The sequence below is a fragment of the Sus scrofa genome, chromosome 6, assembly GCF_054392235.1.
Source record: "Sus scrofa isolate SSC_HxYL_T2T_F1_AM1 chromosome 6, Sscrofa_HxYL_maternal_Yorkshire_Landrace_v2.0, whole genome shotgun sequence".
In the NCBI taxonomy this organism is placed as follows: domain Eukaryota; kingdom Metazoa; phylum Chordata; class Mammalia; order Artiodactyla; family Suidae; genus Sus; species Sus scrofa.
The window spans coordinates 20,296,557-20,418,452 of NC_139388.1; the positions used below are offsets into that span (position 1 = coordinate 20,296,557).

Genomic DNA, 121,896 nt, shown 5'->3' on the forward strand with positions numbered 1-121,896 from the left:
GAGGCTCCAAGGTGGGCATCACAGGGGCAGCTGGATCCCGGAGGCCTTCAGCTCTGTCCCCGCATTCAGGGCCACCACCTGTGCTAACAGAGGTGGTGGGAGGAGGGAGTAACCCCAGGCCAGCCTGGCGGCGGTGGCAGCAGGGACTAAAAGAGATCCTGCGTCCTCCTCACTGTCCTTCTGTCCACAAACACATATGAGGTCCTACCATGTGCCAGGCGCTGCTGCAGGGACTCACCTTCTAGCGATGGTGGCCTCCTCCCCACCAGCCTTGAGCACCGAGTCCTCGCGAGAGCAGAGGAAGGTCTCACAAAGCAGCTTCCCCCCCAAACCTGGAGGGAAGGAGGGTGCAACCGGATGGTCAGATGGACCCCCGGGGGCCAGGCTGGGCAAGCAGTACCTCCTCTAGTTCTCCCTCCAACCCTAGGAGAGGGGTTCAGCTCACCCATTTTATGGTTGAAGAAACTGAGGCTCTGAGAGTTTAAGTGACTTACCCACATCGCACAGCTGGCGAGTGGCCTGCTGGCATCCAGAAGTTCTCTTCTTTCTTTAGAGACCGCTGAACACGGCGTAGACACGGCGGCCTCCTCTGTGTCATGACTGAATATGAAGGAGCAGGTCAGTCCCCTGAAACTCAAGGGTGACATTAGCTCCCCCACCCTTGCCCTCACCCCCACCCAGGTCAACAATCTAGTGTGGGTCCTTCCAAATACTCCTCCACGGACCCATGTGTGTATAATCGAGGTCTGGGGCTGTCGTCATTCTCTGCTGTATAAACACCGGCTCATGATATGCTTTTCTCCCTCAGTGGTGCTGGGGTCAACTGAATAATGCCACCTCAGCATCCCCACACACACATGGACACAGATAAATATCCCCGTCCTAATCCCTGGAACCCCTGAATGTTCCATGGGGCAAAAAAAAAAAAAAAAAAAAAAAATGGATTTTGCAGGTTAAAGATTTTGAAGTGAGATGATGCTGGATTAGCTGGATGGGTCTTAATGCAGTCACGTATGTCTTTATAAGAATCAGAGGGAGGAGTTCCCATTGTGGTGCAGTGGTTAACGAATCTGACTAGGAACCATGAGGTTGCGGGTTCGATCCCTGGCCTTGCTCAGTGGGTTAAGGATCCAGCATTACCGTGAGCTGTGGTCGCAGACTCGGCTCGGATCCTGTGTTGCTATGGCTCTGGTGTAGGCCAGTGGCTACAGCTCCAATTGGATCCCTAGCCTGGGAAGCTCCATATGACGCGAGAGTGGCCCAAGAAACGGCAAAAAAGACCAAAAATAAATAAATAAATAAATAAATAAATAAATAAATAAATATTACTCATTTGGGAGTTCCCGTTGTGGCGCAGTGGTTAACGAATCCGACTAAGAACCATGAGGTTGCGGGTTCGATCCCTGGCCTTGCTCAGTGGGTTAAGGATCTGGCATTGCCGTGAGCTGTGGTGTAGGTTGCAGACGCGGCTCGGATCCAGTGTTGCTGTGGCTCTGGCATAGGCTGGTGGCTACAGCTCCGATTCAACCCCTAGCCTGGGAACCTCCATATGCCGGGGGAGCAGCCCAAGAAATGGCAAAAAGACAAAAAAAAAAAAAGAATCAGAGGGAGATCTGACACACAGAGGGACCGGCGAGCTCAGAGGCAGATGTTGGAAAGAAGTGGCCACGAGCCAAGGAATTTTGGCAGCTCACAGAAGACGCTGGAAGGGCGAGGAACAGAGTCACCCCAGAGCCTCCACAGGGAGAGCAGCCTGACACCTACTCTGATTTCAGCCCAGTGTTGCTGATCTCAGACTCCTGGCCTTCCAGAAACAGTGAAAGAGTACATTTCTCTTGGTTTAAGACATCAAGTTGGCGGTAGTTTGTTACAGTAGCCGCAGGAAACTAATAAGAGGCACCACATGACTGGCAGGGACTTATTAGCCAATCATTATAATAAAATAATTTTTAGAAGGCAGGATACAGACCACCACTGTAATCCAAATCCATTCTTGTAAAAGACATGACGGGTGTGTGGGGGTGGGGGTGCCCCCAAGCATACACGAAAGATATTGGGGCACAAAAATCCCTTACGTGTTTATTACCCAGCAAGTCTTCTTTCTGGCACTATATCCTAAGGAAATAATTAAGGCTGTGTGAGAAGGCTCATGTACAGAGATATTCAACCCAGGACAAGGGCAAACTGCTGGAAGCTATCTAGATGTTCAATTTTGAGGTTTGGTTCAATAAATTACAATGCGGCTGCTGAGTAGAACCCTTTACACAGTTTTAAACAAAGATTTTGTATAAATGTACTCGTTTCTGTAGAGGGAGTGTCACAATATGGTAAGTAAAAAGACAGTTATAAAAGAATTTGTATGATCTCATTGAAAAATAATAATCACCACCTAGGGGCCAGGAAAAATATTTGAAGGGACACAACCAAGATGTAGACAGCAGTTGTCACTGGAGAGGTAGGGGGATCATTGGTATTATCAATTTTGGAGGACCTTTTTATTCTAGGGCCACACCCGAGGCTTGTGGAGGTTCCCAGGCCAGGGGTCGAATTGGAACTGGAGCTGCTGCCAGCCACAGCAACTTGGGATCCGAGCCACATCTGTGATCTGCACCACAGCTCACGGCAATGCTGGATCCTTAACCCACTGATGGAGGCCAGGGATCGAACCTGCATCCTCATGGATGCTGGTCAGATTCATTTCATTTCTGCTGAGCAATGACGGGAATTCCATCAATATTTACATTTGTTCCTAATGCCAGGCAATGGTGGTTGATTGGTTTTATTTGTTTTATTTTGTTTCTTTTTAGGGCCGCACCCACGGCATAGGTAAGTTCCCAGGCTAGGGGTCATATCAAAGCTGCAGCTGCCGGCCTCCGCCACGGCCACAGCAACGCAAGATTTGAGCTGCTTCTGCGAACTACGCCACAGCTCATGGCAATGCCGGATCCTTAACCCACTGAGCGAGGCTGGGGATCGAACCCACATCCTCACAGACACTAGTTGGGTTTATCACTTCTGAGCCACAAAGGGAATTCTTTTTCTGACTTTTGACTATGCAGATAACCATTTTTTTAATGTTTTAAAAATTAACATGATGAATATTTTAAAAATTGGCACGAGAGCTCATCCACGCTGAAGGATGCTGTGTGTCCAGGGACTGGTAGAGACGAGAAGTCAGCAAGGGAGGGGAGGGCAAGGATGAGGTGCTCCAGGAAGGCGTCTTCTGAGGGAGGCCACAGAGACTGAGATCTTGGCACTAAGAGCCATGGTCATTGTCAGCCTGGCTCTCCTGTTACTGTCTTAGGACAGGAGGATGAATTTGATGGAGCAGAATGCGATTCTCTCAGTGGGTCCCCAGTCCCCCTCCCACCCTGGACCCAGGCATCCCAGCCTTTCTGAACTGCAACTGTGAGGTGCCAAGTGAGTGCCAGCACCTCCTCCCACACGTTCACCTGTTCTTAGAGCTCCTTGGTTGGGGGGTGGGGACACCTCTTGCGGGGGGTGGGGGGGAATGCAAGGTGACACTGTGTGGTATGCAGATGCAGCATTAAATACCCTGGTTATTTCTTTCTTTCTTTTTTTTTTTTTTTTTTTCGTTTTTAGGGTCACAGGTGCAGCATATGGAGGTTCCTAGGCTAGGATCGAATCAGAGTAGCAGCTGCCAGCCTACACCACAGCCACAGCCACAGCCACAGCCACGCCAGATCTGAGCTGCATCTTCAACCTACACTACAGCTCACGGCAACACAGGATCCTTAAACCACTGAGCGAGGCCAGGGATCAAACCTTCATCCTCATGGATTCTAGTTGAGTTCATTACTGCTGAGCCATGATGGGAACCCCATACCCTGGTTACTTCACATGACAGCAAGGGAAGGGGTCAAGGCAAAATATCTTGAACAGTGACAAAGTCTCCCTTTTTAAACTGAGTTGGTTTTTTAATTATTATTATTTTTGTTTTGGCTGCACCTGTAGCATGTGGAAGTTCCAGGGCCAGGGACCAAATCCAAAGCAGAGCAGCAACCCAAGCCACTCCTTAACCTGCTGCACCAGAGGAGAACTCCAAACTGAGTATTACTTACATGCAACAGCTCTCCTCAAACTTAACATCATTGTCAAGCAAGCATGTCAGGTAAGAATTACATGTCTTTATTTTATTGTCATTATCTGCTGGCCTTTTTCTATTTAGGGCAAGTGAGAGATGAAATTTATGCTTAGATCCATCCACTTATTTAAGTAAGAAGAAAAAGAGTAAAACCTTTAGAAAGTATTAAAGAAGCAATTATCAGATCCATAGAAGATGGCAAAGGTGCAGACGGTGGAGGGGAGACGTGCAGCAGATGGAAATCCTGGCTGGATGTTCGCCTCTGAACCCGGAAGGGGCTGGAGGGGCTGCGGCAATTAAGCAAAACCCCCTGCCCCAGATGTGCCTTGTGCTCCGTGGGGGCGTTATGGACATGAGCTCCAGGTGAGCCCGCAGGGCCTCCCACTGCTGCCTGAGAACCTCGAGAATCAGAGAACCGCGAGAATCAGAGAATCGCGAGAATCAGAGAATCACCAGAATCAGGAGAATCACGCTCACTGCCGCTCTCCGGCCCCTGCCCTCCTGGGCGGTCTGCACCTGCTCCAAAAGTACTTGCTAGTTCCCTTGTAGAGCAGCAGGTTAAGGATCCAGCGTTGTTACTGCAGTGGCTCGCGGTGCTGCCATGGCACGTGTTTGATTCCTGGCCCAGGAACTTCCGCAGGTGTGGGCGTGGCCAAAAAAAATAAGAGCGAAAAAGGCACTTCCCACCAGGCAGGTGCCGACGTGTGCCCATTACCAAGCCTGCCCTCTCGGTAAGTATCACCACCACTGCTCTGTGCATGCATCTGTCTGTCCACCATCTGTCTGTCCAGGCTCCTTTGGGGGCACCCACGGTACAGGAGCCTCCCTGACCAGAAGCCAGCCCTGACGCAGGGCGGCTGCACTTGAGCTCAAAGAGAGGACAGCCCTGGGCTGAGCGGAGTGATCCTCACTCTCGCACCAAAGTCAGGCTCTTTGGTGAGATGGTCCCCGGCGGGGGCTGCGAATAGCCCAACATGAGAGTTTGTGTTTGCCTGGAACCCAGAGTCATTCTGGGGTTCGAGTTAAAGTTCAGAGCAGAGTCAAGCTGAGGGTGAGGTTAGAGGGTGAAGGTTAGGAGGTCAGAGTGTATTTGGTGTTGGGCATCCTTCTATGGCTGCAGTTGGGTTAGCCTGAGCACAGGCTGGGAGACCCTGTCACTGCTGTGTGACCTTGGTCAGCTCCCCTTCCATCTCTGGGCCCCAGCCTCTTGATCGATATGATCAATACAGTAAGGGTGGAGGGAGGCTGAATGCAGTGATCTCTTAAGTGGAAGATCTGGAAGCTTGAGTTGAGTTTGTGCTGGGGGGGAGCGGTGTCAGTCTGGGTGAGGCTCAGTGTCTGGGTTCAGGGGCTGCTGTTTGACTAGGATCATGGGGTTCCTGTGTGCCGGATCCAGAGGCTAGAGTATGACTGTGATCTCTGGCCAGGGTCAGGGGTCAAATCTCTCTCTATGCACCCTAAGCCTAGCCATCTAGCTCATGTCAGAGTGAGACCCAGCCCAACCCCTCATCCTAGAGAAGCTAAGCCATGGTCAAGGCCAGGTCCCCCTGGAACCCCTCATCACTACCCTCCCTTCTGGTGAAGCAGGAGACCACTGAGGTGATCCGGACAGCCTTCCAGCAAGCCAGCTACCCAGATAGCAAGGGCAGAGGGCCATGATGACTCTTGACCAAATCGAGTATGGTCTGCACACATGAGTCAGGCCTGGAGTGTGAACAGTTGGGGATTGGTGGGGAGTAGCCCGAGACTTGGCCCCAGTCCCAGAGAGGAAGGGCAGCCAGGAGAATTCAGGCTCCTCCTGTGACGTGGTACCAGGGGAAGAAGCCTGGCACTTTGCCCCTACCAGCCCCTGCCTCGACCTATGCATTCCCCTCCCCCAGGTGTTCCTGATGGGGATTTATTGGGTGTATCAATTTCTCCAAACGCGCCAGTCAGATTCAGGCCTTGGAAGAGCCTTTTCCCACTTCCTTAAACAGATGGGAGTCTTTGGGGGGCGGGGGGTAGAAGGAGGCAGGTAGTGAGATCTCTTGGCAAAACAAGTCTCCTGACTTTACCTGGGCTGAACTGATAGTGTGCTGTGGGCCAGGCACCCTTACCAACAATATCTCATTTTATCTTCATCACATGCTCCCCGCTCGCCCTGCTTACTGAACAAGGAAACAGGCTCAGAGACGCTAAGCAGTTTGGAGGTCACACAGCAAGGCAGGCTCAGGTTCTAACCCAGGTCTGAGCACTAGGCTTGGTGCCTGGAACACAACACATCTGTCTTCTGGGCCCCTCAGGATGCAGGGGAGCCTGGGTCCATGTCCGAGTGTCTGTCTGAGGCCCCAGGGTGGGGAAGACACTGTTCAGGGACCTTGTCTTTGTTCTAAATCCATCTCCTTCTCCCCAGCTCCCCCAAAAACGAACTCAGTAAATGAATTCTGCAGAGAACCTGGTGCTGGCGTTGGTGTGAACATACTACCACTAGGGGGCGCTGGGGTGCTGGAACGCCGCTGTTTCTTTTGTGAGGAAAGCACCTGCCAGCAGCAGTTGGAGTGGAGGTGTCCCAGGTCTAACGGGGAGTCCAGTGGGACTGTCCCATCGCCTCATTCTCTGTGTGACCTTGGGCTTCGGTTTCCCTTCTGTAAAGCCATCCTAGATCTAAATCACAAGGGGTCAGAGATGGCCAAGTTGCCTGGAGAAGTTAAGAGGTATTACCCTGGGAGTTCCCGTTGTGGCTCAGTGGTTAACGAATCCGACTAGGAACCATGAGGTTGCGGGTTCTATCCCTGGCCTTTCTCAGTGAGTTAAGGATCCGGCGTTGCCGTGAGCTGTGGTGTAGGTTGCAGACGCGGCTCGGATCCCGCGTTGCTGTGGCTCTGGTGTAGGCCGGCGGCCGCAGCTCCAGTTCAACCCCTAGCCTGGGAACCTCCACATGCCGTGGGAGCAGCCCAAGAAATGGCAAAAAGACAAAAAAAAAAAGAGAGAGAGAGAGAGAGATTACCCTGAATAAATCATGAACAATTCAATAAGACCAGACTTCTGGAGTAGATTTCATCAACATGTAGCTGATCCAGAACAAACACGGGTGGAAGAGAGATAAAATGGGATCAGCCGTGACTGATAGTAGGTGAAGCTGGACCCTTAGCTTCAGGAGGACAAAGCAAGGTGTTCCCCACTGCAGGCCCTGGGCAGCCTAGGATAACAAACAATGGAGATGGGACAAACACATCCCCTGGCTTCTTCCCAGGTCCCATGATGTCCTTCCTTCCTTCCCTTTGTTCTCCCAGCATCCAGATCAGCCGCCTGTCCATCGCCGGTAGCCAGGTAGGATTGGTGGAAGACAAGTCCACTGATGTCTCCCTTCAGAATGCATCTGTGATCTTCAAAGGGACCCTTGGAGCCCGGGGTAAGCGTTCCCACCCGGCTGAGGGCAGAACGAAGGTCCTGGGTCCTTGGTTCTTTGCAAGTTGAGGGCTGATCAGTCTGTAGATTAAAAAAAAAAATTTATTATAATTGATTTACAATGTTCCGTCAATTCCTGCTGTAAGCAAAGTGACCCAGTTGTACATATATACATCCTCTTTCTCACATTCTCCTCCATCCTGTTCCATCACACGTGATTAGGTAGAGTTCCCTGTGCTATCCAGCGGGACCTCACTGCTCATCCACTCCAAATGAGTCCGTCGATTTGGAGATCAGCTCCTCCATTGACCTTCAGATCAGCATAGAGCTGAATAGGTGTCCTACTCCTTCTGGGAAGGCAGGGAGGCTGGACTCCAGGAATTGGCCTCAGTGGAGAGGGAAGGCCATGCAGAGGGTTCTGAGACCGCCTACGAGGATCTAGCCTGGGAAGTTTGTAGGCTGGGGGAGCCCAGAGCTGGCATAGCTCCTGGCTGGCCTGGGCAGCATGTGGGGACTGCCTGGAGGCCAAGGCTGCCCTCATGTGATATTGGGAGACCCTGTGGCCTGTGATTCTGGCAGCGTGGGGACAGATGCCCTAACCACTGTCTTATCTCTCCACACGCTGCTCCTGCATCTCCAAGGGGAATACGAGGAAGTATGCTGCCTCCTTTCTTTGTTTATTTTTTGGCTTTTTGCCTTTTCTAGGGCTGCTCCCATGGCATATGGAGGTTCCCAGGCTAAGGGTCGAATCGGAGCTGTAGCCACTGGCCTACACCAGAACCACAGCAACGTGGGAGCCGAGCCATGTCTGCAGCCTACGCCACAGCTCACAGCAACACCAGATCCTTAACCCACTGAGCGAGGCCAGGAATCGAACCCACAACCTCATGGATACTGGTTGGGTTCTTAACCTCCTGAGCCACCACAGGAACTCCCATACCCATTCGTATGTATGGGCAATCTGAGGCACAGAGAGCTTAAGAGGGAAAGAAAAACTCATATCCTAGGCATCACACTAGTTCCCAGTGGTTGGAAGCTCCCTCCTCTGGGCCAAGTTCCCCCTGCTGTCTGCTTTTGTAAATTTTCTTGGCACACGGCCATGCCCACTGCCATAGGTGCTCTTGCCTGGGGCTGTTTTTGCGCTACAGCAGCAAAGTGGAGTCACTGTGCAGAGGCTGCGTGGCCCGCAGAGCCTAGAATATTGACTCCCTGGCCCTTTGCAGACCCACCCTTTCCAGCCTGTGAACTTGACGCCACGAACGTCTCCCTCCCTCCAGGTGTGCAGCTCAGAATCTTCACCCTTGCCCCGCTCTTCACCCTCATCCCCCTTGTGGAGTCCTGTCCATTTTCTATCTTTAACATTTTTTTTTTTGTCTTTTTAGGGCCACACCCACGGCATATAGGGGTGCAATCAGAGCTACAGCTGCCACCCTACCGTGCAGGATCTGAGCCACGTCTATGACCTACACCACAGCTCATGGCAATGCCGGATCCTTAACCCACTGAGCGAGGCTGGGGATGGAACCCACAACCTCATGGTTCCCAGTCAGATTCGTTTCCACTGCGCCACGATGGGAACTCCTATCTTCAGCATTTCTAGAGTCTGTCCACTTCTCTCCATCTCCACCGGGGCCAATTCCCAGTATCATTTGTGGGGACCCACTGATGGCTTCCTGCTCGCTGACGTCCCTGAATCTGTTCCCCACCGCAGCCTCCAGGAGCAAAGCTGATCCTTCCCTCGTCTGCTTCACACTCATCAAGAGTAAGAGGCGTGGGCTCCAGGCTCATGCATTTTCGGGCCCCTGCTTACCTCTCAATTGAGTTGTTTTGGACCCAGCGCCAGAGCCTTAAGCTGCTGCAGCACAAGAGCCCTCCCCATATCATAGTTTGAGTTTTGATTTTTGAAGCACTTCCATGCTGTTTTCCATAAGCGGCTGCATCAGATCACATTCCCACCAGCAGCGCCCAAGGGGACCCTTCTCTACGCATTCTCTTGAGTTTATTTTCAGCTTTTTATTTGCAAATGTGTCTGTTCTTCTCCTCCTCCCTCCCAGAGTCCTAGCATTTGATTATGGCTCTATTATCTGTAATCATTAAAAGATTCGTTCCATTGTAGTCTCTCCCAGGTCGTTGGATTATGTCAGAGCCTTGAGAAGCACCTCCTCTTGTTGGTCGTTTGCAGGCTCTCGCACGTGGTGGATGGTTCTGCATTGAGTGGAGCTTGGTTTTTCTGCGGACAGATGCTGCTCCCTGGATCACCTGCATTTCCTCCTTTTGCACGTATTCCTGCCAGGGACCCCAAAGGCTACATCATTCGTTCAGGACTGTCTTTTTAGGTCAGTTTCTCAGCTCAGGAAACCCTGCACCGTGCGGGCAGTGTAAATGCACACATCCTTCAGAGCTGCACGTGCACAGGCTCAGTTTATACCCTCCCAGACCCAGCCCGACCGACGATTCTTGTGGCTTCCTCTGGCAGCCAAGTCATTTGGTCTCCTTTTCACTGCCCGAGAGGAGGTGTTTCCATTCCCCTCTTCATCTCACTTGTCTCTCTCTCACACGTGTTAAAACCCCCTGCCAGTGTGGTCTGAAGCCACATCCTGGAGCTCATCTTTCCAGGCTACTCTCACTTCCCCCTGCATCTCTGACATCTGGGATTGTCCCTGTCTTTTGTTTGAAATCGACTGTGTAGTAAGTCAGGGCTTTTGTCGCAAGGTACTAGTGAGACAATGTTTTGATGCGGTGAGGTCTCCCCGAGCCCAGCCTCACAGTCTGCAAATGGGAAGCCCTGCCCTCCTGCCCGGGCTGCCTGCCCCAGCCCCAGCTGCCTGCCCGGGTTCCCCCACAGGGCCTTTGCCCATGCTGTTCCTCCTGCCCAGAATGTTCCCCCTCTCCCTTGCCCCCTTTGATTATTCCTCATCGTCAGGGCAGGGCCCCCCCCAACCCCCGCAAGAGGTCAGATTCACTTTCCAGGGCTCGCCAGCCAGCCTGTGCACCCCTCCTGAAGACACTCGTCAGGTGCCAGTTTATGGTTAGTTCTGGTGTTACCCAGTAAACACGGAGCTTCCCAAAGTTAGGGAGCGGGTGTCTTGGGCCCCGCGGTTCCTGCCTCCTCCCTCGGGGCTGGAGCGTGGTTGGCATTTCATGAACACTGCTACACAAAAGCAACAGCAGCACCTTTTGGAGGGCAACCTTGCAGGCGGTCCTTCTCCAGGCTCTTGCCGTGGATCCTCTCACTTAATCCTCTCATCGGCCCTTGCTCAAAGGTAGGTGCTGTTATTATCCCCATTTGATTTATTTTTGCTTTTTTTATTTTAGAGCCACACCAGCAGCATATGGTGGTTCCCAGGCTAGGGGTCGAATTGGAGCTGCCGATACCGGCCTATACCACTGCCACCGCCACATGGGATCCAAGCCGCGTCTGCGACCTACACCACAGCTCATGGCAATGCCAGATCCCTAGCCCACTGAGCGGTGCCAGGGATCAACCTGCAACCTCATGGATACTAGTTGAGTTCTTAACGTGCTGAGCCACAATGGGCATTCCTATTATCCCCATTTTACAGATGAAGAAGGTGAGGCACAGAAAGCTAAGTAAAGACATCCTTTCCGCACCCTGAGAGGCTGGCAGGGCAAGGGGTTACTTCACTGTCACATAGGAAGAAAACCAAGGCCAAGAGTGATGCCCAGGTCAACTGGCAAATTAGTGTGACTTGGGGATGCAGGGGGTGCAGGGGGTGGCACCCAGGGCTCAGGCCTCAGAGCCCAGCCTGGGCCCCAGCTGCTTCCTTTTTCCAGCCCTGGGAACCTTGAGTCAGCTTTGTCCCTCCCATGTCCAGAGGCAGGGGTCACAGAAGTTCTGGCGAGCTCCCCGTCCTAGCCCCGGCACCCCCTCGGTGTCTCACCACTTTCTCGTAGCTTCCCCCCCTGCCCAGGCCAGGTAACTGTCTCCAGCCTCCAGATGCCCAGACTCTCCTGTCAGAGCGTGGTTCTTTGGTGACGATGTAATTCCTCTTCTTTCCTGCCCAGACAGGAAACTTTATGCGGCTTATACTTTTTTTTTTTTTTTTTTTTTTTTTTTTTTTTTTTTTTTGGCTGCACCCTTGGCATTTGGAAGTTCCCAGACCAGGAATTGAATCCAAGTGTAAGTTACAACTTTCGCCACAGCTGTGCCAGTGCTGGATCCTTAACCCTCTGCACTGGGTTGGGGGTCGAACTTATGCCTCTGCAGCAACCCAAGCTGCTGCAGTCAGCCTCTTAACCCACTGCCTCGCAGCGGGAACTCCCATGGCTTACACTGCTTAATGGCTTACACTTTTTAAGAGGGAATCTGGGTGCAGAAGGAGGCAGGGAGGCCAGTAGTGGGCCCACAAATGGGCCTCTGAAACCTCCAGTTCTTCTCATTACCTCTCCCGGCATTGGCTGTTTCTAAAACATGGTTGTCGTCCTGATAATCAAAATAATATGATACAAGTTATGAAGGGGGTACATATGGGGGTTTTGACAGTTTTAATAAGATTTTATTTTATTTTGGCTGCACCAGTGGCATGTAGAAGTTCTGGGGCCAGGGGTCAAACCTGTGCCCCAGCAGTGACAATGCCAGATCTTTAACCCACTGAGCCACCAGGGAACTCCGAGTACTATTTTATTTCTGAAGCTAGGTGGTAGGACACAGGTGTTTGTCACACAAGGCCCCAAACTACTGCCCAGCTCCATTAGGGCCACATAACTTTCCAAAGCCAGGATTTCATGGATTTTAGAAGGTAATACAGGACACCCTCTGGGGTCTGAGACATGCCCCACAATCAAATCCATTGATATTTCTCTAGATATGAATATTTGCCCCTTTGCATATCATCAATATTTCTTCATACACAAAAACTATAGACAAAAGTAATATAGGCACATAGTGGGAAATAGAAATAAAATGAAACCGCCCCCTCCAGGCATTCATAACCATGGCACATAACAAAGAGGTTAATGTTGGTACACTGCTCTGAACCAACTCCAGTCTTTGAATTTGCTTTCTTCTTTTTTTGCTTTTTTTTTTTTTTTTTCTTTTTAGGGCCGCACCCACAGCATATGGAAGTTCCCAGGCTAGTGGTTGAATCGGAGCTACAGCTGCTAGCCTACACCACAGCCACAGCCACGCGGGATCCAAGCCGTGTCTGTGAGCTTTACCACAGCTTATGGGAACACCGGATCCTTAACCCACTGAGCAAGGCCAGGGATCGAACCCACATCCTCATGGTCCCTGTCAGGTTCATTTCTGCTGAGCCATGACAGGAACTCCCCATAATTTTACCATTTTTTTCACATATACCTTTTCTGTCCCAGGATCCAATACGGGTTAGCACATTGCATTTAGATTTTTAAAAAAATCTTCCCAAATTTTTCATTGTTTTATTTACTTTTTTTTTTTTTTGTCTTTTTGAGGGCCGCACCTGTGGCATATGGAGGTTCCCAGGCTAATCGGAGTTACAGCCGCTGGCCTATGCCAGAGCCACAGCAAGGCCAGATCCAAGCTGGGTCTGTGACCTGCACCACAGCTCATGGCAACGCCGGATCTTTAACCCACTGAGCAAGGCCAGGGATCAAACCCACAACTTCATGATTCTTTTTTGCTGAGCCACGATGAGAACGCCTACTTTTTTTTTTTTTTTCTTTTTTGTTCGGTTAGGAATCTGAAAAGTTTATAGAGTGCTTTAATGACTACCTGTCAAGTCCCCATCTGAGAATGTTTCATTCCCTCTCCCCTGACTTTTTTGAGTCTCCTCTTGTTTCTGGCTCCTGAGGACTTCTCTTCTTGCTTTTGAGTCTGGCTGTGGACATCTGTGCTTTTTAGGAATCTGTTAACCAAGACTTCTGTGTGCTGGAGTGCTTCCAGAAGGCAGTTTGAACAGGATCTTAAGGAGCAGGGAGAGAACCAGGCGAAGGTGCCCTGGCCAGAGAAATGAACCTGACTAGTATCCATGAGGACACAGGTTCGATCCCTGGTCTCGCTCCGAAGGTTAAGGATCTGGCATTGCCGTGGCTCTGGCATAGGCCAGCGGCTACAGCTCCGATTCGATCCCTAGCCTGGAAACCTCCATACACCGCGGGTGCGGCCCTAAAAGACAAAAACAAACCAAAAAAAGAGGCGCACTGATAGGACCTGAGGGGATGGAGATCCTGGTGTGGCTGAGGGGGATCGTGGTGTGGCTTCAAGGCAGAAGGAAGCAGAAGAAGCCACCAGAAGGCTTGGGGTGGAGGGTGGGCAGAGATGCCATGACTGGTGCTGGTGCAGGATGGCTGGACTGGGGAGGCATCAAACTGAGCCCCTGCTAAAATGGTAAAGAGTGGAATGGTCCTCAAGGGTCAGCTGGGCCCAGGCCTTCGCTGTACAAAGGGAGCTCCTGAGGCTGAGAACCAGAAGGATACTTGTTCAAGGTCACGTGCCACATTCATACCAGAGGCAAGAGTTTCTGTGCCCCCAGCATTTTTGTGTATGGATGGATGTATTTTCAACAATAACCGTTGCATTCTCACTCTGAGTCAGGCCCATATGGTTCCTGACTTCATGAAGTTTATGGTCTAGTGGGTATGGGCAGAGATAGATAATAACGAACTAGCCAAACGAAAGACTATATAACCATTAATGGTGCCTAGAGTTATGAAGAAAAGAGAGGTGATCAGAGAAGGTACTCATACAACTCATAACTCCAAATCAAGAGGTTATCTGATTGTTAGGATCATTATACAACTACAGATGTGATAAATTCATTTGAGTAATTTAAAAAAATAAATTAATTTTAAAAAAAAAGGTTAGTTGGTGCTTTGGGTCTCCGACTTTGGCCTGAATCAGAATCACCTGCAGGAGCTGTTAAACACAGATTCCTGGGCTCATTCTCCGAGTTTCTGATTTGGTGGGGTCTGGGGTAGAGCCTGAGAATCTGCCTTTCTGACACGTTCCCTTCCTGGTGGTGCTAATGCTGCCAGTTGAGGGTCCACACATGATCGCTGGAATGTGAAAATGCAGACAAATGCCACCTCCAGCGGATGACGTGTCACCTGGCTTTGCTGAGGGTTTCATTTTGGAGGTGGAGGAAGTGAGCCATGTGGGAAAGTAACGCTTAAACCAGCAGGAAGGTGCTGGGAGTTTGGATAATTGGGAATCTAGGAGAGAAGTGCCACGTGATCCCCAAGCCACGGGGCCTGGGGAACCCCCTTCCATTTTCAGAAAATTGAAGCTAGGCTGACCCCAAGGGTCCCCGGGGTCCATGGCTCCCTGGGCCTCTCCCGTGGCACAGCGTAGCACGTTGAGGGTCCCGCGCTCGGGGGTTGCTCTCTGCTCCGAGGAGGGCGCGCTCATAGTGACCCTGGTTTCTCTCCCCATCTCCCCGCAGGCCCGCAAGCCTTCCAGTCGCCCAGCCTCCAGACCAAAGGAAGAGCCTGAGGCAGACACAGAGGCAGCAGTGGCTTCCTGGACAGGGGCTCTTAAGCAAAAGGCCCTGGAGTGACACCCTACTGGTTATGGCAGGCAGGATAGAGCAGTGGGGGAGAAGGCTACCATTTACCCCAGGAAGTGAAATCAGGTGGGCCCATCAGTTACCAGGGAAACCAGCAGCTAGGGTGGCCCTTCGGCCCTCAGGTTAATCACCAGCAAGGGGCAGGGGCAGACGTTTCTCTGTAATAAACTACAGGTGGAAGTGTTCTGGCCTAAGGATTAAAACATTCACGAGCTGGGGCCTGGGGCAAGCACATCCACGTGAGCAGGCTGTGGGTGAGGCGGGGAACTGGTCCAGCTGGGGGTGTACAAAGAACAAGAGAATTCCTCTTTTTTTTTTGTTGTTGTCTTTTTAGAGCTGTACCCACAGCATAGGGGTCTAATCAGAGCTATAGCTGCTGGCCTACACCACAGCCACAGCCACGCCAGATTCGAGCCCCATGTGCGACCTACACCACACACAGCTCATGGTAACGCTGGATCCTTAACCCACTGATCGAGGCCAGGGATCGAACCCACAACCTCATGGTTCCTCGTTGGATTCATTAACCCCTGAGCCACGACAGGAACTCTGGAACGCCTCTCTTGAGTGGCCTGACCACACACCATCACTCCCATCCAGGCCTCCCCTTCCAGGAAGGACATCTTTCTCTTGGATTCCCAGTACGTCTGCAGAGAGAGGAGGGGCTGGTTGACTCAGCAGAATCCTTCCTTGGTCCCTCTGAGGCCAGGCAGAGGATACTCTCGACAAAATAGGCTCCTTCCCTCCAGGATGTACGACCTAACTGCTGGGGGCAGAAGGCTCCTACCTAAACTCTTCATCCGGAGGAGAAGGCCCCATGAAGAAGGGAGCGCATGGCAGGAGGAGGGGCCCGCCCAAGCAAAGGCCTGGCGGCTGGGATGGAAAGCTCCTGAAAGTGATCCAAACTGCTCTCTGGGGAGGGCTTTAAATAGTAGTTGGGCGCATTTGGAATAATTCCTAGCATTTCTTTTCGGGGAGATGGGAGCACAATAGAAGACCACATTTTCAACTCTTTTTTTTTTTTTTTCTTTTTTTCTTTTTTTCTTTTTATGACCGCACCTGTGGCATATGGAAGCTCCCGGCCAGGAGTCAAATCAGGGCTGCAGCTGCCCGCCTACGCCACAGCCACAACAATACCAGCCCCTTAACCCACGGAGCGAGGCCAGGAATTGAACCCACCTGCTCAGAGAGACAACACTGGGTCCTTAAGCTACTGAACCACAAGGGGAATTCCCTCATTTCTATCTTACTTTTTTTTTTTCCGTCTTTTGTCTTTTTTAGGGCCACACCCGTGGCATATGGAAGTTCCCAGGCTAGGGGCCAAATCGAAGCTACAGAGGCCGGCCTACACCACAGCTGCAGCAATGCAGGATCTGAGCTACATCTGCGACCTATCCCACAGCCACAGCAACGTCAGATCCTTAATCCAGTGAGCGGGGCCAGCGATCAAACCCTCATGGATACAAGTCAGGTTCGTTAACCGCTGAGCCACGACAGGAACTCCTCCCATCTCTTTTTGACTTCAGGATTAAATGGACCTTTTCCATGTTGACCAAGGTAGGTGGTGAGGTAGATCTGGAGAAATAGTCACTCTAGTACCGTATGTCTTAAAGAAAGCAGACAGGGGCCCTAAAGGAAATCAGGCAACGGGACCAGGTGATCCCGCCCTATCTCGTGACCCTTCTGCTTGTGTGTCTGTTGGGAAGATGCTAAGATTGTAGAAATGGGATCCTGGTCGTGTGGATTCATGGCAGCTGGCCCTCCCCAGAGCCTAGGAGGGACGCTTGCGAGAGGTCCCACTGCGGGGGCTGGGGGGGGAACAGCAGGAGAGAATAGACTGGGCTGTAGTTTTCCATGGCTTGTGGGTGAATGCCCCACAGGCTGTGGCCCCGTGGGTCCCCTCCTTCCAGATGCTCTCTTGGGCCTGTTTCTCTTCCTCGCTCAGGGTCCAAAGCAATGATCTGACCCACGAAGCTGACCCGCAGCGCTCGAGGGGACAGGCAGGGCCCCAGCAGAAAGAGTCAGAGTGGTTTCACCAGTCCTTGAGCCCCGAGTCCAACGTGGACATTCCAGGGCTTGGGCTGAAAGCCTTTGGGGTAGTGACACCCGTCAGGAGCCTCAATCTGTCAGAGAGAGCACACTTTGCCTGGGGTGGGGGGGGGTGCAGGTGCAGGGGGAGGGGCGCTGGGAAGCCCGGGCCCTTCTGCTCGCTGTCCCAAGCACAACATAGGGACAACCTGGCGGCCCCAGGCCACTTCCTCCCCAAACGGAAGCTTTGACCATCCAAGAGGATGGTCCAAGCTTGCTCAGAGTCTTGGCCCTTGTGGACCAAGAGCTTGCTCAGAGTCTTGGCCCTTGTGGACCCCATTCCACCTGGGACCCCAGGAGGCACTGTGGCTCTTTTCTGCTCCAGAACAAGGTGGTCCCTGAGCTTCCTTCACCTTCCGCCCCAGAGAGCATCTCAGCCAGGTCTGCCCTGGGAGGCTCGTTCCCACCCGTGCGCTGAGCAGACAGAGATGTGGAATGCCAGAACTTGGCAGAACAGCACCGACCTGTTGGCTCTCTCTCCCAGGTCCTGGCCCCTCCATCCAAGCCCTGAAGCTCAGACCTAGACCAAGAAAGAAGCCAGCCTGGCTGGGGTCCTGGCCCTGATGCAGTCAAAATCTGTTCCCAGAAGTTGTGTCCTCCAGGGAGGAAACACAGCCTGGCCAAGGCCAGGTCCCATGGAGGCACATCCTGCCACCTGGGCTGCTTCTCTAGACAGGATAGGGCCCCTGTGTTCAGGACTAGTCTTGGGCAATGGAAAATGCATAGGGAAGGCTTGGACTTCAAACCTGGGTCCAAAACGCAGCCCCCCGAATTACTAGTGTGGGGCCCCTCTCTGCCTCAGTTTCTACGTCTGTTAAATGGGATGATAGTAATGCCTTCCATGTAGGGCTCCCATAAGGACTGGATTAGCTAGAGCGAGCACCACATGGAAGCCAAGAGCAGGTGCTCTGGAGCTGCCCTGCCTAGGTCCACATCCCAGCTCCTCCGTCGCTAGCTGTGTAATCTCCTACAGCTCACCCTCTCTGTCTCTGTTTTCTGGCCTGTGAAAATGGAGATAGCAGGGCTGCCATGAGGGTTAAAGGAGCAGGTACAAGAATTCCCACTGTGGCGCAATGGAATTGGCAGTGTCTCTAGAGCGCTGGGGTGCGGGTCCAATCCCCAGCCTGGCACAGTGGGTTAGGGATCCAGAGCTGCCACAGCTGAGGCGCAGTTCTGATCCCTAGCCCAGGAACTCCATATACAGTCAAAAAAAAAAAAAAAAAAAAAAGGAGCAAACATAAGGGCCTAGCACACTGTCTAGTGTGTCCTAAGTGCTCACAGATGCCAGCTAGTGGTCATGGAGATGGGGTACTTGGCACACAGAAGTGCCCAGTAAATGTGGGCTCCATTCTCTGGACCCTCTGACTCTCACATCTAGTGTTTCCTACCCCAGAATCCAAACACTCAAGATTCCCTTTGGTTTCCCACCAATACAAATGTATTCACTTGTTTATACTCAAGTGTAAATGACTGGTGGCCATTTAATTTACACCAGAGCAGCTTGCGCACCTTCAGCCAAAGGAACGATGTGCTTGCTGATGGGGAACTTTCAGGCCACAGGCCAGGCTGAGGGTCGGGAGCATTTGGGAAGATAGCTCTCCTAGAGTCCCTCAGGGATAACCTTCTCGGCAGGCCAGGTACCTCCAGGGTGGAAAGGGCATTGGGTTTAAGACCCAGCTCCGTTCCTGACCGCTGTGTAACTTGGAGTAACTCACTTGACCTCTCTGAATCTCAGCTCCTCATCTGCCTAATGGGGTAATTTTCCTTCTCCTGTCCTCAAAGGGCTGTTCAAAAGTAAGGGCATCTGCAAGTGGTCTGCCTTTGTCTCTCTGGATTGTGGTTATCTGTCCACGTGTCCATCTGCTCTTCTACCCTGGACAGGGAGCAGGCCAGAGCCTTTCCTGGGACCTCATGTAGAGACGATCACACAGCAGTTGTTCGGTGAACATAAGCTGAACTGAAGTGCACATCCTGATCCTGGGACATAAGCAGTCACAGCCCACATGCACCTTTCTCATCCATGCCATGCAGTGGCCTGGGGCAGCTGGAAACGCTCTCTTTAGCAGATGAGGAAACCGAGGCCTGGGGAGGTCAGGGCATTGGTCTGAGGTCACACAGCTAGAAGCGATGGAGCTGGGAATCACCTACGAGGATTTGACTGCAAAATCCATGCTCATATGATTTCTGAATATCAGAGTTAGTGCTGGAAGGGAAGTGGTTTGCATCTCACGGGGTAGTGAGAACTGCAGAAGAAGACAACAATACAAGGGCATCTCATGGATTTCAGGCACAGGCTACATCAGCCTGAACTTGAGGTCCTCAAATTCTTATGACTTCTCTATGCGGAGGGATTAAATCAGCCTACAGGTGGCGAACCTCACGCTCAGAGAAGTAAAGGCATTTGGCCCGTAAATTGGAGAGTAGGACTTGAAGTCAGAGGTGTCTGACACTGATGGCTGTGCTTGTGACAACTACCTTGCAGTGCTCTCACACCCACACCCACACCCGCCTGGCCTGGGAGGCAGGGGGACAGAAGATCTGGGAGTGAAAGCTGCTCCACTGCAAGAATATCATAGGGAGGTGGCCGGATGACCTTCCAAGCAAGCTGACTTGTTCACCAAAGGATGTTTCCTCTGCTGGAGGAAGGGTGCTCCTGTCCCCCATGGAATGCAAAAAGCCAGGGAGGGAGTTCTCACTGTGATGCAAAGGGATCGGTGGTATCTCTGGAGCACTGGGACACAGGTTCGATCCCCAGCCTGGAACAGTGGGTTAAGGATCTGGCATTGCTGCAGGGGCAGCTCGGATCTGATCCCTGGCCTGGGAACTCCATGTGTTGTAGGGCGGCCAAAAAAAGAGGAAAAAAGAAAAAACCAGGGAGGTTGTGGTAAACTTTGAAAGGATAGTGGCCATTCAGGACCGTTCTCATTCCCTCCTGGGGGAGTCTTCTCCCCCTCCTTCTGCGCCCCCACCTCAGCACCCTTTGTCCCATCTCATCTTTGCCTGTGTCCCTTATGTGTCTTGGGCAAGTTCCTTCACCTGTCTCCTCTCGGAGCCTCAGTGTGCTCACCTGTAAAGGGGGTAATAATTGCACCTGCATTTGTTTGTTTGCTGCTTTTTAAGGCCTCACCTACAGAGTATGGACGTTCCCAAGCTAGAGGTCAAATTGGAGCTACAGCTGCCAGCCTACACCACAGCCACAGCAACACAGGATCCGAGCCCCATCTGCGACCTACACCACAGTTCGCGGCAACACCAGATCCTTAACCCACTGAGCAAGGCCAAGGATCGATCCCGCATCCTTGCAGATACTAGTGGGATTCTTTTCCGCTGCACCAGGGGGGGAACTCCCTTGGGGCTGTTTTGAGGACTAGATGAGAGACATTCTAGACCATGTTTAGCACCGTCCAGAGGGCCAAGGGCTCAGTAAGGCCAATTGTGGTTGTTGCCCTTTTCTCCCCTCTCTTCATCCTGGAGAGCGCTGAAGAAAAGGAAGCTGGACCCCTGGTTTCTAAGTCTCCTCCTCCGGTAAAACCAGCAGAGCATCTCCTTCCCATCCGGCCCCATCCCTCCTTAGTCTCCAGGGAGGCGGGGAGAGCCGGAGTCCACCCGTGCGCCCCGCGCGCGCCAGCCTTTATCCCTGTGCCTCAGTCTCGCATCCACGCAAGGGGCTAGCGCTCCCCGCGTCCCTTGGGGCCATCTCTGGGCCCCGTCTGCAAAGCTGGCTGAGCGCCAAGAGGCGCGGGGCACCGGCCCTGCAGGAGCAGGCGTGCCACCCCCGCCCATCCCGCGCGGGCGCGGGCGCTGGGGCACCGCGAATCCACGTGATTTCCCGGCAGCGGCCGCCGGCTCCCAGCACCCGCCGCCTGCCTGCTGCTCTCGGCGCCTACTTTCAGTTTCGTGGGGAGCGCAGCGAAGCCAGGAGCGCAGCCGGTGAGTGCCCAGCACTTCGCGGGGCTGCGGGACCCTGCGGGGGCGAGCGGGGCGGGGAGGTTCGGGGTGCGAATGCGGCGCCGAGCCGGGGAGGAGGGGATGCAGGAGGGCTCTGGAGCGGTGGCTGCCCGGATGAATGGTCGCACCGACGATGGCTGGACTGGTGAACCGGTGGGCAGATGGGGCGCCAGCGTCCCAGGCGGCGTTCACCCTGCCCCCCGGCAGAGTTTGGGGGATGAGTTTCCAGCCGCAGAGGAAAGCAAGTCAGGGTCACCGGGGTTGGGTTTCAGGACGCGGCTACGTTCCCGCTCCTTTCCTCCCTCGGCGCTCCTGCTCCTGCCACCTCCTGGAGCTTCAACTTTTAGTCGCCTCTTAAAGAATTCAGAAGTCCCACCGCTCGTTGCGCACAAATCAGACTTTTTAGCCTCAACACACTCCAAAAAAACTTTTTATGATGGATAGTTCCAAACATGTGCAAAAGTGGAAGGGGTAGAACTGGGTTGAGCTGTGAACATTTGCCGGTTTTGATATAAGCAAACCGTATGTAACCACCACTCAACTTCAGCAGTCTTCACCCCAGCCCAGCCCAGTTTCATCCCCGAAGCACCTCATTCTGAAACAAAAGAGAAACAGACATCATGGCATCTCGGCTGAAATATTTTAGAATGTACTAAAAGAAGGAGTCTTTGATAAAAATATATAACCATTGGCATAACTTTAAACATTTTAACAGTAATGTCAAATCTCCACAGACTATTCTGGCTGAATTATTTTAATCTCGTAAATAATAGGTGAATACAGGGGTGTCATTTTGTTACTTGCTTTTTGCATTTGCAAGTCGTTTTCTCACCCCTGGGGGCCAGGACCTGGAGTTGGCTGGCCTGGGCTGGCCTTTTGGGAAGAGGCAGGGAAGCTACCCCCTGCCCCCCTTCAGCCCTAGGCTCCCAAACTGGAGGATGGCAGGTGGGATGTACCTGGAGCCTCATCCCTCCAAATTGCTTTTTTTTTTTTTTTTCTAAGAAGCAATAAGCGCAGCAAAGCACTAGGCTTGGTCTCTTCGTGGAGAACAGAAGGGAGAGGTAAAGCTGATGATTTCATGGCGCCTCCAGGCTCCCCATCCTTACTGAACCCCAGCGCCGGCTGGCCACTGATTATGCCCACCTGCCTTGCCTCCAAAGCACAGCGGCAGCTTGACTGATGCCTAGGGTGGGAGGTGGACAGACCAGGCCTCTTGGCACCTTGAATTTACTTGCTGATCACCGGCTGTTTTATCCCTGAGAACCTCGGTTCCTCATCTGTGCCATGGGGACAATAAGAGGTCCTTCAGAGCGTGTTTGGTGGGTTGGAGGAGATGAGGTGTGCCCGGTGTATGGTTCACCTCAAGGTACCACGCAAGCATGAGTGCTGGGTCCTTGATGAAGGCAGGCAAGCAGAAGGGGAAAATTCTTTGGCAGAGTTTCGTGATACGCTTGGCCTTATTCCTGGCCGAGATGCAGAGGTGACTGGATGTTTGGAGGGCCAAGTCAGTGTCCTTACACCCAACATATATTCCTGCTTCTCTCAGGAAAACTCAGCAAAACTACTGAGGGTGTCTTTTCCCGTCTGTCGTGGATTGAATTGTGTCCCTGAAAAAGATGTGTTGCAGTCCTAACCCCTCTACCCGAGAATGTACCTTTATTCCGAAATAGGGATGTAAGTCGTTAAAATGAAGTCATATAAGAGTGGGGCCCTTAATTCAGTATGACTGGTGTCCTTTCTATGAGAAGAGCCCAGCCCAGGAAGGTAGACACAGGCGGGGAGAAGACAGCCACGTGACCCAGAGGCAGACACTGGAATGAGGCAGCTACCTTCCCAGTAAGGAAGTCCCACAAGTGCCCACACCCACCAGAAACCAGAAGAGGCGAGGCAGGGTCCGAGCCTAGAGGCTTTGGAGGGAACGCGGCCCTCCAGACACCTTGATTTCAGACATCTGGCCTCCAGCCCTGTGGGGGAATGCGTTTCTCCTTTTAACCCGCCCAGTTTGTGGTTCCTTGTTGCAGCGGAAGCAAAGCTAAGGAACCAGTCGACCCTCCCAGAATCTCTCCTCTGCTTTCCACAGGGAGTTGGAGGCCTAACGATTAAGCAAACTAAGACAGGTGCAAATACTTTGTAACCTCTGAGGATGCACACTACTGGTTTTCTGTACCGGCTCTATTTTTTCGTAGCTGTTGTGTTGGCTGGTAGCCCGATGTCTACCTTGGCGGCAGCTCAGGCTGAGAGCCAAACACCCTGACGATCGGAGAAGGAAAAAAAAAAAAATCTGCGAAATGGATCAGTCTGGTGGTGGGTTCGGGCTGTCTGAGAAGCGAAGGCTTTGGTTCCTGAGACCTTGCTGGTTGCATATGTGTCTGCCATCCACTGCCCTGAAAGCCAGGCGGAAGTGATGAGGCAGCCAAGTACTTGGTCATACGTGGGGCTTGTCCCCTTTAGAATAAGCATGATTGTGTAACCTCCATGCTGTCAGGGGTTTCCTAGATCCTTGAGAGCTGGGCGACATTGTCGTGAACGGCCATTCTGCTCCTTTGGTATTCTCAAGCTCTCTGCAGATCTGGGGGGTGGAGGTGGCTGTACACTTAGTTCTTGTGGCCACCGCTGACCCCCGACTCTTTTGCTCTGCAGTCATCCTCTCTCCTAGCAGACCAGGGTATGAAACCAGTAGGTTTCCTGGAGTGTGAAGGGGAGAGGCCTGAGGAAGCATGAGATCACTTGTTTATCCTGCCTATTTCAATCCTGATTCTTTCTGATGGGACTCCTGTTCCATCCTGTGAGTCACTCCAAAGTCTTCTGCTAGAGCTTCTCCCAGTGGCTCAGTGGGTTAAGAATCTGACTGCAACAGCTTGGGTTGCTGCAGAGGCATGGGTTTGATCACTGGCCTGGGAAGTTCCATATGCCACAAGTGCAGCCATAAAAAAAAAAAAATTAACAAAGTCTTCTGCTGAATTCCCAGAATTTTAGAGCCCTCTGGCTGGAATGCTCTAGCGTCAAAGGAAATGGTTTAAGGAACCCAAGGGAAAATTAAGTTTCATTCAGATGACCTCTATTCTCAGTTTGGTTTCTTTCTTCCAGTCTTTTTGTTTCTGTTTTTCGCTTTTTAGGGCAGAACCCATGGCACATGGACGTTCTCAGGCTAGGAGTCGAATCAGAGCTACAGCTGCTGGCCTACACCACAGCCACAGCAACTCAGGATCCGAGCTGTGTCTGTGACCTACATCACAGCTCATGCCAATGCGCGATCCCCGACCCACTGAGCAAGGCCAGGGACCGAACCAGCATCCTCAAGGATACTAGTCAGTTTCGTTTCCACTGCACCACAACAGGAACTCCCTCTTTCTTCTCGTCTTTTTTTCTATGTGTTATATTCCTATTTTTTAATTGACTTATAAAAGCTAAAATGGAATTATACTTTTTAAATATTCTGGAATTATATATTAAAGGAAAACTAAATGCAATATCATTTTTCAGTGGTTTAATTTTTAGTATCTAGTACATCCACATAATAAAATAATATAAAACATGCAAAAAAAGAGTATGTAATGAGAAGTAAGTCTCCTGGCCCCCTGATATCCCTTCCTGAAAACAACCAGTGTTATCAGGTTCTTACGTTTCCTTCCTTAAGATAGTCCAGGTGAGCCTTTACAAGTATATATCTATATATGCATCCCCTTCTCACAAGGATAGTATGCTGTATTTAGTGGGTTTTATCTTGATTTTTAAAATTTAATGTAATTTGGAAATCTTTCCACATCAAAACAAAACCAAAAAAAAAAAAAAACCTGCCCTTTTCTCTTTTTTCAGGTCTGCATAATATTTCAGGGCATGGTTGTTCCATAATTGATTTAAATATGATTGGGCATTTAGGTTGTTTTCCTGTCTCTTGTTATCCCAATCAGTGCTATTACACATGTCCGTTCAAGCATCCTTTTTGCCTATGAGAGTAAATCTTTAGGGAGAACAGCCAGGAGTGCATATGCAAGTGTAAGGGGAAAATAGGCAGTTTGAACTTTTTTATAAATTTGGCAAATTATCCTCCTTAAGTGTTGTAGTAAGTTTCACTCGCATCAGCCATGTGTGAGGAGGCCGGCTTCCCACCCCCTCAAAACACATGTGTTATCAAACTTTTCCACAGTGGCTGATCTGGTATTCAAATAATGGTGGGTTTTTTTTTGTTTGTTTGTTTAGTTTCATTTTCATTTCTCTTATCAATGATTTTGGGCATCTTTTCAAATATTTAAGGGTCACTTGTAGTTTCTTTTTCACAAACTATCCATATCCTTTGCCTGCTTTTCCCTTGGGTTGTTGGTCTTATTCCTCTTGACTGTAAAAGCACCTTATATACTAAGGAAATTAGCTCTTTGTCTGTAATATAAATACATGTCATCTTAACTGACTACATAGTTGGCCAAAGAATGGCTGAACCATAATCTTTGTCAAACATTTATTTATTTTTTATTTATTTATTTTGTCTTTTTTTGCTTTTCTTGGGCCACTCCCGTGGCATATGGAGGTTCCCAGGCTGGGGGTTGAATCAGAGCTGTAGCCACTGGCCTACACCAGAGCCACAGCAACTCGGGATCCGAGCCGAGTCTGCAACCTACACCACAGCTCAAGGCAACGCCGGATCCTTAACCCACTGAGCAAGGGCAGGGACCAGACCTGCAACCTCATGGTTGCTAGTCGGATTCGTTAACCACTGCGCCATGACGGGAACTCCAATGCCGAGTAGTTATGTTGTGAGCCGCACGGGAAGTCCTTGTCAAACATTTAAATTGAGTCTTGTTTTTTCCTAGTACACGTAGATGGTTTCCTCTGTTTTATATAAAAAACAAGATGTGACATCTACATTCTTTCCATGGCTGGAGTTCTCGTTGTGGCTCAGCAGTAACGAACCTGAGTAGTATCCATGAGGATGAAGGTTTGATCCCTGGCCTGGCTCAGTGGGTTAAAGATCGGGTATTGCCATGAGCTGTGGGGTAGGTCACAGAGGAGGCTCAGATCCTGCATTGCGGTGGCTGTGGCTGTGGCTGGCAGCTACTACTCCGATTTGACCCCTATCCTGGGAACCTCCATATGCTCCGGGTATGGCCCTAAAAAGCAACAGCAAAAAACAAAACAAAACAACTTCCCGTAGCCCTGACCAGAATTCCTCTCTCAGGGAAGGAAGTCCTCCTGGGACTCGACCGTGATGGGATTGGGATGGGTGGGGCCTGTGTGCCAAGAGGTGAGCGAGGCCCGGGACGTGAGGTTAGGGGCAGACGTTTTGACTGGAGCATGTTCACGGGGTGCGGGTGCACTATTTGCTCCTGAACAGAAGAAAGGAGGAGAGAGGACAGAAGGGAGGATGTGGAGAAGGTGGAGAGAGGCCAGGCCACACAAGGAGAAAACTTCCAGGAAGTTCTTGGGGGTAGGATGGCTAAAAGGCATTTTTGGTGGGGTGACTCCCTTACTTCCTACGAGGTGGGTGCCGACAACACAGACGCTGGCTCCAGCTTGACCCTGCAGTCCTGAACCCCCTCAGCAGGCATCTGCCAACTTTCTTCAACATGCCAGGCACTGCACTGGGTCCTGGACGACAGCTGGGAACACAGGAGTTCCCACCCAGGGCGGGGGGTGATGTGCTGATAGAAACAGACACTATAACAGGTATACAAAGACATGCAGTAACATCAGGGAGTGGTGACTGCAGTGAAGGGATTCAAGGCAGGTGAAGGGACAGGCATGCGGGGTGCGGAGGGAGGGTTGGGTTTGGAATGGAGAGGCCAGGTATGGCCCCTTCCTAAGGGGCCCTTGGAACAGGGCAGGGGAGTGAGGCAGGGAGCCATGGACCCTGATGGTGTCTGGAGGAAGAGGGAACCAGGCAGAGGCAACAGGGGTACAGAGAGGGATGGAGGAGCGGGACTGGGGTGGGGGGTGGGGTGGGGGACAGGGAGAGGGAGGAGGAGGAGTTAAGCTCATAGGACTTCCTGTGATTTTTTTTTTTTTTTTTTGCCTTTATTTTGCTATTTCTTTGGGCCACTCCCGCGGCATATGGAGGTTCCCAGGCTAGGGGTCGAATCGGAGCTGTGGCCACCGGCCTACGCCAGAGCCACAGCAACGCAGGAGGTTCCCAGGCTAGGGGTCGAATTGGAGCTGTGGCCACCGGCCTACGCCAGAGCCACAGCAACGCAGGATCCGAGCCACATCTGCAACCTACACCACAGCTCACGGCAACGCCAGATCGTTAACCCACTGAGCAAGGGCAGGGACCGAACCCGCAACCTCATGGGTTCCTAGTCGGATTCGTTAACCACTGCGCCATGACGGGAACTCCCATTTCCTTCTTTTTTAAGGCTAGTATTCCATTGTATGTATATATCGCATTTTGCCCGTCCATTCATTCATCCGCCGATAGACACGGGTTGCTTCTGTGTTTTACCTATGATGACTAAGCTGCTATGAACAGGGGTGTACAAATATCTCAAGACCCTGCTTTCAATTCCAGAATCCAGAGTCATGTGGTAATTCTATTTTTAATTTTCTGAGGCACCTCCATACTGTTCTCCACAGCAGCTGTACCATTTTAAATTCCCACCAGCACTGAACAAAGATTCCAATTTCTCCACATCCTCCCCAGCACTTGTTGTTTTCTGGGGTTTTTTTGTTTGTTTTATTTTTTTTGTTTTTGATAGTTGCCATCCTAATGGTGTGAGGTGGAGTCTCATTGTAATTTTGATCAGCATTTCCCTAATGATTAGTTATACTGAGTACCTTTTAATGTGCTTATGAGCCATTTCGTTTATCTTCTTCAGAGAAATGTCTGTTCAAGTCCTTTTTTGAATTGACTTGTTTGGTTTTTGTTCTTGGGTTTTAGGAGTTCTCTCTATATTTTATATATTAATCTTTTACAAGGTATATGGTTTGCAAATGTTTTTCCCATGCTATGGGTTGCCTCTTTACTCTGTGGATAGTTTCTTTTGATGTTTTTAAAATTCTCATAATATCGTTTATATGTGAAATCTAAACTATGGCACAAATGATCCTATCTACAAAACAGAGACGGATTACAGACATGGAGTGCAGACTCGTGGTTGTCGCGGGGAGGGAGGAGGGTGTGGGATGGACTTTAATAAAAATTTTTGAAAAGGAAAAGGAAAAAAATTTTCGTGAAGTCCAATTTGTTCATTTATTATTTTGTCTGGGGTTGATAGATGCAAACTCTTACATTTGGAATGGATAAGCAATGGGATTCAACTCTACATACAGCACAGGGAACTGTTTCCAATCTCTTGGGTTAGAACGTAATGGAAGCTAGTATGGAAAAAAAAAAAAGAATATATATATATATATGAATGACTGGGTCACTTTGCTGTACAGCAGAAATGGAAGGACCCTTGTAAATCAGCTATACTTTAATACAAATTTTTTAAAAAGGAAAAATTTGTGAAGTCCAATTCGTTCATTTATTCTTTTTTTTTTTCAAATTTTATTCCAAGTGTCCCATTGTAATGGAAAGTGTGAACTAGAATAAATCCTTTTTTTAATTTATTTTTTTCATTATAGCTGGTTTACAGTGTTTTGTCAATTTTCTACTGTACAGCATGTTGACCTGGTTACACATACATGTGTAGATTCATCAGAGGTGATTAGACATAGTTTCCAGTGCTATACAGCAGGATCTCGTTGCCCATCCATTCCAAGGGCAACGGTCTGCATCTATTAACCCCAGACTCCCAGTCCATCCCACTCTCTCTCCCTCTCCCTCCCCCTCAGCAACCACAAGTCTGTTCTCCAAGTCCATGGTTTCCTTTTCTTGAAAAGGTTCATTTGTGTAGTATATTTGTTTCTAGATATAAGTGACATCGTATGGTATTTGTCTTTTTCCTTCTGACTGACTTCACTCAGTATGAGAGTCTCTAGTTCCATCCATGTTCCTGCAAACGGCATTATTTTGTTCTTTTTTATGGCTGAGTAGTATTCCATTGTGTATACATACCACATCTTCCTAATCCAGTCGTCTGTTGATGGACATTTGGGTTGTTTCCATGTCTTGGCTATTGTGAATATTGCTGCAATGAACATGCGTGTGCATGTATCTTTTTCAAGGAAAGTTTTGTCGGGATATCTGCCCAAGAGTGGGATTGCTGTGTCGTATGGTAGTTCTATGTATAGTTTTCTAAAGTACCTCCATACTGTTTTCCATAGTTGTGGTACTAGCTTACATTCCCACCAACAGGGAAGGAGGGTTCCCTTTTCTCCACACCCCCTCCAGCATTTGTTATTTGTGGACTTATTAATGATGGCCATTCTGACTGGTGTGAGGTGGTATCTCGTGGTAGTTTCGATTTGCATTTCTCTAATAATCAGTGATGGGGAGCATTTTTTCATGTGTTTGTTGGCCATCTGTGTGTCTTCCTTGGAGAAATGTCTATTCAGGTCTTTTGCCCATTTTTCCATTGGGTTGTTGGCTTTTTTGCTGTTGAGGTGTAGGAGTTGTTTGTATATATATATTTTAGAGATTAAGCCCTTGTCAGTCACATCATTTGAAACTAATTTTTCCCATTCTGTAAGTCGTCTTTTTGTTTTCTTTTTGGTTTCCTTTTCCATGCAAAATCTTGTCAGTTTGATTAAGTCCCACTGGTTTATTTTTGCTTTTACTTCTGCTGCTTTGGGAGACTGACCTGAGAAAACATTTGTAAGGCTGATGTCTGAGAATGTTTTGCCTATGTTCTCTTCCAGGAGTTTGATGGTGTCTTATGTTTAAGTCTTTAAGCTATTTTGTGTTTATTTTTGTGCATTGTGTGAGGGTGTGTTCTAGTTTCATTGATTTGCATGCAGCTGTCCAGGTTTCCCAGCAATACTTGCTGAAAAGACTGTCTTTCCCATTTTATGTTCTTGCCTCCTTTGTCAAAGATTAATTGACCATAGGTGTCTGTTCATTTATTCTTTGGATGTCTGTGCCCTTGGTGTCATCCTCAAGTAATCATTGCCAAATCCAGTGTTATGAGCCTTCATCCTTGTTTGCTTCTAAGAGGTTTATTGTTTTAGGTCTTACATTTAGGTCCCTGATACATTTTGAGGTAGTTTTTGTGTATGGAGTTAGGTAAGGGTCCAGCTGGATTCCTTTGCATGTGGATATCCAGTTTTCCCAGCACCATTTGTTGAAAAGATTGTCCTTTCCCCATGAAATGGTCCTGGCACCCTTGTCAAAAAAATCATTTGACCATATATGTGAGGGTTTATTTGCAGGCTCTCTATTCTATTCCATGGGTCTCTATGTCTGTCTTTATGCCCACACCACACTGTTTTGATTATTGTAACATTGTAGTAGTGAGTTTTGCAATCAGGAAATATGAGTCTTCCAATTTTGTCCTTTTTCCAGATTGTTCTGCCTATTCAAGGTCCCTTGAGATGCCATATGAATTTTAGGATGTGCTTTTCTATTTTGCAAAAACCGTCTTTAGGATTGTGATAGATACTGCCTTGAATCTGTAGGTAACTTTGGGTAATACTGACATTTTAACAGTAGTAAGTCTTCCAATGTGTGATATAGGATGTGTGTCCATTTATTTATGTCTTCTTTAATGTCTTTCAGCAACATTTTGTAGTTACATTGTACAAATCTTTCCCCTCCTTGGTTAAGTTAATTCCTAAGTATTTTATTCATTTTGATGCTATTGTAAATGGATTTTTTTTTGTAATTTCCTTTTCAGATTATTTATTGTTCATGTATAGAAATGCAAATGACTTTTGTATGTTGACTTTTTATCTTGCTATTTTGCTGAACTCATTTATTTGTTCTAACAGCTTTTTTTTGTGGCATCTTTAGGGTTTCCTACATATAAGATCCTATCATCTGCATACAGAGATAATTTTACTTCTCTTTTCCAATTTAAATGCCTTTTCTTTTCTTTTCTTTTTTCTTTTTTGCCTAATTGCTCTGGCTAGAGCTGCCATCACTGTGTTAAGTAGAAGTGGTGAATGCAATGATCTCTGCCTTGTTCCTGATCTTAGAGGAAAAGGTTTCAGTCTTTTATCATTGAGTATGATGTTGCTGTGAGTTTTTCATATGTGGCTTTTATTATGTGGAGGTAGTTTCTGTCTATTCCTAGCTTACTGAATGTTTTTTTTTATCATAAGAGGGTGTTTAATTTTGTCAAATGCTTTTTCTGCATTCAACCACCTGAAATGCTTGTGTGTTTTTTTCCCCTTCATTTTGTTGATGTGGCAGTTATATTGATCAATTTTCATATGTTGAGCCATCGTTGCATTCCATCTTTGCATATACCACTTGGTAATTGTGTGTAATCTTTTTAATAGGCAGCTGAATTTGGTTTGCTAATATTTTGTTGATTTCCTAATATTTTTTTGAATCATTCGTAAGGGATATTAGTCTCTAATTTTCTTTTCTTCTTTTTTTGGGGGGGAGTGTCTTTGTCTGGCTTTGGGATCAGGGTTATGCTGGCCTCCTAGAATGAGTTAGGAAGAGTTCTCCCTCTTCAATTTTTTTGGAAAAGTTTAGAAGGATCAGTATTTGTTCTTTTTTTTTTTTTTTGTCTTTTCCAGGGCCACATCCATAGCATATGGAGGTTCCCAGGCTAGACATCTAATCAGAGCTGTAGGCGCCGGCCACAGCCACAGCCACAGCCACAGCCACAGCCACAGCAACACGGGATCTGAGCTGAGTCTGCAACCTACACCACAGCTCATGACAACACCGGATCCTTAACCCACTGAGCGAGGCCAGGGATTGAACCCAAAACCTCATGGTTCCTAGTCGGATTCATTAACCACTGAGCCATGATGGGAACTCCAGTATTAGTTCTTTTTAAAAGTTTTATAGAATTCACCAGTGAAGTCATCAAGTCCAGGCCTTTTCTTTGTTGAGACATTTTTTTTTATTGCTAATGTATTTCCTTACTAGTTATAGGTCTGTTCAGATTTTCTACTTCTTTGTGATCTAGTGTCGGTATTTAGTCGGTGTCTAGTGTTTAGTATTCTAGGAATTTTTCCATCTCATCTCTATTATCCAATTTTTGGCATACAATTGTTTATAATACTCTCTTACAATTCTTTTTATTTCTGTAGAATTGGTAATGATGTCCCCCCTTTCATTTCTGATTTTAGTAATTTGTGTCTCCTCTCTTTTTTTCTTAGTCTGAAAGGCTTGTCAATTTGTTGATGTTTTTGAAGAATCAGCTTTTGGTTTTATTGATTTTTCTCTATTGTTCATCTATTCTTTTCACTTATCTCCATTCTAATTGTTGTTATTATTATTCTTTCCTGCTAGCTTTGGGTTTAGTTTGCTCTCATTTTCTAGTTCCTTAAGTTGTAAAGTTAAATTGTTTAGAAAGCTTTCTTCTTTTTATTTTTTTAAATTTTTATTTATTTATTTAGTCTTTTGTCCTTTTAAGGCCTCACCCACGGCATATGGAGGTTCCCAGGCTAGGGGTCTAATCGGAGCTACAGCTGCCAGCCTACACTACAGCTCACAGCAACGCCAGATCCTCAACCCACTGAGCAAGGCCAGGGATCTAACCCGCAACTTCATGGCTCCTAGTCAGATTTGTTTCCGCTGTGCCATGATGGGAACTCCTTCTTCTTTTTAAATAGAAACATTTGTAGCTGTAAAATTTCCCCTTGACACTGCTTTCACTATGTCCCATAAGTTTTGGTGTGTTGTGTTTTTGTTTTCAATTCATCTCTAAGTATTTTCTAATTTCCCTTGTGATTTCTTCTTTGATCCATTTGTTGTTTAAAAATTGGCTGTTTTGAAATTCCTGTTGTGGCTCAGTGGAAATGCACCCAACTTGTATCCATGAGGATGTGGGTTCAATCCCTGACCTTGTTTAGTGGGTTAAGGATCCGACATTGCTGTGAGCTGTGGTTTAAGTCACAGACGTGGCTCAGATCTGGTGTTGCGGTGGCTGTGGCATAGGCTGACAGCTATAGCTCAGATTCCACCCCTAGCCTGGGAACCTCTGTCTGCCATAACTGGGGCCCTAAAAAAAGAAAAGGAAAGGAAAAAAATGGGCTGTTTTATTTCCACAATTTTGTGAACTTTCCAGTTTTCTTTATGTTATTGATTTCTAACTTCGTCATGGTCAGAGAAGATACTTTTTGTGATACTATCTTGTAAAATCTATTGAGACTTAATTTGTGACTTTACACATGGTCTATCCTGGCAGATAGACCATGTTCAATTGAGAGTGTGTATGCTCTTCTTATTGAGTGGAGGATTCTGTATATGTCTATTAGATCTGATTGTTTTTTTATGGTGTTTAAGTCCTCTATTTCCTCACTTATCTTCTGCTTTATATTCTATCCATTATTGTGAGTGGGTATTGAAGTTTCCAACAATTATTGAAAAAAATGCTTATTACTCCCTTAAATTCTTTTTTACTTCTCTCTCTCTCTCTCTCTCTCTCTTTTTTTTTTTTTTTTTTTTTGGTTTTTATGCTGCACCCACAGCATATGGAAGTTCCCAAGCTAGGGGTTAAATCAGAGCTGCAGCTGCCAGCCTACACCACAGCCACTGCAACACTATATCCGAGCAGCATCTGCGACCTACACCACAGCTCACTGCAATGCTGGATCCCCGACCCACTGAGCAGGGCCAGGGATTGGACCCACATCCTCATGGATACTAGGTAGATGCATTTCCACTGCACCACAACGGAAACCCCCACTCCCTTTAATTCTACCAGGTTTTGTTTTGCATATTTTGGTTGTCGGTCATTAGGTATATAAATATTTATAATTGGTATATCTTCTTGCTGTATTTAACCTTTTATTAACACATAATATCCTTCTTTGCCTTTTGTAAACTTTTTTGATTTAAAATCTACTTTATCTTACATTAGCATAACCACTCCTGTTCTCCTCTGGTTAACTATTTTCATGGAATATTTTTTCCACCTCTTTACTTTGAACCTGTTTTTGTCTTTGAATCTCAAATGAGTCTCTTGTAGACAGTGTATAGTTGGATCATGTGTTTTTGTCCATTCAGCTGGTCTCTGTCTTTTGTTTGGAGAGTTCAATCCAGTTACATTTAAAGTTATTACTGCTAAGGAGGGACTTACTTCTGTCATTTTGCTATTTGTTTTTCATATGCTCCATAGCTTTTTTTGTCCCTCATTTTTTTTGCATTCCTCTCTTCTTTTGTGTTTAGTTAACTTTTGTGATGAAATGTTCAAATTCCTTCTTAATTTTATTTTGTATATGTATTTTGTAGCTATTTTCTTTGTGGCTAATATGGGGATTACATTTAACATACTGAAGTTACAACACTCTAATTTGAATATAACAGCTTAACTTCAATAACATACAAAAACTGCTCCTTTACAGCTCCATCACCACCCCTTTATGTTGTTGATGTCACAAAATCACATCTTTATATGTCTTGTGCCCAAAATATATACTAATAATTTTAAAAAATGAATTCATCTTCTAATTTATAGGGGAAAATAAGATTTGGAATTACAAACCAAAGTTACAGTAATACAGCCTTTATACTAATAATGGTTTTTCTTTACATGTATTAGCCTCTTAAATCCTGTAGAAAACAAAAAGTACAGTTATAGACCATTGCTATAGTAATACTAGCTTTATAAGCATCCATGTAGTTAACCTTTATTTTTCCATGTCACTTTGAGGTACTGTCTAATGTCCTTTTATTTCACTCTGCAGGACACCCTTGAGCATGCATATCTTGAAGGGCACATCTAGCAGTCACAAGCTCACTTTGTTTCTTTGGGAATGTCTTGATTTCTCCTTTATTTTTGAAGGACAGTTTTGCTGGATATAGGATTCTTGATTGACAGGGTTTTTTTTTTTTTCCCCCTCTTTTAGCACTTTGAATATATGGGCCTGCTATCTTCAGACCTCCAAGCTTCTGAGGAGAAATTTGCAGATAATCTTATTGAGGAGCCCTTGTATGTGATCACTCACTTCTCTCTTGATGCTTTCAAGGCTAACTCTATGTCTTTGATTTTTGAAAGTTTGTTTATAATGTGCCTTGGTGTAGGTCTCTTTGAGCTAATCTTACTTGAAGTTCATCGAGCTTCTTGAATGTTTATATTCAGCTCTTTCATCAAATCTGGGAAGTTTTCATCCATCATTTATTCAATTATTCTCTCTGTCCCTTTCTCTCTCTTCTTCTGGGACTCCCATAATGCCTAAGTTGGTCCACTTAATCATGTCCCACACATCTCTTAAGCTCTGTCCATGTTTCTTCCATCTTTTTCTGTTTCTCAGCCTCAGTAATTTCCATTGTCCTACCTTGAAGTTTCTCAGCTCTTTCTTCTGCCTGTCCAAATCTGCATTTGAATCCCTCTATGAATTTTTCACCTCAGATATTATATTTTTCATCTCCTGAATCTCTTGTTGGTTTCTTTTTAGATTTTCTGTCTCTTTTTTTTTTTTTTTTTTTTTTTTTTTGTGTGTGTGTGTGGATCCCTTAGGGTTTTCTTTTTTGTTGTTGTTGTTGTTGCTATTTCCTGGGCCGCTCCCGCGGCATATGGAGGTTCCCAGGCTAGGGGTTGAATTGGAGCTGTAGCCACCGGCCTACGCCAGAGCCACAGCAACGCGGGATCCGAGCCGCATCTGCAACCTACACCACAGCTCACGGCAACACCGAATCGTTAACCCAATGAGCAAGGGCAGGGACCGAACCCGCAACCTCATGGTTCCTAGTCGGATTCGTTAACCACTGCGCCATGACGGGAACTCCGATTTTCTGTCTCTTAATTGCTGTTTCTATTGTAGTCATCCATAATTTTCTTGAATTTCTCTACATATTCCTTTAGTTCTTTGGTCAGTTGTTTTAAAGTCTTTGTCTAATATATATACCATTTTAGAGAAAGATTCTGTTGAATTTTTTTCTTTCTTTCAGTGGGTCATACTTTCCTGGTTCATTGTACACTTTGTGATTTTTGTTGTTGTTGAACATCAGACATTTGAATGTACTAATGTGGTAACTCTGGAAATCAGATTATTCCCCTTCCCCAATTTTTCGTTATTGTTTTTGTTCATTTTTTTATTGTTATAAATGGTCTCTGTGCCAGAGATCAACCTGACATGTAAAGTTAATGTCTTCTTATGTTTTTTTATCTTCTCATGTCTTTTCTGAGTCTTTCCTTGAGCATATGCAGTCATTTTCTAATTTTTCCCACATGTGTAGTTCTTTCTGAATATTCTAGTCTTTAGTGTCTTCCTACCAAAAAGGGGAAAAGCAAAACTGAAGGGGAGAACAAAGGGCACAGGCCCTTTAAATCTCCTGGAGGTCACTTCAGCTGGAGGGGAAAGGGCTTGCAACATTGAGGGAAAGTGCAACAGTAATGGCTTAATTCTGTCTGCACCCCTGAGATCAGAAACAGCAATCGGCAAGCAGGGCACGAATCTCCAATATTGGGTCCTTTTTACCCACTCTGGCTCCTGCAAGCTGTGTGCAAGCTACCCCAGGAGCATGTGCAGCTGCCTGCCACAAGGGGGGATGGGTACCTCCTATTGCACTAAGAACTGAAATTGACCAAAATTAACCAAAATTTATCCAGAATTCCCCTGGAAATTGTAAGCTTTCAACAGGCTCCAGGGTTCCAAAACAGTTATACCACACAGATTCTCCTAAGAACTGTTTCTAGGTGAGGAATCATATTCCTCATGCTTCCTTCTCTGCCATCTTCTCAGAATCTTCTTTTAAACCATTATTTTTTGAATGTTTGAGATCATGTTGCCGAAGTCTCTCCTAGAAGACTATGTGGATATAGAGGCTGCAGGAAGCTGCTGATCCCCCAACATCCATCTCCTTGGGGGGGGGGGTACTGTACCTTCACTAAACCACAACCCCCTGCCTGGGAGAGTTCCTTCTACCCCTCATGGCAAAATGGAGAGAGTACTGAAGCCCTGGGGAGCTGGCACTATGAGATATTCAGATCTTTTCAGGTCATCTTGTTTGAAGAGAGAAATAGTTTGCTGTTTTATGTGTCTCACAACAATCTTCCCCTAAGTTCTTGAAGGTGTCCTGCGCATTTTTGGGCCTCAGAATTCTCTTCTTGAAATGGACGGGTCAAGGTTTTCCTCAATAGAGATTTATGTGGGAGAGTCAACAAGATGATGTTAAAAAGGTGCAGGGACAAGTCATTCACTGAGTCATAAAATGAGAGCCGCTGTCTTCTTTTCACTTCTCTTTAATCTTTCCCGATTAAGAAGAAAGTCTCATTTGGGTGCTAAGGTCTGTAAAGCCTCTCAGACCCCTGATCACCTTTTCAGACAACCCGAGGCCAGGCCTCCGTCCAGAGCCCCCTGCGCAGGCAGCAATGCCCAGTTCCAGTTCAACAAGCATCATTCTGTTTTTATTTCCCTTGGGTTTCTTTTGGGGGTTATCCAGGGCAAATGATACTTTAGAAAATCAAGTTAAAAGTGAAATGATTTCTAGGACATTTTCAAGGAAATGATACTCTGATTCTCAGATAAGACAAAAATGTCCTCCAACCTGGGTAAGAAGGCTCAGAAATTATATTCCTAACCCTAAAGAATAAGAGAGAGAGTTCAGATTGTGTATTTCTGCAATGAACTTCTCAAATGAGGACAGATTATATTTTACAGGAGAAAAATAATAGAGAGCTATGGAAATGATTGTGGTTCATGCTTGAAGGCAATATGGTGCTTCAGTTAGGGAAGAGCCTCTGGGAGTTCCTGCTGTGGCACAGCGGGATCAGTGATGTCTTGGGAGTGCTGGGATGCAGGTTTGATCCCCGACTGGGCACGGTGGGTTAAGGATCCAGTGTTGCCGCAGCTGTGCCTGAGGTCTCAACTGAGGCTCGGATCTGATCCCTGGACCAGGAACTCCATATACTGTGGGGTGGCCAAAAAAGAAAGGAAAAAGAAAGAGCCTCTGGGTTCAGCAGAGGTTTTAAATCTACTCATTATTTCTTGACTTCCCAGAGTCCATTCCTTCGTCTGCAAAACGAAGGCAGTATCTTCCTTGAAAGATTGATTGAGGAGCCACTGAGGGAATGCAGGTAGAATGCTGTAGCACAATGACCAACCTGAGCTGAAAACCCAGTATATGAGATGAGCGTCAACTAGCATCAACTGTAGACTGGCCATGTCCCCTCATTGTGCTATAATCTTTGTATGAATTATTTTCTCCAATCCTCAGAATGACCCTGAGAAATAAATACAAAATCATCATCCGTATTCGAAGATGGGGAAATTGTGGTACAGAGAGATTAAGAAACTTGACCTGGGTCTTGCAGCACAAAATGGTGAAATCAGGATTCACACCCAAGCCTCCTAACCCTAAAGCGCTGCAGATCCCTGTGACATGGGCTGGTATTCACCCTGCTTGATTAAAAAAAAAAAAAAAAAAAAAAAAAAAAAAAAAAAAAAAGTGAGGAATTCCCGTCGTGGCGCAGTGGTTAACAAATCCGACTAGGAACCATGAGGTTGCGGGTTCGATCCCTGCCCTTGATCAGTGGGTTAACGATCCAGCGTTGCCGTGAGCTGTGGTGTAGGTTGCAGACGCAGCTCGGATCCCGCGTTGCTGTGGCTCTGGTGTAGGCCGGTGGCTACAGCTCCAATTGGACCCCTAGCCTGGGAATCTCCATATGCCTCGGGAGCTGCCCAAGACCAAGAAATAGCAAAAAGACCAAAAAAAAAAAAAAAAAAAAAAAAAAAAAAAAAAAAAAAAAAAAGTGAGCCATGGCTTAGGGCAGAAGCTTGTCCAGTGTCACCCAGCAAGTCAGTTTGGGGCAATGGGGTGCAGAGCCCAGGCTCCAACAAACGGGTCCCCTGACCCCTACCCCAAGCCTTTCTTCTGCCCGTTTTGTATGAAGGGGCGTTGTTGGCTGGCTTGAGAGGAAGTGGCTCAAAAGATCCACCCCAGAAGCAGAATTCTTCCTCTGACTTGAGAGTGTCCAGCTTTCTGGTCACTGACTTTGTCTTCGTTCACTTTAAACAAACAAATAAATAAATGTCTTCAGTTGAAACCACACGGGTAACACATGACTTTGCAAAAAGCTAAACTCCTCATATATAAGGCTGAAATCTCCCTCGCTCACTGCTTCGTGATCTCTGTCTGTCGTCTCCCAGTCTGAGGTAACCAGTTTGGGGTTTGTTGCCTTCCAGAACTTTATCTAAGCCTTCACGTTAAACTTTATCTAAACCCAACAACCAAAAAATCCCCCCCACACTTGTATCCGGCTCTCTAATGGCCAGGACCTGTTTTAAGCAGGACCTATTACCTCATTCGTGCCCCACAACAACCCTGAGAGGTGGGTACTGTTATTATCTTGGTTTTATAGGTGAGAACATTGAGGCCCAGAGACGCTGTACAACTTGCCTGATGCCACACAGCCTGTGAAGGGTGCAAAGTTTAGTCCCAAACCTAGGAAGCCTAGCTCCAGAATTCATGAAAAACATGTTATTATAGACCCGGAGGAAGAAATCAATTTTTGGTGTTTTTTGTTTTATATGTATTCTTTAGGCAAATAATATCATATTGTGCATATCATTTTACATGTGCCTTATTTATTTAATAATGCATATTGAGGAGCCAGCCATGTCACACGTAAGCAGTGACCTTCATGCCCATAATGTAGAGGTGTGGTCACACCAAATTTGATTACGATATGAGTTATTCGGACACTCCTATCCGAATTCCAGGCTGTGTGACTCTCCGCGTGGCTTCCTGCCAAGCGGTTTGGTTACACGGTCCAAAGGTGGATGCACTTTAAGTTTTAGAAATCACTGTCAATTTGCCCTTGAAAGTGGGCAGACCCATCTCCAGCCCGTGAACTTGAACCTCATGATCTAGTTTCTCTCCTTTCCATCTGACCTTCTTTCCCCGCCACCACCAACCTCCACAAGCAGCACAAGTTTCCTCTGGGATCCTCGCCCACAGACCCGACCGTGTGGTTGGAGATAGAGGGGATTTCCAGGCCTCAGCTTCATTTTCAGTTTGGTGTGGGCGTGAGAGGAGCTGACGGAACCACAGAGCTGGGCACGAGGTCCCAAGAACAGGTCAAAGGCAGAAGGGGCACTCCCCACCCCAGTGAGGGAGGCGGGAGGAGGGCTGGTTATCCACAGACCCCTGGGGGCAGACCCCTGGGCTCTGGTTTGCTGGGAAAGCAGGGCGCCAGCCCCAGGGAACAAGGAGCCAGTCTCTCCCCGGTGGGGGTGAAGAGGTGGGCATCTCTGGGGCCTGGAACAGTAGTTCCTAAGCTCATCACCTGGGAGCTTCCATAGGTACCAATGCCTATGATCCGCCCTCAGAGACTGTGCTGTGATTGATCTGGGTGTGGCCCGTTGGAATTTTTTTTATTATAGTTGGTTTACAATGTTCTGTCAATTTCTGCTGTACAGCAAAGTGACCCCAGTCATACACACACACACACACACATATATATATGCTCTTTTTCTTACATTATCCTCCATCATGTTCCATCACAAGTGACTGGATAGAGTTCCCTGTGCTATCCAGCAGGATCTCATTGCTTATCCGCTCCAAAAGCAATAGTTTGCATCTATTGACCCCAGATTCCCAGTCCATCCCACTCCCTCCCCCTCCCCCTTGGCAAGCACAAGTCTGTTCATGTCCACGAGTTTCTTTTCTGTAGAAAAGTTCATTTGTGCCATATATTAGATTCCAGATGTAAGTGATGTCATATGATATTTGTCTTTCTCTTTCTGACTTACTTCACTTAGTATGAGAGTGTCTGGTTCCATCCATGTTGCTGTAAATGGCATTATTTTCTTCTTTTTTTATGAATGAGTAGTCCGTTATATATATGGTCACATTTTCTTAATCCATTCATTTGTCTGTGGACGTTTAGGGTGTTTCCATGTCTTGGCTACTGTGTATAGTGCTACAGTGCACATAGGGGTGCATGTATCTTTTTCAATGAGAGTTTTGTCTGGAGATATGCCCAGGAGTAGGATTGCTGGATCACTTGGTAGTTCTATTTTTAGTTTTCTGAAGACTCTCCGTACTGTTTTCCATAGTGGTTGTACCAGTTTACATTCCCACCAACAGTGTCAGAGGGTTCCACTTTGTCCACACCCTCTCCAGCATGATTGGAATCTTTTTTTTTTTTTTTTTTTTGTTTTTTTTTGCCATTTCTTGGGCCGCTCCCGTGGCATATGGAGGTTCCCAGGCTAGGGGTCAAATCGGCTCTGTAGCCACCGGCCTACGCCAGAGCCACAGCAACGCGGGATCTGAGCCACGTCTGCAACCTACACCACAGCTCACAGCAACGCCGGATCCTTAACCCACTGAGCAAGGGCAGGGACCGAACCCGCAACCTCATGGTTCCTAGTCGGATTTGTTAACCACTGCGCCACGACGGGAACTCCTGGAATCTTTAAAACCCCAGGTGACTCTAACATACACACAAGTTGGGGACCCGCTGGCCTTGGCAGATCCAGGGAGAGGCCTCTGGAAGCCCAGGACCGTGTTGGACAGGACTCTTCTCATGGAGGCCTCACCAGCCACTTTCTTTGGGAGCTGGAACCAAGCTGCCTGGGCTGAGGGGGAGAGGCAAGCCTGGCCACCTGCTGTCCGAGCCTGGCCAGGGCTGGCTGTGGGCACCCTGGGTTTAGAGGAGGACACATCCGCAAACCCTAGTAGTCCCTTGGTACAGAGTCTGAGCCTTCTGAGCAGGAAGTTGGCTGGGATGAAGGAAGTGGTTTCAGTTCTAGGCATGAGGGCTGGGACCCAGATTCCTGGTGTCCAGTGACAAGAAGAGGGAGGCCTTGTTGGATCTGGAGCAGGGACCGCCCAGGCCCAGGCCCAGGCCTGAGGCTGGGAGTGTAGGCTTGCGCCACCCCCCAGAAGGGCTTAGAGGCAAGGGGACGTTCATTCAACTCCCGGCTCTGCAACTCTCTAGCTGGTGATCTGGGGAGGTCCCCTCACTCTTGGAAGTCTCCGTAAAGCATGTGACCATGCATTTTAAGTCCTGTAGGAGCGTGTCATTGTGAGGGACGATAGGATGTTCAAAGGAACATCCCCCTGTGGTAGTGGGCTGTGTCAAGCACCCATCTTGCCCACTGTGCCAGCTTTTGTGGGTAAGGGAGGACATGGCTGCTGACCTCTCCCTGGAGGTCCCCCCATGGGAACCCATGAAAGGAGGGTGATTCCTGTGGTGGGGCTGCATCACCCGTCCCAAGAGAGCCCGCTGCATCTGTCTGGTCCCACTTGGCTTATTTGCTGGGAGTGCCAGCAAGGCCTTCTCCTCTCGGCCCTCAGTCTCCCCGTCTACAAATGGGCCTGGCAGGGACCCCACAGCCAGCGTCCTTCCGACTCCACCCCACGTTGCATCTGGGCTCAGGCATCTTTCAAAGCCTCAGGCTGTGATCAGCCCTGAGGGAAGCACAGGTCCTGGGTTCTCTGTCATCTGCCTTTCAGGGTTTGCTGAGGAGAATTCTGAGAGGGGTTGAGGGCCTCTCTGGATCCTGGTCCACCATGGCAACCCCCAGCCTGATCTTGGTCCTGAGATACCAACATGAGCAGCACTTTCCTTTTTCAGAGCTATTTCTGTCCAGATGTCCGAGTGGCTGGCATGACCGGGGGTCCCTTTCTAATCGTCCCCACCAACCACATCCTTCCTCATCCTGACGTTAGCATTTGCAGCCTTCTTATTTCTGTCTCTCTCTCTTCCCGCTGTCTGGCTTCCATCACCCTCTTCTGTCCTCTTTCCTCCCCCTGGGTCCAGGAGCCAGGGCAGGACCGTGGGCTCTGCCAGTGCTGGGGGAACAGGGCTTCCTGCCTCCCACACCCTGGTCCTCGGCCTGACCCTCCCTGTCAGCCCCCCGGGCACAGGGACAGCAAGTGGAATCCCCCTTGTAGAGCTGAGGAAGCAGGTCCCAACATGCCAGGGGACTTGCCAACACCTGTTACCCCCGAGCACGTCAGAGCTCCCTGTGGTCAGGCTGAAGCTAGACTGTTCCTGAAACTGCATCTTTGCCTCACTTCTTCCCCTCTGTCCTCAATAAATAACTTCCTGTCCTCCTTCCCTGCTGCTCTCAGTTCATAACTTTCACAGACACCCCTCCCTTGGGCTCTGCTTCTAGAAGCCCGATCTAGAGCCCCTCCATGTTACAGATGAAGACCCTGAGGTAGCAAGCCGTGGGGTAACCAGACCAATGTCTTGAAGCCAGGAACTGGGTCCAGAAGGAGAAGGTGGAGTTTGCAAGGTGCTAAAAAAGGGGGGGGGGGCATTCGAGGCAGCGCAGGGCATGTGCGCAAGGCAGGGAGCTGTGAAAGAGGATTGGTGGGGTGGAGCTGGGAATGTGGTCACGTGGTGGGGCTACAGGTGTGGTGTGAGAGGGCCTGGAGGTGGCCAGGACCCAGATGGTGACAGCCCACTGGTTGACTCACCCTTTGAGCCTTTCTTGGGCACCAGATGTGGGCATGCTTTGTGGAAGTCATACTCACATGGTGCTTCGTCTTGCAGGTGGGGAGAGGCTAGAGGAGGTTTAGACAGAAGTGAGGCTGGGTCAGAAGTAGGTTTTGGAGACAGCTCTGGCCAGGGGAATGTGCACTGGCATGTGCGCATGCGTGCGCGCATGCGTGTGTACATGTGCGCATGTGTGTGGTCTGGAGGTGGGGGGCTCTCCAGGTGCAGGGAGCAAGGGCCTTGGGACTGGAGTGAGGGAACTGGTTCCCCTCCCCTCCCTCTACGGCACTCCCAGGAGAGCAGGAGAGGTTCCCAAGAGCACAGCTATGAGGGCAGTGGAAGGAGCTGTCTGCTTAAAATTGGAGCCAGGATGGAGGGATCCTCCCCTGCAGACCCCTCAGTGAGACCATCACCCTGACAGAGCCCCTGGCACTTTGCCTCTTCACTGTCCGGACCTAGAGTGGCAGGTGCACAGGTCCGAAAAGCTGCATGCCTGGATTCCCTCTAGACACTGACTCTTTTGACTGTGTGTTGCTGGGCATTTCACTGCCTCTGAGCCCCATGTTTGACCACCCTTTCCCAGAGATGCTTTGGTGATTCTTAGAGATAAAACTTTGTTAGCCAGAGGTCCCTGTGCTAAAATGCAAATATGAAGCCTTGATAGTCTTGAGGTTTTCCTTTGTTCTATTAGCAGCCACTCTGCTATCTTGTTTTTTTGTAGAACAGCAATAAAACTTTGTGCATTTGGGTAACTGAACCCATACATTTAGCATCACTTTAAAAATCATCATTTCAATTCATATTTAAATTTTAAAAACTGCTAGCCATGCGTGGAGAAATTGATAGAGCACCAGTCTACTCCTTTGATGTTATCCCAACCCAAATGTGAACAATGGAAATTTGAATGACAACCAGTATAGTTGAGGTAATAGGTGTACTCAATCTTAAAAAAAAAAAAAAAAAAAAAAAAGATGAGGCGTTCCTGCTGTGGCACAGTGGGGTAAGGATCTGGCATTGCCACAGCTGTGGTGTGGGTCGTAGCTACAGCTCAAATTTAAGCCCTGAACTGGGAACTTCTATATTCTGTGGGTATGGCCAAAAAAAAAAAATTAACTTTGATTAGATAATAGTATAAAATTCTAAATGTTCCCCTCCCTAGGGACAATTATTGTTATGCGTTTCTTCCAGAGTTATTCATGTATTTAGATTGTGGTTTGTTTGGGAGTTTTGTGGTTGTGGCGTGCAATAGCTTAATGTGAGATCTCGGTTCCCAGGCCAGGAATTGAACCTGGGCTGTAGCAGTGAAAGCTCTGAGTCCTAATCACTAGACCACCAGGGAACTGCCAGTATTCATTTATTTTATGAATGTACACATTTTTTTTCTTTATTTAAATGCAGTATACTCTGTACCCTATCCTGTCTTTGCCCTTTTTGAAAAATGCGATAGATCTCGGACACTGTTCTGTATCATTCCACATAATTCTGTCTCTTTTTAATGACTGCAGGGGACTTCATTGCATGGATGTGCCATAATTTAACTAGTTCCTCTTCAGTGGACATTTAGGTTATTTCAAAGCTTTTGCTGTTATAAGCAAGGCCACATTAAATATCCTTGAGCATATGTTACCTTGCACATTATGAGTATATCCGAAAGCTAAATTCCTGGGCATGGAGTTGCTAAGTGTGGTTATAGAGACTTGCAGTTTTGGTAGGTAAAGGTTGTATTAGTTTGCTTTCCTACTAGCAAAGCATCAAAATTAAAATGCCTGTTAATTTGCAGTCTGGCCAATGTGAAATACCCTTGCCAATCTAAACGGTGGAAAATGGAATATATCTTTTTTTAGTTTCAACATCTATTTCTTTCATTTTGTGTGAAGTTGAATATCTTTTCTAGTTGCTGTTTAGTGACTCTTTTTTTTTTTTTTTTTTTGTCTTTTTGCCATTTCTATGGCCGCTCCCGCGGCATATGGAGGTTCCCAGGCTAGGGGTCTAATCGGAGCTGTAGACACCGTAGCTGTAGCCAGAGCCACAGCAATGCAGGATCCAAGCCAAATCTGCAGCCTACACCACAACTCACGGCAACGCCGGATCCTCAACCCAGTGAGCGAGGCCAGGGATCGAACCCGTGTCCTCATGGATACCAGTCGGATTCGTTAACCACTGAGCCATGATGGGAATGCCTGTTTAGTAACTCTTGAAATGTTAACACTTCTGTCTTGGAGTTCCTCATGGTTCAGCAGGTTAAAGATCTGGCATTGTCACTGCTATGGCTTAGGTTACAGCTGTCACTTGGGTTTGATCCGTGGCCTGGGAACTTCCACATGGTGTGGATGTGGCCAAAAAATTAAAAAAAAAAAAACAAAAAAAACTGCATTTATATCTTTGTCTGCGTGTGCCTAACAGATGCTTATCCAGTATGTGATATCTTTTGACTGTGATGGTTTTTGGCAATACAGAAATTCTAATTTATATCTGGTCAGTTTCATCCAGTTTTTCTTTTGTGATTTCTGAGTTTTGTGTCATGTTTACCTAGGCCCCCTACACTCTGAAATTTTTTTCAACTTTTTCCCACATTTTCTCCTGGCACTTAAATTTTTTTAACTTTCTTACTGTGAAATATAACATATAGAAAAATGTAAAAATTTCGATGGGCAGATTTATGAATGGTTTTAAAGTGAACACCTATAATCTACTACTTTTGTAGTTTAACTTTTTACTTTTAGATTTTAGCTCCATCTAGATTTTATTTTGGTATAATTTATGAGACAGAAATCCATCTTTACTGAAAAAGAATGTCTTTTAAATGTGCAGGGAATATTTTTGAATTTCTCATATACTAAGCCAAAAACAGAAGTCTCAACATATTTCCAAAAGCAGAAATTATATAGGACTTCTCCTTTGTACAGTACAGTAAAGCAAAAAAAATTAATGGCATAGATTTAAAAAAAACAAACCTCACCCCTCTATTAATGACCCTGTTCAAAATTACAGTCTGCTAGTAATGCAATATACATTTTATATAAACAATGTAGATTTCTGGAAATTGTCCAAAAGTATTCTCTCTTATTAACTTTTAAAGGAAGACACTTAAAATGGCCTAAGCCGTAAAGTTCAGAAGTTTAAAGACTAAATCAGGGGAAAGGAATAGGAAGATAAGAAAAATTATAAAACCAAAGAAGGAAAATTCTCCAGAATTGAGAAATGATACATTTATCAATTGATAATTAATAAATTGATAAACTAACAAAAGTTAGTTTTTAGACGTGAGATACCACCTACTGGCAAATCTAATATGGAGAAAAAGGCAAAGTAAAAGAAATGAAATAATTGTAAAGCTATGAGGAGATTTAAAAGTACAAGAACAATATTATCTATACAACTGTGTGCTGCATATGAAGTTTGAATGGTCTTGATGAACTAAGCAAGTTTCTCCAAAAAAAAACCCAGAAAGTGCCAGAAGTTAATTTAAAAATAGGTGGAACGCAATCAATACACAGCGAAGGAAATGTTCAAGTTACCGCATTTGATTTTATTGTTTTTAACTGTGCAAACCACTGGATGATGTTGAGAGGAACCTTGGCCTTTCCTCGGCTAAGACAGGAAGAGCACGAGGTTCAAGGGTATGCGGCACAGGCCACGTGCTAGCTTGACCACCGGACCGTGTGTGGGGGGTGTTGGGGGTGAGCCTCCTGATGCAGGAATCCTGGTGTGAAATGATGGTGCTGGGTCCAGGCAGCAAGGGAGGAATTGAGATTCTGCGAGATGCTTGGGAAAACCAAGCCATCTCTGGCCTGAGCTTGAGGAAGTTGGAGACTGCCCGTCACTGAAATGGGGAGGGTGGCGGGTGGCGGGTGGCGGGTGGCGGGTGGCGGGTGGCGGGTGGTGGGTGGTGGGAGGGGAGATCAGGGCTCAGTTTGGAACCTGGAAGTTTTTTAATGCGTAGGAGGCATCCAGGAGGAGTAGCTATAAGAATTAAAATAGATAAAACCTAAAGGATGTTGCCTGGCATTTTGCAAATATTCATTGCATTATCTGTTCAACTTTTTCAACCACTCTTTCAATGAAAATGTAGTTTTGTCCCTGTAACACACACAGAAAGTAGAATAAAATGTTTCCTCTATATATAAAAATTACTGGAGTTCCTGTCATGGCTTGGTGCTTAATTAACCCAACTAGTATCTGTGAGGATGAGAGTTCGATCCCAGGCCTCACTCAGTAGGTTAAGTATATGGTGTTGCCATGAACTGTGGTGTAGATCGCAGATGCAGTTCGGATCCCATGTTGCTGTGGCTCTGGTGTAGGCCGGCACCTACAGCTCCAATTGGACCCCTAGCCTGGGAACCTCTATATGACATGGGTGGGGCCCTAAAAAGACCAAAACAAAATAAAACAAAAACAAAGAGTTCCCGCCGTGGCTCAGCAGAAACAAATCTGACGGGAACCATGAGGTTGCGGGTTCAATCCCTGGTCTCACTCAGTGAATTAAGGATCTGGCGTTGCCATGAGCTGTGGTGTAGGTCGTAGACATGGCTCAGATCCACCATTGCTGTGGCCATGATGTGCGCTGGCAGCTGTAGCTCCGATTTGACCCCTAGCCTGGGAACTTCCATTTGCCGTGAGTGTGGCCCTAAAAAGCAAAAAAAAAAAAAAAATATATATATATATATATATATATATATATGATTTACTTTTTTTTCTTTTTACGGCCACACCTGTGGCAAATCAAAGTTCCTGGGCTAGGGGTCAAATTGGAGCTGCAGCTGCAGGCCTACACCACAGCCACAGCAAGCCCAGATCTGGTCCATGTTGCTCCGTAGCTTGCAGCAACGTGGTATCCTCAACCCACTGAGTGAGGCCAGGGATCAAACCTGGGTCCTCATAGAAACTATGTCAGGCTCTTAACCTGCTGAGCCACAGCGGGAACTCCTGAATTACTTTTTAATTTGAATTCTCAGGCTTTATCTTGTCATACTTAATGCAGGTATTTATCCTCATTTATTGCCTTCCTAATGGTTTTCATTTTAGCTCACATTATGTAGGGAACTTCCATTTCTGTGAACTTTACTGATAGGCTCTTGTACTTACTCATCGTGAATTTCTCTTCCTTCCACATTGGGGAAATGTCTGTTCTAGTTTTTAATATGAATATTTTATGGCTTTGAAAAAAATCGAAAGGTACTTGTTGAAAGGTTTTAATGGCACGAGGTGGTCCAGAAGAGTGCAGATGGCCCTTAGTTTCCCATCCTCGGATGCTCAAGTCCCTTATATAAAATGGCATAGAACTGGAGGTCCCTGGTGGCCTAGAGAATATGGCTCTGGCATTGTCACTAATGTGACTGGGGTTGCTGCTGTGGTGCAAGTTCGAACCCTGGCTCAGGAACTTCTGCCTGCTGCACGTGCGGCCAAAAAATAATAAAATAAAACGGCACAGTGCAGTCAGCCCTCTTTACCTGTGGATTCCACATTTGTAGATTTGAATCCCCATTTGTAGATTCAAACCCACAGATGAGGAATTACAGAGAGCAAACTGTAAGGTGTAAAGGGCTCTCCTTTGCCTGTGTCCCTGAGGCCGCCTCCCCAGACACAGTCCCTGTCACGTTTCTTGTGTAGCTCTAGAGTTGGTCTCTATATATTTGCAGACATATGCAACACATTTAAAACATACATGTGCCATAGCTTTTGAAAGTTGAATTCTCTTGGAGTTCCCTCATAGCACAGCAGGTTAAGAATCCAGCGTTTTCGGAGTTCCCGTCGTGGCGCAGTGGTTAACGAATCCGACTAGGAACAGTGAGGTTGCGGGTTCGGTCCCTGCCCTTGCTCAGTGGGTTAACGATCCGGCGTTGCCGTGAGCTGTGGTGTAGGTTGCAGACGCGGCTCGGATCCAGTGTTGCTGTGGAGAAATAGCAACAACAACAACAACAAAGACAAAAAGACCAAAAAAAAAAAAAAAAAAAGAATCCAGCGTTTTCACCACAGCAGCTTGGGTCATTGCTATGGCACAGGTTCGATCCCTGGCCCCAGAACTTGCACATGCCGCAGGCACGACCAAAAAAAAAAAAAAAATTGAATTCAGTTACTGGTATACTTGGGAGCTTTTTTCACTTTGCATAATGTGTTTGCTGTTCCTCCACGTTACAGTATGTAATGTCCCTTTGTTTCCTTTTGTCGCTGAATAATGCTGTCTGGTTAAACCATATTTTGCTAATTCACTCACGAGTTTTTGGGCATTTGGACCGCTTTCACTTTGGGGCTATTACAGATGTTAAATATTTATGTTCTTCTGTGTAGATGAATGTTTTCATTTCTCTTGGGCGTAGACCCAGGAATAGAAAATTGCTGGACTGTAATTCTGCCTAACAGTGTAAGGAATTGACACCCTTTCAAAGTGGCTGCACCATTCTGCATTCCCACTCCCACCAGCAGTGTGTAAGCGTTCCTAGTTCTCCACATCCTTCCTATAACACGTGTATTATCATCTTTTTCATCATAGACATTCAATGTGGGTGTGAAATGGCATCTGGTTGTGGTTTTAATTTGCCTGTACAGAAAATTTTAACTGAATTACTTTCTTAAAAAAATAATTTTTGGAGCTCCCACTGTGGCACAAGGGGATCGGCAGCATCTTGGGAGCTGCTGGAATGCAGGTTCGATCCCCGGCCCCGCACAGTAGGTTAGAGATCCGGCGTTGTCGCAGCTGCGGCTTAGGTGGCGACTATGGCTCCAATCTGATCCCGTATGGGATTAAAAATAATAATAATAATTCTTTCCATTTAAAACACTTATATTACTATGTGTTGTAACACTATGTGCTTTTCCATGTTTTTCTCTCAATGCCATTGACTAAACAGTGAGTTTTAAGTGAGTGTGAAGCTAATTTGAACTCTATTCCTTAGGTCAATTTTTAATCTGGCGTCATAAACTTTTAATGACAGTTACTTGATAATATGCTTTTGTTTGGAAGCCTCTCCATTATTGCCTGCCTCTCCCAATGAATAGTCTTTGATACAGTTGCCTTCACTTTTTTCTTTTTATCTAATTCTCATTCTAAATGTTTATTATGAAATAGTTGAAATAGGCAAATACTTTGTCTTAGCTGCCATTTTTGTTTTAATGACTGTTATTGTAATGTTGGGGGATAGTAATTTATTTTTAAAATAAAAAATTTATTTCATTTTATTTTTAAATTTTTTTTATTTTTATCTTCTTTAGGGCTGCACCTGTGGCATATGAAGGTTCCCAGGCTAGGGGTTAAATCAGAGCTGCAGCTGCTGGCCTACACCACAGCCACAGCAACATCAGATCCGAGCCACATCTGTAGCCTACACCACAGCTCACGGCAACATTGGATCCTTAACCCACTGAGCGAGGCTGGGGATTGAACTTGGTCCTTATGGATACTAGTCAGATCCGTTTCCACTGAGTTACGATGGCAACTCCTAAAAAAATTTTTTTTATTATAGTTGATTTACAATGTTGTGCCAATTTCTGCTGTATAGCAAGGTGACTCGGTTATATATCTAGTTATGTATTCTTTCTCACATTCTTTTCCGTCATAATCTATCCCAGGAGATTGGCTATAGTTCCCTGTGCTCTATGGTGGGACCCTGTTTACCCATCCTAAATGTAATAGTTTGCATCTATTAACCCCAAATGCCTAGTCCATTTCCCCCCACCCCCACCCTGTGACAACCACAAGTCTGTTCTCTATCTGTGAGTCTGATTCTGTTTTGTAGATGGGTTCATTTGTGCCATAGTTTATTCTATTTTCTTTTATTTTGGTCTTGTTTTTAGGGCCGCATCTGTAGCATATGGAAATTCCCAGGCTAAGGGTCGAATTGGAGTTGTAGCTGCTAGCCTACACCACAGCCACAGCAACACCAGATCCAAGTCGCTTCTGCAACCTACACCACAGCTCACAGCAATGTCAGATCCTTAACCCACTGAGCAAGGCCAGGAATTGAACCTGCATCCTCACGGATACTAGTGGGGTTTGTTACTGCTGAGCTAAGCTTGAAACTCCCATGTATCCCATATTTTAGATTCCACGTATAAGTGATATCATACGGTATTTGTCTTTCTCTTTCTGATTTTCTTCACTTAGTTTGATAATGACTAGTTGCATCCGTGTTGCTGCAAATGGCATTATTGTGTTCTTTTTATGGCTGCATAGTATTCCATTATATATATGTACCACATCTTCTTAATCCATTCAACTTTCAATGGACACTTAGGTTGTTTCCATGTCTTGGTTATTGTGAATTGTGCTGCAGTGAACATAGGGGGTGCATGTTATCTTTTTGAAGGAAAGTTTTGTCTGGACAGATGCCCAGGAGTGGGGTTGCTGGGTCACGTGGTAGTTCTATTTTTAGTTTTCTGAGGTACCTCCATACTCTTTTCCGTAGTGGTTGTACAAATTTACACTCCCACCAACAGTGTATGAAGGTTCCCTTTTCTCCACACCCTCTTCAGCATTTTTTATTTGTAGCCTTATTAGTGACGGCCACCCTGATGGGTGTGCAGTGGTACCTCACTGTAGTTTTGATCTGCAGTTCTCTAATAATTAATGATCCTGAGCATTTTTTCCTGTGCCTACTGGCCATCTGTATGTCTTCTTTGGAGAAATGTCTCCTTAGGTCTTCTCCCCCTTTTTCCATTGGGTTGTTTATTATCGTTGAGTTGTTTGTATATTTTGGAGATTAAGCCCTTGTAGGTTGCATCATTTGCAAACATTTTCTCATTCTGTAGGATTTCTTTTTATTTAAAAAAAATGGTTTCCTTTGCTGTGAAAAATCTTGTAAGTTTGATTAGGTGCCATTTGTTTATTTTTGTTTTTACTTCTATTGCCTTGGGAGACTGACCTAAGAAAACATTTTTATAGTTTATATCAGAGAATGTTTGGCCTGTGCTCTCTTCTAGGACTTTCAAGGTGTCATGCCTTAGGTTTAAGTCTTTAAACCAAATGACTGTTATTATCATTTTATTAAGTTCTCAGAAATATCCTACTGTAATGTATTTAAGGCATTGCCTTAAATATGCCTACTGACTTGGGGAGGTTTTTCTTTTATTTTCTGTATCCTAGGCAGGCTTGTCTTGGTTATAGCTGTTTTAACAGAATATCATAGACCAGGTAGCTTACACAACACACATTTCTCACAGTTCTGGAGGCTGGGAAGTCCAAGTTCAAGGTGCCAGCAGGTCCAGTGTCTGATGAGGACCCTGTGCCTGATCTGCAGAGGGCTGCCTTCTCCTTGTGTCCTTTTCACATGGAAGTGAGCAGGGAGAGAGAGAGGGAGAGAGAGAGGGTCAGGGCGGGGTTGGGGGGGGAGAGAAGGGAAGCATGCTTTCTCCGGCCTCTTCTTAAAAGGGCACTAAACCCATCATGAGGGCTCCATCCTCTTGACCCAGTTGCCTCCCAAAGGCTCCATCCCCAAATACCGTTTCACTGGGGCTTTAAGCTTCAGCACATAAATCTGGGACAAACACAAACATTCAGTCCATAGCAAGGAGTTATCTCAAGTTGCTCTTGCCTCTCTCCATTTTTTTCTGTTAGAATTTGACAATTTTCTTTTAAAAAAAATACCATCAGTGAAGTTCCCTTCATGGCTCAGAGGAAACAAATCTGACTAGTACCCATGAGGACACAGATTCGATCTTTGGCCTCATTCAGTGGGTTGAGGATCCGGCATTGCTGTGTGCTATGGCACAGGCCTGCAGCTACAGAGCCGATTCAACCCCTAGCCTAGGAACCTCCATATGCCACGTGTGCAGCCCTACAAAAAATAAAAAAATAAAAAATACCATTAGTACCCCAGTAGCTCTTCAATGGGATAGTTTGTTTTCTTTCCTTATTTCTAACTCTAGCGCTTATCTCTGTTACATTAGAATGTGCCCTCCTGATGTGACTTGATCTGAAGTCTGGAACTTTGTAGGGACATTCCTCGTCCATTGCAGATACTCAACCAGTGCCTGTCATGATCTTGTGTCTTTCATCCGTTCTTCCATGGACTTTTTAGCTATCTTTTCTCTTGTCTCTTCTTTATTGTTTGTTAAGCTGTCTGAGTTCCATTGGCATGGGAGACATAGCATTATTTTATTTTGTTTTATTGGGATACAGTCGATGTACAGTGTTATATGTTACAGGTGCACAACGTCGTGATTGATAGGGTTTTTTGTTTTTTGTTTTATTTTGTTTTTTGTCTTCTTGCCTTTTCTAGGGCCGCACCCGCGGCATATGGAGGCTCCCAGGCTAGGGGTCGAATCAGAGCTGTAGCCGCTGGCCTACGCCAGAGCCACAGCAACATGGGATCCAAGCCGCATCCGCAACCTACACCACAGCTCACAGCAATGCAGGATCCTCAATCCACTGAGCAAGGCCAGGGATCGAACCCGCAACCTCATGGTTCCTAGTTGGATTTGTTAACCACTGAGCTACAATGGGAACTCCGTACTGACAGTTTTTAAAGGTTAGAATTTATTTATAGTTGTTATAAAATACCTAAGCATCATGTTATTGTCCTCTGAGTGAGGCAGTGATCGATCGATGCCTCTGGGTGTTTTCTCGTGCTCATTCTCCAGTATTTAAAAACGTGTTCCCACTGCAAAGCCTAATCTCTTTGGAGTTTTACCGGGAGTGGAAGCAGACATCTACAGTGAGGACTAATTCGTTTTCATCCACTAAATTAGCTGTAATAAGCCTGCGAATTCCATCCACTAAATTAGCTGTAATAAGCCTGCTGTGACATCCCGAGTTGCTGTCAGGGGAATATTTAAGCTGGGAGGGGAAGAGGGGCATCCTCTGGGCCAGGTGTGGCGGGAGGGGACACCAGGGAGGGGTGGGCTGTGCGTGGTGCGGGGACAAAAAGAACTATGGTTGCGGAAGAATAAGATCTGTGCCTGGGGACAGGGGACTGATTCTGGGCCAGTGTCCTCTGAGATGTCAGGGGTAAGGGTCAGTGCCTTGTTTACAGAATTCCTCTTGGAACTCGGACTAATGATGGGGAGTGTGCGCTGTCTCCTCTCTCACAGGGGCCTGTCCTATGGAAAGAACCTGCAAGTCCAGCACAGGGGCTTGGCCGGGAACCCATGAGACCCCCTCTGGGGACATCCTAGGACATCTGTGATGAATCAGGAAGCAGGTAGGTGGTCATTCCCCTTTGCCCCTTCTCTTCCCTCCCATCCACTCCTTCCTCCCCCGCCCTCCTGCTGCCAAGACTGCTCCCTCCCTGGACTCCCCCCCAGTGCAGCCAAGTTACCCTTCGTCACCTCTCAGCACAGGAGTGAAAATCACCAGACAAAGAACATCAGCAAAGGCCTGTGGCAATATCTACCCATTGGGTGGATGGTGTGACCGAGGGAAGAGACTTGCACAGGCTAGGAGTGTCTCCGTTAGGATAGGCTAGTGTATGCTGCGGTGACAAACAGCCGCCAAAGTCCTGGTGGCTTATGACAACAAAAGGCATTTCCAGATCCCACGTGTTGTCTAATGTGAATTGACTGGGACCTCCAGTCCACACGATCCTCTTCCCCAGATGCAGGCTAAAGGAGCAGCCAAGATCTGCGTTCTTGCTGGCCCTGTGGTGGAGAAAAAGACAACACAGAAAATCACACACTGGCCCTTAAAACTCCCCCGCAGATGCGACATGGGTTGTTCTTTACCTATTTCATCGGCCAAAGCAAGTCTCCTGGCCATGCTTACTTTCAAGGGGGCAGAGAGATGCAGTCCTACCAAGAGCCCAGAAAGAAGAGAGAGAGGACTTCCCACTGTGGCTCAGCGGGTTACGAACCCAACTAGTATCCATGAGGATGTGGGTTCGGTCCCTGGCCTCGCTCAATGGGTTGAGGATCTGGCACTGCTGTGAGCTGTGGGGTAGGTCACAGATGCAGCTCGGATCCAGCATTTGTGTGGCTGTGGGGTAGGCCAGCAACTGTAGCTCCGATTTAACCCCTAGCCTGGGAACCTCCATGTGCCACAGGTGTGGCCCTAAAAAGCAGGGGAAAAAAAAAAAAAAAAGCTTAGTGTCTTACCCCCGAGGGGATAGATTGCTAGTAGTGGAAACAAAGACATCATGGTAGACTGGCTGGAGGGAAAACTTTGAGTTTAAAGGGCTTTTCCTGAAATTGTACCATCTGGGCACTGTTTATTCCTGCCTGGCACGCTGTGGCCCTGGATGATTTATGAGCCATGTGGACTTTGGACACTGTAGCCCAGAAAAGAAGCCATGCCCTAGACCATGGCCACATCCTTGTGCCAGAATCACACAAAGTACAAGGACTGAGCCCATGTCTGGTGCCACGGAGGGCTCCAAAGCCTTGGAAATTTACTGGCCTGGGAGGCAAGACATCTCGGTTCTGAGCCTGGCTGTGCCGTAGACGTGCAGTATGACCTTGGGTGTGTCCTTTCCCTCCCTTGGCCTTTATCTTTCCATCTGTTCCACGGGGGTGGCGATCCCTGTGGACGTGAGCATGTTGCATGCATGCCAAAGCTCTGTGCCTGAGCGAGGAGTTACTGCTGCTAGTCTGGCTGAGGAGGGATGACCGGAGGTGGCTGGGGACATGTGCCTAGTAGGCCTCTGCTGGGGGTCAAAGGAGCAGCTGGGTCTAAACCCCAGGACACATGGCCCTTGTCCCAACCTCTGGAAGTGAGTGAGGCTGGCCCCTGGGTGGCCCTCCCACCCTTTTCAGAGTTAGAAACGGGGTCTCTGGAGTTGTGAGGATGCGATGAGATACACAAAGCATGTAAAATAATGCCTAACACATAGGAAGTGCCTTTTGAAGATTTGCCTCTATTATTAAAGAACTAGCACCAGAAAGTACACTTGGAAATGTTGCAGCGTATTCCACTGTATGACCGACAGCCAATTAGTTAACTGATCCCCAGCTTTGGACATTTTTGCTTCCAACTTTTAACTGTTATAAATAATCTTGCAGTATATATCTTTGAAATAAAAAATGTAATGTACATCCATGATTATTTCCTAAGGCTAGAGGGCCCGGAATTGTCGAATAGAATTCCTGAATCCAAGAGCCTGCGTACACTTTAGGCTTTTGCTATGTATGTGCCCTTTGCTTTATATTAGTATTCCTAATATAAGTTATAAACTGAAGAATTCTAGTTTAGAAGAGGAGAATTTACCTAGAGACAGGAGAGGGTTTGCATTAGTTAGGATTAGGTTTCCCTGTGAGTAGCAGAAAGCCCTAAGCAGCAGTGGTTTAAGCAGAATAGAAATGTATTTCCTTGATTTCCTTCAAAATCAGAGAGTCCAGGGCAGGTAGAAAGCTTTACCTTCCACCTTCCTTAGCCCTAGTTTCCACTTCATAGTCCAATATGGCTGCCCAAGGTCCAGCCATCATGCCAGCATTCCAGCCAACAGGAAGAAGCAAAGAATAGACAACACTTCCACCTACATCCCATTGGCCAAAACTTAGTTCCATTGCGACATCTAATTGCAAGGGAGGCTGGAAAATAGAGTCTCTTCCCAATGACCTTGTACTGTTTAGGGGTTCTAATACTAAGGAAGAAAGGAAGAACAGATTTGGGGAGACACCTAGTTGTCTCAGCCATGAGCTTAGCTCAGACACAGAGCAGCACAGATGGGTCCATGAATAAAGCATTGTCAGGATACCTTCCACAGGGAAGGAACTAGACCATTCCAGAGCCAGGACACAGGCACAGATTGAGGGGTTAGGGGGATGCGGAAGGAGATTCATCTCTGGGACCAAGCCCTGGGCAGAGGCACTGAGACTCCATAGAGAAGCCACTTCTCTGTCTGTCCTCTTCCCCTCAGATGTGGGGTGTTGGACTGTTCCTCTTGCCTTCCCCCGGCTGACTTGTCCTCCTGCTCACCTGCCCCCCAGCTCACCTGTCCCCAAACTCACCTGCCCCCCAGCTCACCTGTCTACCTGGTCCCTGCAGGGCTGGCTCCTCATGGACCCCATTAGTCGCCACCTGGGCACCAAGAACCTGTGGGGATGGCTCGTGAGGCTGCTCTGCAAACACTCAGAATGGCTGAGTGCCAAGGTGAAGTTCTTCCTCCCCAACATGGACCTGGGTGCCAGGAACGAGGCCTCAGACCCCACAGAGAGGGTCGTCCTACAACTCAGAAAACTGCGCACCCAGAGTCAGATCACCTGGCAGGCGTTCATCCACTGTGTGTGCATGGAGCTGGACGTGCCGCTGGACCTGGAGGTGCTGCTGCTGAGCACCTGGGGCCACGGAGAAGGTAAGGGCAGCTATTAGAGGGGGAAGGCAGCCAGTTAGCTCCACCCCCACCCCAGTCATGGGGAGCCAGAGAGGCCCAGGCTGGGACCCCCCTGAGTCACACAGAGACAGCCTGGCTAAGCCAGGAACAAAATTCCATGTTTCTGCACACCTCCCAAAACAGATGCCCTGATGCCACCAAATCCACCGGGGACCTGGAGGACTCCTCCTTCCTTCCACCCTGTACCACCCTAGTTGCCCCTGCCAGGAAATTCCAAATAGCCTGGGACACCCAAGAGGTTTCTTTCTGCAACGAGGTCAGAAATAGGCACAGGGAGAGCCCTCCGACCTCCACTGCTGGGCAGGCTGATTGAGCTCCTTCTGTCAGGAAACATTTCTTGGGCTTTATCTTTTTGTTTGTTTGTTTGTCTTTTTGCCTTTTCTAGGGTGGCTTCCCACGGCATATGGAGGTTCCCGGGCTCGGGGTCTACTCAGAGCTGTAGCCACCTGCCTACTCCACAGCCACAGCAATGCAGGATCCGAACTGCATCTGCACCCTCCACCACAGTTCACGGCAATGCCAGATCCTTAACCCACTGAGCAAGGGCAGGGATCAAACCCACAACCTCATGGTTCCTAGTCGGATTCGTTAACCACTGCACCACGATGGGAACTCCTCTTGGGCTTTTTCTGTTTACACGGCACCGTGGTGAAGCACAGAACACTGAGGGGTGGCGGGCGTTGGAGAGGCAGTGAGAACTCACTGAAACATTCAACAAGGCAGGAGTTCCCAGTGTGGCTCAGCAGTTACAAACTCGACCAGTATCCGTGAGGACACGGGTTCAATCCCTGGCCTCTTTCAGTGGGTTAAGGATCCGGTGTTGCTGTGAGCTCCCAGACGCAGCTCGGATCCCAAGTTGCTGTGGCTGTGGTGTAAGCCGGGGTGCAGCTCCGATTCGACCCCTAGCCTGGGAACTTCCATATGCCGCAGGTGTGGCCCTAAAAAGCAAAAAAAAAAAAAAAAAAAAAAAAAGATTTCAACAAGGCAGAGTGCAGGGCAGGTGGGGGACGCATTGTGCACATGCACATTTACACACGTGTATGTGTGCACAGCCATACCTGTGCGTGCACAAACCTTTAGCTGTGCACATGTTTCTGCCCCCAGCTGCCTTCAAGGCTCCCCTCCAGCTGTGCCCTCCACAGATCACTGAGCATAAATGTATTTCCTGCTTGCCAAGGAACCTGCCCTGAAGGGTGGGCCCTGAGCAGACATCCACCCGAGCTGCTCCCAGGGCATCCTAGCACGTCTCCATAGCATATTATCTCCTCCGCTTTTCCAGGGCTCCCCAGTCAGCTGGAAGCTGATGAGGAGCGCCCACCTGAGTCTCAGCCCCACTCTGGTAAGTCCTGGGGTTGGGAAGCAGGGGGTGGGGGGGCAGTGAGCACGCTAAGTCCCCACCTCAAACCAGGAGCACGCTGTTAGTGGCTGGTCACAGCTGTTTCCCATAAATCAGCCTCATCCCCTGACTGATTTTCGTATCCCTTCCGCACCCCTCTCCATGGCTCCCAGCCTCACCTGCTCCCTCTCTGCTCTTCAAGGCTTTGCCCTGTCCTGACACGTGTTCCTAGGGGTCTAACCTGGAGCCTCCGGGGAGATTCTAAAGCTGTCAGCCCTTGGCCACTGGCAGAATCCCCTGTTTGGTTTCACTAGGGGAAGCCCATTCTCACTTTCCTGTCCCCAGACCTCAGGGCCTCATGCTCCAGCCCACAGACTCAGTCCCCTCACCACTTCAGCACACTCAGGCCTGACACTGATCCACAGCCACACCCAGGGAGCCTCTGACTTATTTAGTGATGGCACACAGAGGGGTAGCAATCAAACGGCCCACCTCACCAACCCTTGGGCCACACTCTCTTCAGAACCTTCTTTCTGGAGTTCCCGTCGTGACTCTGTGGTTAACAAATCCGACTAGGAACCATGAGGTTGCGGGTTCGATCCCTGGCCTCACTCAGTAGGTTAAGGATCCAGCATTGCGGTGATCTGTGGGGTAGGTCGCAGACACGGCTCAGATCCTGCATTGCTGTGGCTGTGGTGTAGGCCAGCAGCTGTGACTCAGATTCGACCCCTAGCCTGAGAGCCTCCATATGCCACGGGTGTGGCCCTAAAAATACAAAAAAAAAAAAAAAAAAAAAGAACCTTCTTTCTCTTTCTCTCACTCTTTTTTTTTTTTTTTTTACTGTGGCAGATTACATAACATCAAATTTGCCGTCTTCACCATTTTTGAGTTTTCAATGGTATTCAATACACACGTGTTATGCAACCGTCACCACCATCCATCTTCCTAATTCTTTCTATCTTGTAAAACCGAAACTCTGTACCTGTTAAACAATAACTCCCCATTCATCCCTCTTCCGGGCCCCCAGTAACCACCAGTTACATTCTGTCACTATGATTTTAACTACTTCAAGTGCCTAGTATAAGTAGAATGGTACAATATTTGTATTTTTGTGACTGGCTTATCTCAACATAAAATCTTCAAGGTTCATCCATGGTGTATCATATATCCGAATTTCCTTTCTTTCTTTCTCTTCTGTTTTTTTCTTTTTTGTCCTCCCCAAGGCATATGGAAATTCCCCTGGCCAGAGATCCAATCTGAGCCAGAGTCGCGACCTGCGTCACAGCTGCAGCAACACCACTTCTTTAACCTACTGTGCCGAGCCAAGGATTGAACTTGAGTCCCTGCTGCTGCTGAGACACATTGATCCCCTTGTGCCACAGCAGACACTCCAGAATTCCCTTTCTTTTTAAGGTTAAGATTCCATTGTATGTGTATAGCCCATTTTGATTGTCCATTCATCCGCCGATGGCCACTTGGGTTGCTTCTATGTTTTACCATGATGACTAAGCTGCTATGAACAGGGGTGTACAAATATCGTAAGACCCTGCTTTTAACTCCAGAATCCAGAGTCATGTGGTAATTCTATTTTTAATTTCTTGAGGCACCTCCATACTGTTCTCCACAGCAGCTGTACCATTTTGCATTCCTAGAATTCCAGTTTCTCCACATCCTCACCAGCACTTGTTGTTTTCTGGGTTTTTTTGATAGTTGCCATCCTAATGGGTGTGCAGTGGTCTCTCGTTGTAGTTTTGATTAGCATTTCCTAATCATTAGTGATATTAAGCATCTTCTCGTGTGCTTATTGGTCATCCGTATACCTTTTTTTGGAGAAATGTCTGTTCAAGTCCTTTGCCCATTTTCAAATTAGCTTGTTTTTTGTTGTCGAGTTTTAGGAAATCTCTCTCAATTCTGTATATTAATTTCTTACCAGGTATATGTTTTATGAATATTTTTTCCTATTCCATGTATTTCCTTTTAACTCTGTGGGTAGTTTCTTTTGATGTACAGTTTTTAGAATTTTCATGAAGTCCAGTTTGTCCATTTATTCCTTGGATGTCTGTGCCCTTGGTGTCATCCTCAAGTAGTCATTGCCAAATCCAGTGTTGTGAGCCTTCATCCTTGTTTGCTTCTAAGAGGTTTATTGTTTTAGGTCTTACATTTAGGTCCCTGATCCATTTTGAGGTAGTTTTTGCATATGGAGTCAGGTAAGGGTCCAGCTGGATTCCTTTGCATGTGGATATCCAGTTTTCTCAGCACCATTTGTTGAAAAGATTGTCCTTTCCCCATGGAATGGTCCTGCACCCTTGTCAAAAAAATCATTTGACCATATATGTGAGGGTTTATTTGCAGGCTCTCTATTCTATTCCATGGGTCTCTATGTCTGTCTTTGTGCCCACACCACACTGTTTTGATTACTGTAACATTGTAGTAGTGAGTTTTGCAATCAGGAAATGTGAGTCTTTCAATTTTGTCCTTTTTCCAGATTGTTTTGGCTATTCAAGGTCCCTTGAGATGCCATATGAATTTTAGGATGTGCTTTTCTATTTTGCAAAAACCATCTTTAGGGTTGTGATAGATATTGCAATGAATCTGTAGATAACTTTGGGTAATACTGACATTTTAACCGTAGCAAGTCTTCCAATCCATGGTATCAGATGTGTGTCCATTTATTTATGTCTTCTTTAATTTCTTTCAGCAACATTTTGTAGTTACATTGTACAAATCTTTCCCCTCCTCGGTTAAGTTAATTCCTAAGTATTTTATTCATTTTGATGCTATTGTGAATGGATTTTTTTTGTAATTTCCTTTTCAGATTCTTTATTGTTCATGTATAGAAGTGCAACTGATTTTATGTGTTGTTGACTTTTTTTTCTTTTTCTTTTTTTTCTTTTTTTTTTTTTTTGGCTGCACCCTCCACATATGGTAGTCCTCGGGCCAGGGATCCATAACTGCCATAGCGGTGTCCCAAGCTGGTGCAGTGACAATATTGGCTCCTTAACTCACTGTGCCACAAGAGAACTCCTGTTCATTGACTTTTTATCCTCCTACTTTGCTGAATTCCTTTATTAGTTCTAACAGCATTTTTGGTGGCGTCTTTAGGGTTTTCTATGTATGAGATCATCATCTGCAAACAGAGATAATTTTACTTCTCTTTTCCATTTTGGATGCCTTTTATTTCTTTTTCTTGTCTACTTGCTCTGGCTAGAACTGCCAGGGCTGTGTTGAATAGAAGTGGTGAATGCAGGCATCCTTGCTGCCTTCTTGATCTTCGAAGAAAACGTTCAGTCTTTCACTGTTGAGTATGCTGTCCTCTGTAGGTTCAGAACCTTTATTTCTATGGAAGTATCGACTTAGTACCGACAGCTGTGCATGCCAGTAATACCAACAGGCTTTAGCAGAAAACATCCATCCCGTGCTCCTAGCTCCCCAATGAATCAGAACTCTTTGACCTGATGCCTGGTCCCTCTGTCCCTGATCCCTCAGCTGGCCTAATTGTCACATGGCTGTGACCAGCTCTGGTTGATATTTAGCCAATGAGTCCCTTATTATAGGAGACTTGCTAAAATACGGAAATAGCCTCACACTGATTCCAGCCCCTCTTTGGGGCCCGTGGGTTTCCCTGTAAACCAGCAACTGAAAGTTTTAACACCTGGCAGGGCAAGAAACCTGTTCCAGGGGATGTTCTGACTGGTCACTAGTGCTTGGCTGTGGGAGTGTCTGTTTTACTTCTTAAAATTCTTCTACGGTCCTTTCTTTTGCTTTCTTCTTCCCCTCTTTCCTGTCTCCCCTTCTTTCTTGTTCTCCTCTCCCTTCCTTCCTTTCCCAGCCTCTTCAGGAAGGTATTAAAGTGGCTCTTGAACATCCATGCAACCAGACAAGAACTCAGGAAACCAGTAAGAGAAGGGAGGACACGTGGGAGATGTGAAATGAGAATGACAAACACACTGTCCAGGAGACAGGGCACCGGCCTGGCCGGGCCTGGCGGAAGCTCCACTCTTCCAGCCCGCAGTGGCCTTGACAGAGCTGGGTCCTCTCCAAGCCACTTAGTGCTTGAGGCTGTCGGCTGTGGGACCACTGCCTGTATTCAGGGCTGGGAGATGCCCGGGCCCAGAGCCTCCAGGCCTCTCACTTGGGCCTGGGACCCACTGCCAACAGAAGCTGAGGTGGAGGCAGCCTTTGCCAGCTGCCCACCCTCACTCAGTCCCCGAGTGTGGTTATACTTGTCTGTCTGCTGCCTGTCTATGGAGTGGAGCTCCCTAAAGGTGCTGGGTACCCCCTGATCCCAAACCCTCAACCCCCCGAATTCTTTCCTTCTTTCTCTCCAGGCCTCAAGCGGCCACATCAGAGCTGTGGGTCCTCCCCTCGCCCAAAGCAGTGCAGGAAGCAGCAGCGAGGTGGGTACCAAGGCAGGGAGGGACCGGAACATTGGATTGGATGACCTTGGGGTGAAGACACAGATCCTGGACTCTGTCCCCTGCTGATAGGCCTCCCGGGGCCCTGCGACTTTTCTCTTCCAGCTTTCCAGTGGGGGAGGGAGTGAGGTCCTCCTAGGTGGGCAGAGGGGAGAGCTGGGTCTGGCAAGGAAGCCCCTCCCAATAGACCACAGAGAGGCTTCTCCAGAGATGGCTCAGCTGAAGGAGCTCACAGCATCCCAACAGGTCCCAGCTTCATCATCCAGGTTCTTCCAGGGACACTCCCTTGTCCTCAGGGTTGAGGGAACTCCAGGGATGTGACCAGCAAGACTGCAGAGCTATGCTCTCATTGGCCAGTTTAGGGCTGAACAGAAGCCCTGGGAGGCCCTGGAGAGACATGGGGGCTGCTGAGGATGGAACAGGCCAGGGGGTGATGAGGAGACAGAATCTTCTCTCATTCTCCCAGTTCTCCCACCAGCTGGGAAACCCAACCCCATTGGGCGTAGCCGGAGGATTCTCAGCTGGTCAGAGGATTCACATCTGTATAAAATAGGATGCCACCTCAGGCCACCCCAGCGAGGGTCTTCATTATCCCCCAGCTGTGCCCCTGGGCTTTCCCTGGGCCACCCGAGGTCTTCCAAATGACCCAGCAGTTAGAAAGTCAACACCTGGCACTGGAAATACTGAGTCTTCATTAGCTTTCTCAGTTCTGAGTGGTCAGCCACCTGGGCCCACAGGATGCTCGTGCTCACTCCTGGGCATTGCCCAACTGAAATATTGGGGGCGGGGGTGTGCAGGTTACTCAGCTGTCACAGTAAAAGCTTGTTGCACTAAGATATTAGGAAGGAAATGCCCCCTTCCCCCTCCCCCATCTTGGTGAAAACCTTTTGCAAAACAGAGCCCGTGAGCAACACTTCCCCATTCACACTGCCCCGTGTAAATGCTGCCAGATCCTGTGCTCCTTTAGAACCAATTAATTCTAGAAATTTGGAGTTCCCATCATGGTGCAGCGGGAACAAATCCGACTAGGAACCATGAGGTTGCAGGTTCGATTCCTGGCCTTGCTCTGTGGGGTAAGGATCCAGCATTGCCATGAGCTGTGGGGTAGGTCGCAGACACAGCTCGGATCATGCATTGCTGTAGCTGTGGCGTAGGCCAGCAGCTGTAGCTTTCATATGACCCCCTAGCCTGGGAACCTCCTTATGCCATGGGTGTGGCACTAAAAAGCAAAAAAAAAAAAAAAAAAAAAAAAAATCTAGAAATCTGGATGGCACAAGAGCTCCTGCGTGTTCTTGCCATCCCTCCCTATACCCACACAGCTGAGGCGGCAGGCTCCCGACAACCTGATACTGGGGTGAGGGGAGCCAGGGGCAGGGAGGCCTCCGGCCCTCATGTCATTTCCTTGCCCCCTGCAGAACTGGCCAAGAGGTACCTGCAGCTGCTGAGAACGTTTGCCCAGCAGCGTTACGACAGCAGGAGCCCTGGGCCAGGACAGCCGGTCGCCTGCCACCGAACCTACATCCCGCCCATCTTGCAATGGAACCGAGCCTCTGTGCCCTTCGACACTCAGGAGGGGACTGTTGCAGGGGGCCCCAAGGCAGAAGATGGCACGGATGTGAGCATTCGGGACCTCTTCAGTGCCAAAGCCAACAAGGGCCCGAGAGTCACGGTGCTTCTGGGAAAGGCGGGCATGGGCAAGACCACGCTGGCCCACCGGCTCTGCCAAGAGTGGGCCGATGGTCAGCTGGAGCGCTTCCAGGCCCTGTTCCTTTTCGAATTCCGCCAGCTCAACCTGATCACAAACTTCCTGACGCTGCCACAGCTCCTTTTTGATCTGTACCTGAGGCCCGAGGCGGGCCCAGAGGCAGTCTTCCAGTACCTGGAGGAGAATGCTAATAAAATCCTGCTCATCTTTGATGGGCTGGACGAGGTCCTCCACCCCGGCTCCAGCAAGGAGGCTGCAGATCCTGAGGCCTCGGCGTCAGCCCTCACCCTCTTCTCCCGCCTCTGCCATGGGACCCTCCTGCCCGGCTGCTGGGTCATGACCACCTCCCGTCCAGGGAAGCTGCCCGCCTGCCTGCCCACAGAGGTGGTCACGGTCAGCATGTGGGGCTTTGACGGACCACGGGTGGAGGAGTACGTGAGCCGCTTCTTCAGCGACCAGCCAGTCCAGGAGGCGGCCCTCGCGGAGCTGCGGGCCAGCAGGCATCTCTGGAGCATGTGTGTGGTGCCCGCGCTGTGCCAGGTCGCCTGCCTCTGCCTCCACCATCTGCTCCCAGGCCGCTCTCCAGGCCAGTCTGCAGCCCTCCTGCCCACCGTGACCCAGAGCTACGTGCAGATGGTGCTTTCCCTCAGCCCCCAAGGGTTCCTGCCTGCCGAGTCCCTGATGGGCCTCGGGGAGGTGGCCCTGTGGGGCCTGGAGACGGGGAAGGTTGTCTTCACTGCAGGAGACATCCCTCCACCCACGATGGCCTTCGCGGCGGCCCTCGGCCTGCTCACCTCCTTCTGTGTGTACACGGAACCCGGGCACCAGGAGACAGGCTACGTCTTCACCCACCTCAGCCTGCAGCAGTTTTTGGCTGCCCTGCACCTGATGGCCAGCCCCAAGGTGGACAGAGACACACTTGCCCAACATGTCACCCTCAATTCTCGCTGGGTGCTGCGGACCAAAGCTAGGCTGGGCCTCTTAGACCACCACCTTCCCACCTTTCTGGCCGGCCTGGCCTCCTGCGCCTGCCACCCCTTCCTCACACCCCTGGCACAGCAGGAGGAGGTGTGGGTGCGTGCCAGGCAGGCGGCAGTCATGCAAGCCCTGGAGAAGTTGGCCACTCGCAAGCTGACGGGGCCAAAGCTGATAGAGCTATGTCACTGCGTGGCTGAGACACAGAAGCCGGAGCTGGCCAGCCTCGTGGCCCAGAGCCTCCCCCATCACCTCTCCTTCCGCAACTTTCTGCTGACCTATGCCGACCTGGCGGCCCTGACCAACATCCTCGGGCACAGGGATGCCCCCATCCACCTGGATTTTGAGGGCTGCCCCTTGGAGCCACACTGTCCTGAAGCCCTGGCAGGCTGCGAGCAGGTAGAGAATCTCAGGTGAGAGTCAGGACGGAAAGGCACGGGGGAGGCGCTGGGGTCATCCCTGGGAGAGAATGGACTTTGGGGCGAGTGGAAGCCAGTCAGTCTGGCAGACCCCTGTGAGGGAGGCAGTAAGAACCTCAGTTATCAGAACAGATAGGCCCCTACCTGTCGCCTCTTAACCTGTGACATGGTGAGGAAGCTCCCCGCCGCACCAGGAACCCTCAAGTCCAGTTAGATCACCTCTTGTCAGGGAGTCTGGACTCACTCTTTCCCTCTCTTTCTCCCAGTCAGGGATTGGAATAGCAGCTGGGCTGCTAGAGCCTGTTTGGTTTGGATAGGTTATTTAACTTCTCTGTCTGTATCTTCATCCCTAAAATAAATCAGTAATAATACCTACTTCATAGGGTTGTTGTGAGAATGAGGTGAAATCGTACATGAAAAATAGCTCTTAGCACAGTACACAATACACAGTACCGGTACACAGTAAAGGCTCAGTGTGTGTCGTAGCTAGAGAAAAGGTTAGGCTTCAGTCACAAAGAATCCTCCACCCCTGGGAGCTCCTCCTGTGGCTCAGCAGAAACGAATCGCACAAGTATCCATGAGGATGGGGGTTCAATCTCTGGCCGTGCTCGGTGGGTCAGGGATCTGGTGTTGCTGTGAGCTGTGGTGTAGGTCGCAGATGTGGCTCAGATCCCACGTGGCTCAGATCCCCAAATGCAGTAGAGTAAATAAGGTAGACTTATCTTTTACTTTCGTGGAAGACTCAGATGAAAGTGGTCCAAGTCAGCAGACTGGCTCAGCTCCACATGATCACGCAGGGACCCAGGGCCCTTCCACTGTCGTTCCATCTTCTCCTTGGCATCTTCATCTCTACGGTCAAAGCTGGGTCACAGATATATCTGTGCTCTGGCTTGAGGGAAGGGCAAGAGAGAACATGAATTAGACGTGTCCAACGCGTTAAAGCTCGGTCCTGGAAATAGAGCACATTCTTTCCCCCTTGCATTCCAGTGATGAGAACGTAGTCATACGGTCATATGGAGCTGCACAGCAGGCAGGCAAACATTGCCTCTGGCTATCACTGTGTTCCCTGTTATAGCTACAGTAGAGAACAGGTTTTAGTGGACAATTAGCAGTGTCTACCATAATGGCTATTTGTTACCACTGCAGCAATTACAACTATCTACTACTACGATTGCCGTTACTGTATTAAATTCCATTTGTTGGAGGAGGGGATGGATGACAACCTCTAAGCCCTGCCCTCTATTGATCTTCTGCCACTCTGACTTTTCCTTCGGCAGCTTTAAGAGCAGGAAGTGTGGGGATGCCTTTGCTGAAGCCCTCTCCAGGAGTTTGCCAACAATGGGGAGCCTGAAGAAGCTGGGGTGAGCCAAGGCTTGGAACCAAGGTGGATCTTCAGCTGGGGATGCCAGAACGCTCCTCCTTCCCCTCATCCCTGCACAGATGAAGGCAGATCTCTGGTTTACTCCCTTTCCCATCCCCATTCCTCCCACCGTCTTTGCTTATCCTGTAGGTTGTCAGGAAGTAGGATCACTGCCCGAGGCATCAGCCACCTGGTGCGGGCTTTGCCCCTCTGTCCACAGCTGGAAGAGGTCAGGTGAGTAATCTCCAAGGAGGGCTTACGGGCTGAGGGGAGGCTTCACTGCCCAGGTCTCAGGGCCCCTCGTGGGCCTGCACTGTGTCCTGTATATTCCATTAGGGTCTGGACAGTATGTTTTCAATGAGACCCAGAGAGAAGGGGCATCAGTCTGATGGTTGGGACTAAATCCAAATGCAAGGCTCCCAGAGACCCCAGAGAAGTGCTAATATTTTGGGACATCTTGAAGGAGCCTGAGTCTTGAGAATCCCTCCCCTCTTTCTGTGACCCTGTGTTGGTGGGTGCCAGGTGGGTGGAGACACACACTTACTTTCACATTGGTGCTCACACATGCACACACTTGCACCCACCTGCTCACTTAGGTATATGCCCCCATGTACATGTGCAGCACACGCATGCACACTTAGATCCACACACCCAGGTAAACACAGATGCAGCTGTATACTCCGCCCTGTGTCTGTGATGAGCAGCCTGAGGGCAGGGCCAGGGATCCTCCTCAGCAGCTCCCTGGCAGGACTGCTGCTACCCTAAATGGCATCTTTATGAGGTTTAGAGAAGACACCCCTCCATCCAGGCAGAGGCATCCCATCACTAGGGCACAATGCTTGTTGAGTGGGGCATTAGCTGGACTAGAGCTCACCCTTCTGCTGCGTGTCTTTGTTCACAGATGATACCAGAAAAGATTAGGGTTACTTTCAATAATTAAGAAGGAAAAGTCAATGTCAACAAGTTCACTGTTTCCAAACCTTTGTCCTGAGCAAGTGATCACATTCAGAGCACCCCTACACTCTTCAGCTCCTTTGTCCCTTTAGCTAGGAACCCATGCAGGGCTGGTTTGGATCCCATTTGACAGGTGGAGAATGTGAGGCCAGAAAGGAGAGTGCTTGACCTAGGGCTTTGGGTGAATTGGTACAGAGATGAGGCTGGAAGCAGCTTCTCCTGCATCCCGGTCTGCCCATCACCTGGGAGCCAAGGGGCCCTGATAAACTCAGGCATCAGGCACATCCCAGACAGAGCCCAGAGAATAGAGTGCTGGGTCTTCTCATCCCACCTGCTGAGCCCTCCACAGTCCATCATCTGGATCCCTTGGGCCACTAGATAGAAATGCTCCCAGAGGAACTGAACAAGGACAGAAGTGAGCCATCGAGGGCCTTTCTTCTTACCTGGACCTACCTGGGCCTCCCAGATACCATAAACTGTCTGTGGGCCTCTATCTTGTGTCTCCTGCATAAGGATGGCCATACCTATCACCTGCCAACTGGGGCTGCCTAGTCTCTCAACCTCAGGGCTGAGGGACTGGACATTGGTCTCCCTGCAGCTTTCAGGACAACCAGCTCAAGGACGGGGAGGTCCTGAACATCGTGGAAATACTTCCCCACCTGCCGCAGCTCCGGATGCTTGAGTAAGCAGTCTTTCCACCACCCCTGATTGAGTCACCCCCCTCTCCCTTGGACAGAAGAGAGTCTGGGTCAGGTGGGATGGGGGATCCCCTCCTGACGCCTTTGCCACAATCATGCAGCCTGAGCCGCAACAGTGTCTCCGTGTCAACTCTCCTCTCCTTGACAAAGGTGGCAGTCACGTACCCTACCATTAGGAAGCTGCAGGTCAGGTGAGCAGAAAGCATGGGATCTTGGTTCTCAGAGTCTTGAGAAAAGGGAAGGGGTAAGTGGGGGATGGGACAAGGAGGAGGCCACTAGTTTGTAAGACCTACGTGTGCATGCATGAGTCTGTTTTACTTACATCAGTGTCTCCAGAGCCTAGCTCAGGCCTGGAACGAATGGAAAGATAAATGAATAGATAGATGGATGCGGGAAACGAAACCAACAATCTACCAACGAATCCCTGGTCACGAGTCGCTCTCCGTGGTGCTGAACTAACATTGCCGGTTTGGATCACAGGGTCGGTTAAGTGGCCCGCCTCTTAATCCTAAAACACTGCAGCTCCTATAAACACTTTCAGCATTACCAATTTTTTATTATCTTATAAAAATTGTTTCCCTTGGAGTTCCCTTTGTGGCTCAGAGAATTAAGAACCCGACATTGTGTCCATTAGGATGTGGGTTCAATCCCTGGCCTTGCTCAGTGGGTTAAAGATCTGGCATTGTTCCAAGCTGCAGTACAGGTCACAGATGTAGCTCAGATCTGGCGTGGCTGTGGCTGTGCCATAGGCTGGCAGCTGTAGCTCTGGTTCAACCCCTAGCTTGGGAACTTCCCTATGCCATAGGTACAGGCCATAAAAAGAAAAATAATAAATTTAAAGATAAAAACTGTTTCCCTGACTTTTTCAAATGCTCAGGATTCATCAAGCAATGACATAGTCGCAGTTGTACATGTCTGATTTTGAGCACTTTTGCCAGTTCTATTTCTCTGTCAATTATGACGTCAGCCTTCTCCGGATGTTTTGGGTAGCAGGGGTGCAGGCGCAGGGGGTGCTGTACTGGTTTCACACTTGCTGTCTGACCCTGCAGGGAGACAGACCTCGTCTTCCTTCTCTCCCCACCTACAGAGACGACCACAGAGCTACAAAGGTAAGAAGGGGGTGGGTTTGGGCTCACACCGAAAAGCCATCTGGGCTCAGGCAGTGGTGGCAAAAAGGAGCCGAAAGAACTTAGAAAGAGCTGGAATGTGGAGATTCTTCCTGCCGCTGCTGCTCTGAGAAATGACTTAACTTCTGAGAGTTGGCCAAGGACTTACCTTCTGGACCGCATTCAGTCCCTGTGAGGAGGGACCATCCCCAGAAGTCCCAGACTGAATCAGGCCCTTAGGGAGGGCCTGACGATGTGGTAGTATTGGCATTACTCTGCAGGGGAAACTCTTCCAGTCAAAAAAGGAAAAAGGCAGCGAGTTCCCACTGTGGCTCAGTGGGTTAAGAATCCAACTAGGATCCATGAGGAGGCAGCTTCTATTCCTGGCCTCGCTCAGTGGGTTAAGGATCCGGCGTTGCCTTGAGCCGTGGTATAGATCACAGATGCGGTTCAGATCCTGCATTGCCTTGGCTGTGCCATAGGCCGGCAGCGGCAGCTCTGATTCGACCCCTAGCCTGGGAACTTCCATATGTCACAAGTGAGGCCCTAAAAAGAGAGAGAGAGAGAGAGAGAAAATGGGGAGTTCCTGTTGAGGCTCAGCAGTTATCTGGCAAGTATCTATGAGGATGCAGGTTCGATCCCCCGCCATAGGGGATCAAACATAGGCCAGCAGCTGCAGCTCTGATTTGACCCCTAGCGACAGGTGCAGCCAAGAAAGAAAGAAAGAAAAGAGAAACTGGAGGCTCACATGGGTAAAGTGACTTGCCCAAGGCCACACAACTATATGTAGCAGAGCCAGAATTTGAATAAAGGTCCCAGCTGACTTCAAACCTTTTCTTCCTGCTGCTTTTCTGAAAAGCACCTTCAGTACTTTGAAGCAGCCATCTGTGTTACTCATTTACTGTGGGTCATGCCACAGGGTCTTCAGCCCCTAGAAACCAAGGGAAGAGGTTTGGTCCATCAGGCCCCGGATTCCTGAAACCAGGCCAATGTTGGATTTGTTCTTGCCAGAGACCCAGACCTACAGGAAAATGCCAGCCAGAGGAAAGAGGCTCAGAGGAGAAGCCTGGAGCTCAGGTACCTCGGTGGGATCCATTGCCTTGAGGGCAAAGAGAGGGCATGTGGGGAGAGCCCCTTCCCAGAGGAGCCTCGCAGGGGCAGGGAGGATGAAGGGAAACACAGGGAAAGGACATGAATAACCCGTCCTGGCCTGAGCGAGGATCATTTGTCAAAACAACAGTACCAGCTGTAATGCAATGGGCCCTTGCTGTGTGCCGGGCACTGTGGGAGTTTACATCCATTACCTCATTGGGATTGTCTTGAAAATGCTGCAAAGCAGGCACGCTGTAGGAATCCGAGTCTCAGAGGAGGAAACCGGGTCTCAGGTGGGTTCAGTGCCTTCTCCAAGGTTACCCAGCTACTAAGAAACAGGTCAAGATGAGACCCAGATCTGCTGGCCTCCAGGCTGCCCCAGACCCTGGCCACCACACTCAGAGCTAGAGGAGGCATCGTGTAGCTTCTGACCTTGAATCCCTCTGCTCTCACTCCCACCCCAGGCTCCAGAAGTGTCAGCTCAGTGTCTATGATGTGAAGCTGCTCCTCGCCCAGCTCCGGATGGGTCCACAGCTGGATGAAGTGGAGTGAGTATCATGGGAAGCGCTGGGACAGGAGACAGAAGGGGCTGGCAGGGCAGCATGGGAAGGGCCTCAGCTTTGGGTGGATGGCGTGGGGAGGGGCGTGCCATTTCATTAAGAACTGGGGGGAGAAGTTCCAGTCATGGCGCATTGGAAACGAATCCGACTAGGAACCATGAACTTGAGGGTTCAATTCCTAGCCTCTCTCAGTGGGTTGAGGATCCAGTGTTGCCGTGAGCTGTGGTGTAGGTCACAGACACGGCTCGGATTCTGAGTTGCTGTGGCTGTGGCGTAGGCCAGCAGCTGCAGCTCCAATTCGACCCCTAGCCTGGAAATCTCCATATGCCACGGGTACAGGTACAGGCCTAGATAAAACAAAAAGACAAAAAAAAAAAAAAGAGAGAGAGAGAGAGAGAGAGAGAATTGGTGGGAATTGTGGGAGTTCCCATTGTGGCTCAGTGGTAACGACTAGTATCCATGAGGATGCGGCTTTGATCCCTGGCCTCGCTCAGTGGGTTAAGGATCGGTGTTGCCATGAGCTGTGGTGTCGGTCACAGATGAGGCTCGGATCCTGTGTTGCTGAGGCTGTGCTGTAGGCTGGCAGCTGCAGCTCTGATTCTACCCCTAGCCTGGGAACTTCCATATGCCACAGATGTGGCCCTAAAAAGCAAAAATAAATAAATAAACAAATAAAAGGAGGATAATCTTAGAGCACCTCATAGGGTGGGTTATGAGGATTAAACAGCCAATAATTGTAAAAGCACCTAGGTCAGTGCTAGGCAATCAGTGGTTGTTGTAATTAAGGCTCTTTTATTGGAGTGATGCTTTGGCTAAAGTCACTGAGGGACTGTATGAATGCTGAGGGTTGGGGGGCCCCACCTCAGCAACACATGACATCAGACCCCTCTGTTTCAGCCTCTCAGGGAACCAGCTGGAAGATGAAGGCTGTCAACTGGTGGCAGAGGCTGCGCCCCAGCTGCACATCGCCAGGAAGCTGGAGTGAGTTGCTCACCCATTGCTGAGAACCAGGGAGGGCCCAGAAGAGCCCCATCTTGTCCCTGCTACCCCTGGTCCCTGTGCCCATGGTCACCAGAAATAGTGCTGCTCCACCGACCACCCCTGCTTTCTCCCAATTCCAGCATAGTTGGAGTGGTCCAACCATGCCCTGCCTTTGCCTCTGGCATGAGCTGCTTAGTATTAAATCCCCTTGCTCATGTAGAATGTGTTCCCTGTGCATCAGTAGCTTGTGTTCCAGTTTGTCCCGACAGTAGCCCCCAGGGTGGGGTGGGGTGCAGTGTTGCATTGGATATGGGGTGGCTGCATGCTGGGGTAATGAATTGGCATATTGAAAGAAGAAGTGGTTTGTTAGGACAGGGATATGGTTTTGAGGTGAAGGGCTGGGTTGTTGGGGTGGTGGGATGAAAAGAAAGGGTAGTAGACTCTTGAGTTGCTGTGTTATTGCATGGTATGGGGTAGGGGTGGTATTTGGGCGAGGTGTGTTGGGGTCTTAGCGTCAAGTACGAATTTGGGTGGGAGAGAGAGTGCTGAGGTGGAATTAGCAGTGGTCTGGAGCCTTGGCTTTGGATTTAAATCCTGTGTCTGTCATTCGGTAGTTTTGCGACCCTAGGAAAGTAACTCAGTGTCTCTTGGCCTCAGTTTCCCCATTGGTAGAATGGGATTCGAAAGGTGGTTATTTTTCAGACCAGAAAACCGAGAATCAGAGAGGCAAAAGCAGTGAGTCAGTTCGTATTGCTCCAGCTGGAGAACTTTGTTTTCTATGTAGGATAGGTTCTGTGACTCTTGGTGTGTCTACACAGGCCAGAATCCTTTGAGACCCCATGGTTAAGGACCCAAGACATTCCAAGGCTGGTAGCAGCCAGCTGCTGAGCCAGGAAGAGGGGGCTGAGGACTCCAAGCGCCTACTGATGGCTTCCTCCCTCCTCTTCTCCACAGCCTCAGCGACAATGGGCTTTCTGTGGCTGGGATGCAACGTGTGCTGAGTGCAGTGAGAACCTGCCGGACCCTGGCAGAGCTACACATCAGGTGGGAACTCCCAGGGGACCACCACCACCCACTCCCCCTCCAGTCCAGAGCCCCCCGGGCTTTCCCATGGCTTTCTGTAGGTCCTGGGAATTCTTTCTGGCCCCAGGCCTTTGGGGCTTGTAGGAGATGCTGCTAGTGCCCCATCCAGACCCCCTTTATAGCTGGAGCACCTGTTCCCAGCTCCTGTGGGTACTGGTCGCTCACAGCTTGTACTCCACCTGCAGAAGTGCCCTGGGCTGATAAGAACCAGTGATGCCTGGCAGGTCACACCCCTCCTCATCCCCCTAACCAGGAGCGGCCAATGACAGAGGCAGAGATATACCCCTCCAGCCCTCTTGCCTGAGGTGGGGCAAACTTTTGCTGCTAGTCCCGCTCCAGAGCTCCCCGTGGGATCTGGGCGAGGACCTGCCCTGTTCTGCTTCCCCTGGTCCCTTACTGGTTTCTCCTGAGATCAGGCCTTTGGTATATCATGTACACAGTGACCAAGTGACTCTGCTCCTAAGGGAACCCCACCTAAGACAGAGCCCAGCCTTACTTCTGTAAGTCTCCGTGTTCAGTCTGGGGAGCTGAGGACAGATGCTAATTAATGTCAACACAGTCCCCACCCGTGGGGGCTCTCAACTGAGTAGCGTGGTCCCTGCTGTAAACACCCCTCAAAGGAGGAAGGGGAGACCCGATTCACCCAAGAGGTGAATGAGGGGACCTTGGTTCATTGAATGATTGAGTAAAGGCCCCTAGGGCCTCCAGATGACACTCTGTTCACTTCTAGGAGCTTATCGTGAAGAAATCACCGTCATTGTGCAAATACTTTGACCACAGTATTGGTTATAAAGGGAAAAATGAAAATAAATGTTTAACAATATTAGTGACATTAGTTCAGTAAACTGAGTTGCCTCCAGAGATGAGAACTCAGTGGAGGCGTTGTTGTGGCGCAGCGGGTTAAGGATCAGGCATTGTCACTGCAGCAGCTTGGGTTGCTGTTGTGGCACAGGTTGGATCCCTGCCCTGGGAACTTCATATGCCACAGGTATGGCCAAAAAAATAAATAAATAAATGAGAAAGAGAGAGAACTCAAGGAAACCATGTTATAGGTACAGCTTTAAGCTTCACTATGGAGAGATGATTGTGGCATCTTAAGTAAACATAAAAATTTTGATTTATCGTTTTGGTAAGAAAGTTTTTCAATCATACCGAAAGGTAGGGAGAATGGTATAATGAACTCCCCAGTTCCCACCAATAATTATCAACATTGTGTAATTCTTGCTTCATCTGTCTTTTGAAATATTAATTTTAAAAAAGGACTCTGTGGGAGTTCCCATCATGGCTCAGCAGAAATGAACCCGGCTAGCATCCATGAGGATGCAGGTTCGATCCCTAACCTTTCTCAGTGGGTTAAGGATTTAGCATTGCCCCGAGCTGTGGTGTAGATCACAGATGTGGCTCAGATCCTGCATTGCCTTGGCTGTGATGTAGGCCGGCAGCTGCAGCTCTGATTCAGCCCTTAGTCCGGGAAATTCCATATGCCGTAGGTGCTGCCATAAAAAGAAAAAAATGCAGTTTTATATATAAGATGAGCTCAGGGATGCTCTGGCTCTCAGTCACAGCCTCATGGGGACTTTCAGTGCCTGTCCCAACCTGGCAGAGACCTCACCACGCTGGGGCGAGTAGCCTCAGCCGAGGGTGCACCTGGCACATGAGGAACAGGAAGGGGGAGGAGGGCTTCAGCCTGCAGCACAGACAAAAGGCAGAACTGAAGTTAACTTACAAAGACCTTCCAGGAAATGAGGGCTGGTACTTTTGTGAAACTACTGCAGTAGAAAACTTCAGGCCCACAGGAAGTTCAGAGGACCTCAGGGTGAAGTCGAAGGAAGTGCTGCAGCCAGAGGCAGGGAGGTGGCACCTTAGAGGTCCCTTGAGACCCGGTTAAAAAATGACACAGAGCAGCCCAGGACCCCCCCCCCCATAAGCCTCCTGCCTCCCCGCTTCCCTCTTTTCTCTGCAGTCTGCTGCACAAAACCGTGGTGCTCATGTTTGCCCCAGAACCAGAGGAGCAGGAGGGGATCCAAAAGAGGTAGGGCCCCAATGCCACTCCCTGCTCATCCCATGGCCTGGACCACCCCCTCCTTGACCTCCACAGCGGGACCGTCCGACTCAACTGCTGGGGCCTGGACCAATTCACAAAGCTGCAGGAAGCCAGCATGCTTGGCTGGGCTTCCAGCCCCAAAGGGGAGGCTCAAAGGCCAAACTGCCTTCCCACTTCCCAAGTGGTACCCATAGAGAGCCCTGGGTGGCAGCCGTAGAGAGCAGATTGGGGCAGGTGTGGGGTAGCCAGGGAACTCCATGTGGGAGACGTAGGAGGCTCTTCAGCCTAGAGCCCAGAGGATCACCTGATAGCTCTGATTTGGGTCAGAACTTCTGGCCCCCTTTGGCACAAGGACCCTTTAGAGGGCGGTTGCCTCCTCCAGGGTTCCCTCCTGGATTTCCCCAGCCCAGCACATGGGTGGAGACTCGGCTCTTTGCTCCTCAGTGTTCACCTGCGATCTCCCCTGTAGGGTCTAAGCTTTTGCGGGCTTGCTTGAGCTGAGGCTGACGTCTCTGAAGCCACCAATGGTGGTGATGAGATTAATGATACTAATAGCCAAGGTTCATTGAGCACCTACTATCCATCAAGCAGCAGACTAAGGCAATTGACTTATGTTCTCCCAATAAGTGATTTGCCAGAAAGCCGAGAAGCCCATTCAGAACCAACATCTGACTGTCCCCAGGCTTCATGGAGAGATTGAATGGTGGGAAATGAGGCTGAGGATGGAGTCTGGGGCTGTGGATGAGGCATGTGCTCAGCCTGGCCTGGGCGTGTCCATCCAGAGCTGTGCTTCCTGACAGCCTCCTGCTCCAGATGCCCTCTGAGCTGTCCCTGTGCTTCCCAAGCACCAGATACAGTGATGGCCTACAGGCCCTGGGCATGGTCCCGGCCTCCTCCCTTCTGGGCACCAAGCCTGTCCCTGGATCTCCCGCCCCAGGGGCTCCTCACTGGAGGACACGACTTGCTGTGGGGGCCTGGCTTTCCTGCCTCCCACCTCCTCTGCCCAGCCCACTCCCATGGGGCTCACAACGCTGCCCCCCAATCACCTTCCCTCCCCAGGGTCCCCACCGCTTTTAGCTCCCCTGGCCTCCAGGAGCTGAGGGGCTGTGGGAACTCTGGACGGAGAGAACGGGGAGCTCGCGGCCCCTTCTTTCCTGATCCTGAGGTCTAGGCCTGGGGGCTCAGCTCAGCCCCCGCAGGGCTCCCATCACCCCTCGTCCAGCCTTCTCTCTGATTCTGCGTCCATGTGAGTCCCACTTCCTCTCTTTGTTCTCCTCTGACACTTGGTCTCTCTCTGTCTCTGCATCTCCCTCTCTCATCTCTGCATCTCTCCATTTTGGTCTGCCTCTCTCTCTCTCTCTGTCTGTGACTGGCTCTTCTCTGCCTGCAGGACAGCTGGCTTCTGTGTGCAGTGTGTGTCGGTCCCTCTTTGTCTGCCTGGCTGCCAGATGCGTCCCAGGCCCCCTTCTGCAAGCCTCTCTGCCTGTGTGTCTGGGGGTGGCGGCCGCTCTGGCCACCGTCCAGAGGGGCAGATGCTGCAGGGCTGTGGTTCTGCCTTCCGCAGGCTGACACATTGTGGCCTGCAAGCCCAGCACCTTGAGCAGCTCTGCAAAGCGCTGGGAGGAAGTTGCCACCTCAAGTACCTCGAGTGAGTAGTTCCCCCTCTGGCAGGTGATGGGTGGGGCCCAGCAGTTGCTGGGTGTTAGCTGTTTTGTTTTCTCAAGATTTACAGTGAGATCCTGCTGAGTAGCATTGAGAACTATGTCTAGATACTTACATTGCAACAGGACAAAGGGTGGGGAAAAAGTATACATGTAAAGGTTAGCTTGGCCCCCGTGCTGTACAGTGGAAAAATAAATTAATTTAAAAAAAAAAGATTTAAATCATCCATTCTTTCTCTGCTACCATCAGGGACCTATTAGCGAACCCGGTGAAAGTTGTGACTCATCCCCCCTAAAATACAGGAAGTCCATCCCTGCCCTCTCAGGGGTCCCAAACCTGAGGCTAAGAATCCTGGGGGGGTGGGGTTAAAGGGTCCAACACAGGTCACGGTTGTGACTCGGATTCAATCTCTGGCTCAGGAACTTCCACACGCGTGGGTGCAGCCATTAAAAAAAATAATGATAATAAAATAACCCTAAGGGAGACCTCAGCTGACCCAGTGCATGTGCTGAGGTCCGGCCTGGCAGCCCAGGGCCGCGTCCCGGTTTCAGGAGAAGCAGCAAGGCTGAGCAGGATGGAAAAGCCAACTTCTTCCCGTCTCCACTCCGCCCTCCACTGACTCGGCCTCCCCTCCCCTCTCCCAGTTTATCAGGCAATGCTCTGGGGGACGAAGGTGTGGCCCTGCTGGCTCAGCTGCTCCCCGGGCTTGGTGCCCTGCAGCTGCTGAAGTAAGTAGCCCTCTGGGCACATCCTCTGAGGTTTGATCTCACTGGGATGAGTGGGTGTGGGAGGGAGGGGGGACACTGCTGAGGGGGTAGGGGGGGTATTCTGTGTCCCATCTCCCTCCCTCGGGGTTATAAAATTCAATCAGGGAGTTCCCATTGTGGCTCAATGGATTACGAACCCGACTGGTATCCATGAGGATGCGGGTTCAGTCCCTGGCCTCGCTTAGTCAAGGATCTGGCATTGCCTTGAGCTGTGGTGTAGGTCGCACATGTGACTTGGATCCCACACTGCTGTGGCTGTGACATAGGCCGGCAGCTGCGACTCCAGTTAGACCTCTAGCCTGGGAAATGTAGCAGGTGCAGTTCTTAGAAAAAAAAAAAAAAAGCAAAAAAAATGACATCTTAAAATGCATGTCCGCCACCTGGGCTCCTCCCAGGCTCCTGGCAAGGGCTCAGGACAGGGTTGTTTCTCATAACACTGGGCTCTGTGACTCAGGCTTCTAAGATAAGGTTTCACTTCTCAAATCTGTCCCCCTGTGCCTCTTGGGAGGCCCAGGCCACCTGGGGGCAGGGCAGGCAGGGGTGGGAAGAATGACAGATTAACATAACGGCCTGCAGCCATTCTGGCCCTGAGGTTTGGGGAGGGGTTGTTTGATGGGACGCTGGCCAGGGAGGCAGAGAGGGTTTGGAAGAGAGAGGACATCCAAGCAGGGTTCCCCGTGGAGACCTGAGAGCCCTAAGCACCTGGCAGAGAGTTGGGGGTGGGGGTGGGGGTTCCATATGGGAGGGAGGCCCCGGAAGGAGGCCAAGAAGCCCCGGACTTTGCCTGCAGCCAGCCAGAATGCCCCGGGCTCTTAAAGGTCCCTGTGTTCCTGGCTCACATCCTTCCTCCTCCTCCCTGGCTCTTCCCGGGCCACTGGAACCTGGCCACAGGCCCTAGGCTCTCCGGGTCCCCAGACAAATCACCTCTCTGAGCCCCTGGTTCCCCATCAGTTAACATATCAAACCCTAAAGTGGATGCCTGAGGTGTTGGCTACAGCCAGTGCTGAGGCCTGCAGGAGCTTCCTGCTCACGCCGCCTTTGTTGGGATGTTGGGACCAGAGGAGCGTGCCTGTTCCTGTTAGGGAGCAGTTGGGAGGTGGTGGGGAGAAGGCTTCTCCCTTGCAGGCAGATTTTATGCAGATTGGAGCTTTCAGGCAAATTCCCCTGTGACTTTCTCAATCCCGTGAACGCCTGGTAGGACCCATGGCCTGTGAGGGTCTGCATTCACCCGCCAGTCTCCCAGGGCCCGAGGAGTGTGCGGTTAAATGGCAGATAAAAACTACCAGGACAGGAGTTCCTGTCGCAGCTCAGCGGAAATGAATCCGACTAGTATCCACGAGGATATGGGTTTGATCCCTGGCCTCGCTCAGTTGGCTGGGCATTGCTGTGAGCTGTGGTGCAGGTCACAGATGCAATTCAGATCCCAGGTGGCTGTGGCTGTGGCGTAGGCTGCTGTGGCTGTGGCGTAGGCCGGCATCTGTAACTCTGATTTGACCCCTAGCCTGGGAACCTCCATATGCTGCAGGTGCAGCCCTAAAAAGACAACAAACAAAACAAAACAAAAAAAACCAACCACCAGGACAGACAGACAGACAATGAAAGAAGGGAAAACTCTCTTCCTGCATTTTGAATAAGAGGCCGCACATTTTCACTTTGCACTGCCCCTCCTTCATCAGGTGGGGAAACTGAGGCACAACTCTGGTGCAAAGACACACCCCAGATTCATCATAGATAGAGGGAACCAGTGAGTGCTAATCTCAGCTCTGTCCCCAAGATGTCTCATAATCTTGGCCAAGACCTGGCTGCTCTCTGGGCCTCCGTTCCCCATCTGTGCAATGGGGAGATGGTGGAGGTGCCCTGACCAGCTGGGGTCAGTGTGTTCACTGTCTGGAGCAGGAGGGACAGCCCCCACCCCCACCCCCACCCCCGCTCTGATCACAAAGAGGGTGTTTCTGAGTCCTGAGTGACCGTGTCAGCATCATCCCTCTGACTCTCCAGCCTCAGTGAGAACGGTTTGTCCCTGGATGCTGTGTTCAGTTTGACCCAGTGCTTCTCTACAGTGCAGTGGCTTCAGCGCTTGGACTTCAGGTGAGTGCACCCCTGGACCCCCGCCCTGCCCCGCATCTGTCCCCCTCACAGGGTAGCATTCTCAGGGCCCTGGCGTGATGCCAAGGTCCAGTGAATATGTGATGTGTCTGTGGAGTGAATGAATAGAATGAACGAATGAGTGAAATATAGCTCCAGGGACAGTGACATTTCCCCAAATTCACCATGGGACACAATCCATGTGCTCACCTGTCCTTATTCTCTGGATTATTCCAAGAGACTTTTAGGAAAACTGGGAGCTCCTGGGTGGCCCTTGAGTGCTCAGGGACCTACCTGAATTGGGGGGTGGGGGTCTCTGGAGCTGATGAGAATGTAGGAGGGAAGGCAGCCAGCCAAGCTGCCCTGGGCCGGGCCAAGCAGGTCATTGGGGGTTTCAGGTGAAATCTGCCTGTTCCTCCTCTCTCCCCATCAAGAGTGGGTGGTGCAGTAGCAGACAGACCAGGTTCAAATCCAGGCTCGCCATTTACCTGCTGTGCTGCTTCGAGAGGGTCACTGGGTCCCTTGATACCTCAGTTTCCTCATCTGCAAAGTGGGGCTAAGAACTCTACCTTACCTCACAATTTTATTGTGAGAATCAAGAGAGATCATATCGGTGGTGGGCTTGGAATGTGCCTTACTGAATGTAGTCGTTGCCTCGTGTATTTGTTGTCCTACTGGCTGAGAAAAAGAGCCGCCATCTGGGCCTCTCTTGACCCAACTCATCTGGTCTCTTGTTGTTGCCTGGGAAGCGGGCCCTTGGCCCATTCTCAGACTGCCACCTCCTCTCTGCCTGCAGCTCTGAGAGCCAGCACGTCATCCTGAGCGGTGACAGCAGAGGCAGGTAAGGAGAGCTGGGGGACCGCCTTCTCTCTGGTCCGCCTTTCCTATAGGTGCCCCCACCCCCCAGACCCATGCCGGCCACTGTTAGAATGGCCACTTCTAGAACCCCCTCCCCCATGTAAATGTGCAGTAATGGGGGGGGGCTTCCATCTTTGCTGGAAGGTCTGCACAACGGAAGGGGGGAGGGAGGAGGAAGGGAGGGGCCGTCGGGTGATGCAAAACAGATGCTAGCAGGTCGCTGCTGTGTGGGGAGAGAGCGGGGAGCTGCTGTGGTTCTGCCTCCGAGGACTCTTGCAGACCTTTTCAGGCTCCTGACTCTCATCTGAATCACTGCCCTTTCACACTCTGAATATCACATTTGAGGTGCCAAGAACCGTTGGTGCTCTGAAAGTTTCCACTTCTTGGCAGTAAACAGGGAGCCCTGATTAGGTCTCCGCAGGTGTCCCGGCTGCCCCCTAGTGGAGCCGGGCGCCCTGTCATCAGAGAGGAGGGAGGGCTCGTCCCAGCTCGCCCTCCACCCACACCCCCAACCCCACCATCCGACCTGGGCAGGTGTAAGCTGCTTGCCTTCTCACCCTGGATTCCCTTCCCTGGGCCGCAGTTACCCCATCTGTACAGGGACGGACTTGACTGTCCCACGGACCCCTCCTGGCCCTGACTAATGAGTCCAGTTTTCCAATGTGGATGCTTTGACCTTCCTCTTAAAGTGACTTCCCCTCTCCTAGGCATCTCTTGGCTGGCGGATCTTTGCCAGAGTTTCAAGCTGGAGCCCAGTTCTTGGGGTTCCGTCAGCGCCGCATCCCCAGGAGCTTCTGGTACCGTCTTACCCGCTTCTTATGTTGGGGGGCGGGGCGGGTAACCACAATGGGGTGATGGGTGAGGGGGTGAGAAGAGCCTGAGTGTGAGGGCTGGGGATTCAGAGAGAGGAGAAAGGGAGTTTGAGAGATGCCCAAAGAAAGAGGAGCAAGGGGGAGGGCTGTGATGGGGCCGCTGGCACCAGCATACCTCTTGGAGAAAAGAGTCCATGCTGTTTCCTCCAAAGACTCCCCAGCTCTGCCCTGAGGGGCTGTGAGACCCTGGCTGGGCGCCTCCGCTCTCTGGGGCTTGGTTTCCTCACCTAAGAAGGGAGACACCTTAGCTGGGGCCTGAACAGGGTTATCCAGGGAAGGGCGAGGAGGGGATTATCCTAGGCAGCCCAGAGGAGTGAAAGTTTGGTTCTTGGGAAGCATTTCCCTGTGGCTGGAGCTTATACTCCACTCCAGGGAGAGTGGAGGCGAGAGAAGCAGCGGGAAGGGTGTTTCGCTTTTGGCAGGATAATGGGGAGCCACAGGGTGCTGGTGGGGGAGGAGGGTTGTTGAGAGAAGGGGGATTCACCCTCGCCCTGCCCGCTGCCCCTTTCCAGCCTCAAGGAGTGTCAGCTGGAGCCCCCGAGCCTCTCCCGCCTCTGTGAGACTCTGGAGAAGTGCCCGGGGCCTCTGGAAGTCGAGTAAGTACGGAGGACACAGCCCCCAGAAGCACAACGTGGGCGCTTGCCTGGGGCCATCTGGCGGGGGCAGGAGGTGGGGCGTGTCCTGGTTAGAGGCCAGGTGGATCCATCCTGGTCCCTTCCTGCCAGACCCGGTGGTCCTACCCCCATGGGAGTTCTCTGACCCATTAGTGGAAGGCTCTTTGCCTCCCAATGGCCTCAGCTTCAGGCACCGTGGCCGGCCCACCAGGAGAGGCTGTGCCCCACCCGCGGAGAAGGGCTGTGCCCCGTTGGGCTTCATCATCTCATCCACCCAACCCAGGGCATCTGGGAACCCCAGATGGCCCTCTCCACCTCTGGAGCTCCACCCTGGCTCCACCTGAGGCTGCCTTCACGGCCAGAGCCTGTCTCCTGATTCTAAGCCCAGTCTCTGGTCACAGACCCAAGGCCGTTCTCGTCCCAGCTCACCCCAGAATGCCTGGGTCTGTGACCAGAGATTGGGCTTAGAATCAGGAGTCCTGGCTCAGCCATCTACAATCTGGGTGACTTTGGGCAAAGGGCTTTAATTCCCGGGCCTCAGCTTTGTCATCTGCAAAGTGAACAGACTTCCTTCCATCATCACTCTTGTTATTAAAATAATTACCTGGAAATAAAGGAATCCAAGTTGAACTTGCCTCACCTAAATAACCCCTTCTCTTAACTCAGTGTTGATGTCATTTGTCCTGGCGGCTTCTCCCTTTGCATATTGTTTTTTCCTATTCAAAGTCACCGACCAGCGGCATTCTGTAGTTTCACTTTACGATTCCCCACATGTGTTTTTCCATTTTTCTATCTTTTTTCTTGCTTTCTGGCTCTCAGCTCAAATGCCCTTCTGGCCCTTTCAACGAGCTAATTATCCGTGGGGTGTGTCCTAAAAGGTCTCTCTGCCTATTCAAACACACATGGGCACAGAGGGGAGGATTTTTTTCTCTTTTGGCTGCTGTCAAGCACAAGGGATTCCCAGGCCAGGGATCAGATCTGAGCTGCAGTTGTGACCTGTGGCCACAGCTTCGGCAATGCCAGATCCTTAACCCACTGTGCCAGGCCAGTGTCTGCAACCTATACCACAGCTCATGGCAACACCGGACCCTTAACCCACTGAATGAGACTAGGGATTGAACCTGCCTCCTCGTGGATGTTCGTCAGATTCATTTTCACTGTGCCCCGGGAACTCCCAGACACTGAATCTTAATAAGCTCTGCAACGAGCTTTAATCTCATAACAGAACATATGGCCTTTCTGGAATATAAAGATATGTGGAACCAATGAATTTTAATTTTATTTTATTTATTTTATTTTATTTTTTTGCTAGGGCTGTACCTGCGGCATATGGAGGTTCCCAGGCTAGGGGTCCAATTGGAGCTGTAGCCACCAGCCTACACCACAGCCACAGCAACATGGTATCCAAGCCGTGTCTGCAACCTACAGCCCAGCTCACAGCAACGCCAGATCCTTAACCCACTGAGTGAGGCCAGGGATCAAACCCGCAACCTCACGGTCCCTAGTCAGGTTCGTTAACCACTGAGCCACGATGGGAACTCCAAACCAATGAATTTTTAAATAAATCATTTATTTTAGAATAATTTGAGGCTTGATTTACAGAAAAGTTGCAAAGCTAATCCAGAGAATTCCCTTACCCACTTGTCCCTGTTGTTAATATCACTTATCACCATGGGATATTTGTCACGGCTGAGAAACCAGCCTTTCTCCATGACTATTAACTATGGTCTCGACTTGATGCGGTTTTCACTGGTTTTTCCAGGAATGCCCTTTCTCTGATCCAGAATACCATCCAGGATGGTAGTTCTATGTTTAATTTTCTGAGGAATCTCCATACAGTTTTCTGTAGTGGTTGCACCAGCTTACATTCCCACCGACAGTGCAGGAGGGTCCCCTTTTCTCCACACCCTCTCCAGCACTTGTTATCTGTGGCCATTCCGACCAGTGAGGTGGTACCTCATTGTAGTTTTGATTTGCATTTCTCTAATAATGAGTGTGTTGAGCATCTTTTCATGTGCCTGTTGCCCATCTGTATGTCTTCTTTGAAGAAATGTCTATCTGGATCTTTTGCCCATTTTTCCATTGGGTTGTTTATTTTTATGCTGTTGGGTCATGTGAGTTTTTATATTTTGGAGATTAAGCCCTCATCAATTGCATTATTTGCAACTGTTTTCTCCCATTCCATAGGTTGTCTTTTGGGGTTTGTAATGGTTTCCTTTGCTGTGCAAAAGCTTGTAAATTTGATTAAGTCCCATCTATTTATTTTTGTTTTTATTTCTATTGCCTTGGGAGACTGACCTAGGAAAACCTATATATGGTTTTGCCTATGTTCTCTTCTAGGAGTTTTAAGATGTTAAGTCTTTATGTTTAAGTCTTTAAGCCATTTTAAGTGTATTTTTGTGCATGGTGTGAGGGTGTGTTCTAGTTTCATTGATGTACATGCAGCTGTCAAGTTTTTCCAGCACCACTTGCTAAAGAGAGTGTTTTTTTCTCATTTTATATCCTTGCCTCCTTTGTTGACAGTTGGTTAACTATAGGTGTACTGGTTTATTTCTGGGCTCTCTATTCTGTCTCTTTAATCTATATGTCTGTTTGTCTGTCTTTGTTTTTGTTTTTTGTCTTTTTAGGGCCACACCTAAGGTGTGTGAAAGTTCCAGGCTAGGGATCAAATCATAGCTGCAGCTGCCGGCCCACACCACAGCCACAGCAATGCCAGATCTTTGACTCACACCACAGCTTGTGACAACTCTGGATCCTTTAACCCACTGAGTAAGGCCAGGAATTGAACCTGTATCCTCATGGATACTAGTTGGGTTCTTAATCTGCTGAGCCACAACAAGAATTCTCTGTATGTCTGTTTTTGCACCAGTACCACACTGTTTTGATTATTGTAGCTTTGTGGTATTGTCTGAAGTCTGGGAGAGTTATGCCTCTTGCATGATTTTTTTTTCTCCCTCAGGAGAACTTTGGCAATTCTGGGTCTTCTATTGGTCCATATAAATTTTTGGATTATTTGCTCTAGCTCCATGAAAAATATCATGGGTAATTTGATAAGCTTTGCATTGAATCTGTAAATTACTTTGAGTGGTATGGCCATTTTAACAATATGAATTCTTCTAATTCAGGAACATGAGGTAGCTTTCCATTTCTTTGAATCCTCTTTAATTTCCTTTGTTAATGTTTTATAGTTCTCCATGTATAAGTCTTTTACCTCTTTGGTCAGATATATTCCTAGGATTTCCTTTTTTTGGTGCTATTTTAAAAGGGTTGTTTTTTTTTTAACATTCCCTTTTTGATATTTCATTGTTAGTACCCCAAAACACAACCAGAAGACCTTGACAGTTTTGAAGATAACTGGCCAGACTGTAAAATGTCCCTCAATTTGGGTTTGTCTGATGTTTTTCTCATGGTTAAATTAGGGTGATGGATTTTAGGGAAAAGGCACCCCAGACGTGAAGTGCCCTTCTTATCCCATCTCAGGAGTGCATGCTAAGTGGGTTAAGGATCTGACATTGTCACTGCTGAGGGTGGGATAACTGCTGTGGCCTACTTTCAGTCCCTAGTCTGGGAACTTCCACATGCTGTGGGCACAGCCAAATAAAACAAGACAAAACTGTAGCTCAAGGGTGTGTGCAATGGTCATGACTTATCACTGTTGATTTTGACCTTAATCACCTGGCCAAGGTTGTATTTGTCAGATTTCCACACTCAAAAATTACTTTTTGATTAAAAAAAACACTTTTAACATGGACACTTGAGAACATACATAAAAGCAGGAGTTCCCGTTGTGGCTCAGTAGTTAACGAATCCAACTAGGAACCATGAGGTTGCAGGTTCAATCCCTGGCCTTGCTCAGTGGGTTAATGATCTGGTGTTGCCGTGAGCTGTGGTGTAGGTCACAGATGTGGCTCAGATCCTTCGTTGCTGTGGCTCTGGTGTAGGTTGGCAGTTACAGCTCCAGTTAGACCCCTAGCCTGGGAACCTCTACATGCTGTGGGTGTGGCCCTAGAAAAGACAAAAAAAAAATATGTGTGTGTATACACACACACCCCCCCACACACACACATACATATAAAAGCAGAGAGACTAGAGTAATGGACCCCAGTTCCTCTCTATGTACCTCAATGGTTATCATTTCGTGGCCCCAACAAACATGCACACATTATTTTGAAGCAATTCCCAGACACCTTATAGTTTCTTTTTTTAGGGCCATACTTGCGGCATATGGAGATTACCTGGCTAGGTCAAATCAGAGCTACAGCTGCAGACCCACACTACAGCCACAGCAACGTGGGATCCAAGCCACATCTGCAACTTACACCACAGCTCACGGCAATACTGGATCCTTAACCCACTGAGCAAGGCCAGGGATTGAACCTGGGTCCTCATAGATACTAATCAGATTCATTTCTGTGGAGCCACGATTGGAACTTTCCAACACCTTATAATTTCATCTGTTGATATTTCAGTATGCGTAGACAGAAAAGAGAAATACTCTTTATTTTTTGACATAATTACAAAACAATTATCAAACCTAAAATATGAATATGATTTTATGACACGCCAAGATCATCAAATAGCCCATTGTTCCTGATTGTCTCTTATGTGTTGTTTACACCACATTTGCATAACTGCTCAATTTAACATTAACCCTCCATGAATAGTTTGGATGTGTCACAAGGTACGCAGTGACCCCTCTCTGGGATCTAGGCTACTTCCAGGTTTTTTTTTTGTTTTTTTTTTTTATAGTGTAAGAGCCAATGCTGCAAAAAGTACTCTTTCATTATTTAACTGTTAAGCATCTACTGTATATCAGGCACTGGGCCAGGCCCTATTGGGCACAAGGTAGCTGGTTCAGGGGCACTGCTTGCTAAGGCCCACCATCCACAGTGGGAGGCTTTGTGTCAACCACACGCAGGCAGTACAGCAGGGTTCAACACAGATGGGGGGAGCTAAAGAGGAAGAGGTTGGAGAAAGTGGGGTGAGTATGAAGGTACTTTGCCAGTTGTGGTGCTGGGATCATATGTGGGAGTATTGTTATCAAAGTGCTTCATGCTGAAGTCTCCAGACTGGCCAGCTGTGTCCTGGGATTCTCCTGGGGAGGCCAGGGAAAGTGGTGGGGCTCCCTCCCCCTCCCCAATTCCACCATGGCCAGTCCACTTTGCCTTTGTCCATTTTGGCATTCCATGTGAGATGTTGTAATGGGTAAAAGGTTCTGTTGCTAAAAAAAAATACACAAAAAACAAACAAAAGACCCACAATAAAGCAATGTGTAAGCCCCACACTGACCCAACCAGAGGTCCCAGCACTGTGTGTATGTGGCGTCCAGTGGAAAGTCACCGGTGTTTGTGGGCAGACCACCCCTCAATGAGGGCCCCTGTCCTGTCTGTGCTCAGAGCCCCAGGCCCAGTCCCAGGACAGAGAGGGTAGAGCTGAGCCTTCTGCCGGGGCCCCGACGGAAGTTCCTCACTTCCAGCTCCAGGACCACAGGCTGCCCTTCCTGCTGTCCCCCTCCACCACCCCTGAGGTGAAGCTGGGTCCCCCTCCAACCAGACAGTAATGCAGTGGAGGTGGGCCAGGCTCCTGGCAGCCCCAGTGAGTGGAAGGGGCAGTCTGCAGGGGACAAGCGAACAGGGACAGGGAAGAAGGGGCTGCACAGGGGGAGAAAGCAGAAGGAAAACAGTCCAAGTACCTCTGGGGCTCCGGAAGTGGCCCCAGCCTCCCAGGAGGGCTGTCTGTAAATCCCAGGGTGCCTGGAGAATCTAGTTGTCCCAGTCCTCCAGTCAAAGCAGAGACCAGAGGGTGTATTAGGAGTTTCTGCTAAGTGGACCGGCTTCCGATGAATTATCTGGACAAGTGATCAGCTGGTTGGCCTGGTCTCGAGGCCCCAGTCAGAGGCCCCTGCTACCCCGCGCCTTTTCTTCGCTGGCCTGTTACGTGCCTGTTCATTGCCACTGTTATGTCCACTACTTTGGGTTGGAATTCTTAACAGGCGTGTCCACATGGCCTCAAAATAATCTGCTAATCCTTGTCTGTAGGGAAAAAATGTCTACTAAACATCTACTAAAATGTCTATTTTAGGAATTCCCTTCGGGGCGCAGCAGTTAACAAACCCAACTATGATCCATGAGGATGCGGGTTTGACCCCTGGCCTCATTCAGTGGGTGAAGGATCTGGCATGGCCGTGAGCTGTGGTGTAGATCGAAGATGCGGCTTGGATGCCACATTGCTGTGGCTGTGGTGTAGGCCGGCAGCTCCAGCTCCAATTTGACCCCTAGCCTGGGAAATTCCATATGCCACGGGTGTGGCCCTTAAAAAAAAAAAAAAAAAAAAAGTCTCCTCTAGCCCCTTAGACAATTTACAATGCACAAGAGTGGGTTAAAGTCTCTGAGAAGTCCCACAGCAGAGAAAATTAATGTAGCTTACACCAGCATTTTCCAAACATATATGGCTGACCTTTTCTTCCAGCCTCCATGGTAACTCAAGGACCCAGTGTTCAGAGGGGGTGTTTTGGGCAATCCTGGCTTAGAACCTATCTCCAGAAGGTCCTGGCTATGAGGCCATGCTCCTAGCTTTTCCCAAGGCGTCCCCATCTCATTCAGATGCTTTGTTTCACAGATTGTTCTGCAAGGTCCTGAGTGACCAGAGCCTGGAGACCCTGCTGCGTCACCTTCCCCGGCTCCCCCAACTAAGCCTGCTGCAGTAAGCCTGGATGCCTCATTTCCCTGTCAGGGCTGAGGCTCTGCATTGCAAAGCCACTCCCTTCTGTCCCCTCTCTCCTTCTCTTGGGCTCTTTCATCATTTTACCTGGCACAACCGAGGGCTTCCAGCACTTCCCTAGTATCTTATCAACCTTGGGGGAGTTATTGGACCCCCTCAAAGCCTCAATTTCCTCATCTGACAAATGGGACTCATCTCCAACCCCTCCCCCAGGTTTGGGATTCAAACAAGACACTCGCTCTAAACGTAGCTTATAGAATAGGAGGCCTGTGGCCAGTGGGCCATGGTACTTCTCCCCGTCCACAAGAAGGTCACCTGCTCCTAGAAAGGGACCCAAGTGTGGGTTGTGTATATATCACACACCCATTTTTAAAGGTCACCATCTAATTCTGTCAAAGAGGAATTTAAGCAACATCCCCCAAAGTATTTAAAACTCTATTTTCTAATTTCAGCTCAGACTGGTTAGAATTTAAAAAGGATTTACTTTAAATACTTTTCTAGCAGGGGGCAAAAGCAGCTGCAGCTGAGATGGAAAAATACAACAGGAAATTAAATCATACCATTAATAACAGCGGCATAAGTACTCATGCTAAGGATCTCCGGGACAGCTCAGAGGACGCCCAGCATCACTTATGCCTGAGTCCCGTGGGGAGGGAGAGAGGCGACGTGTGACATTCCAGAGGTGGGCAAGGATGGCAGAGCCCATGATAAACTACACAATCCACCGTGGTCCCACTCTTCCAGGAGAGGTTGGATTAGGAAGTATTCCTTTGGACACGGAAGTTGTGGGTTAAAATGAGTAGGCGGGGGTTCTTGTTGTGGCTCAGTGGTCATGAACCTGACTAGCATCCATGAGGATGCAGGTTCAATCCTGGCCTTGCTGTGAGCCGCAGTGTTGGTCACAGACACAAGTCGGATCTGGCGTCGTCGTGGCTCTGGCGTAGGCCAGGAGCTGCAGCTCCGATTTGACCCCTAGCCTCGGAATTTCTACATGTTGCAAGTGCAGCCCTTTAAAAAAAAAAAAAAAAAATGGGTGGGAAGTCTCAGATCAGAGAGGGACTTCTCTATGCCCAAGTCACACAGCATCCACCCCCAACCCTCACCTTACGCTTTGTGCTGTTCAGTCTGCAGTGCACTGCCATGGACCAGGCACTGCTCGGGCACTGGAGACATGCAGACAGGAAGAAAAAAAACCAGGTCCTTGTCTTCTTGGAGCTTACTTTGTAGTAGAAGGAGCTGGACAATAAGCAAAATGAAAGCAAATAGGTAATGTGGTAAAGAGTGATTGTGGAGGTGATTTAGACAGCGGTGGGGATGGCCAGGGAATGCCTCTTAGGAGGGATATAAGGATGCAACCTTAAGGAGGAGAGGAGCCAGGCTTGTGGAAAGCAGGGAACAGCATTCCAAGGAGATGGAACAGCATGTGCAAAGCCCTGAGGCAGGATTGAGCTTGGTGGGTTCAAGAAACAGCCAGAAGGCCAATGTGGCCAAAGCTGGTAGAGAAATGGGACTTGGCTGGGCCACGCAGGGCCTGGCAGCCATGAGGAGAATTGGGGTTTTGCCTAAGGGAGCTTGAAAGGTGAAGGAATGATTTGTTCTTTCAAACGCTTAGCCTGGCTGCTGGGTCGAGAAGGGATTGGGGCACAAGCAAGGACATCAGAGCAGGGAGGAGGCTGTACAGCCAGGGGGCTGGGAATGGGTGTATGAGGGAAAAATAGGCAGATTCAGGGTGGATCTAACAAAATAAGCTGATGGAGGCTTGATGCCTGGATGCAGGCGTCAAGGATGCTTCCAAGGCCCAGTTGGTAACAACTCACTTTCTCTAAGGCAGCAATTCACAACTGGGGGTGATTTTGCCCCCCAGGAGACATTTGGCAATGGAGACCCTTTTGTTGTCATGACAACAGAGGAGGCGGGAGGTCATGCTCCTCCTAGCATCTAATGAGTAGATCTAAACCATCCTACAGGGCAGCCCCCAGTACCGAAGAACTGACTCTGTGTGCTGAACTGGAGAAACCCTACGGCCCTAAGCTTCCCATTCCCAGTCAGCAAGGACTCGCCTGTGAAGTTCATGCTTGGGGATAGCAAACAACATAATAAAAACAAGCATGGGTATCGTGCCAGGCAGTGCACAAGCTTGGTATGATTCAAGCCTCACGACACCCCATGGGAAGGTATACCATCTGTAGTCCTGCTTTCCAGTTAAGGAAACGGGGGTTCAGGGAGGTTGAGTGACTTGTCCCGGGACACACAGCCAATAAGAGAACTAGAGCTCAGCCTTAAGTCCGCTTGACCCTGAGCTCCTGTTCTTCTCTCCTGAGTTCCTGCTTCCTTCCCTGTGGCCTGGCTGACCCGCCAACCCCACATTGCTTCCCTTCCCCTCCAGCCTGTCCGCTGATCTTGTTCGGCTCCACCTTGCTCACCTAGGGCCCCGCCCCTTTCCTTCTCAGGCTGAGCCAGACGCGACTGTCCCAAAGGAGCCCCCTCCTGCTGGCCGACCTCTTCAGCCTGTACCCACGGGTTCAGAAGGTGGATCTCAGGTGGGCATTGCCCTGGGACGGGAACTCGTCTGGGAGGGTGGTGCCTGGAGTCTTTTGGATGTGAGGGCCGAGGAGGGAGGCTCAGCTGCTGGGGAGGGTTGCCTGCCCCCCTGGGGCACCCTGAGGTGGGGCCAAGGGTGGCTGACCCAGGTGCTCTCTGTTCCAGGTCCCTCCATCACATGACCCTGCACTTCAGGTTTAGCGAGGAGCAGGAAGGCGGATGCTGTGGGTAAGTCCCCCGGAGCTGTGCCCTGGCAGCCAGTGGGAGCTGGGGACGAGTAGACTTGCCTCCCGGGTGGACAGAGCAGAGGACACACTGAGAGGGCCAGGCTTTGTCACGGGCCAACAGGAGATTGGATTCGAATTCAGAGACCTGTCCGAGGAAGTGGTCTCCACAACCTGCCCCCCAGGCTTGAAGTCCCAGCCCTACAAGGCCTGGCACCTTGGGCAAGTTCCTTAACCTCCCCAATCCTCAGCTTCTGCAGCTGCAGACAGGAGACACTAAGTTGCAGGCTGAAAGGAATGTGTAAGCAGAGAGGCACTCACAGATGTGAGGGTCCCGCCTCTGCTGACTCCTGGACCAGTGCTCCGTGGTTGCCTGGGTGAGATGGGGGCAGGCATTGCACTGGAGGCTGGATAATGGGGCGAGGGGGCAACCTCTGAGTGCAGCGATGACACTTCTGGTATCTATCTGATGCTCCTGGCTCACCAAGCAACCTGGGACCAGACCCTTCTCTCTGCATCTCAGCTTCCTTGGCTGTAAAATAACAATAAATAAAAGAGCTGATATTGTTGAGCCCCTTCAGGGCATCATTCTAAGAGCATGCACGTGACGTCCTGTGAGCCTCAGAGCTTTGGTCACCCAGCAGCAAAGGGTCTGCGACTTACACCACAGTTCACAGCCATGCCAGATCCTTAACCCACTGAGCGAGGCCACGGATTGAACCCACATCCTCATGGATATTGGTTGGTTTCATAACCTGCTGAGCCATAATGGAAGCTCTGAGATATTAATCTTAGACACTTTCTGATTTTAAGATGTTTTTTGAAGTTGCCGAGTGGCTGCAAGCTATTCGTTAACCTTACTGTATAGTCTCAGTGTAGGCTTCTCAAAGACAGACTTGCTGCTACTTTTGATTGCAGCATCAGTAACTCTCTGCGGAGTTCCTGCCATGGCTCAATGGTTAATGAACCGACTAGTATCCACGAGGACGTGGGTTCGATCCCTGGCCTTGCTCAGCAGGTTAAGGATCCGGCATTGCCATGAGCTGTGGTGTAGGTCGCAGATGCAGCTCAGATCCCACATGGCTGTGGCTGTGGTGTAGGCTGACGGTTATAGCTCTGACTCGACCCCTAGCCTGAGAACATCCGTATGCTGCAGGGGTGGCCCTAAAAAAAAAAAAAAACCCTCTGCAGAAGCAGACATCACTCTTTATCTCGTCCACTCCACTCCCATGTCTGTTCATTACAGTGACCCTAGAGCTGTAGTTCTTCACCTTGACTTTGAACCAGAGTCACCGGGAGAGCCTTGTTCCTAGAGTTTCTGATTCAGTGGGCCTGGGCTGGGTTCCCAGAACATGCATCTCACCAAGTTCTCATGGGATGCTGCTGGGACTGGTCAGGGACCACACTTTGAGAACCACCTCCCCAGAGGGAGAATGTAGGCTCCAGGTGGGATCGCTCTGGGGGGGAGGTAGGAGTGGTGGATGCTGGACATTTCCAGAGAATCCAAGCTTGGGGAGACCCCCCTGGAGCTCAGAAGCCACAGCCAGGACTAGCCAGGGCGGAGCAAGTATGAATGGCTGCATCCCCGCCTTGTTCCCCTTCCTGCAGCAGGTTCACAGGCTGTGGCCTCAGCCAGGAGCACATGGAGCCGCTGTGTTGGTCGCTGAGCAAGTGTGAGGACCTCAGCCAACTGGAGTAAGTCAGGGAGGAGGAGGGAGAGGAGCCTGGGAGCATGTACCTGGGCAGCCCTGGAGGGTGTGTGTGTGTGTGTGTGTATCTGTACTCAACACCTCTCAGGACCAGCTCATGGGGGGTGGGGCACCTGGGACTCAATCGCACCCATAGGGCTTCTCTGTCCCCGTGTATCCCTCCCACCCCCTCCACTGCCGCCATGGTGAAGCTAGTTCAGGGTGTGCCCCTGCTCTCATTTGGGGAGCCCTTTGCAAAAAGCTACAGGAGCCTCTCGGCCTCGTGGTGATCAAGGCATTGGAGCTCTGCTGGCTGGTGGGGACCGAAAGGAAGGATCCGCTGGCAGGTGGTTAAGAGCAACAGACTCAGGAGGGACCCCAGAGTCAGCTTGGGTGGGGGCTTGGGGGCTCTCCAACCGATGAGAAGTCGTGTCCGTGTGGCCTGTCTTGGGTGCCCAAATAGTGCAGCCCCACGTGGGTAGGGAGAGGAAAAACAAAACGAAAAACTTAGACCCATTGAGCACTTTCTCCACCATCCTGGGTGCCTTGCATATTTTTGTTATCCTTCCAACAACACTAAGTACCGTTGTCTCCGCTTTATACATGAAAGACCTGAGGTACAGAGAGTTTAAGAAGTGGCCCTAAGTTACACAACTACAATGCAGTCTTTGCTCAAAACTGTTAGGAGTGCAGCAGTTCTTGCTGTGGTGCAGCAGAATCAGCAGCATCTCTGGAGTGCAGGGACGCAGGTTCAATCCCCAGCTGGGCCCAGTGCGTTAACAATTTGGCGTTGCCACAGCTGCAGTGTAGGTTGCAACTGTGGCTCTGATCTGATCCCTGGCTGGGGAATTCTGTATGCTACAGGGTAGCCAAAAACAAAAAACAGAACAAAACCCAACAAATCAAAACAAAAAAACCTGCTCAGCATAAGACATGCAGGATGTAAAGAGAGCTCTCTGCCAAAAAAAAAACAGAGTTTAAATTCCTGTTGTCATGTGACCAAGAAAAGAAATGTGGCTGGTGAAAATCAATTTTTTTTTAGGGCCACACCAGTAGCATATGGAGGTTCTCAGGCTAGGGGTCACATTGGAGGTACAGCTGCCAGCCTATGCCACAGCCACAGCAAGCCATATCTGTGACCTACACCACAGCTCACGTATTCCAGGACACACTGACTATATTGTTTCTTAAGCTGTAGTGAAACCATAAGATGCTACAATGAAGGGAAATAAAAGTCTTCAAGTGCAGTTTCTGATATTGCGTTCCCAAATAGGAAAAAAAAAAAAAAAATTTGGAGTTCCCATCGTGGCCCAGTGGTTGACGAACCCGACTAGTATCCATGAGGATGCAGATTCAAACCCTGGCCTGGCTCAGTGGGTGAAGGATCTGGCGTTGCCGTGAGCTGTGGTGCAGGTTGCAGACAGGGCTCAGATCCTGCATTGCTGTGGCTGTGGTGTAGGCCGGCAGCTGTAGCTCCACATCAACCCTTAGCCTGGGAATCTCCGTATGCTGCAGGTGCGGCCCTAAAAAGCCAAGAGACCCAAAACAACTTTTTTGTTGTTAGGAAATGCATCTTCCAAACCTTTCTTTTTCCTAAAGTTACTCTTGTTAAAAAATTATTGTTCCTGGAGATCCCGTCGTGGCACAGTGGTTGACAAATCCGACTAGGAACCATGAGGTTGCGGGTTCAATCCCTGCCCTTGCTCAGTGGGTTAAGGATCCGGCGTTGCCGTGAGCTGTGGTGTAGGTTACAGACACGGCTCGGATCCCGCGTTGCTGTGGCTCTGGCGTAGGCCGGCAGCTATAGCTCCGATTCGACCCCTAGTCTGGGAACCTCCATATGCCGCGGGAGCGGCCCTAGAAAAGGCAAAAAGACAAAAAAAAAAAAAATTATTGTTCCTAACGGATGCAGGCCAGGACATAGTAAAAACGAATTGATGAGGGAAAAACTGTAATTGTAATGTATACATGTAAGGATAACCTGACCCCCTTGCTGTACAGTGGGAAAATAAAAAAAAAAAAAAAAAAAAAAAAAACGAATTGATTTTTCTCTAACTCCCGAAAGCCTGCTAGAGGCTGACATGAGTCCTGGGAGTGGTCACCAGATACAGGAGGGGAAGATGAGAGCTGGTTAAGTGTGAGCTGCTGGTAAGGGGGATCTCGGTGGTACTTCTGGTGCTGATGGAGGTGGCGATGGCAGTGGTGATGGAGATGGTGGCGGTGATGGAGATGGTAGTGCCAAGCAGCAGGGCTGGGATGGTGCTGGTGGTGAGGACATCGAGGCTGGGACAGAGGCGGCGCACAGTGGCGAAGGCGATGGTGGGGGGGTGCTGACAGTGCTGGGTGGTACCTGAAGAGAAGGCACACCTGCCCGCCAACAAACTCCTCGTACCTCTTGCAGCCTCTCCGCCAACCTGCTGGGTGATGACGGGCTCAGGTCCCTCCTGGAATGTCTCCCTCAGGTGCCCATCTCCGGTTCGCTTGAGTAAGTGATGAGCAGCCTCAAAGGCAGCAAGGGGGAAGACTCCTGGGGGCCAGGAACATTTATGGGCTTCTTTGGAGGCAGGAACTCCAGAGGCCAAAGGCTGGGGAGAGGAAAGAGGGGTTCTTACCTTGAACCCCCTCACCTTGGATCCTTTTCTCCTTCCCTCATCGCTCACAATGGGCAGAGCTCTCATGAGACATGCAAGAGATTGTGACTAAAGCTTAGTGACCCAAGTTGACCCTGGGCAGGGAGGAACCGTTCATCCCTAAGCAGCTGCAGGACCTCAGCTGTCCGGGCTCTTGGTCCATCCCTTCCCCGAAGCTCCTCTGACCACATCTATGGGACATGGATTCAGAGATGTCCTCACAGCAGGGAGGGTCCCTAAGAAATTTTCCTCACTCTCACTCCATCTCCCCAGTGACCTGGGAGACTGGCCGCCAGAGCCGGGATACAGCCCGTTGCTAGGCAACTGAGCTTTACGCTCTGGGCATCCTCGACCCCTTGGGGGCTAGAGCTGCCAGCTTGGCCTCATCATCACCCTGTCTCAGACCTCAGGGGCTACAGGCACAGTGGGGGCAGCTCTCCCACTCTGGGTCTGGTGCCTGACCTGCCCGAGTGGGGGCAGTGCCCCTCTGGCCTCTCTCTGGACCTCACTGTCTCCGCCTGGAGGATGGACACTTGGACACGGAGGACTCTCCTCCCGGAGATGACAGCTGGAAGGGAGGAGATGAACCTGCCCCTGCCTGAACCTCATTTCTCTTCTAGTCTGAGTCACAACGGCATCTCTCAGGAAAGTGCCCTCCGCCTGGTGGAAACCCTTCCCTCCTGCCCACGTGTCCGGGAGGCCTCGGTGAAGTAAGGAGACGTGCCACTTGCTAGTGGTGGGGAAGCAAGACTCCCACCCTCGGTGGTCCCCCATCCATGTGACTGGGAACAACCTCCGCCCCCCTCTGAGCCTCAGGGTTCACTGAGTGTGGGATCGTAGTTTCTATTCTCTGAGGCCTTTGCACCACAAAGACCAGGGAGGGCCCAGGATGGGGAACGCCAAGATCAGCATCCTCGCAGAAGGAGTCAGGGGTCTCCTCTGGTGGGCAAGGGTATCTCCATGGCTTCTACCCTCCCTCGTCCCTGCGGGCCTGGTTCCCTTCCCTCCTGCACCTCCTGGCACCTGGGTCCCAAGGATGCGGGCGAGGCTGGGCCTTTGGCTTCCCTACACCCTTCTCTCTGCAGCCCGGGCTCCAAGCAGACCTTCTGGATTCACTTCTCCCGAAAGGAGGAGGCTAGGAAGACACTAAGGTAATTCCTGGTCTGGAGACCAGGGGAAGGAGCAGGGGAGAGCGGCTGCCATGGGGTCAGCCTCCTCGCCTCCTTCCTCCCCAGGTCCTCTCCTCCTGGACATGCCCAGCTTCATGCTGCTGCCTGGGTTTGCCTCTGTTCCCAATCTTCCCACATCGCCAGTCCCTGGGCCGGGTCTTCAAATGGTGTTTATGGCCCTTAGCCACGTCCTAAGTATAAGTCTGGAGGCTTCTGAGTTAAGAGATCAGACTCTAGAGCTCCCTGGGGGAAATCTCAGCTCTACCACTTATCAGCTGTGTGACCTTGGACAAGTGACTTAACCTCTCTGTGTTTCAGGTCCTCATCTGTAAAATGGGAATAATAGTAAGACCTACCCCTTAGGGTTATTGTGAGGATTAAATGAGTTAATATGTATAAAGGGCTTGGAAGGACCTGGCTCATTTGAATGCTATACCAGTTGTTTTTATTACTGCTATTTTTGTTATTCCTACTCCCCTCCCCTGCCCCCATAGCTTTGGGCTCTGTCTCTCTCTCTCTCTCAGCCCTGAGTCAGTTCCTTTCCATGTGTGACTTCACCATGATCGTGGCCGCTGACTTGGTCCCCTGCTTCTGCTAGGCCTCCTCCAGTCACCCCACAGCACCCACAGGGATCCTGCCGCACGCACATCCACCTGTGCCACCCTCCTGCTCTAAGCCCCTCCATGGCTCCCAGTTGCCCTTAGGATAAAGTTCCCATTCCTTCGCCTGGTCTTCTCCCTCACAGTCTGACCGGACTGTCACCTCCTGCCATGTGCTTGCTCCCCATCCCACAGGCATACCACATATGATACACCATACACACACCATGCACACACACACACAACACACACACATATACACAGCATAATACACCACATACACACACCCCACACATACCCCCACGTACACCCCCCCATACTACACACAAGACGCAACACATGCAACATATGGGCGCACAGCTTCAGCCACAAGGGATTTTTGGTCCTTGTTCACCAAACACGCGCTGCCCGATGAAGTGTCCCTGCCTCTGGGCTCTCAGCCTGACATTCCCTCCCCTGCCTTTCCTGAGATCAGCTTTTCTTAATCCTTTAAGACTTGGCTCAAACGCCAGCCCCTCCCGGATGCTTCCGGTGGCCCTTGTCCTGGGAGAGGGAGGGGCCCCGTGGTACTGTGCTGGGTCCTCCTCTGAGCCCATCTGAGAGACAGTGGACTAGGACCTGGACCAGGGTGCTGCTGGAGACTAGGGAAGTGGTGAGGGGTTTGGGGTCTGGAGTTGGCTGACTTGGATTAAAGCCTGAAGCTGTCCCTACTTCTCACCAGCTGTGTGTCCTTGGGATGGTCACTTTCTCCGCCTGTAGGTGATGCTGTTGGGGTTAAATGAGATACTGCATGTAAGGCCGGCTGGCCTGCTTGCTGGGGCTGCACCCAGAGGCTGGCACAGGCCTGCCTTGTAGTCAGGGCTCAATAAGGGACACTGTCCTAGCACTTTCTTGGGAGCAGGGTGGGGGTCTCTCCAAAGAGAAGAGAAGCCCCCAGAGCAGGAGTCGCACCTTTGGCCCTTCCTCAGGCCCTGGTCCCAGTGTTTGCACTCAGGGGGGCTCCCCGATGGTCCTGGGGGAGACTGGGAGGCAGCAGGACAGCAACCCTGACAGGCCTCGCCCGGGCTCTGCCCCTTGCCCTCCGCCCTCAGGCTGAGTGAGTGCAGCTTCAGGCCAGAGCACGTGCCCAGACTGGCCACCGGCCTGAGCCAGGCCCTGCAGCTGACAGAGCTCACGTGAGTGACCCAACCCAGCCCATGGGGGCGGCTGAGGGGTAGGGCGTTCCTTCCCAGAGCCTTCCCGGTAACTGACCTCTGTCCCCAGGTTGAACCAGGGCTGCCTGGGCCTGGAGCAGCTGACTATCCTCCTGGGCCTGCTGAAGTGGCCGGCGGGGCTGCTGACTCTCAGGTATGGCCTGACTGTGACCCTGGAGGGAGCCGTGGTACGAACAGGGGGCAGAGGTGGGCACCGAAGTATGGGTCCCCCCCCCCACTACCAAGGTCATTGTCTTAGCCCTTTCCTGCACCCAGAATCCTGCCACCTGGATGCAGAGCCCATTAATCCCAGAAACCCCCTTAGGCTCAGAGAAGCCACCCTCTCCAAGGCGGGGGCCCATACTTGGGGACCTCAGAAAAAAAAGCAACTTCAAAGGACACCCAGCTGAGGTCAGAAATAACACGTTAAAAATATCGTGTTTATATATTCACTATGATCATTGTAAAACTTTTAGAAAAACAGGAGTTCCCACTGTGGCTCAGAGGTTAACGAAACCAACTATCATCCAGGAGGATGCGGGTTTGATCCCTGGCCTCACTCAGTGGGTTAAGGATCCGGCTTTGCCGCAGACGTGGCTTGGATCCCGTGTTGCTGTGGCAGTGGCGTAGGCCAGCTGCTACAGCTCCAAATGGACCCCTAGCTTGGGAACCTCCATGTGCCATGGGTACAGCCCTAAAAAGACAAATAAATAAATAAATAAATAAATAAATAAAATAAAACTTGTAGAAAAACAAGATTCTAAGAAGTAGAGAACAATTTAAAAAACCTATCACCTGGTTTTGATAATTGCTCCTGTTTTTCCATGTTGGCTTCATATTTTAATTTTTTGGCTAAAGTATCTTAAAGTAAGTTATAGATGTCATTAAATATCACTCTGAAATATTTCACCGTGAACCTTTAAAAAATGAGAACGTTTTCTACATAATCACAGTTGAATTAGGACACTTACAAAAATTAGCAGTGATTCCTTAGCGTCAGGTATTACGTAGTCTAATCTACAATTTCCCAGTCCCCAGATGGGACAGCTGGCTCTTTGGATCCAGGCAAGGTCATGTTTGCTTGGGGTGGCGACGGCTCTTGAGACTCTTCCATGGCCTGTTGACAAAAACCCAGCCTCTGTGCCGTAGACGGTCCCACTTTCTGGCTCTGACTTGTGCTTCCTTGTGATGTCATTGAGTTTGTTCCTCCAGCCCCTGACTTTCTTGGCCCTGGAAAGGCTCCAGGAGATTCAATGACATAGTTGTGTCCAAAAAAAAAAAAAAAAACCTTGCTTCATAGCCAGGGCTGTGCACATCTCAATGCAGCCCATAACGGGGCACATAAAGTCTGGTTGTTCCCCCCAAAGAACATTTTTTAAAATTGTGATAGAATACACATCACATAAAATTTACTATCGTTAAGCATGTTTTGCTACATCTTTGTTCAGTAGTGTTAAGAAGAGTCACCTTGTTGTGTAACCGAAACTCTTTTCTTCTTGCAAAACAGAAACTCAGTATCCAGTAAACCCTCCCCCTCCCCCAGCCCCTGGAAGCCACCTTTCCACTCTCTTGTCTCCGTGGATCTGACTCCTCTAGGTTCCTCATATAAGTGGAATCATTCAGTATTTGTTGGAGTTCCTGTCGTGGTGCAGTGGAATCTGACTAGGAACCATGATGTCGTGGGTTCGATCCCTGGCCTTGCTCAGTGGGTTAAGGATCCGGCGTTGGCATGAGCTGTGGTGTAGGTCACAGATGGAGCTTGGATCTGGCATTGCTGTGGCTGTGATGTACGCCAGCAGCTGTAGCTCCGAATTTGACCCATAGCCTGGCAACCTCCATATACCACAGGTGTGGCTCTAAAAAGCAAAAAAAAAAAAAAAAAAAAAAAAAAAAAAATCTATCTATGATGGTATTTGCTTTTTAAACTGGCTTATTTCCCTTAGCATAATGTCCTCAGGATTCATCCCTGTTGTACCAGATTATAGGATTTCCTTTCTATTTAAGGCTGAACAGTTTCTCTATCCATTCACTAATCAGTGGATACTTGAGTTACTTCCATTTTTTGGCTCTGTGACTAATGCTGCTATGAACATAGGTGTACAAATATCTCTTTGTATATCTGCTTTCACTTCTTTGGGGTATATATCCAGAGTTGCTGGATCACCCTAAATAACACTTTAAAATAAATCTAGACTTACTCTAAAGATAATACGAATTTTTAGGAGTTCCCGTTCTCCAGGTTCAGTGGGTTGCGTACCTAGTATCCGTGAGGATGCTGGTTCAATCCCTGGCCTCACTCAGTGGCTTGAGGATCTGGCATTGCCGTGAACTGGGGTGTAGGTTGAATTCGGCTCAGATACCTAGTTGCTGTGGCTGCAGCTTTGACTGGACCTCTAGCCTGGGAACTGCCATATGCCACAGCAAAGCAAAAAAAAAAAAAGCAGGGGGTTCCCGTCGTGGCGCAGTGGAAACAAATCCTACTAGGAACCATGGAGTTGTGGGTTCGATCCCTGGCCCCCGCTCAGTGGGTTGCTGTGGCTGTAGTGTAGGCTGGCAGCTACAGCTCTGATTCGACCCCTCGCCTTGGAACATCCATGTGCTGTGGATACAGCCCTAAAAAGACCAAAATATATATGTATATTTTAGAAATACACATTATAAAAATTTGTAGAAAACTCAGAAGAACATAAGAAGTAGTACTTTGAAAAAAAATTCAACAGACCTTTAAAAGCAGCAGTTTATTTATTTATTTATTTATTTATAGAAAGATTTATTTTATTTTATTTTTTTGGCCACACCTGTGGCATGTGGAAGTTCCCGGGCCAGAGGTTGAACCTGTGCCACAGCAGCAACTGGAGCCACTGCAGTGACAATGCTGGAGCCTTAACCTGTTGCACCACCAGAGAACTCCTAAAAGCAACAGTTTAAATGCAGTAGATTTTTTTAGCCATACCCATGACATATGGAAGTTCCCGGGCAAGGGATCAAACCCATGCCACAGCAGCAGCCTGAGCTGCCACTGTGTCAACACCGAATCCTTAACCTGTTGCACCACAAGAGAACTCCAAAGTAGCAGTATTTTAAATGACACTCTTTCTTCAGGCTTCTAAATTAATATATGCACATTGTAGAAAGTTTGCAAAATATTGAAATCTAAAAAGAAGTAAAATAAAAACCATTCATGAGAATTCCACCATGGAAACAATCACCATTAGCATCTCATGTTTTTTCTTAGCTCTGCCTCCCTCTTTCTTGCTGTATGTTTTTTCCTCTCCATGTATATATATATTTTAAATATAAAACTGAGATCATGTTTATATAGTTTTATTTCCTTATCTTTGCAACATGATGTTATGTAGAGCTTTTCTTTTTAAATTTATTTTTATTGAAATAGTTGATTTACAGTATTGTGTCAGTTTCAGGCATACAACTCAGCAATTTAGTTACATGTATATATTCTTTTTCAGAATTGTTTCCCTTATAGTTTATTTCAAAATACTGAGTATAATTCTCTGTGCTATATAGTAGGTCCTTGTTGGTCATCTATTTTGTAGGCCTGTTCTTTACTTTTTAATGTTTTGGCCACACTCACAACATGCAGAAGTTCCCAGGCCAAGGATGGAACCCAAGGAGCAGTAGCAACCTGAGCCACATCAGTGATGATGATGGATCCTTAACCCACTGACCCACCAGGGAACTCCTGTAGACTTTTTCTTAAACCTAAAAGTACTGTTTAAAAAAATAACCTTCTCTGTCTGGATTGTTGCAGTAACTGTTGGAACAAGGATGATGTTAATTTTCTGTTTTATGCGTATCCCCAGTTTTTTGTTTGTTTGTTTGTTTTTCCTTTTTTGGCCACCCTGGGGCATTTGCAGTTCCCAGGCCAAGGATCAGATCCGAGCCACAGTTATGACCCAAACCCCAGCTGCAAAAACAGCGATCCTCGACCCACTGTGCTGGGCTGGGCATGGAACCTGCCCCCAGCACTCCCAAGACGCCACAGATCCCATTGCACCACAGCAGAAACTCCTTGTGCCTAGTTTTCTTTTTTCTTTCTTTCTTTCTTTCTTTTTTTTTTTTTTTTTTTTTTTGTCGTTTTGGGGCCGCACTCGCTGCTTATGGAAGTTCCCAGGCTGGGGGTTGCATTGGAGCTACAGCTGCTGGTCTACGCTACAGCCACAGCGACACTAGATATGAGCTGCGTCTGCAACCTACATGACAGGTCACAGCAACGCTGGATCCTTAACCCACTGAGTGAGGTCAGGGATCAAACCCGCATCCTCATGGATACTAGTCGGATTCATTAACACTGAGCCACGACGGGAATGCCTCCTAGGTTTAAATTTTATAGTTTTAAAATAAGCAAAAACCGGAGTTCCTGTCGTGGCGCAGTGGTTAACGAATCCGACTAGGAACCATGAGGTTGCGGGTTCGATCCCTGCCCTTGCTCAGTGGGTTAACGATCTGGCGTTGCCGTGAGCTGTAGTGTAGGTTGCAGACACGGCTCGGATCCCGCGTTGCTGTGGCTCTGGCGTAGGCCGGTGGCTACAGCTCCGATTCAACCCCTAGGCTGGGAACCTCCATATGCCGCGGGAGGGGCCCAAGAAATAGCAACAACAACAACAACAAAAAAGACAAAAAAAAAAAAAAAAAAAAAAGCAAAAACCACAAAGCCTCCAGACTCCCTCCTCCCCATGGCACTTTCCTCCCCATCCCCACTAACCCTGGGGGACCTTTGTCTGTGTCCACTTGTGTGACAGGGTAGAGGAGCCGTGGGTGGGCAGAGCCGGAGTGCTCACCCTGCTGGAAGTCTGTGCCCACGCCTCAGGCAACGTCACTGAAATAAGGTGAGTCCAGGAAGGAGGCCCCTCTGAATTCTTCATCTTTTCATGATCTTTGGGACCATTCCTCATCCAGACACTGCCCTCTTGTCCTGTGGGGTAATAGCTGTGTCATTAGCAAGTTTTCTGGGTCCCCAAGATGGCAGGAGCTCCTGGGGCCTATGTGAGGGGTTACACATACTTGTTGGGACTTGTGCAGCAGTCAAGCTGCCACCAGAGAGAGGAAGTCAGCCTTAGAGTCAAGATAAACACTGCAGGGAGTTCCTGCTGGTTGTCTGGAAGTGGCCCCTGGTGACAGGAACACACACCATGGCTCTGTGACCAGAGGTGACAGTAAGTACCACAAGGACTAACTAGAAGTAAAGGCTTTGGTGTTCCACCGACCTATGCCCAGATCCCACTGGGTCTAGGAGCTCGGTAGGCCAGGCAGCTCCAGTCCCCAGCACACAGGACTGTGCTGTTTCTACATGGGAAGATGGCCATGGCCTCATGCTGGCTACCCCTTCCCTCCTCAGCATCTCTGAGACCCAGGAGCAGCTCTGTATGCAGCTGGAATTTCCCCATCAGGAGAACCCAGAAGCCGTGGCCCTCAGGTGGGACCTAGTACCTGGGGCCTAAGAAAGACCCTGGTGATGGGGGAGGGGGACAGAGGGGCACTGCTGCTTCTGATCAGGATTTCTCATGCCCCAGACTCATGCTCAGAGTCCTTTGATGTCCAAAATCACTGCATGATCTATGAGATCTGGCCCAGCCCGCCTCTTCATGCTGTCCATCCCCACCCCAAACCCCACTCAGCTCCAGTCATCCCCACCAGCGCTCAGTTCCTCAAATACCACCTTGCTCACTTTGACCTCAGGGCCTTTGCACAGGCTGTTCCCTGCCCAGAATGTTCTCTGTCCACCCCCCCACACACACCTTCTTTCTCCTCCTTTGCTTGGCTAACTCAGTCTTGTCCTTCAGGTCTCAGCTTAAATGCCACCACCTCAGAGAAGCCCCTCTCAACCCCCCGACTTAATGATGCCCTCTCATCACCCACTCTTACAGATGCCTCAATTCACAGCTCCTCTAAACCATATAAGACATTTTTGGAGATTAAAATGTCACCTCTTTGGGGTACCCCTGCGTGGGTACATTATGAGGAATAGGCCATACCTGGATCTCAGCCCCAACTCAGCTTCTTGGCTGGGTCCCCTTGTGCAGTGAACAACCTGCACAGCTGTACCAGGGTCCCTGCCTTCATAGTCCTTGCCATGATTGATTTGTAAACTATAGGACTTTATTTAATCAGCCATTTCTTTACTACCATAAGATGTATTCCTTGCAGGCAGGGACTGATGCCCCAGTACTGACGCAGGTGTTTAGAAACTGCTCTCTCCCTTTCCACCTCCAGGTTGGCTCATTGTGATCTCGGGACCCACCACAGCCTCCTTGTCAGGGAGCTAATGGAGACATGCGCCAGGCTGCGGCAGCTCAGGTCAGCACCCCGAAACACTGTCTGAGGCCTTGAGTTCCCTGGTTGACCACAGTGCCCGCTCCAGGTCGTAAGTGAGAGCCTGGTCAGTGGAAGATAAGGATGAGCAGAGGCTGGGGCCGTGCAAGCCCTGACATTCCTGCTTCCTCTGCAGGGGTGAAGCACATCTGGCCAGTGGGAGAGAGCCCCAGGGCAGCATGGGGGGCATGGCCCCACCGGGAGCTCCTGGGGGGCTCTTTACCCTCTTTGTGGGATGTTTGACCCCCCCTGAGGTGTGTCCAGCCTGATGTCCTCTGGAATATGCTTGGGCCTTTTCAGCTTGTCCCAGGTGAAGCTCTGCAAGGCCAGCTCTCTGCTGCTGCAAAGCCTCCTGCTGTCCCTCTCTGAGCTGAAGAACTTCCGGTATGCAGACAAGACTCTCACTCAGCCCCCTCCCCCCCCCCAGTGCAGCTCAGCCCAGCCCCCACACTTCCTGGGCTCCAAAGAACTGCGTCCCTCCCCTGTGGAGTGGGACCACACGTGGCCCTGGAGATGATGCCTGGGTGCAGCGTCGTCAGAAGGCCACATGGCGAGAAAGCGATTCCCTCTTCAGTAGTCTTTTCTTTGCTTTTTGGAAATGAGCTTTTCTGACTTTCAGGTCTGTTTTAACCCAAGTGATTGCATCTGGGAGAAGGTGTGATCTGTCTTTAACACCCTCTCCAAAACTGGCTACATTTGTCGTTGTTTAAATAAAGATGCAGAGCTCTTGATAAACGGCAGTAGCTAGCGAGACTTCACAGGGCTGCCTGAATATGGCAGACATTGCGACGCTGCTACCTGAATGACTGTGGTTTAAAGCAATACTCAACTAGTCTGTGCTCCTGCCTCCAAGCTCTGTCTTGACATAACGATTCCCTGGTGGGAAAGGTTTAGGAAGGGAAGGAGGGTCCCCTCCTGCCACCCCCCGCCCCGCCACCACCCCACCTCCTCGCCCTCTGCCACCAGCATTCAGAGCTCCCAAGACCCAGACCTCCTACCTGACCCGCTGTCCTTTGACTCCCCCCCACCAGGCTGACCTCCAGCTGTGTGAGCTCTGATGGGCTAGCCCACCTGACATTTGGTCTGAGCCATTGTCACCACCTGGAGGAGCTGGAGTGAGTCACAGGGTGGAAGGATCTGGGAGAGGATGGCCCAGCTGAGGGGGTGGGGGGGATAGCAGGGCCTTTGGAAAGGTGGGTGGCGAGACTTTGTCGCTTTTCTCCCTGATGAAGCCTGGCAACTCTGGGTGTGGCTTGAAGGCTGAGCGCCGGGTTCTTGGTCCCTCAGAGTGACCTTAGGTGAATAACTGTGCCTCTGTAGACTTGGACAGTCCCCTATAAAATGGGGCTTATCATCTTTCTCTGCCTAGAGTGGCCATGGGTGTTGGATACAGGGAGAGCTAAGGGGCAGAAGGATCATTGCGCGCGTGCATGTGTGTGTGTGTGTGTGTGTGTGTGTGTGTGTGTGTGTGTGTGTGTGTGTTCATCCCTTGCCCCTGGCTTCCTCTGGCACATCCCTCATCCTGGGCATCCCATCTCCCTGGGGACCCCAGAGCCTGACCTTTGGGGCCAGGCATGCCCCTATGGAGGCTGGACAGGAGGGGTGATCTGGGATCTGCAGACCCAGAGCCAGCCTCCTGGAGGACTGAGCGGGTAAGGAGGGGCTGATGAGACAGGTCAGCTCCAAGGGCTGGGCAGGCTTGCCTCATCTGACCTCATGCTTGGTCCCCTCCAGCTTGTCTAACAATCAATTTGGCAAGGAGGACACCAAGGTGCTGATGGGAGCCCTTGAGGGCAAATGCTGGCTGAAGAGGCTTGAGTAAGTGATGGTGCAATGAGGGGGGGCGGGGGGGTGTCGGGAGCATGCCTAAGAACCTTTGCATCTCTTGTGAACACAACTGTTAATTCCCGGATGGAGCAGGTGTGCTGAATGCTCTCTGGTTCGCTTCCTTACCTGGTCTGAGTGTTATCAAGATGCTTGATCACGAGAAACAGAATACTCATTCAAACTCATCCAAGCCACAGAAAGGCTGTCACTGCAGCTGCAGGCTCACTTTCTACCAAAGTGGAGAGGGAGCACCTTTCTCCCTGTACCTGCACCACAAGTCCCCAGATTGAGTCTCCCTGGACTAGCTCAGGTCACATGCTCATCCCTAAACCAATCACCGTGGCTCTAAGCACACAATCATCTGATTGGCCAGATCACTGCCCACCCAATTACCTGCCCTGAGTCAGGGGTGGTATTTCAGGGACCTATTAACACAAGAAAGGAAAACGAACACTGGCCACACACACACACACACACACACACACACACAACGCCGCAGACGACCACTGCCATTTGCTTACAGGCGTTTCCTTAGTAACTGACAACCTTTACTCTCACCTGTAATTTGGAGTCACCAAATTCTTAGAAACACTAGAAACAGCCCCAGTCTAAAGGGCAGGTCCCCATCCTGCACAGAGGACAGTACTGAGACAGAATGCTTGGCAGGGCATCCTCTGATTTTAATCTCTGAGTTTTTTCTGATTACCAAAAATACACACTAATTACGGGAAGTTCCATCATCACGGAAATAAGTAACAAAGACACGAAGTCCTCTAGCAGTGACATCCCCTGGGACAGTTCTGTAAACGAGCAGTTATTCTGTTATCCAATGAATTTTTATCCTGATTTTTTTTTTTTCAGTGCATGTTTAGAATACATGCTGGGGGCGTTTTTTTGTTTGTTTTCTTGTGTTTTTGCTTTTTAGGGCTGCGCCTTTGGTATATGGAGGTTCCCAGGCTAGGGGTTGAATCAGAGCTGTAGATGCCAGACTACACCACAGCCACAGCCACGCAGGATCCAGGCTGCGTCTGCCACCTCCACCACAGCTCTCGGCAACGCCAGATCCTTAACCCACTGAGTGAGGCCTGGGATGGAACCTGCATCTTCATGGATACTAGTCTGATTGTTTCTACTGCACCACAACGGGAACTCCTGGAGTACAGTTCAAAAGCAGCCCCCTGACTTTTTGCCTTGACCTAATGGACTCCATTTTGTCCTCTGTTTATCCTGGGGAGTGGGGGGGAGAGGTGGGAGCAGGGAGACCTTTGACCAGAGGACCCCTCCCTGTCTTCCCACTGAGATGTTTCTGCACCATCTCCCCCCCACCGCCCCCACGTGTGCTTGCACCTCTGCTCAACCTCCCTTTCTTCTAGAAGCTTTTCTTTGGTGGGGGGAGCTAGAGGCCCAGTGAGGTCATTCATTGGCTCATTTCTGCACTTGCCAAATGCGCGTGTTCATCTGAGCCCCCGGGCCAGAGCCAGGAGCCAGAGGTGCTTCAGCGAATAGGACACAGGCGCTGCCCTTTGTCCTGACCTCCCAGCACCTTGTGCGGCTGCCTGCCTCTCAGCACCTCAATCCCCCAGCTGCAGCGGGAGCACAGTGATGGATTCTCGCTCCTCAGAGGCCTCTTCCAGTTTCACATCTGTCATTTCTGAGTGTCTCCTCCCTGACAAGCAGCGGCACATCCAGCCGACTTCGCCCACCTGTCCCTCTGGGTGAAATGGTGGGGGCGTGGGTGGTAACTGGCAGCCGTACCACCTGGGTTCAAGTCTTAGCAGGGTGACCAGCTGTCCAGTTTGCCCAGGGCCGAAAGTCCCGTACCCTGGAAACTCTCTCAGTTCCAGGCAAACCAGGACAGTAGTCACCTCTCGGTGTGTGAGCTTAGGCAAGTTCCTTAACGTCTCTGTGCTTTTTATCCTCCTCTTAACTCTGGGGACAATAACTGGACCTACCCCCTCAGTGGTATGTGAGTTCACACTCTGTGCTATTATTGCTATTACTAGTAATTATTGTTCCCCTCTCCTGCCCAGGGTGAGGGCCTTAGGGAGCATGATCCATGAGGAGACCTGGTTGGGCCCAGGAATGGAAACCCTGCAGCCTCGGGTTCTATTCCTGATGCTGCCACTTTCTGTGCGTGACCTCTGAGCCTCAGTGTTCCTCATCTGTAAAATGGGGGTGATTGTATATCCTCTTGTCTCTAAATGGCCCTTGGTGTGTGCTCGATATGCGGTCGCTATGATTACTGATCAGTAGTCTGGGTCTGGGAGTTCCCCCCGTGGCTCAGTGGCAATGAATCCAATTAGTATCCATGAGAACTCAGGTTCGATCCCTGGCCTTGCTCAGGGCTTCAGGATCCAGCATTGCCGTGAGCCGTGAGGTCACAGACTCAGCTCGGATCCTGCGCTGCTGTGGCTATGGTGTAGGTCAGCAGCAGCTCTGATTTGACCCCTAACCTGGGAATTTCCATATGCCGCAGGTGCGGCCCTAAAATAAATAAATAAATAAATAGCCCCGGTCCAGTGTGACTCAGAGCGTAGAGTCTGGATGACCTTAATAATTGATGCAGAGAAACAGCATTTGGATTCCCCAGTGCAGGTTTGCTTTGTACCATTGCCTTTTCCACCATGCGGATGTAAGCGGCTGTCCTGGAGATCAGGGGGCATTGCATGTGGGACCCACGCCCAGCCATGCCAAGTCCAACTGTGGCCTCCTCTCCTCCAGCCTCAGCCACTTGCCTCTGAGCAGCTCCACCCTGGCCGCGCTCATTCAAGGACTGAGCCACATGAGCCTCCTGCAGAGCCTCCGGTGAGTGACCCAGGGCCCTGCTCAGCTCTGTTGGGACCACCCATCCAGGGAAGTGTTGGGGGCACCTCCCTGAGGACCCTCTATGCCTCCTGTCCTTGGCCCATCCCTGTACCCTCCCAGGTTGGTGCCCTACCTCTTGCCTCTTTCTGCCACCAGCTTCCTCCTGGCTCCAGAGTGACCCGAGGGGCTGGGCCCAAGTCCCAGAACAGCCCTCCGTGTGCTAAGTCATCCTCTGCTCTTGTCCACTTTTCTGATGCACGGATCCGGGTTGCGTAGATTCCCCATTTCAAGCTCCCAGGCAATGCCGATTCTGGGGGCCATGGACCACGCTTCAAGAGTAGGGATGGACTAGCCTCGGGGCTGATGACCCGGACAGTTTGCCCTCCTGCCTCTGGCCACTTCGATAAACAAATAGCACATGTTCTTTTCATGTGATTGGTCAAAATACGAAATATTGGGACTCAAAACAAACCCGAGCAGTGACAAAGGCATCGTTCTGTTTTTATCCAAGTTTCCCTACCGTCCCGACCACTCTGGTGAAGTAGAACCGTAGGCAATGAGCACAGAGAGTTTAGGGAACCAGGTCATTTCACCCCAAATTAATTTACCTAAAGGAATTTCTCTAAAAATTAACTCGTGAGACTAAAGTAAACAAAACAAATGTAAGTTCCCATGGTGGCTCAGTGGGTTAAGAACCCGATCAGCATCTTTGTGGATGCAGGTTTGATCCCTGGCCTCACTCAGTAGGTTAAGGGTCTGGCGTTGCTGGGAGCTGTGGTGTAGGTCACAGACACAGCTTGGATCTGGGGCGGCTGTGCTGTAGTCTGGCAGCTGCAGCTCCGATTCCACCCCCAGCCTGGGAACCTCCATATGTCGCAGGTACATCCCTAAAAAGACAAAAAAACCAAACAACCCTCAGACTAAACTTAGTGTGAGAACCCGTGCATCACCTGTTTGGTTTTGTTTGGTTTGCTCCCCACTCCCAGAGGCAAGGTGTGTTCAGGGGCAGAAAGCAGAGTAAACAGACTGATTTTAAGAAAAAAACCCACCATTTGCATAGATTAGAACAGGATATGCCAAGGAGAAAGGAGTTACCTGAGTTGTAAGACCCACAGGGAGTTGGCATTCTGCCAAGCTGGCCTGGAGGTCAAACCAAAACAGTGCGGCCCCTGCTCTAGTCCAAGGCTCTGGGCTCTCTTTGCCACCTTGCCCGGGAGGCCCTGGAAGTCTTTGGCCCATCACGGCTCCAACCTGGACCTTTGATTTCTCATCTGGACATTGGCTACCGTCTGCCCACCTTGCCTGTCCCCCTCTCCCGGAAGTTCTGTGACGGGCACATGAGTTCCTGGATGGGTAAATGCTTTGCCAACTGTAGAGTTACAAGCACAGCACCTGCAGATGCCTTTACTCCTGACTGAGGCTTCTTGGCCCTGCTTCTCCAGTCTAAGCAGGAGCGGCGTTGATGACATCGGCTGCTGCCACCTCTCCGAGGCGCTCAGAGCTGCCACCAGCTTGGTGGAGCTGGGGTGAGTGCCTGTCCCTCCCCCCAACACAAGACAGCTTTGACAGGGGAAGATGACAGAAGCAAGGGGCTGCCTGAGGGCACACAGACTTCCACCCGGCGGAACCCCAGACCCAGAACCTTGGGAGGCCCAAAGATGGGATATGGGAGTGTGGATTGCAGCAAGTGGGATTTAGGTCAGCTGCCAGGGAGGACATCCGAGAGAGAAGGCAAGAGTGGGGGGACTTTATCAGTGTGGCCGAGGCCTTTCTCTAGGCGTCAACCTCCTCTTCTGGGCTGAGGACACAGACAGGATGAGCTTCGTGGCAGGCTGACCGCTCTGGTTCTTCTGCTGTTCTTTCCCCAAGCTTGAGCCACAACCAGATCGGAGACGCCGGTGCCCAGCACTTAGCTGCCATCCTGCCAGGGCTGCCTGAGCTCAGGAAGATAGAGTGAGTGGCCAGCCCTCCCCTCAGGGGCCCTCGGCAGCCACGCCACGTTCCGGGAACATGCTGGCATCCTCCCCTAACCTCAGCATCCAGGCAGAGGGGCTGGGTTACCTCCTGGCACTGCTGATTCCGGGACCTTGAGCCTGCCCTGTCTCTACCCTTCTCTGGGCCTCTCTGCCCCATCAGGGGTGGTGTGCAGCAGGGGTACTGTCCCTTGGGGCCCCGTCAGAGGGAGGGGGATGGGAGAGTCCAAGGATCTGACTCCGCCCCTCCTCAGCCTCTCAGCCAATGGCATCGGCCCGGCAGGGGGAGTGCGGTTGGCGGAGTCCCTCACCCTTTGCGAGCACCTGGAGGAGCTGATGTGAGTGTCTGCCCACTGGGCCGCCCTCTGCCCTCTGTGTCCCTGCAGGCCCTCTGTGTCCCTGCAGCCCCCCTGGCCCGGGGCACAGGACAGGGGTCTGGAGCGGGCCAGCCTGGAGTTCAGTCTCACCCCCTCTCCTCTTCCAGGCTTGACTACAATGCTCTGGGAGATCTCACAGCCCTGGGGCTGGCCCGAGGGTTGCCTCAGCACCTGAGGGTCCTGCAGTGAGTAGCCCCCGCCCGCGGTGTGTGCAGGGTTAGCGGGGAGCACAGGGAATCAGGGCCCCCCATTGGCAGAGCTGCCTTGCCTTCGGGGAAACTGTAACGTGTACTGGGGCTGGCTGCCCCTCTCCCGCCACTGGATCTGGGACAGGGAGATCAGGAGACCCAGCCTGGTCCCAGCTCTGCCACCAACCCCTCGTGTGCCCTTGGCCAAGCCCCTGCTCCTCTGAGTCTTAGTTTCCTCATCTTTCAAAGAAGCACAGGAGTTCCCATTGTGGCTCAGTGGTAACAGAGCCAACTGGTATCCATGAGGATGTGGGTTTGATCCCTGGCCTCCCTCAGTGGGTTAAGCATCCCAAGTTGCTGTGGCTGTAGTGTCGGCCAGCAGCTACAGCTCCAGTTGGACCCCTAGGCTGGGAACTTCCATATGCCACAGGTACAGCCTTAAAAAGACAAAAAAAAAAAAAAAAAAAAAAAAGTACAACAATCCCAGCTCAGTGCACCCTTTGAGCCGATCTCTAGGGGTGAAGTGTCAGCAGAGGGCTATGCAGGAGCAAAGTCCCACACAGCACGGCCTCGGCACTGCGCAGTTCGTGTCCTTGATCTTGCTTGAGGTCCTTGGGGCTGGGATTTCTCTTTGCTCCATTTTCTAGGCAAGGGAACTAAAGACAGGAGAAGTGTAGGAAGCTTACCCTATTAATATGAGAAGGAGCCTGGCCTTGAACTTGAGATCTCAGACCCCAAAGCCAGGGCCCCTGATACCCACCCAGGTCCTGTGTGGGTGGGGAGGGGGTTGGGGAGGCAGTTACCCAGAGATTGTCTAGGGTCTGGGGGTACAGCCTGAGACAAAGTTGAGGGTGGGGAATCCAGCCCTCCAATCCCCACATCTGGTCCCCCAGGCTGTCCTCACCCCCTCTTCCTTTCCCTAGCCTGCGGTCCAGCCACCTGGGCCCAGAGGGGGCGCTGAGCCTGGGCCAGGCACTGGATGGATGCCCATACGTGGAAGAGATCAAGTGAGTAGGGGCCATGGAGCTGCGGCAGGTGGACACGCGGGGGAGGGCCTGGGGAGTCCTCTCACGGGTGTCTCCCTCGCCTGCAGCTTGGCCGAGAACAGCCTGGCTGGAGGGATCCCACATTTCTGTCAGGGGCTCCCGATGCTCCGGCAGATAGAGTAAGTAGGCTTCTTTGACTACCTGGGGAGTAGGGGTACGGGGGCAGCCCTTCTCTGGCTGAGCCTGACACCTGGGAAGGCTTTGGAAGTGACAGAGGCCTCAGGTATGGGGGGGAGTCTGGGACATAAAAGGGGGCACTTGGAGTTCCTGTCATGGCTCAGCAGATTAAGAACCCAACTGGTATCCATGAGAATGCAGGTTCGATCCCTGGCCTCGCTCATTGGGTTAAGGATCCATTGTGGCCATGAGCTGTGGTGTAGGTCACAGATGCGGCTCGGCGGATTCACATGACTGTGGCTGTGGTGTAGGCCTGCAGCTGCAGTTGCAATTCAACCCTTAGCCTGGGAACTTCCATATGCCACGGGTGCGGCCCTGAAAAGACAGGGGGCGGGGAAGGACTTTCCCCAGACTCCCAGGCTGCCCCAGACCCTGGCCACTCCGCTCCCTCCTGCTCTGACTGCGGGGTGGGCAGAGGGGAACTGGGCTGAGGTGGGCCCCTGACTCAGACACCTCTGTCCCCAGCCTGATGTCATGTGAGATTGACAACCAGACTGCCAAGCCCCTCGCCGCCAGCTTCGTGCTCTGCCCAGCCCTGGAAGAAATCATGTGAGTGCTTGCGAGAGCCCCGAGCTGGGACAAGTGGGACCTGGGGCCTGGTTCCCTCTGCCCTGGGGGTCTTCCCATGTGAATATGGGGAAGGCACGCTTGCTCCAATCCCCTTCTTGAGGAAGTTCTAATACCTGAACTGTGAGGGTCATTGCTTCAAGCCTTTCGGACTTTCTTGCCTGTCTCTCCGGCTGTGGAGCGGCGGGAGGGGAGGTGGATCAGATGGTCTCCAAAGGCTCTTGCCCTTGACCTTCCCTTTGGGAGGCATCTGGATAGACCACCCTGCCTGATTTGTGGAGCTTTGGTTTACGAGGCTCGCTTGTTGGTAATGAAGAGGGGCTGAAACCCGCAGCCCCTGTTCCCGCCCCCGACCTGCCCACTGGCCATGCCTGCCGCCCTCTTGGCTGTCAGAGGTGCTCAGACCTTGGGGCCTGGCAGTGGTGCCCCAGGGATAAACTAGACCCTGGGACCCTGACTATGGTGGGAAAAAAATGCGATCTCCTAAAGCACAGGACACAACCGATTTTAGGATTTTAGGTTTGCCTTCTAAAGATTTTAATTCTCATGACGTTCCACCAAAAAGAAGGTCGCAGAACAGCGCTTTAACTCCTCACACTGGTGATTCTCCCTTTTTAGCCAGCAGGGGGCAGACCACAGGGCCAGCGCCTTAGGCAGGACAAGCTTCCAGCTAGAAGTTAATACCACTGTTTGCACTGTATTTATCCTTGTACCTACCTTCTATTTAGGGTCCTCATCACAGGTTTCTCATTGATAGCAGGGATCAATGCTCCCTAAGATTCACTTTGTTAAAGTGACACAGAAGGGGGAGAGGGAGCCCTGATTTAAAGAAAAACATGAGATAAATAATAATAGAGGTCATGGCGATGCAGAGATGAGGCAAAGTCAGGCTGGAGGCACGTACGTGGTGGGAGTTTGGATCATGATGTTGTTTCCGAAGACCACGTGTTCTGATCCGGAGAGCCAGTTCCTGAGGGGTGACCAGCTCGGGAATGGGGTTAGGGGGTAGGAAGGAAAAGGCTTCAGGGAGGGCACACAAGCACCCCATCAGGCAGCTCTCTGGTACCTGCACGGGAGCCTCCCCCCCCCCTCCCGGCAGCCCCCCCGCCCTGCCCACCTGCCATCCGTCTCTGCCCTCAACCTCACTGCTTTCTGCCACTGACCTTGGGGCCTCTACCCTGCAGGCTGTCCTGGAATCTGCTCGGTGACGAGGCAGCTGCTGAGCTGGCCCAGGTCCTGCCGCGGATGGGCCGACTGAAGAGAGTGGAGTATGAGGGGCACATCTGGAGGGGCCACAAGGGGGAGAGAAGGGCCAAGGGGAGACCTGTGTCCTGGGGAAAAACCAAGCGACCCTGGGGTCAGGGCCCTGCATCCCAGGAAGCCCTCCTGGACATACACACCCCGGTCCCCTCCCAGCCCCTGAGTCTCAACCTTCAGCCTTCCTGCCGCACTGCTGTCTGCTGAGTTCTCTAAGCAGATGTGTGGGGAGCCTGTGTCCCCCAAAACCTTGGCCCAGGGGATGGATATAGGGAAACCCGCTCCACCTCCCTCCCCTATCTCACGCCAGTCTCTTTCCTCTTCCTCTGTGTCCGCCGGGAAGCCTGGAGAAGAATCGGATCACAGCTCACGGAGCCTGGCTCCTGGCTGAAGGGCTGGCTCAGGGCTCTGGCATCCAAGTCATTCGGTAACAGGACTTGCAGGGGCGAGGATGGTGGGAGGTGGGGGCCACAGCAGCCTCTACAATACAAAGGAACTTTCTGTAGGAGGAGGCAGGACCTGGGTTGAGGGTTATCTATTTACTTATTTATTGCTTTTTTAGGGCCGCACCTGCGGCATATGGAGATTCCCAGGCTAGGGGTCCAATCAGAGCTACATCCGCCAGCCTACGCCATAGCCACAGCATTGTGGGATCTGAGGTGCATCTTCAACCTACACCACAGCTCATAGCAACGCCAGATCCTTAACCCACTGAGCAAGACCAGGGATCGAACCTGCAACCTTATGGTTACTAGTCGGATTCATTTCTGCTGCGCCACAACAGGAACTCCTGGATTGGGGATTATCAAAGGAGATTTGGCCCACTCCACCAGGAATGTGGCAGCCAGCAGACCTGGATCAAATCCCAGCTCTACTGGTTGCTGACTGTGTAACTTTGCCTCAGTAACTCAACCTCCCTGAACCTCGGTTTCCTCATTTGTAAACTGGAGACAATGATCATATCAGCCTTAGACGGGCGCTCTGCAGACTAAATGATTCTACAAAGCACTGAGTACAATTCCTGGCACATAGCAAGTGCTTAAAATGGTAACTGTAATCACAGCCACCACGTACAGTTGCACAGGCTGCACACTGTACCAAGGCCTTGCATCTAAAGGACACTGTTCACACCGTTGATGTGTTAGGTTTCTGGTAGTAGTGAAGGGTCTCGCTCTATAAAACTCAGTATATTATGACAGTTTCAGAAGATAGAAATAAAGTGTCTTAAAAAGGGGGAGCTTTCAGAGTTCCCATCGTGGCGCAGTGGTTAATGAATCCAACTAGGAACCATGAGGTTGCGGGTTCGATCCCTGGCCCTGCTCAGTGGGTTAACGATCCGGCGTTGCCGTGAGCTGTGGTGCAGGTCACAGATGCGGCTCGGATCCTGAGTTGCTGTGGCTCTGGCGTAGGCTGGCGGCTACAGCTCCGATTCGACCCCTAGCCTGGGAATCTCCATATGCCGCGGGAGCGGACCAAGAAATGGTAAAAAAAAAAAAAAAAAAAAAAAAAAGAAAGAAAAGGGGGGGGCCTTTCTCCTTATTTGCACAATGTGTCATATGAGCATGGCCCAGCTGGCATCACTAGCTTCCAGGGAAGAAGAGTGAGTGGAAGAAGTTGGGGTGGGCATGGGGGATACCATCTCCCTAAGGTAGCCATGCTGGTCTAACACCTGCTCCTACCTGCCAGGTAACTCTGGGAACAGCTCTTCCCCTTTGGGGCCTCAGTTTCCCCATCTGTGGGTTGGACAGAGGGTAGAGACAAGGACAAGTGAGCAGCTCCCAGTACTGAATGTCTGTCTCTGTGCCCCGCAGCCTGTGGAATAACCCCATCCCCCAGGACACGGCCCAGCATCTGCAGAGCCGGGAGCCCAGGCTGGACTTTGCTTTCTTCGACCATCAGCCACAGGTCCCCTGGGATGCTTGACGGCCCCCGCAAGACCCTTCCAATACAGCCAAGTGATGTCCGCTTCCATCCCCCAGGATAGAGGGCTCAGGAAAAGAGCCTCAGCTGGCTGTCCCGGCACACTGTTCCGGGAGGGAGAGACGCCGTTTTCCAGGCACGGTCTTCAGAATGGACTTTATGGGCGACAAAGAGCCTACCATGGCCAACAGACCACCCTCCATCACACATGACATGCATGACCAGTCGGGAATATGCAGCACAGTGAGGATGTCGTGGCGTGATGCAAGACACAGAAGGTTGCACGTGGCAGCGTTCCATGTGACATTGCATGAAACCTGCAGTGTGGCCTGTGGGTTGTTGGCGTGGGTCCTAGCACTACATGTGATGGGCAGTCCATATTTGAGACGTGGCAAATGTCCATGTCATATGCCATGTGGCTGGCCAGATGCCCTCATGCTGGTCCAAGATTTAATTTATTAATTTTTTAAACAAAGTATGTATTTATAGATTACCTTTCCAGAGCAGCTAAACCAGGGAATGTCTTCCAAACAAGTGCGATGAGGAAAGCATACAAGCACTGATCAGCCCAGTGGCCTGAGGTCCAGGGCCCTGGGCCAAGCCAGGGATTTAGCCACGAGGCTTGTGGATGACTATCCTCTCGCCTCAAGCCTCAGTTTTCCCAATCTGGGAACTGGCTCACCCCTCCTGTAGCTTCCCAGGTCTTAGAGCCCAGGTCCAGGTAGCGTTAGCCTGACCTTGGGGATCACAGGCCTGGGCTGTCCTGTGTAAGGGACAAAGCCAGATCTAAGGATGCAGCGGGTGGGGACTGCCAAGTTAGGCAAGGCCGCTGGACCCGGCCACTACCTCAGTGGATCTGACTGAACTCCCGGGAGCTCACAGTGTTCATGTTGTTTCCAAGAAGGCCCAAGGATTGTGAGCCAACTTTGATCAATAAATGTGAGTGATCTTCCGGCCTCTAGCTTGAGTCTGAGTTCACACCTCACCAACATCAGATGTTCACCCCCTGCCCTGGGGACTAGAGAGCAGAGCAGACCACAGAGAGATGCTCAGAGGAGCTCTGGCCTGGGAGTCAGGAGACATGGGGTCAAGTTCAGACTCTCTCGATATACGTGGTCCTGTGATCGAAGGCAAGTCACCGTCTCCCTCCAGCGCTCACCTGCATCATGAGGGTGATAGAGAAGCTCACGGTATTCAAAACAGTCTTTGTTTGACTTGCATTATATTTTTACTCTTTTCTGATTTAACTGTTGATATGTAAAATTGGGAACTTGGGGAGTTCCCGTCGTGGCTCAGTGGTGAACAAATCCAACCATGAGCCATGAGGTTGTGGGTTTGATCCCTGGCCTCGCTCAGTGGGTTAAGGATCCGGTGTTGCCGTGAGCTGCGGTGTAGGTCGCAGACGCGACTCAGATCCCGCATTGCTGTGGCTGTGGCGTAGGCCAGGGGCTACAGCTCCGATTGGACCCCTAGCCTGGGATCCTCCATATGCCGTGGGAGCAGCCCAAGAAATGACAAAAAGACCAAAAAAAAAAAAAAAAAAAAAAAAAAAAAAAAAAAAAAAGAGTAAGGTGCTGGAGACCGTAACTGTGCCCTACAGATGGGAGCACATCCCTCAATGTGCCACAGTCCTCACCACTCCCCAGTACTCCCTGCCCCCTTTTGCTGCTTGCCTGGTCCTTGTGAGAACCTGGGAACTCCAGGCTAGAGGGTTTCCACAGGCAGGTGGCATGTTGGGAATATGGCTTTGGAAGTCAGACAGGCAAGGAAAGGAATGTGACTTGCCCCCTTGCTGCCTGTCTTCAAGGCCAGGAACTGTTTCTGTATGAGTTAGTAACACCCCCTGGACCCCAGGGCTTTGGAGGGAAGCAACCTGTGCAAGGTCCCTCGTATGAAGATGCGGGTACAGGTTACCTGCCCATGCCCTTCCCCCTTAGGACTGAATATCAGGTAAAGTGGAGAAAGTCTCGAAGTGGTGGGAAAACAGCACCCCTCTCCTGCCTGTGGGTTAAACAAGTTGATGGCCAAGAGGCTGTCCTCCTCCAGAGGAGCCCCCCACTGTGAAAAGTGGAGCAGGGATGGACCTAGAGAGTCTCAGATTAAGTGAAGTCAGAGAAAGACATATCATCTGATATCAGTTATATGTGGAATCTAATAAAAATGATACAAAAGAATTTTTTTTTTTTTGTCTTTTTGCCATTTCTTGGGGCAGCATATGGAGGTTCCCAGGCTAGGGGTCCAATTGGAGCGGTAACCGCCAGCCTACGGTGGAGCCACAGCAACACGGGATGCGAGCTGTGTCTGCCACCTACACCACAGCTCATGGCAATGTCAGATCCTGAACCCACTGAGCATGGGCCAGGGATTGAACCCACAACCTCATGGTTCCCAGTCAGATTCGTTAACCACTGAGCTATGACGGGATCTCCAGAACTTTTTTTTTTTTTTTTTTTAAAAAGAAACAAACTGACAGATTTCAAAACCAATCTTATGGTTACCATAGGTGAAACCACGGAAGGAAAGAATTGGGAGGGTGGGAATAACATATGCACACTACTGTGTAAAAGAGATGATTAATGAGAACCTACTGGATGGCACAGGAAAATCTACTCAATAGTTTGTAATAACCTATGTGGGAAAAAAGAATGGATCTGTTTGTACAGAAGTATTTATATATAAATAAGTATATATATTAATATGACCGATTCACTTTGCTCTATTAAATTATAACTGGAGTTCCCGTCATGGCTCAGTGATTAGGAACCATGAGGTTGTGGGTTCGATCCCTGACCTTGCTTAGTGGGTTAAGGATCCGGCCTTGCCATGAGCTGTGGTGTAGGTCACAGACGTGGCTCGGATCCCGCCTTGCTGTGGTTGTGGTGTAGACCGGCGGCTACAGCTCTGATTAGACTCCTAGCCTGGGAACCTCCATATGCCATGGGAGCGGCCCTAGAAAAGGAAAAAAGACCAAAAAAATAATTAACTAATTAAACTATAACTATACACCATTAAAATTAAATTTTTTAAAAAAGTGGAACAGGGAGGGTGCAGTTACTGTAGAGGACCACTGGAGGGCAGGCTGGCTCACTGCGTGTCCTGAGATAGGTTCCCCTTTGTACCCAGAATGAGTTAGGAGGTGATGCTAGAGACTGTTTCCACCTGGCCTGGAAACTTGGAATGTCCCAGCCTGCTTGTGGCTCTCCTGGATGGCTCAGCCCTGACCGTTGCCAGCCTCTACGTTATCCTCAGTCCCCACCAAGCATGAGGAGAAAGTCCTCCAGCCAAGCGCCAAGCACCCACACCCCACGCAGGGACACTCTTACCCAGCTAGAGACAGGGCACACCTGGCACCGAGAAGGGCCTCCAGCTGGTCATGGGGAAGGGGATGGGCAGGTAG

At 49.9% G+C, this 121,896-nt stretch overlaps 1 protein-coding gene and 2 long non-coding RNA genes across 21 annotated transcripts; all 3 read left to right on the plus strand.

Annotated features, from left to right (window-relative positions):
• The first annotated feature begins 16,297 nt into the window (after positions 1 to 16,297).
• Positions 16,298 to 119,460, plus strand: NLRC5 (NLR family CARD domain containing 5). Of its 19 annotated transcripts, none has more exons than XM_084958000.1 (49): positions 16,328 to 16,554; positions 54,450 to 54,559; positions 57,337 to 57,643; positions 58,962 to 59,021; positions 63,347 to 63,415; positions 64,849 to 66,526; positions 67,810 to 67,893; positions 68,043 to 68,126; positions 69,445 to 69,528; positions 69,646 to 69,735; positions 70,594 to 70,653; positions 71,662 to 71,727; positions 72,207 to 72,290; positions 73,200 to 73,283; positions 74,238 to 74,327; positions 76,330 to 76,398; positions 77,801 to 78,058; positions 78,717 to 78,800; positions 80,838 to 80,927; positions 81,721 to 81,765; positions 82,490 to 82,579; positions 83,167 to 83,250; positions 89,887 to 89,970; positions 92,439 to 92,528; positions 92,695 to 92,757; positions 94,362 to 94,448; positions 94,690 to 94,788; positions 96,843 to 96,926; positions 97,692 to 97,781; positions 98,157 to 98,222; positions 99,931 to 100,014; positions 100,103 to 100,186; positions 104,793 to 104,879; positions 105,389 to 105,466; positions 106,264 to 106,347; positions 106,663 to 106,746; positions 107,394 to 107,477; positions 108,097 to 108,180; positions 110,911 to 110,994; positions 112,437 to 112,520; positions 112,864 to 112,947; positions 113,222 to 113,305; positions 113,452 to 113,529; positions 114,456 to 114,539; positions 114,626 to 114,697; positions 115,221 to 115,304; positions 116,507 to 116,590; positions 116,923 to 117,006; positions 118,391 to 119,455. In XM_084958000.1, exons 3-49 carry the CDS (start codon positions 57,349 to 57,351, stop codon positions 118,500 to 118,502), a joined length of 5,814 nt encoding a protein of 1,937 aa, XP_084814126.1. In that variant the 5' UTR covers positions 16,328 to 16,554; positions 54,450 to 54,559; positions 57,337 to 57,348; the 3' UTR covers positions 118,503 to 119,455.
• On the plus strand, positions 84,182 to 88,533 carry LOC146402240 (uncharacterized). The gene is made up of 2 exons (XR_014805672.1): positions 84,182 to 84,524; positions 87,242 to 88,533. It is a non-coding gene; the product is annotated as an uncharacterized LOC146402240 (long non-coding RNA).
• On the plus strand, positions 90,550 to 91,241 carry LOC146402241 (uncharacterized). The gene is made up of 2 exons (XR_014805671.1): positions 90,550 to 90,670; positions 91,113 to 91,241. It is a non-coding gene; the product is annotated as an uncharacterized LOC146402241 (long non-coding RNA).
• Positions 119,461 to 121,896: the final 2,436 nt, after the last annotated feature.

What these genes read in the sequence shown, in the direction of transcription:
- NLRC5 (XM_084958000.1), top strand. Translation starts at nt 57,349, where the DNA reads ATGGACCCCATTAGTCGCCACCTGGGCACCAAGAACCTGTGGGGATGG. An exon ending in CCACAGCTGGAAGAGGTCAG is followed by an intron (nt 68,127 to 69,444) that starts GTGAGTAATCTC and finishes GTCTCCCTGCAG; the next exon opens with CTTTCAGGACAACCAGCTCA. An exon ending in AGCCTCCTGCAGAGCCTCCG is followed by an intron (nt 110,995 to 112,436) that starts GTGAGTGACCCA and finishes CTGCTTCTCCAG; the next exon opens with TCTAAGCAGGAGCGGCGTTG.